The 102,991-nt window shown below is 42.8% G+C and overlaps 1 protein-coding gene across 4 annotated transcripts; it reads left to right on the forward strand.

The window, feature by feature from the left end:
• The first annotated feature begins 28,058 nt into the window (after nt 1–28,058).
• On the forward strand, nt 28,059–97,495 carry CLCN3 (chloride voltage-gated channel 3). Of its 4 annotated transcripts, XM_065879669.1 has the most exons (13): nt 28,059–28,218; nt 67,831–67,988; nt 73,523–73,622; nt 74,919–75,106; nt 76,092–76,214; nt 77,378–77,584; nt 79,691–79,771; nt 80,703–81,248; nt 83,675–83,861; nt 86,364–86,762; nt 91,442–91,658; nt 95,762–95,837; nt 97,337–97,495. In XM_065879669.1, the coding sequence occupies exons 1-13, from the start codon at nt 28,059–28,061 to the stop codon at nt 97,493–97,495; spliced, it is 2,601 nt and encodes an 866-aa protein (XP_065735741.1). The 4 variants fall into 4 exon arrangements, with proteins under 4 accessions (XP_065735741.1, XP_065735742.1, XP_065735745.1 ...); XM_065879670.1 differs by lacking the exon at nt 95,762–95,837 and having other exon boundaries at nt 97,337–97,427; XM_065879671.1 differs by lacking the exons at nt 28,059–28,218; nt 95,762–95,837 and adding an exon at nt 51,677–51,755 and having other exon boundaries at nt 97,337–97,427.
• The last annotated feature ends 5,496 nt before the right edge of the window (nt 97,496–102,991 follow it).

The following is a 102,991-nucleotide window of genomic DNA, read 5'->3' on the forward strand; positions in this document are numbered from 1 at the left end:
TTTTCTCTAAGCTCATAAAAACATGCATGAGCTTATATTCATATATATTAGTTTTAATCTTTTAAAATGAGATTATAGTATATACATTATTTTGCCACCTGAATTTTTTAAAGAGTAAATCATGAACATTTCTGCAGAGACCAATTAATCAATACTCCATGAGATAAATGTACTGAAACCTATTTCATTAGATCCCACTCAACAGACATAGAGATGGTCTCCACTGGTATTATTATTTCTGAAAGATAGATTCTGAAAAGAGGGTTTGCTGGGTCAAAAAGCATGCTTTTTTTTTTTTTTCTTTTTTCACTTGAATAGGTACTCCTGTGCTTTGGTTATATATTTCTGTGTAACAAACCACCCTAAAACTTAGTGGCCTAAAACAACAACGATTTATTAGTTCTCACACCTCTGAGGCCAGGAAGTCCAGCGGGGGTCTGCTGGGTGGTGCTTTTGCTCCCTGTGGGCCCGGCTAGAGTTGCTGATATGTTTTATGGCATCTTTGACCATACAGAAATTTGTCAATTTGTTTGTGGTCAAACTTATCGGTCTTTTTCTTTGTCACTTAGGTTCCTCATCTTGCCAAGCAAATGTTCCTTCACCCCAGAATTATCTAAATAATCTCAATGTTCTTGGATTTTAATTGTCTAATGAATTAAATGCACCTGAAATTTATTTTTATATATAAGTAACATAGGGAGAATAACTTGGTTTTCTTTTGGAGGAAAGCTAGTTATGCCAAAATCATTTGTTAAATGTGATTTCCTTTTCGACTGATTTGAAATGTAAACTTTACCATACACTACATTTCCTGTTTATACCAGTGTCTATTTATGGATTTCTCTTCCATTTACCTATTAATTTCTTACTCAATGTGTCCATTTTAAAAAGAATAAGTTTGTTTTGGGACTTCCCTGGTGGCCCAGTGGCTAAGACTCCACCCTCCCAATGCAGGGGGCCCCAGTTTGATCCCTGGTCAGGGAACTAGATCCCACATGCCACAACTAAGAGTTCACATGCTGCAACTAAAGGATCCCACATGTCGCAACTAAAGATCCTGCACAGGGCAATGAAGATCCCGTGTGCCAGAACTAAGATGCAGTACAGCTAAGTAAATAAATATGTGTGTGTATATATATATTTTTTTTTTTTTTAAAGAATAAGTTTGTTTTAGTAATCCAGAAATTCTGTGAACAATGTTACCAAACCAAACTTGGGTCCACTCTCCCTCGCTCAGTAAAGCCAATCTACTGACAGCAGGTTGTGAGGAAGGAAAGTGCAGTGTTCATTACAAGGTACCAAGCAAGGAGAATGGGCAGCTCATGCTCCAAACACCCGAATTCCCTGATGACTTTCACGGGAGGGTTTTGAAAGGCTGGGGAAGGGTCACAGAGTGCATGATCAGCTAGTGTACAATTCTCTGATTGGTTGATGATGAGCTGACAGGGTGATATTCCAGGAAACTCAATTACCAGTTTTCTGGCTCCAAGCAGTCTGGGGTCTATGTGCTGGTGGTCAGCATGCAGTTAACTTCTTCCACCTGGTGGGGGCTTCAGTATCTGCAGAACAACTCAAGGATATGGCTCAGGATATTATCTACAGCCCTTGAGGAGGAAATAAATGTCCTTGAATTTGTTTTATGGCTACACTCTTATTATTCCATCTTGCTTGATAATTTTCCTTTGTTTATGTATTTTCTCAATTTTCTGATTATATTTGCTCTTTGGAACCTGGAGAAGGCCTAAGAGGCTAAAGCTTCTCTAAAAACAACAGGCAGGGGACATGGGGGGGAGAGAGGGGTCTGTCCCCAGGGAAGACCCCACAGGACCCTGCTTGGTTTCAACCATATTTCCATTTGAAAAAAAAAAGAAATGCCAACGCTAAAATAATTTTTTTTTCAGGCCTCACTGCATAGCTTGTGAGATCTTAGTTCCCCGACCAGGCACTGAACTGGGCCACAGCAAGTGGACACACCGAGCGAGTCCTATCCTCTGGACTGCCAGGGAATTCCTGAATTAATTTTTAAAATTATGATAATTAAACAGACTTCTATCCTAAATATGGTTATAAAATTATACTTGTGGACCTCTTTTCTGGTAGAAAAAAAGAAAGAAAATTCCTTAAACCTTTATTCATAGCAGTGTATAACATGGCAAGCAGAAAGGGACTATTACTGAAGTGCTCTTCTACTGAGGTTTTTCAGAAATATACCCTGTCATTCATTCACAGTAAATTGAGTGCCATGCTGGGTGATGGGGACAGACATATTCAGGGCTGGGTATTGTGGTTTGTTCTTTCCAGAAAGCAGGCAGCAATGAGACAAACTGGAGGATAACAAATTAGAGCAGGTGGTTGGCAGTCCACTTACACTGAGTGTTTTCCCTCTGTGAAGTTATAAAAAGGCCATGTGTTTGTGTAGCTTTATGTATGTGATCAAACTATCCTGACACACAAGTCATCTTTTGTGATTGGGGAAGAGAAAGACCTAAAACCTTAAATAGGAGGAAACACATGCTCTAAAATCCAGACCTCTTGAAAACATGTAATATTCAAATGCAAGAGGAAAACAACTCAGTGTCTGTGCACTCCATCTTTTTATATTCTAAGAGGAGAGGTTATAGTTTTAAGCCACACTCCTGAAAGCCTACTTTGGCCTTATGCTAGATGTACAGTTTAAACTAACCAGTAGCTGCAGGGAGCTTGGATGGAAACTGCAGCAGCCTGGTGCATTTCTGGATCTTAATCTGGTAGGTCTAGCTTGATATGCAAAGATAAAACATTATCTAGTCAGGTCTTAAATTTCAGGCTTTCTGGGCTGGGTCACCACAAGAGCTCACATGAGAAGGAGGAGCTCTGTTGGAGGGGGAAGATCACAATTTATTTCCAGGAAGGATAAAGCAAAACACTGAGCCCTGATCTGGGTAGAGCCTGACACAGGAGTCTCACCATGAGACTGAACTGGGGACGGGCTTGGATGAATAGCTCAGAGTATATCAAATTCCAGGGAGGATTAGATAGGGGATCTATGGGAGAGAATCATGAAACTGGAAGATTCTCAGTGCTGTCAAAGCCTTCAAAATGTAATCAAGGAGGTTCCAGCCTGTCTGACCAAGACTGACTATCTTGAGGGAATCTTCACATGGTAGAGCCATTACTGAGATAAACCTTTGCAGGAAACATGAACGTCACCACAAGTAACTGCACTCTGTGGGAACCTGGTTCATTCGCGTTGTGTCCCTGGAGTGGAATCCAAGTGGAAAGATCGGCATGATGGTTGAGGTCTATGGATACTCCTATACCACCAGAGACCTCTTGGCCCCAGGTATTATCAATCAGGGAGAGCTCTCCCAGAGATCTGCATCTCAATGCTAACACTCAGCTCCACTCAATGACCAACAAGCTCCAGTGCTGGATACCCCATGCCAAACAACTAGCAAGACAGGAACACAATGCCACCCATTAGCAGAGAAGCTGCCTAAAATCATAATAAGCTCACAGACACCACAAAACACACCACCAGATGCGGTCCTGCCCACCAAAAAGACAAGATCCAGCCTCATCCACCAGAACACAGGCACTAGTCCCCTCTACCAGGAAGCCTAAACAACCCACTGAACCAACCTTACTCACTGGTGGCAGACACCAAAAACAAAGGGAACTACGAACATGCAGCCTGCAAAAAAGAGACCCCAAACACAGAAAGTTAAGCAAAATGAGAAGACAGAGAAATATGCAGCAGATGAAGGAGCAAAGTAAAAACCCACCAGACCAAACAAATGAAGAGGAAATAGGCAGTCTACCTGAAAAAGAATTCAGAGTAATGACAGCAAAAAGGATCCAAAATGTTGGAAATAGAATGGAGAAAATACAAGAAACATTTAACAAGGACGTAGAAGAACTAAAGAGCAAACAAACAAAGATGAACACCACAATAAATGAAATGAAAAATTCTCTAAAAGGAATCAATAGCAGAATAACTGAGGCAGAAGAACCGATAAGTGACCTGGAAGATAAAATAGTGGAAATAACTACCACAGGGCAGAATAAAGAAAAAGAATGAAAAGAATTGAGGACAGTCTCAGAGACCTCTGGGACAATATTAAATGCACCAACATTCGAATGATAGGGGTCCCAGAAGAAGAAGAGAAAAAGAAAGGGACTGAGAAAATATTTAAAGAGATTACAGTTGAAAATTTCCCTAATATGGGAAAGGAAATAGTCAATCAAGTCCAGGAAGCATACAGAGTCCCATACAGGATAAATCCAAGGAGAAACATGCCAAACTATCAAAAATTAAATACAAAGAAAAAATATTAAAAGCAGGAAATAACATACAAGGGAATCCCCATAAGGTTAACAGCTGATCTTTCAGCAGAAACTCTGCAAGCCAGAAGGGACTGGCAGGATATATGTAAAGGGATGAAAGGGAAAAACCTACAACCAAGATTACTCTACCCAGCAAGGATCTCATTCAGATTCAACAGAGAAATTAAAACTTTTACAAACAAGCAAAAGCTAAGAGAATTCAGCACCACCACACTAGCACTACAACAAATGCAAACAGAACTTCTTTAGGCAGGAGACACAAGAGAAGGAAAATACCTACAATAACAAACCCAAAACAATTAAGAAAATGGTCATAGGAACATACATATCGATAATTACCTTAAACATGAATGGATTAGAGGCTCCAACCAAAAGACACAGGCTTGCTGAATGGATACAAAAACAATACCCATATATATGCTGTCTACAAGAGACCCACTTCAGACCCAGGGACACATACAGACTAAAAGTGAGGGGATGGAATAAGATATTCTATGCAAATGGAAATTGAAAGGAAGCTGGAGTAGCAATTCTCACATCAGACAAAATAGACCTTAAAATAAAGACGATTACAAGAGACAAAGAAGGACACTACATAATGATCAAGGGATCAATCCAAGAAGAAGATATAACAATTGTAAATATTTATGCATCCAACATAGAAGCACCTCAATACATAAGGCAAATGTTAACAGCCATAAAAGAAGAAATCAACAGTAACACAATCACAGTAGGGGATTTTAACACCCCACTTCCACCAATGGACAGATCATCCAAAATGAAAATAAATAAATGACACATTAAAAAAGATGGACTTAATTGATATTTATAGGACATTCCATCCAAAAACAACAGAATACACTTTCTTCTCAAGTGCTCATGGAACATTCTCCAGGATAGATCATATCTTGGGTCACAAATCAAGCTTTGATAAATTTAAGAAAATTGAAATTGTATCAAGTATCTTTTCTGACCACAACACTATGAGACGAGATATCAATTACAGGGAAAAAACTGTAAAAAAATACTAACACATGGAGGCCAAACAATATACTACTAAATAACCAAGAAATCACTGAAGAAATCAAAGAGGAAATAAAAAGTACCTAGAAACAAATTACAATGAAAACATGATGACCCAAAACCTATGGGATGCAGCAAAAGCAGTTCCAAAAGGGAAGTTTATAGCAATACAATAAGAAACAAGAAAACACAAATACACAACCTAACCTTACACCTAAAGCAATGAGAGAAAGAAGAACAAAAAACCCCAAAGTTAGCAGAAGGAAAGAAATCAGAGAGATCAGATTGGAAAAAAATGAAAAAGAAATGAAGGAATCAATAGCAAAGATCAATAAAACTAAAAGCTGGTTCTTTGAGAAGATAAAATTGATAAACCATTAGATGGACTCATCAAGAAAAAAAGGTAAAAAGACTCAAATCAACAGAATTAGAAATGAATAATGTGAAGAAACAACTGACAATGCAGAAATACAAAGGATCATGAGAGATTACTACAAGCAACTATATGCCAATAAAATGGACAACCTGGAAGAAATGGACAAATTCTTAGAAAAGCACAACTTTCTAAGACTGAACCAGGAAGAAATAGAAAATATAAACAGACCAATCACAAGCACTGAAATTGAAACTGTGATGAAAAATCTTCCAACAAACAAAAGCCCAGGACCAAATGGCTTCACAGGTGAATTCTATAAAATTTAGACAAGAGCAAACACCTATCCTTCTCAAACTCTTCCAAAATATAGCAGAGGGAAGAATACTCCCAAACTCATTCTATGAGGCCACCATCACCCTGATACCAAAACCAAACAAAGATGTCACAAAAAAGGAAAGCTACAGGCCAATATCACTGATGAACATAGATGCAAAAATCTTCAACAAAATACTAGCAAATAGAAGCCAACAGCATATTAAAAGTGTCATACACAATGATCAAGTGGGTTCATCCCAGGAATGCAGTGATTCTTCAATATACGCAAATCAATCAATGTGATACACCGTATTAACAAACTGAAGGATAAAAACCATATGATCATCTCAATAGATGCAGAAAAAGCTTTTGACAAAATTCAGTACCCATTTATGATAAAAACTCTGCAGAAAGTAGGCACAGAGGGAACTTACCTCAACATAATAAAGGCCATATATGACAAACCCACAGCCGACATCATTCTCAGTGGTGAAAAACTGAAGCCATTTCCTCTAATATAGGGAACAAGACAAGGTTGCCCACTCTCACCACTATTATTCAACATAGTTTTGGAAGTTTTAGCCACAGCAATCAGAGAAGAAAAAGAAATAAAAAGAATCCAAATCAAAAAAGAAGAAGTAAAGCTGTCAGTGTTTGCAGATGACATGATACTATACGTAGAGAATCCTAAAGATGCTATCAGAAAACTGCTAGGGCTGATCAATGAATTAAAGTAGCAGGATACAAAATTAATGCACAGAAATCTCTTGCATTCCCATACATTAATGATGAAAAATCTGAAAGAGAAATTAAGGAAACACTCCTATTTACCTTTGCTACAAAAAGGATAAAATACCTAGGAATAAACCTACCTAAGGAGACAAAAGACCTGTATGCAGAAAACTATAAGACACTGATGAAAAAAATTAAAGATGATACAAACAGATGGAGAGATATACCGTGTTCTTGGATTGGAAGAGTCAACATTGTGAAAATGACTATACTACCCAAAGCAATCTACAGATTCAGTGCAATCTCTATCAAACTACCAATGGCATTTTTCACAGAACTAGAACAAAAAATTTCACAATTTGTATGGAAACACAAAAGACCCCGAATAGCCAAAGCAATATTGAGAAAGAAAAACGGAGCTGGAGGAATCAGGCTCCCTGACTTCAGACTATACTACAAAGCTACAGGAATCAAGAGAGTATGGTACTGGCACAAAAACAGAAACATAGATCAATGGAACAGGATAGAAAGCCCAGAGATAAACCCACACACATATGGTCACCTTATCTTTGATAAAGGAGGCAAGAATATACAATGGAGAAAAGACAGCCCTCAATAAGTGGTGCTGGGAATACTGGACAGCTACATGTAAAAGAATGAATTTAGAACACTCCCTAACACCATACACAAAAATAAACTCAAAATGAATTAAAGAGCTAAATGTAAGGTCAGACACTATGAAACTCTTAGAGGAAAACACAGGCAGAGTACTCTAAGACATAAATCACAGCAAGATCCTTTTTGACCCACCATCTAGAGAAATGGAAATAAAAATAAACAAATGGGACCTAATGAAACTTAAAGGCTTTTGCATAGCAAAGGAAACCATAAACAAGATGAAAAGACTACCCTCAGAATGGGAGAAAATATTTGCAAATGAAGCAACTGACAAAGGATTAATCTCCAAAATATACAAGTAGCTCATGCAGCTCAATATCAAATAAACAAACAACCCAATCCAAAAATGGGCAGAAGACCTACATAGACATTTCTCCAAAGAAGATATGCACATTGCCACCAGACACATGAAAGGATGCTCAACATCACTAATCATTAGAGAAATGCAAATCAAAACTACAATGAGGTATTACCTCACACCAGTCAGAACGGCCATCATCAAAAAATCTACAAACAATAAATGGTGGAGAGGGTGTGGAGAAAAGGGAACCCTCTTGCACTGTCGGTGGGAATGTAAATTGAAACAGCCACTATGGAGAACAGCATGGAAGTTCCTAAAAAACTAGAAATATAACTACCATACGACCCAGCAATCCCACTACTGGGCATATACCCTGAGAAAACCATAATTCAAAGAGTCATGTGCCACAATGTTCATTGCAGCTCTATTTACAACAGCCAGGACATGGAAGGAACCTAAGTGTCCATCGACAGATGAATGGATAAAGAAGATGTGGCACATATATACAATGGAATATTATTCAGCCATAAAAAGAAATGAAATCGAGTTATTTGTAGTGAGGTGGATGGACCTAGAGTCTGTCATACAGAGTGAAGTAAGTCAGAAAGAGAAAAACAAATACTGTATGCTAACACATATATTTGGAATCTAAAAAAAAAAAAGGTTCTGAAGAACCTAGTGGCAGGATAGCAATAAAGATGCAGACATAGAGAATGGACTTGAGGACATGGGGATGGGGAAGGGGAAGCTGTGACAAAGTGAGAGAGCGGCATGGACATATATACACTACCAAATGTAAAATAGATAGCTAGGGGGAAACAGCCCCATAGCACAGTGAGCTCAGCTGGGTGCTTTGTGACCACCTAGAGGGGTGGGATAGGGAGGGTGGCAGGCAGATGCAAGAGGGAGGAGATATGGGGATATATGTATACGTATAGCTGATTCACTTTGTTATAAAGCAGAAACTAACACAATATTGTAAAGCAACTATACTGCAATAAAGACGTTTAAAAAATATTATCAAGACTGCAAATCTATTCAATATAATTTCATGTTCTCCCTTAGGAAAAAGGCAAAGGACAAGAAAAGGTCATTTTCAACTACTTCCCTGATGCTGGTGAAATCAGGAAGAAATTCTAGACTAGAACCGCATCACTATTTTCCTAATAGAACTTCTCAATCCCTTTCCCTTCCTCTTGACAATGTGCATGAAACATAAGTGATAGAATCAACGTTCTTTTTCTGAAACAGCTCGCAAATACATGAAGCAGATGTCCATGGCTCTGTTCATATCTCTGATTTTCTGCGGACTTGTTTTTTTTTTTTTTTTGCCGTGTGCGGGCCTCTCACTGTTGTGGCCTCTGCTGCTGCGGAGCACAGGCTCCAGACGCACAGGCTCAGCGGCCGTGGCTCACGTGCCCAGCCGCTCCGTGGCATGTGGGATCTTCCCGGACCGGGGCACGAACCCATTTCCCCTGCATCGGCAGGCGGACCCTCAACCACTGTGCCACCAGGGAAGCCCTGCGGACGTGTTTTTTAACATATTTCTAAAGTTGTTATGGGAAATAATCATATCTCCAGGTTTTTCTATTTCAGGGAAAACTTAGAGCAACTTGACTGAGGCCAGAGAACAAGAATCTAGGAGAAACTGAAATCTGATTCCAGATTTCTGTGAAAAAGTGCTCTTTTTCACTCCTTTTGCTAAGTCTATAAAATAGCACATTACAAGCTGCCACTTCCAGAGTGACAGAAATGCTGGCAGAAAGCAATGGGTGCCACCACGTGCACTCACTGGCGATGTCTACCATGTGTTCCCTGGATCTCCCGGGGAACCAGAAATGGTTGGAATAAGCACACAGCACTGTGCGTTAGTCTTCTTTTTCACTTTCCTTGAGAGTTTCATGGTTTTGTTGGCTGGTTGGTTGGAGGAGGAGTAAAGCTTAGTACGAGTCTTGGTAGAGTTGCTGTTATTAGTGTTTCAGCTCAGTTCCAACCAGAAACTATGACTTAAAGTACAGGAGCCTGGCTTTATTCACATAACATAGTTTGCTGTGCCTCCAACTACTTCCTGTGTGCTGACAGCTTTTTATTTAGTCATTGGTTTGGTTTGGGTTTTTCCAGTTTTATTGAAATGCAGTTGATGTACAGCACTGCATACGTTCAAGGGGTACAGCATAATGATCTGACTCACATATATTGTGAAACAGTGACCACAATGCTTAGTTAACATCCATCATCTCATGTAGACACCAAAAAAAGGAAAAACATGTTTTTTCCCCTTGTGATGAGAATTCTTCGTATCTGGTCTCTGAACAATTTTCAAATATACCACATAATTTTCAAACATACCACACAGTTAACTCTAGGGTTAACTATAGTTCCTCATGTTGGACGTTATAGCACAATACTTTGCGACTATTGTCTGTTCTCAAAGCTAGGCACCTCTCCCCCAATTTAGGCTACATATCTTCAGTGAGAGAAGCAAACAGAGAATGTCTGTAAATCTCTTGTGAAAAATTCCACTTAGTTTAGAAAAAGTTTTCACTTCCTTTTCAACATTTTTCTAAGAAAGAACCTAAGACACTTGTCCAACAGGGTCCCAAGTAAAATAAGAGAAAACTGGGCTTGGGTATGAGCATGGTTCCGTGAATTCTACCACGATACCAGCAATGAAAGAGTCCCGAGAAGTCTGACTGCATTGTGGGCACCCCCATCACCAGCTGGGCACCGTACCCGCTCTGAAGCCCAGGACTGTGTTGTCTGAGAAAACGGAGTTCTGTCCTGGGAGAAAAGAAATAAATAGGATAGAAAAAGCTCACATGTTAAGCACAGAGAAGTGAGTTACTCAGCTGTGAGACATGGTGGACAGATGAGGTCAGTAGGGCATATACTGATACTTGTGAACGGAGATTGAAAAGGCTGGAAAGCCCAAGAGACGCCACGTGTTCATGAGGCACTAAGCATACAAGAGGCATCGAATATGCATCAAGCACCATATCTTCACGGCACACTAAATGTCCGTGAGACACCCAACATTCATGGGTCTTAATCCTGCCACCCAGAGGTGACACTCTTACTGTGTCCCACGTGTCCTGCCCAAAAAGTACTCAGCAGGTTAACAGGCAACCTGGGGCTGTGGACAGGCGCTCTCGCTCTGCATCTCTCTGACAGAGCCAGTGTGTCGTTGGCTTAGGGCACCTTCCATTTCTGCACCCTCGCTCCAACCTTACCTCTGGTTCTACTTAGCCCACCATCCACAGGAGGCTGACGTACCAAAAAGAGACAGGACGTATGTACACTGCATGACCACAGGTTTTAATCTTTCCACCCGCCTTGCACCCTATCTAACTGTGTTGACTTTCTTTCCCCCTGACTTCTCAGGGTGCGTTGGCTTTCTTTCCCTGACCTCTGGGAAAACTCGTCTGCTCGTGTATGTGGAGGGTACCATTGCACGGAGGTAACATCCCACACAACATCAAGCAGGTAATCTCTGGGTATTACTCGGCCCTGTATATTAAAGATAATTTAAAAGGAGTGAAAGTCTTTTGCCTGATGTCCTACAATTTTCAACTCTTTGCACTCAGAAGTATACAAGGGAGAGTACACTTTCCTGGTAACAAGGGAAAGGATCCCTAAGTTTGGCAGGTCCCAAGACATGTCCTTAGAAGACTTTCGAATCTTTAGGCTTTCCAAATAAACCAGACACACAATTTTTGTAATATTCTGGGGCATAGTTTATTTTAATTGCAAGAAGCTGAATTTCTTGATCCTACAAAGGTCACCTGAGTGGCCCTCTGACTACCACACACTTTGGGTAACTAGGCCTCATGGTTCTGGGCTTAGATAGCAAGAACTTTGGGTGTGTTCTGCCTGTTTGTTTAAATGGCCTAGGCTGAGATTTGGAGTTAAGGAAATCTGCTGTGTAAACTCCTATAATTTTATGCGAGGCCTAGCGGCAGGGAAGGGCAAAGGTAACGGTTATGAAATAAAGTCACAGTGAGAAAAACCTGCTTTGTGAGCTGGTGCCGGTGCTGAGTCAGGAAGTGAAGAGGCTGTCAGCCAGTGAGGCAGATACAGGATCTGGAAAAGCTGACGCTCTAGCCTATTAAGGCACAAAATCCTCTTGGCTGAGGGCAACACAAAGGGGTTTTCCTTTTCTCAAAAACACAAAACCACCCCAAATCCAGCTACTGCACTCAGGGAAGAGAGGGGCACCCTCGTCACCGTGGAAGGCGGCTGTGTGTTGAGAACAGGCCCCCATCTTCCTTCCTCTCCCTGTGGGCTGGAAGGCCTGCCACTGCTCCTCTGCCTGTCCCAGCCCTGTATTTCCAGAGTGTTGGGAGCAGGTAACTTGGTTCTTTAGTGTCACTGGTCCACAGACGAAGAGGAATTAGTGGATTACACCCAGGGGTCCCATCTTCACCTGACTTGGAAGAGCTTTTGGACACTGAACAGATGAGATTTAGATTTAGATGAGACCCTGGACTTCACGCAGATGCTGTACTGGCACGAGGCCCTTGCGAACGTTGGGAAGGAGTGAATGCACCTTACCTGTGAATCATTAGGGGCTGGAGCGGGGGCTGCTGCAGGCAGAATTCTGATGTGGCCCCGAGATTCCCAGGCGCTGGTGTACATGCCTGGTGTAACTGCTGCTCCTTGAGTGTGGGCTGGTCTGTAAATATGGTGGACTTCACTTCCATGAAAACGTTATTAGTCAACTGACCTTGAGTTCATAAAAAAATGAAATTATGATGGGTGGGCTTGACCTAATTACATAACCCCTCCTGCCCTTCAAAGAAGTCAAATTCAAGGGAAAGGAAGAGAAATTCTGCTGGCTTTGAAGAGGTAAGTCACTACGTTGTGAGAGCCATGTGGTTGGGACTTGAGACCGACCTCTAGGAGCTTAGAGTGATCTCCGGTTAACAGCTGGCAAGAAAGCAACAAAACAGCGGCCTCAGTCCTACAACAACAAGTAGAATCATGTCACCGGACCCTACTTAAAGACCTTTTATGTGATATGTTGTATGCAGCTATCAAAAAGGATGAGTTGAATCTAGAATGTTGATATTAACGCTTATAGAGTGCTATGTGCCTCAAAGATACAAAAAAATACATATTTAGATCAGATATTCATTACTCTCTTGTGTTTTACTGGAGGGCCCCCAAAGTGTACATAATCAAAAGCATTAGTATGTGATACAGAGTTTGAGACAATTTGGTAGGGAGGCAAAGAAGCTTCTCTTGCACACCCTGCTGTGCAACACTCGACAGGGAACTCTCCTTCAGCACTTACCCCACCTTCTCCCGGTCGACAGGGCTCCTTTCCCCTCTCCAAGGGAAAACAGCCTCCTCTCCCTCCACGTGCTTCCCTGGACTCTAGGAACCAGCTGAGACCTATCTAGGGTCTCCTACCCTAAACACTTACCAGAAGGTTTGGCCAAGCCAAGCCAGTTATCTCTTAACAGGGCTACTGGTGAATAAAGTTTCCTCCATCATTTTATGTACATAATATGTTTGTACATGCCTAAAAAGTCCCTGGAAAGATATCCAAGACATACTTAATAGTATCTTTTTGTGGCGAGCGGCACTAAGGTTGGTCAGGTTGTACAGGATGACATCAGCTTGCATTTCATATTTTCATACAAAGTACCACACACTGGGGGTCTTAAAACAACAGAACTTTATTCTCACACAGTTCTGGAGGCCAGAAGTCTGAAATCAAGGTGTCAGCAGGGTTCTGCTCTCCTGAAGGGCCCTCGGGGAGAATCCTTCCTTACTTCTTCCAGCTTCTGGTGCCCCCGGCACGCCTTAGCTCTGAACAGCATCATTCCAGTCTCTGCCTCCATTTTCACATGCCATCTTCCTGTATGTCTGTCATTGCGTCTCTTCTCTTCTGAGGACACCAGTCCTGCTGAATTAGGGTCCAACCTAATAACTTTCCTTGATCACATCTGTAAGACCCTACTTCCAAATAAAGCATGGGGTAGGGGAGGGAGGGGGTTCTTTGGGGACACAGTCAATCTACACAAGCCATGATTACTCTTACAATTAAAAGACAACAGCTCAACATGCAACATTCTACAAGACAACTTGTCTCTTTAAAACTTCAGTGCTATGAAAAATTGGAGGGGCTGTTGAAGAATAAAAGAGATGTAAGAAACATAACCAAAATGCAACGTTTAAAACTTGTCTGGGGCTTCCCTGGTGGCGCAGTGGTTGAGAGTCTGCCTGCCAATGCAGGGGACACGGGTTCGTGCCCTGGTCCGGGAAGATCCCACACGCCGTGGAGCGTCTGGGCCCATGAGCCATGGCCGCTGAGTCTGCGCGTCTGGAGCCTATGCTCCGCAATGGGAGAGGCCGCAACAGTGAAAGGCCTGCGTACCACCAAAAAAAAAAAAAAAAAAAAAAGACACTTGTCTGGATCCTGGTTTGAAAAAAAGTCTGCAAAAGATGTTTCCTTGTTGTTGACAACTGGCAAAATTTAAATATAGCCTGGTTATCAGACGATAATGAGGGATTTATTGTTAACTTCCTAGCTGTGATATTTGATCGTGTTGGAGAGGTGTTATTCTTGAGATGCATGTTGAAGTATCTTTGGGGAGAGTTTCATAATGTCTGCCTCTGACTGTCACAAGTTTCAGAGTAAAAAATTACACCCGAATACAGATGAAGCTAAAACAGCAGGATTTTTGCATCTAGATGACTGATCCCATCATGCCCATGATTAAAACATTTCCATGTTAAATGCAGCTACTGTAAGTTGATGTTAGACTTAAAAAAAAAATCTTATTCTTTTATTTATCTTTGGCTGCATTGGGTCTTCATTGCTGTGCGTGGGCTTTCTCTATTTGCGGTGAGCGGGGGTTACTCTTCGTTGTGGTGGCTTCTCTTGTTCCGGAGCACGGGCTCTAGGCACGCGGGCTCAGTAGTTGTGGCACACGGGCTCAGTAGTTGTGGCACACGGGCTTAGTTGCTCCGCGGCATGTGGGATCTTCCCGGACCAGGGCTCGAACCCGTGTCCCCTGCATTGGCAGGTGGGTTCTTAACCACTGTGCCACCAGGGAAGCCCGACTTTAGACTTTTAAGACCGAACATTTTAGAGTGTTTATCATATACCTTAAAGAAATGAAAAACCATATTTGAGTATGCAATAAACTCATTTCATACTCTCAGGTATTTTGGGTTTGAAAATTTTCATAATAAAAATTGTGCAGGAAAAACTACTCAAACAACAACAACCACAACCGTTTCAACAACTCCCAGTTATCTGGGATAAAACACAAACTCTTCCATACAACTGCATCAACAACCCACCTCCTCGTCCCCCTTCCACCTACATTCCAGTAACAGCAGGGCAGCATTCGCCTTTACACTTCTTCCTTTCCTTGCCACCAGGTGCTGTTGGACATCCCCCCGCCCCCCCGCCCCCCCAGCTCCAGGTCAGAGGTCACCTGCGGAATTCAGGACGAGCCCACGCGGCAGAGCCCCGTCCTCTCATTCCACCAGGTGCTGTTGGACATCCCCTCCCCGCCCCCCCCAGCTCCAGGTCAGAGGTCACCTGTGGGATTCAGGACGTCCCCACGCCGCAGAGCCGCGTCCTGGACTGTCCTTGTGCGGCCCTCCCTGCTCTGGGATTCCGCACTGGCGCGCCTGAGGAGTTCCACAGCTGTCTGCCAAAAGGAAATCAACTCAGCTCTGCCATTCGAGTCCTCAGGTTACATGTTTTCTCCAAAATAGTCAATTAACAAGCATTATTTTTGACAATTCATAAAGGCTAACCGGGTGCCGGCGCGGAGCCGGGTCCGCGCGTAAGCTCAGACAGACCGGCTGCCCACGGAATCAACGCTCCCGCCACGGTAGCCCAGTCTCCGCGCTGCTGGACGCCGGGGTCCCGCCGGCGCCGAACGCGAACCTGAGATCCGCCGGACTGCGCGCCGTGCCCTTCGGGGAGAGCGGCCCGGTGCCACCTCAGTCCTCTCGCGAGGTCACCAAGACAAGGACCCCACACCGCGAGGGGCGTGACCCACAAGCTGGGAAAGGTCGCGCCCCCAGCCTGCCCCGCCCCAAGGCGCCACGGCCCCGCCCACTGCCTCGCACGACCCTCCCACTACCCACACACGGCCCGCCCCCCGCCTCCACTGGCCCGCCTACCGCTCCCACACGGCCCGCCCCCTGCCGCCACAAGTCCCTCCCCATCCTCCACAAGCCCCGCCCCTGCTCCAAAAGGTCCCGCCTACTGCCTCCACGCGTCCCGCCCCCTGTTCCCACACGGCCCAATGGGCGTCTACGCGGCTCCGACCGGCCGTTCACGGCTACGCGGTGACGTCAGGCGCCGACGCACCTGTCGGCCCTGGTAGCGCCGCTCCTGTCGGCTTCCTGGGGTCGGTGGGTCGGGCGGGACGGTCCCGAGCCGCAGTCCTTCCTGCGGTCCTGTCGCCCGCTGCCGGAGTCGGGCCGAGCGCCGAGGAGGGGTGCTGGTGGCCGGCCGCTCCAGTTCCTCCCCGAGTTGGAGCATGGCTGCAGCTGCGGGCCCTCCAGAGGGAGGTGAGCTCGGAGGCGGTCGTGTTTGATTCGGGGCAGCAGCGGGTCGAGTCCAGGGCCCCGGAGCCGGCGGCTGCAACTTGATGCGGCTCCCTTCCGGCTGAGCCCGTGGGTTGCGGTCGCGGTGGGGCTGGCCGCGCCGGCCGCCCTCAGATGCGGAGCCCGCCGGCGGCGCAGGACGCGGCCCCGGGGCTGCTGTCTGCCTCTGAGCGGCGAGGTGAGTGGCGGCGGCGGCAGGGGGTCCGGGGCCGTGGCGTCCGCGGGGCAGGGGCGGGCCGCTAGCCTCTCCGTCCTGGGACGCTGACCCTGCCCGCAGCAGGTGTGGCCCGCGGGCGTTCTCTGAGCTTTCACCTGCTTCCTTCGGGAACCGCCGAAAGACCTTTGAGCAGAATGGACGTAGGTGCCAGGAAAAGATTAATTGTGGGTTTTACTTTTGCGAAATTTGCCCAAATATAAAGTTCAGTGTCTCTTTCTTTAGATTTATGTGTATATCAAGACATAGTTTGTGTGTATGTGTAACATTTGTGTTTTGTTCTTAGACTTGGACCGGAAACCACCTTAGACTCAGAAATCGATATTGTATATAATGTGCTTTATTTGTATAGCATTTCAAAACTGGAGCACCTAGAAGATAATTACACATTATGCATATTAGAGGCCGAGATTTGTGTTTCCTTTGGAAGAAAATTCTTTTTTTTTTTTTTTAAATAAGAAATGAATCAACAGTGACCGTACCATTTTTTCTCTTTGGTAATTCAAAAGTTCAGTTCTGCAAACTATAAACTTTTTTGAGTTTACAGCATGCAGTTCAGTTACAGCAGCTTCACTGTGGTTTGTCTTTGATTGTTGAATCTTTCCAGAAATGCTTTACTTTTCATCTCTCAAGAGTTAATTTAGAAGAATCTTTTCTTGATGAGGTCGGCATGGAAATAATTTACCTGATGTCAGTCAATTTTACTTGCTTCTGTGAGTCACTGGAAAATACTGTCTGTGTAGCACGGGAGTACACAGAGAAGTTAATATGCTCGTGTATAGGTTGTTGATTTCATCCTAAAAGGTGCTGTTGCTGATTTTCTTGTTACAGACTGTGGCTTAAAAACCAGGTGTGTGCCCTGCAGTTATTTACTCAGCTTAAGCCAGCTTTTATGACCTCTGGTTAATAGGAACAGCCACTGTTGGGAGAACCCAAGGCAGATTGCAGCTCTCCCACACCTAACTCCCCACACTCTTCAAAGACTGAATCTTTGTTTGAAAAACAGGTCACATTATTTTAAGAGGTCAATATGAATGTATAGTACCTACAACTTTAGTTCGAACTTGTGTTTTAGCATGTGTTTTCAATCATACATAGCTCATTAGGAATGCCAGTATTTAACCCGGTTTTGGATATATACAGTTTAGGGGAAGGATTTGCTGAGGTTAGGATCTTATGTCAGTGAATTGGCTGTTTTCCAGGTCATGTTGGTGATAAGCTTTCCATTTCCTGTTGTGACATGTTGGTAATAATTTTCAGATGGCTCAGGAAGCCAGATTTGATCTCTGTGGTGGGTCAGATATCAAAGCAGTATCCTGTGAGGTTTGGCCACTATCACTGCTTTGTAGAGCTTTCATCTTAGTTTCTAGTCAGACTTTTCAGCAGGGATCTAAAATATGATAAGTGTTAATATTTATTCAGTGAATTCTGTGGTTCAGGATCTTTCCTAAGTGGTTTTGTGGATTATCTCAATTCTCACTCCAACCCCTTGAAGTAGGTACTTTGATTTTTCCCGTTATAGAGCTGTGGAAACTGAGGCATAGAGGATTTAATTAATTTGCCCAAGGTCTCAGTCAGTGTCAGAATTGAGACTGAAGCCTGGCAATGTGATTTCAGAGCTCTTGCTCTCACTGGCTGCACTTCATTGCGAGCGAGACTTAACAAAATGCTGGAAGAAAAGATGGGGTGAGAGACATGGCAGCACAGGTCCATTTATTCTTCAGTTATAAAAATAATGTAAAATTACAGAAACTCTGGAAAATCTTTTTTTTTAATCCTCACGCCGCTACTCTAATAAGCTCTTCTTGTGTTTTTTAATTATGCACTTTCACGTGTGTATATAAACATTGTAGCTATGATACATTTTGATTCTTAAAGATCAGTGTTCTTCGGTTAAGTATAAGGTTAAGTATAAAATGAAAGATGAACCCACGTGGGGAAAATGCCCATTTGCATTGCTGAAATATAGAGAGATTTGATCTGCAGCTTTGATTGGAACCATGTCAGGTAAATACATTTCTTGCCCTCATGGGAAGTAGTTGAACAGTTTCTGTCTTGTAAAGTCATGGAAATTATTTAGTTTTCAAAGTCTAAGTCTTCCACAGCATCTTTTTGTTGGATTGTTTACCTTTTTACTTGTTATAGTCTGACTTTTATATTTGTGTGTGTGTTTTTCCTTTTAAAATCATCTAGCAGTTATCTTTTGACTGGATCTAAAAATATTCATGAATCTGGGAAATTTTCTTCAGAATAGAAAGCCACTTTCTTTAGCAGGTTGTCCATTTAATACTTTTTTGAAGAGACATATCTAAGGTGCAGCGATTTGGACACGCACCTAACTTAATGGACAGTAGGATAAAACATCAAGAAATATTACTTTGGGGAGAAATGCGTTTCATTACTGTCATGTAAGTACTGACAATTTGTATTAGGGTAAATTCTTTTTTAATATAGTGACGTTCTGATCTAAGTTTCATGATGTTATAATGGGTAGAGGGGTCATTCCCTGGTAAAATAAATTTGAGAAACTTTTAATAAATTTTGTTTATGAAGTTAATGTTTACTACAGGTTTTCTCAAGAACCTTTCTTATTCTGTTAACCATTACAGTTGTACACAGGGTATGTTTTATTACCCAGACTTATCTGACCACGAAACCTTGCATTGGACTTGTGTTCTCTGCACACGCTCACTCATCGCCAAATGTCGTTGTCACCTTCTTGGCTCCATGGCTTGATTCATACCAATGCTTCACTGTTGCTTCAATGAACTAACCTCTTCTCCCACCTCTGCCCCATAAGATCCCGCTTACCTTTTTTTTGGCCACACCACGTGCCTTGCAGGATCTTAATTCTCCTCCCAGAGTTTGAGCCTGGACCCCTGGCAGTGAAAGCACGAGTCCTAACCACTGGACTGCCAGAGAATCCCTCCCACTTACCTTTTAAGGTCCAATTCAAGTGTGTCTCTTCCAAAGAAGTCTTCTCATCATCAATTACAGATGGATGCAATCTTTTCCCTGAGCTCTTGTAACAATTTCAGTGTCTTCTGTGACATCTGTCATGCGTTGCCTGTCATTATATGGATATATAGTAATTTATAGGAAAAAATTACCATATCCCTTTTGAGGACAGTATATTATGTAATTTATGCTGAAGTTTATTGAAAGCTGTAAGGCCTATACAGATATGATGCCATTAATAAATAAAAATTTTATCTGTATTTTTTTTTTTTACAGTTTCTGGTACACGAGTGGCCATTTTACAAATTTTAGTAAATGTGTAAGTGATCGTGTTGAAATTCATTGTCACGTTTTAATCTTTGACAAGTCTTTCGCACACCTAGTTCTTGAAATATTTACATGAGGAAGCTCCTTACTTCCAAGTGGCTACATCAGTCAGAGTTCCACCTCCCTCCGGTTATTGCTGTTGAGACTTTTTGTTTGTTTGTTTTTAAATTTTTGGCTGTGTTGGGTCTTCGTTGCAACGCGCGGGCTTCTTATTGCGGTGGCTTCTCTTGTTGCGCAGCATGGGCTCTAGGCACTTGGGCTTCAGTAGTTGTGGCACGTGGGCTCAGTAGTTCTGGCTCGCGGGTTCTAGAGCACAGGCTCAGTAGTTGTGGCTCACGGGCTTAGTTGCTCCGCGACATGTGGGATCTTCCCGGACCAGGGCTCGAACCCATGTCCCCTGCATTGGCAGGCAGATTCCTAACCACTGTGCCACCAGGGAAGACCTGCTCTTGAGACTTTTGTTCATCTCTTTGGCTGCTGACATTTGGGATTTTCTTTTCTTCTTTCTCTGGGGTTGATTGTGCCTGCTGTTCTGTCAGATAGCTGACTGACACACCTTTGCAACTTAGCCATGGTCCTCAGGCCTACCCAGTCCCCTTGATGAGAGGGCAGAACCTTGTTGGAAGCTATGAAGAAGCAGCGTGCCTCCCTCAGGCTCTGGGTTCCAGGTCTCCCTCGTTCTGCTCCCCACCCCCCAGTTCTGGTGCTGAACCGCTCAGTGTCTGCAGTTCTGGGGCTAGACTGGTGCACTCAGGGTCGCCATGCCCTCACTGCAGTCTGACCTGGAATAGGACTAAAGCCTGGGTGTGTAATCCTGCTGTTGGAAAGAATGCTCTGGTTCTGAGTCCTACAAGCTGCTGGAGACTGCACTTTGTTTCTTCCAGCTGTTTTGAATCAATCAAGTCAGAAACCGAGCAGATACCTTAGATTTCTCCTTCACGTTCCTCGCGTTTTGTTAGCTACCATGGCCTCTTAAATGTCCCTCGCAGCCCTTCCTACTTCTTCATGTGGCCATGACTCAGTTCGGTGATGACCTCACTGTGCTGTGTCCAGGGCTCTTCAAGGTCTCCTGGAGTCCTCCCTGGGTCACTCTTGCCCTTCTCCTCTGCCTTCCACACAGCTGCTGCTGTTGCCTTGTTAAAGTTTGTATCTGATCAGGTGATTCTCTTTTAAACCTCTTAATGGTTTCCCACGTGTTGTCACGAGTAAGTTCCTCAGCAGGACCTAGGAGCGCCTGCCTTTCTCTGGCGTCCGTCCACCTCCCCGGCTACTCTCCAGCCCCTGCCTCTTCCATAAGCTACCCGAGCAGGTCTTATTATGCTGCTGTGTTTTTGCATGTACTTTTTTCTTTTCCTTTATTGACTTGGCACCTCATAGTTGGCCTAGTTGATGCGTCCTAATCCTTCAGTGCTCATTTCCTCTTTCAGTGTTTGCAGACTTTCCCAGGCAGCAGCTTGTTCCTGCTCAGTGTCATCACGTACCTTGAGCATACTTCTCCTCTGGCGCTTCTCACACCATATGTCATTGTTTGTCTGTCTTTCACGTTCACTGCCTTGGGAATAGGGACCATTTCTTACTCATCACCAAAGCACATGCTGGGCACTCAGCAGATGGTTGTGAAATGCATGAATCAGTGACTCTCAGAACTGACTTTGGCTACCAGGTAGATGGTGATCCTGTAAACTGAGATAGGGAGAGGGGGAGGACGAGCAAGTTTGGGGCAAATATATATTTGGCTTAGGTCTTGTTGAATTCGGGTTCCCATGCAACATCCAAGTACAGATGTATCCGTCATCCGTTAGGCATTTGCTATTCATTCATACTATAGACATTAATTGACCCAGCAAGGTTCTGTAGCTGTAGACCAGACTATTCCAAAATTTATATGGAAAGGCAAAGGAACTAGAATAACCAAAACAATTTTGAAAAATAAGAACCAAGTGTGAGAAATCAATCTATCCAATTTCAAGAGCTCCAGTAGTCAATACTGTCCTTACTGCTCTAGGTATGGAACACAGATCAACGAAACAGAACAGAGAAGTCTGAAATAGACTCACACAAATATGCCCCACTAATTTTTGACAGAGACCCCCAAACAATTCAGTGGAAGGAAGATAACTTTTTTTTTTTTTTTTTTGTGGTATGTGGGCCTCTCACTGTTGTGGGCTCTCCCACTGTGGAGCACAGGCTACGGACGCGCAGGCTCAGCAGCCATGGCTCACGGGCCCAGCCGCTCTGCGGCACGTGGGATCTTCCCAGACCAGGGCATGAACCCGCGTCCCCTGCATCGGCAGGTGGACTCTCAACCACTGCGCCACCAGGGAAGCCCAGGAAGATAACTTTTTTGGCAGATGGCATTGGAGCAGTTGGCTACCCATACGTCCAAAAACAAAAACAAACTTCAACCTGTGTCTTACAACTTATACAAAGATTCACTCAACATGGACCACAGACTTAAATGTAACATGTAAGGCTATACAAATTTTAGGAAAAAATTTAGGAGGAAATCTTTGGTAGGTAAATTTCCTAGAGTTGACGCCAAAAGCACGCTCCTTAAGGGAAATACTGACAAGTTGAACTTCATCAAAATTACTTTTGCTCTGTGATAGACCCTATCAAAAGGAAGAAAACCAAGCTACAGAGTGGGAGAAAATATTTGCAAGCAACATATCTGACAAAGGACTAGTATCTAGAATATATATTCTAAAATATGAAACTGGGAAGTAAAACAATCCAGTTAGAAGATCGGCAAAAGATACGAACACTCATTTCACTGAGGAGGACATGCAGGTAGCAAGTAAGCACATAAGAATATGTTCAACGTCATCAGCCATTAGGGAAATACAAATGGAAAGAACAGTGAGATACCACTACACACCTATCAGAATGGCTAAAAAAAAAAGAAAAAATCCGACACCACCAAGTGCTGGTAAGGATGTGGAGAAACAGGCTCACCCATACATTGTTGGTAGGGCTGTAAAGTTGGGATGTTAAACTGGCAGTTTCTTTAAAAGCCAGCCATGCAGTTACCATATGGCCCAGCTGTTGCACTCCTTAGCTTTTATCGCAGAGAAATGAAGCCTTAAGTTCACAAAAAATCTGTACATGAGTATTTATAGCAGCTTTGTTTATAATAGCCCAAACCTAGAAAAGAGGCAGATAATTCTCCCACGGGTGAATGGTTAAACAAACATATGTGGTGTGTCCGTATCGTGGAGCACTATTTAGCAACGAAGAGGGAAGAACTGTTGACACACACAGCCCCCTGGATGGCTCTCCAGAGAGGCATGCTGAGTGCAGAGAGCTAATCCCCGAAATGGTCGACTGTACGATTCCATTTATACAGCGTTGTTGAAGTGGAAGAGTTTTAGAAGTAGAAAGCAGATTATGGGTTGCCAGGGGTTAAGGAAGGGGTGGGGGACTGGAAGAAAGTGGGTGAGGCTGTAAAGGGCAGCACGAGGGGTCCTTGTGATGGAAAGTTCTGTGTCAGTCAGTGTCAGTATCACGATGCGCAAGAAGTTACCATTGGAAGAAACTGAGTAAAGCGTACATAGGAGCTCTCTGTAGTATTTACAACCACATGTGAAATCGCAGTATCTCGAAATAAAAAGTTTACTTTAAAAACGTGAACCCCTCGTAGGTGTGTGGTACTGTGCTAAGCATTGCAAAGTTGAGTACAGATGGCACAGCCAGGCCTCATGCCACCCTCCGGAGGGGAGGACGCATCACGTGAATCGCGGTGACGTTACCCCTGGGCTAAGTGCTGTCAAGGGGAGGTGTGAGAACTCACAGTGAGAATTTGACCTGGTCAGGGAAGCCTGGCCCGGGTAGGAGGTAGGTTAGGAAGGCTTTCCTTACAGCTGCATGACTTTGGGCCAGTTACTGCAACTCTTTGTGCCTCAGTTTCCTCATCTGTTAAATGAGGATGATAACAGCACCTAAGATTTAGGGTTTTGGTTGTATTTAGTACCAATCTTAAATGAGTTAACTGGTAATATGCCTAGGATGGTGCCTGACATATAGTAAACTCTGCTTGAGAGGGTTTCTTTAAATTAATTAATTAATTTTTACTTTTGGCTGTGTTGGGTCTTCATTGCTGCATGCGGCCTTTCTCTAGTTGTGGGGAGCAGGGGCTACTCTTGGTTGTGGTGCATGGGCTTCTCATTGCGGTGGCTTCTCTTGTTGCGGAGCACAGGCTCTAGGTGCGCAGGCTTCAGTAGTTGTGGCATGTGGGCTCTAGAGCGCAGGCTCAGTAGCTGTGGCTTACAGGCTTAGTTGCTCCGTGGCATGTGGGATCTTCCTGGACCAGGGCACAGACCCGTGTCCCCTGCATTGGCAGGTGGATTCTTAACCATTGCACCACCAGGGAAGTCCTTGCTTGAGAGTTTGTTAACTGAATAAAGGGATGCTTGAGGTGAGAGCTGAAGAATGCCTCGGAGCATTACCTAGATGAGGAGGTGAGGGTCTGTTCCCGGCTCAGGGAGCAGCTAAGCCTAGGGCAGGGGCTGGGGCCGGCCTGGTGGGGCTGAGAGGGAGATGTTCGCCCCGGGAGAGGCAGCAGAGGCCGGGCTGCATGGGCTTTGTGCGCTGTGTGGAAGAGTTTGTCTGCTAAGCATGGTGAGAAGTGATTAAGACCTAAATCCATGGCATGTGCAGAGATGACCCATCCGACCTGCTTTTAGAAAAGACCATGCTGGCTGTGGTGTGATCAGATGACAGAGGTCAGGGTGACTGTACATAGATCATTTGGGAACTCACTGCAGTGCACCAGGCCTTCTCCCTAGAGATTTTCACGGGTTAACTCTACTCTTCCTAGCTCTGCAAGAATGTATTTGCAAGCCGCTGTGTCTAGTATAATGTTTTGTAATGGTTTTAAGTATATTTTTGACAATTTAAAAGGAAAAAAATGACTTTGTAGTATTGTTTTCATTTTTTATATGCCAAATTTCAGCTGCTGTATTATGGTTTAAATAGCCTCTTGTAGTCAAGCCTGGGAATCGAGTTTGAAACCTAGAGTGATTTAACACTGGTGTCCAGGTTCCTTCTGTGTATGTCTTTTATGCTACCATAGAATCTTGACTATTGTATAGCAGTGCTGTACAATAAAAACAGTTGTGCTGCAAATTCAAGACACATATGAAATTTTCAGTTTCTTAGTATACACATTAAAAAGGTAAAAAGGAAATGGTGAGATTAATTTTAATAATATATTTTATTAAACCCAGTATATCTAAAGTGTTATTTCAGCATGGAATCAATATGAAATTTTTAATGAAATACTTGACATTCTTTTTTGTCATGAAGTCCTACAAGTGCAGTAGGTATTTCTCCTTAGAGCCGTGTTTCAGGACTAGTGGCTGCTGATCACACAGGTCAGCTCTACAGGTTTCTGGGTTAATAAGAATAGTTCTTTTTAAGTTATTGAATTTATAGAAATAGGAACCCATGCAGGCCTGAGTTTAATAAACCTTTGGAACAGAGTTGGTTGCTCTTGTTATAAGGAAAGGTATGGAGGCTAGATGTCTCAGAGGTGTTTGTGAAATGAAGTTTTTAGACATTTTGAAAGGGTTAAGTTAGCAGTCATCACTAGTGGTTTTTGAGGACTTTCAGGGATAAAATGTAGGGGCTATGTTGGAACTTGCTGATTGAGGGCCTAGGACACAGACAGTTTTAGAGCGATTTCTCAGTGTTCTATAGCCTCTAGCGAATTAACGCTCATTGACGTATGTTATCACATGCATTCAGCGCTTCTAGTGTGACCGTCGTGTAAAGAAGTGAAGAATAGAATGTCTGTGTCCTTTGCAAAATCTTAGCATATATGCTTTGCTAATCAAAATTAAAATGACTCTTGAACTATTAATCCTTATTTTCTTTTAAAAGCCTTTTAGTTATTTTCTCAAGAGCCACAGTATTGAATTTGATCACCTCTATGGATACTGCAGAGTTCTTAGCATAAACAGTTATTTTCATACTATTCTATTTTAACATTTACCTTAAAATAAAACTCTTGTTTTGGTTTTTTTTTTTTTGCGGTACGCGGGCCTCTCACTGTTGAGGCCTCTCCCGTTGCGGAACACAGGCTCCGGACGTGCAGGCCCAGTGGCCATGGCCCACGGGCCCAGCCGCTCCGCAGCATGTGGGATCCTCCCGGACCAGGGCACGAACCCGTGTCCCCTGCATTGGCAGGCGGACTCTCAACCACTGTGCCACCAGGGAATCCCAAAACTCTTGTTTTAATTAGTATATTCTAACAAGTCTCAGTATAATAGGCTGTCTTTGGTGGAGGTAATCATAAAACATTAATAAAATTGCGAAGTGGTAAATACTTAATGTTTTCTTTGTAACTTAGGTGCTAGGTTTTGGTTATTCTCCCAAGACCAGATTAACACTGTTGTAGAGAGGATTTGTTTATTGAAGACTGAATTCATTTCTCTTTTTTCACCTGGTTGATTGAGAAAACAGTCTGGCATTTTGACCACTATTATCCGTATATTATGTTCCAGTCACTGTGCCAGATGCTGAGACTAGAGCTCTCAAGCTTCACCTTCTCTCAGGTGGTCTTGAAGTTAGGGAATTTATATAGTATACCTTTTAAAAGTAGTTATCAGTATTTTATTTTTCTAAAAAGTGTAAAAGCTTTACAAATAATTTTTAATCGTTGCAGCTCTTTGAGGTTGTTTTTCCATGTGCCAAAGGAACATTTACTGAGGACAAGAGATTATCTTAAACCCCTTCAAATCTTCAGTGCTAGAATTCAGCACTCGAATTGGAGTGCACGGCACTCCATTCATCCTTTACTTTCTATGTGTACTCATCATGACAAAGCTAAGAAGTCTTGCTTTACCAGGCTTACTGGGTGGACCGCTCCTACGGCTTCACCTTTCAAGTCCCACACACGAACCTCTCAAGCCTGTTGCAGGTGTCTAGCTCACTAATGTTGAACTGTCATTTGGGTGTTGAGCAAGTAGGTAGATGCGTTTAAAACATCAAACTATTGAGGAGTTACATTGTTTTTAAAGTATGGAGTAAGAACAGTGAAACGTGTGCTTACTTGTTATCTGCTGGGAAAAAATAGAAATCGTGACCTACTATCATACTTTTCATGGCTGATATTTGACCATGGGCTCTGAAGGTTTAAATTTTAAAATGGGGACTTCCCTGGTGGTGCGGTGGTTACGAATCTGCCTGCCAATGCAGGGGACGCGGGTTTGAGCCCTGGTCCGGGAGGATCCCACATGCCGCGGTGCAACTAAGCCCGTGCGCCACAACTACTGAAGCCTGTGCGCCTAGAGCCCGTGCTCCGCAACAAGAGAAGCCACCGCAATGAGAAGCCCGTGCACCGCAACGAAGAGTAGCCCCCATTCACCGCAACTAGAGAAAGCCTGCGCGCAGCAACTAAGACCCAACGCAGCCAAAAATAAATAAATTTTAAAATGATGAAAGGAGAATGAAATTTTAAAAATGTGTAAATGACAGTATTTTAAAATTAGTATTTGCATCTGGTAAGATATTCAAAAGGGACATACAGTTTCCCTCTCAGACCTGGTACTTCAGTCACTGTTCCTTTTCCCTGTGGGGAGCTTTCTTGGAACTCCCTCCGGAGATGGACTGTACATACACAACCAGTTGTGTACTGTATTTCATCCTCTACCACAGCCCCCCTTTTTCGGGGGACCCCCCACATATATTGTAGTGTACTATAAACCCTTCTCTGTACTTTGTCCTTTAACTTAACAATTGATCTTGGAGATTGTTTTATACCACTACCTGAAGAAATTCTTCATTCCTTTTTACAGCTTCTTGGTGAGAATAGAATTATTAAATGATCCCCAAAGACTTAACACAATAGAGTTAGCTATTGTTACAGTGAATCAAGTTAGGATATATATATTTTTTAATACAGAGATCAGAAGTTTCCTTCGACTTATTAAAGTAGGTGATTTTTTTTTTTTTTCAGTATGCGGGCCTCTCACTGTTGTGGCCTCTCCTGTTGCGGAGCACAGGCTCCGGACGCCCAGGCTCAGCGGCCATGGCTCACGGGCCCAGCCGCTCCGCGGCATGTGGGATCTTCCCGGACTCGGGCACGAACCCGTGTCCCCTGCATCAGCAGGCAGACTCTCAACCACTGCGCCACCAGGGAAGCCCTAAGTAGATGATTTTTATTATATGTTGGGAAAATGTTAAAGCCATTTTCCCCCCTTTGTTTTTTCAGGTAAGCAGACAGCTAAATGGAGTCTGAGCAGCTGTTTCATAGAGGCTACTATAGAAACAGCTACAACAGTATAACAAGTGCGAGTAGTGACGAGGAGCTTTTAGACGGAGCAGGTGTGATTATGGACTTTCAGACTTCTGAAGATGACAACTTGTTAGATGGTGACACGGCAGTTGGTAAGTTTGGCATTACAACTCTTAGTATTTATAGTCATGAATGTCTGCTAATAAATATATACATTGTTTTATTGAGGTCAAGTTTTGGGGTTACTTTTCTTTTTCACTGTGGTATTTCATGTAACATTAACTTAACCATTTTAAGAGTGTACATTTCAGTGGCATTTAGTACCTTTACAGTGTTATGCAACTACCATTTGTGTCTAGTTTTCATTACCCCAAAAGAAAGCCTTGTATATGGGTACACTTTAAAATTGTAGTATACATAGTACAGAGAGGTATACAGCTGTAATTGGAGCTGTCAGAAGAACAGAACTGATGGGATACACAGAGAGAGAGAGGCATGTAGAAAGAGATTTATTATGAAAGATTGGCTCATGTGATTGTGAAGGCTAAGTCCCACCATCTGCCATCTGCAAACTGGGGACCCGGGAGAGCTGGTGGTGTAGTTCCAGTCCAGACCCAAAGGCCTGAGAACGAGGGCAGCCCGTGGCGTAATCCCAGTCTGAGTGCGAAGGCCCAGACACAGGAGTGCTGATGCCGCAGGGCAGAAGAAGGATATCCCAAATCAAGCAGAGAGCAAAGTTTTTAGTCTGTCGATTCACATGCTTATCTCTTCTGGAAAGACCCTCACGGACACACCCAGAAATGATGTTCTGCCAGCTATCTGGGCATCCTGAAGTCCAGTCAAGTTGACACAAAATTAACCATCACAGCAATCATCATGTCACAAGCGTGGAAAGTAATGAATTTCTACAAAGTGAACACACTTATGTACCTCAATCAAGAAATAAAACATGACTGGTTCCCCCAGAATCCTCCCTTGTTCCCCCTTCCAGTTTCAAAGGTAACTATTATTTTGATTTCTATCACCACAGACTACTTTTGCAGGTATTTAAACTTTATATAAATGGATTTATACTATATCTGTTCTTTTGAGTCTGGTGTCATTTACTTATGTCTTGATTCATCTGTTTTGTTTATATAGCAGTAGTTAAATTTATTTTCATTGCCGTGTAGTATGCCATTGTGTAAATATGCTGCAATTTATCTATTCTACCCATCATATATTTTTAAAGGGTATTTAGGTTTTTTAATTAAAATATTTTTTTTTAGATTTTGGCTATTAATAATAGTGGTGCTGAGAATTTTCATATACATATATTTTAGTGCATATCATGTACACAATTCTGTAGGATTTATACCTCAGAACCGCATCTCAGGTTGTAACCTGTACATTCTGTCAGCTGTGTGTGAGTTTTGGTTGCTTCACACCTTCACCAATACTTGATGTTATCGGTTTTAAAAATTTTAGCTATTCTAATTGTGGGTGCAGTAATCTCATATTTTGGTTTTAATTTACATTTGCCTAATGACCTGTGAGTTTAAATGCCTTTGGTATGTTGATTGGCTTTTTAGATAGCCTCTTTTGAAGTGCCTGTTCAATCTTTTTGCCTATTTTATAAGAGTTCTTTATGCATTCTGATTGAGTCCTTCGTTAGGTTTATGTATTGCAAATGTCTTCTCTTGCTCTGTGGTATGCCTTTTCACTCTTTTTTTAGCCGCTCGGGGGCATGTGGGATCTTCCCGGACTGGGGCACAAACCCGTGTCCCCTGCATCGGCAGGCGGACTCTCAACCACTGCGCCATCAGGGAAGCCCGCTTTTCACTCTTAATGGAATCTTTTGATGAAGGTGTCGTCAATTTTAATGAAAAGCAGTTAATCTTTTCCTTTATTTTTGATACTTTTTGTGTTCTGTTTAAGATAGCTTCCCATACCTCAAGGTCAAGAAGATATTCTCTCGTTTTCTCCTAGAAGTTTTATTTTTTGTGTCTTTCACATTTAGATTTATAACCTACCTGCAATTACTGAGTTAAGTGTTCAGGTTCATTTTTTTCCCATATGGATAACTAGTTGGCTCATATATTGAAAAAACCTTCCATTCTCCAGTGTACTGCACTGACATCTTTGTCATCTGTCAAGTGGATGTATTTCTATACGTCTGTTTCTTGACTTTTTACTCGGTTACGTTGAAATACTTGGCTATCTTTGTACCAAAGCCCAGCATATATATGAGTTTTGTTTTTCACATTGGTTTTATGTAAATGTAGTCCATTTACATTTAATGTAACCACTGATATATTTAAGTTCAAATCTACTATATTTATGTTCTATTTGTCACAGCTGTCTTTTTTTCCTTTCTTTCATTCTCTCCCCCCCAGTACCTTGTTAGTTATGCATTCTCTTATATTCTGTTTGGTGGGTTACTCTAGAGATTGTAACATACACTCTTATTAGTTCTACTATAAATTACTACTTTTACCACTTTATGGGAAATGTAAGGGCCTTACGATACTTTACCTGTTTTTATCCCCCCTCCTGCTTTTTGTGCCATTGTTGTCCTCTCTGTTAATTCTTTATATATTTTAAACTGCATGAGACATTATTATTGTCATCTTATGTCAATGCCTATTTAGATTTTGTGGCTTTACTTTTTCCATTGCTCTTCATTCTATCCTGCATTTTCATGTTTCTGTCTGGGATAGTTATCTTTCCGCCTGAAGAACTCTCATTAGTATTTCTTTTAATTATAATCTACTAGCAATAAATTCACACAGTTACAAGCCTTTGTTTCACCTTTGTTTTTGAAGGGTATTTTTGCAGCTGTATTCCAGATCTACAGTTATCTTCTTTGAACTTTAAAGATGTAATTTTGGTGTCATTTGCCTCCTGCTGAAAAGTCAGCTATCAGTTGTATTTTCCCCTACTCTGGCTTCTTTTAAGGCTTTTTTCGTTGTCTTTCGTTTTTCAGAAGCTTAACCATAGTGTGCCTAACTGGTTTTCTTTGTATTTATTCCGGCTGGGGTTACTAGAACTCCTGAATTGTGACTTGATTTATTTATTTACTTTTTATTTCATCTTTGGATAATTTTGACCAGTGTGTCCTCAAATACTGTTTCTGCCATCTCCCCTGCTCCCCACCTCCGCCCGACCCCTCTTTTAGGACTCCATTCACATGTGTTACATCTTTTCACTGAGATCCTTGTGTCTCTTATGCTCTTTTCTGTATTTTCCTTTTTTCATTTGGGTATTTCAACTCATTAGGGTAAATACCAAGGGACATGATAGCTGGATCAAATGCTATGTTTAGTTTTGTGAGAAACTGCCAAACTGTCTTCCAGAGTGGCTGTGCCATTTTGCATTCCCCCCGGCAACGAATGAGCGTTCCAATGCTCCACATCCTTGTCAGCATTTGGTGTTGTCAGTGCTCTGGGTTTGTTGCAACAGGTGTGTAGTGCTATCTCATTGTTTTCTATCAAGTTTTGAATTTCAGTTATTTATCAGTCATAAAATTTCCATTTGAGTATTTTTTTCTTTATTTTTTTGGCTGCATCGGGTCTTTGTTGCGGCACGCAGGGTCTTTGTTGAGGCACGCAGGGTCTTTCGTTGTGGTGCGGGCTCTTCGTTGTGGCGCGTGGGCTTCTCTCTAGCGGTGGTGCGCAGGCTTCTCTCTAGTTGTGGCGCGCAGGCTCCAGGGTGCATGGGTTCTGTAGTTTGCGGCACACAGGCTCTCTTGTTGAGGCATGCAAGCTCAGTAGTTGTGGCACGTGGGCTTAGTTGCCCCATGGCATGTGGGATCTTAGCTCCCTGGCCAGGGATTGAACCCATGTCCCCTGCATTGGAAGGCAGATTCTTTGATGCTGGACCACCAAGGAAGTTCCTCCATTTGATTATTTTTAAGTAGACTTCTGTATTCTGGGAGAAATTCAGTGTTTGTGTGTGTGTGTGTTTTTCCCTATTAATCACTTGTTTAAAGTCTGTGTCTTCTAATGTATGGATCACCTGTGGGTCTGTATCTTTTGCCCCTTTTTCCTCTTGGTTTTCAGTCTTTTGGCCCTGACTGTGGATGGATGGGCTTTGTAATTTTTTTACAGACTGCTGGACATTGTATACAAATAATTATAGGTGCTCTGGATGATATCTTCACCGTAGTGTATTTAGTTTTTTTTTGGCAGGCAGGTAGTCTAGGATCCAATTACAATGATTCCATCAAAGATGGAGAGAATTTTCAGCCTGGTTTCAGACTTTCTGAGGGTTAGTCTGTTTTGGGCTGACTTTATTTTTAGGGCACAGCCCCTTGAGGATTTTAGTAGAAAGCCTACTAAAGTGTGTTTACGAAGACTTTCTCTTTTTCGGGCCCTTAAATTCAGTTTCTGTCTCTCTGGCATTTTGAAACTGATGACAGCTCTGCTTATCATTTTAGTCTCTTAACCACTGCCGTGTGCTTGGTTTCTCAGCCTCTTGCTCACGAAGTTTAGGAATTGTAGATATTTTTAGGGAAAAGCATCATGGCATGAACTGTTCTCTTTTCTCCTGGATATTGGCCCGTTCAAGTCCACTTGCCTTGGTGGTTTTGTCTCCGTGGCCCCGTGAGACTGGTGAAAGCTCCCAGCTGGGCCTCTCAGTCACGGTGCTGCTCTGAACCAGGAAACGACTCAGGGCAAACAGTGACCAAGGCTGTTGGGTTTACCTGTTTCACTTCTTCTCTCAATGTTGGCACTTCAGGTTCTCATGCCTTGTACCTTCTCCGGCTGTTTTGTTAAATGTTCTTTGATTTAAAAACAGCAGCAGCAGTATTTTGCTGTTATTAATCATTGGCTCGCCTCATCATTGATGGAGTTTTTCCTAATTTTAATTACAAGTTATAAACCAGCTAAACACATGTATTCATAATTTGAAAAACCAGGTGAAATTTAACAGCATACCCACTTTTCTGTGTTTAAGTAGCTCCTTGGCCCTGTATGTGAAACAGAGAAGTAATGCAGGGCAGTAGAAAGACACAGGAGGACCTCGCTCTTTCTATCTTTCCACACTGCCGTCCAGTGTTGGTGATGTCTTCGCTCATGGTTTTCCATAGGACACAGTGTCACGTAGGAAGGAAGGGGCAAGTGGGGAAGAAAGAGTCTTTTTTTTTTTTTTCCTCTATCAGGGAGGACAATTTTCTAGAACACAGAACACACTCTTACGTCACTGGCCAGAAGTGGGTTACGTGACCACACCTAGACTGATCACTGACTGGGAGGCTTACTGACTGGTTAGAACAATCATGATTTGTTCCTTGCAGTTAGGCACATTACCGACCAAACAAAATTAAGGTTCTGTTAACAAGGGAGAAGTTGGAATGACCATAGGGTAAGCAACCATTAATGTTTCTCATACAGAGTCTGTCCTCTGAGTTCGCCTAGTTGAAGGTACCAGTTGTGGAATAGCGGTTGACGACAACTATCTAAGTGTCAAATTGGGTGGTACAGATTATAAATTTTACATCTCGAAAAGAGGATATTATTTCAATACCTGTTTAGAATTGTGGAGTGTTCTGGAAAGGGAGATAATGCATGAAGGCCCAGCGGTAGGAAAAGGTATTAGGTTGTGAGACAGCGAATGTCCTTGGTAGGATGGTGATACCCTTTCTTTCAGCAGAGCCGAAGTGGTTCTGTTCACAGTAGCTGGGAGAGGACAGTCCTGCGGTAGAAGTGCGGGCCTCAGCGAGACCTCCCTGCCCGGACCAAGGCAGGTGCCCAAGAAGAGAGCTCATCTCTGTCTGCTCTGTGTATGGAGCATGGAAGTAGACAATGGACAAGCAGTTGTGTCTTTGTGTGTGTGTGTGTGTGTGTGTGTGTGTGTGTGTGTGTGTATTATGCAGGCCTCTCACTGTTGTGGCCTCTCCCGCTGCGGAGACCAGGCTCCGGACGCGCAGGCTCAGCGGCCATGGCTCACGGGCCCAGCCGCTCCGCGGCATGTGGGATCTTCCCGGACCAGGGCACGAACCCGTGTCCCCTGCATCGGCAGGTGGGCTCTCAACCACTGCGCCACCAGGGAAGCCCCAGTTGAGTCTTAAATATTCTTTTATGACTCAATATCTCTCTAGAATACCAAACAATAATTAATCGCTGGAAAGAACTGGTAGTGTTTGGCATATGTGTTGAGTAGATATCTTATGTTCATTGGCTTTCAAGTTGTAGACCTGAACTTACATCTTGGCTCTGCCAGTTACTCGCTCTGTAACCCTTGCAAGTCACTTTGCCTGAGTTTTTTCCTCTGTAACTAGCAGTGGTACTCTTTTCTCCTGTGTTCCTTCCCCTTTAGGTGTATTAGACTTTGTTCCCCCAACTTGAACAATTTCCTTTTAATTTAGCGTTCAAGTGAGATGTCAGGAACATTGCTGGTAGTATTAAAAAGAGATATAGCTCTAAAACTGAAATACGACTCTGGATTAGGATTTAGCTTGTAGAGATAAACCACTTTGGACTCCTGTGACTCCACTGGATAATTGAGTTACTTATTTGTTACATAGCTAGCCCTTGTTTTGAAAGCAAAGAGCTGGACCCAAATCTCAAAAATGAAATCAGCCTTGTCTGCTTAGAGTGAATCCTAAATAATCCAGAACACACTGTGACTAAAAAATAGAAGTTACCCTTAGTAATGACGACTAATTAGTAGTATCGAAAATCTAAGCTAGTGAAAAGCTGAAAAATTACACTTGATATGTATTTATATTAAGTATATTGAGTGAGTCACTTTAGTCTAAAATTCAGATTCTTTGGAAAATGCAAAATTTTTCATTACAAGTAGCAGGAAGAGAGTGCCAAGGTTTTGTTGTCAGAGTTGTATTCATTAAAGAGAACCATAAGGTTCTTGCTTCATTGAAGATGAAACACACGCGCATTCCTCTGTACAACTGAAGTGTTATTCTTAAATGTACGGCTCTCACTGGGAGTAAGAAAACTGACTGACGGGGTAAAAAGTAGAGTCGGCCACTGTTCAGCAAATTAACTCTCAACGGTTAATTCGTTTTAATGATGGTAATGAGTTTAACATTTAGATTCTTATATCCCTCTTCGTCATGCGTGAATTGTGAATAGTATGGCTTACTTGCTGTATCAGGAGTCACTCCCAGCTCTCTAGATTGTGTGTAGATGGTAGTGTCACAAACCGAGAGAGGAAGTGGGCAAGGAACGGTAGCATCCAGAGGACTCGCTCCTGATAGCTTCCGTTTCCTGTCTGTAGAGAACCTTAAACCAACTTTGGAAATACTAAATTCAAATGTCAGGTGTTATGTTTTTTTCCAAGACCTTGAGACATATAATTACTGGGAATGGAATGCAGAGACATCACATAGATGATTGTATTCTGTTTCACATATGTATCGCATCCTGAGCCTCAGAACTCAGAAACCACATACAGCTGCATGGGCTGAGAGGTGGATCGTTCTGTTCTAGGTCTTGTGACCCTTCCACCTCTGCTCAAACTTAACTTACCTAGGGGCTTCCCTGGTGGCGCAGTGGTTGAGAGTCCGCCTGCCGATGCAGGGGACACGGGTTCGTGCCCCAGTCCGGGAAGATCCCACATGCCGCGGAGCGGCTGGGCCCGTGAGCCATGGCCACTGAGCCTGCGTGTCCGGAGCCTGTGCTCCGCAACGGGAGAGGCCACAACGGTGATGAGAGGCCCGCGTACTGCAAAAAACAAAACAAAACAAACAAAAAAAACCACTTAACCTTCTGAGCTGTTACAAGAGATTCCAGCATTTTCATTTGCATATCTACTGTTAGATTTATTCAAAATGTTGTGATTTTGTCACATACCCTCTGGGTGGTGCGTTTGTCAGAACTGTCTCTACTAGAAATTTCAGCAGGAAAGGCCTGGCGAAGTGGATGCAGAGGGACCATGCCAGAAGCTGGCTGACCATCTACAGGATACCTCTTAGGATTTGGCCAAACCTCCCAGTCCAGGGTCCAGTCCTTTGTCCTGCTAGACACAGAAGCATGGTGTCAGCCCCAGGAAACTGTGCTGTTTCTTAGAAGTGGATTCATATTAACCAGGATCTTACATCTTGTTAGGTAAAAGTGCGAATGTATTTACAGTGAGTAATATACTAATGCTTTACTTCATTTGAAAGAAAGGACGTAAGGCAGTGTATAAAGATACACAAAATTCATTAATTAACATAAGTATTTGAGAGGGCTGAAACAAAAGGAAAACAGGTTGAAATGACATAAAATGTAGAGATGAATGAGGCCAATGAAAACATTAGCGATATACTACTTACTTTCTGAGGGGAGACTAGGAATTTGGCTCTAAGCTTTGTAGCAGCAAGTGAAATGAGGGAACCTGTTTAGTTAAGTGATTCACAGTGTTTATGAGAGAAAAACCCAATCAGTTTCTCAGCAGAAGCTCTATTACTGATATTAAGATAATCCATTTTTGAGAAACATTATGAAGTGGTTCCTATCTATGTACTAGACTGATTTTCAAGACTTTGCTTGGAGTAAACAGCAGTGATTTTCACAGGGCTTTTGTGATAACATCCATCAGTATTGCTGACTTGAATCACAAGACCTAATTCCACAAGGGTACTGTATTATATGGTACAGGCATTGATTATTTATGATGATCTGGCAGGATCCATATGTGTATGTTAGAGTATCTTGGAATAGATGGACAGTATGAAGAGTTTCAGAAGTCATCAAGGTATATTATTATCGTGATTTTTTTTTGCTGAAGGTTTGATATATATTAGATAGCAGTGATTTTAGAATTATATTTCGGAATTATAACGGAGCTATTTACTTACATTCAGCTCGTTTTCCTTAAGTTGAAAAGCCTAACAAAACCTAAGACTGAATAGAAGCCACTAGAAGGCCTCTTAATGAAAAGTGGGCAGGGTTGGGGGTCTTTGTTTTGAAAATAATTTTGTGCCTACTGGAAGTCATAGGTAAATGATTAACAGAAGGTCCAAAACTTATGTCCCATGTGACAAGATCATGATGATTGCAGCTTTGATAGATTTTAAAGGGAGTAGCTACCACAGACATTGAAAAAAAAAAGTATTCACAAAATGCCTGGCTTTGACTAATATTTAAGTATACCTTTTAAGGCAATAGTTCTCAGACCTTTTTGTTCTCAAGATCCCTTTCTATTCTTAAAAGATTATTGAGGACCCTAACAAGCTTGTTTTTTTTTTTAAATGTAGGTTATAGCTATCCATATTTACCGTATTAAAAATTAAATTTCAATCCTTTATTAATTCACTTAAAAATAACAACTCGTTATAACATTAATAACACTTTTTATGAAAAATTAGCTGTTTTCCAAAGTAAAAATAAATTGAGTGAGAAGAGCAACGTTTCCTGTTTTTGTAACTCTCTCTAATGTCTGGCTTAATAGGAAACATCTAGATTCTTAGATCTGCTTCCTCATTCAACTTCGTGTAATGTGTTGTTCAGTTGAAACCTATGAGAAATATGTAAGAAAATTTGACCTTATACAAATACATAGTTAAAGAAGAAATAATTTCATAGCCTTTGCAGATCATTGTGGATCTCCTTCTTTGATACTACACCCAAACTCGGCAGAGGGTAATTTCTTAAAGGTTAATTGCAGTGTGGTAAGTGAACCCATACTAATGAACTTTCTGTGTTGCGTTACATTAAAATCCGTTGGCCTATCTTGTGCTTTCGAATGGATCTATCACCCATGCATGCTTTTATAATATGCATTAGTCATTTGGAAATTGAGGCACTGATTTATCAGTTTGCTAGGGTTGCGGTAGCAAAGTACCACAGACTGGGTGGCTTAAACGACAGTAATTAATTTCCTCACAGTTCTGGAGGCTGAAGGTCCAAGATGGAGGTTTTGGTTGTTCGTTTCTTCTGAGGCCTCTCTCCTTTGCTTGTAAATGGCAGTCTTCTCCCTGTGTCCTCACATGGTCTGTGTATATCTGTGTCCTAATTGCTTCTTCCTTGAGGGTACTAGTCCTACTGGATTAGGCCTTGCCCCAGTGACCTTACTGAGCCTCAGTTACCTTTTTTAAAGGCCTTACCTCCAAGTCTGGTCACATTCTGAGGTGCTGGCGGCGAGGGCTTTTATCATATGCATTTGGTGGGACATGCATGGTTCAGCCCATAATTCAGATTTATGCAGATCTTGCTAATGTTCACACATTTTATTACAGAAAACCAACAAGTCACATTTTGTTGCCACCAATCCCACAATCCCATCAGAAGTCTTTAAGTGCCGGGCAGCTGTCAGGCTCACACTGGTGAATACAAGTTTTCCAAACTTAAATTTTTGCTTTTCCTCAAGAAGGAACAATTGTTCCACGGTATACTTAAAAAAGGCTTTGTGTATTCTTCCTATTAAAGGGGTGTATACTCAAGAGTTGCTATTTCGTAAAGCGAATAACCTTTACTGTTTTATGAAGGACATTTGGAAGGGAAACAGGCCTTTGTTCTCTGGTGGTGACGTGGTGGCACAGAGTACAGTGCCTGCTCGTCCATCTTGGTGCCCCTGCTTGGCTTTGTGCTGGGTGCCAGCCGTGTACCTGCTATTACTCGTGTACCATAAATACTGTAGAGTGAAAAAGACAGATGCTGTTGTGGAGGCTCACTAACCCTCCCACCCCCACTCCGAGATCCCTGGGGCCTGTAATCAGGTTACTTTACATGGTAGAAGGACTTTGCAGTTTTGAGTAAGTGAGGAGTCTTGAGATGGAGCGGTTTCTCTTGGATTAATCTGGCTAGCTCCTTGCAAGGCGGAGGCAGGAGGCTGAGTCTGAGACCCGAGGCTGGGGTACTAAGAGGAAGGGGCCGCGGCCCAACCGGAGAAGGAAGCTGAAAAGGGCAAGGGGAGAAGTCTCCCCAGGAGCCTCCAGAAGGAGCGCATCCCGACAGACACCTTGATTGTACACGCCTGACCTCGGCAGCTGGAAGAGAACACGTTTGTATTGTTTCAGACCACTCAGTTTGTGGCAGTCTGTTACAGTAGCGATAGGAAACTGGTGCAAATGTGTCATTTCAGTCATACACAAATGTGTTATTATGAAAATGTTTTAACCCCACAGACCCCCTGCAAAAGATCTTGGGCATCTCCGGGGGGGTGGGTGGTGGTGTCTGTGGGGCACACGTGACCATACTGTGAGAATTCTGACTTAAGATAAGCCCGCTGCAAAATGCACATTGGGTGACTGAATAAGGTGACTTGCTGTGTTGTATTAGAAGCTATAAGAATGGAAGGGCTTATATAAAAAGGGTAAAATCTGTTTGTATAATGTGATCCCAGTTCTCTTAAAATACTATATACACACACATATCCCGCACAAATTTGGAGGGAGATACACCAAAATAATTATTTTTTCCCCTGGGTGATGGATTTTTTTTTTTAAATGCTTTGCAGTGTTTTCCAAATTGTCACCAATTTGTCTTCAGATTTATAAAACTGAGCCAAAACTTCCAACTCACTATAAGGTGTATTTGTCAATGTAGGAAGATAGAACATATTTCATGAATAGTTTAACTTGCTTTATAACTTAAAATTTAGCCATGTGGCAAATGGGCCTTCTTTGGTTCTCTTGTGCTGGGCGTTGTAAATGTCAGGTTGGGGCTTGTGCCTGGCCGGCATATCTCCAGGTCTTTGAATATGTTTCCTCTGCCTGTAATACCAGTTAGTACCGTGCTTTGCTTCTCAGGTTACACCTCACGCCCCTAGAAGGCCTTCCCTGACTTCTCAGGTTCAGCTTAGGGGCCTCTCCTGTGTTGTGAACTGTGTTGCTTCTGTCGTATGTTTGCTTTCCTGACTTTTCTTATTTGCTTTGGTTGTAACTTGCCTTCCTCCTAGACTAAGCCCACTATCCTTCTGTCTAATTATCCTACTAATTTGTGTTGGCCTGTAAGCCATTAGTTTTTCTGTCTGCATTGTTCTGTTTAGAGCCGATCCATTATGTACTGGTGACGTATCTGAACTCTTGATGAGCAATCTTATTTTCCTTATTTCTGAATCTTGTGGGGCTGGGATATTAGTGAACCGTGGACAGCCACGGATGTTGTTTATTTCATCCTCCCTTCTTACAGTGTTTAATATATTGGCATACATCCAGTAGAAGCTTGTTAAAAGTTTGCTACTTTATAAAATATTCATCTGTTTAACATATTAGCTAGTCTTATTTTATAGTGTTTAGGAGTCTTTTTTCCTTTTTATTTATTGAACGAATATTGGTGTATTGAGAAAAGTTTTGGTTTAACTGGACATCTATGAAACCAGTAGGATATTCAGTGGAGTGGTGGGAACTGTCATTCACCCATGTTGTTACAGGTGTATTGCACAGGGGCCCAAAGTGGCAGTGTCATCGTCATCCAGGAGGGAAAAGGCACAGGATGGAATATACTGTCTGTGTTACATCCAGCTCCCTGACGGTCGTCACTGTCATCACTTCTGTTTCTCATTTTTCTCATCTGAAAAATGAAGACAAAATATCAAATCTATTCTACCCACCCAACTCAGATTAGTTTTGAAAACAAAATAGAAGAATATAGTAAAAGAAATGGTGCAAATGTTGCTGTTATACCTGAGAGTCCTTGGTGGCAATTTTGGCTTGGGTGCTCAAAGGTTAAACTTACTTATACTTAGTGTAGCCATTAAACAGATTACATCATGACATTCACATAGATTATCCTGGGTTCACAATAATCTTATATGGTTAACTTCAGGGCTTAGTGATGACTTGGCTTGCCTTGGAGAAATGCTAATTCTAGACCCGGGGCAGGGAAAATACAAGATGAGCCCAGGGTATGTGTAGTACCAGAGGAAGGAAGTGCTCAAAAACAGAAAGATGAAGGTGTGTCAAAGGAACGCTGGAACCAACCTGAGAGAGTACCTAGTGACCAAACCTGGAACCATTTGAGCAAAAACCAGTAAGGTAGAATTGGATTATAAGTAAAGTGTAAGATAAATACAAATGAGTACATATACATACAAATAAATAAATGGGGAAAAGACAAGTCTCCCATGTAGAATTACAAATAATTTATGTAGCTATTCCACCCTCATGGAGGAGGAGCTTAACTCCCACCTCCTCCTTTGAGGGTGGGCTAGACTTAGTGACTTACTTGCAAAGAATGGAGGAGGGGAAAATGATAACTGAGTACTGGATGTTCCCACCAGTACTGAGGCCATATGGATGTCACATACCCCCAGTACGTGACGAGAAGGGCACTTGCCTTTGTGATATTCTTTCCAAAGACCCATAACCCCAGTCTAAGCACAAAAGAAACAATAGACAAAGCTAGACTGAGGGCATGTTTTGCAGGACAGGGTCATGAAAAACAAGGAAAGACTGAGAAACTGTCAAGACGAGAGGAGTGGAGGGAGATGCATTGACTAAATGCAATGTGGTGCCCTGGATGGGACCCTGGAATAGAGACAGGACACTAACAGAGAAGCTGGTGAGCCAGATAATGTCTGGGCTTGACTTAGTGGTAATGTACCAATGTCGGTTTCTTAGCTGAGCAAAATGTGCCCTGGACACATAAGATGTTAACAGCCTGGGAAACTGAGTGAGAGGGATTCGGGACCTCTTTGTACAATCTTTGCAACTTTTTTTTTATAAATCTAAAATTAGTCCCCATATGGGAACATATGTATATGTATAGCTGATTCACTTTGTTATAAAGCAGAAACTAACACACCATTGTAAAGCAATTATACCCCAATAAAGATGTTTAAAAAAAAATAAAAAATAAAAAAAATAAAAAATAAAAAAAATAAAATAAAATCAGTCCAAAGTAACGTTTATTGTAAAATATGGGTAGGAAAGAATTAACTTGTGAATAATAAAAGCAAATGTGCTTATTGCAGAAGATGTGAATGAGAAAAGGTAGTAAATTGAGATGACTTGTAACCCTACTACCCATGGATAGCTGATTGTTTTCGTATCTTTTTTCTAGACTTAATTCTATGTATAATCCATTCAGCAAATAATTCTTAGCCTCCTTTATGGGCCAGGCACCATGCCAGGAGCTCGGGATAGAGCAGCAAACAAGAATGACGTCTCTCTCATGGAGTCTGTGCTCTACTGGGAGAGAGCGAGCGCCGTTAAAATAAATGATAATCCCACAAGAACCAGTTACAGTGGTGTTGTGGGAAATGCTGTAAAGAAGCAGTACGGGTGTGAGGACATGTGGTGGGGGGGAATCTAAGATGCACCATTGGAGTCGAGAACTGAAAAATGAGGGGTCGGGCAGGTGAGGGAGGGTGGAGTGGGGGCCCTGGGAGTTCAGGTACAGGTGCAGGTACAGGCGGGGGACCCTCAGGGAGGAAGGAGTTAGGAGCTAGAGGCGGGAGGGGCTGAGGCTGAAGAGGTAGTTAAGCGAGGTTGAAATCCTGCATTTTAAGGTTTGGGCACTTTTTCCTAAAGAGTGATGGGCGAGTAATATGTTAGTAATTTTAGAAGATTATTCGGCTGCCGTGTGAGCAGGTGGGTTGGAAGGTAGTGAGAGCAGGGAGGTAAGTGTGGTAGGTCAAAGGGAGGTGATGGTTCTCTGAGGGGCAGAGTGACAGATGGAGAGCAGACGGATTCAGTATAGCTTCTGAGGTGAAATCAGGCAGACGTGCTGATTGTTTGGATGTGGTTTTGGGGGTGAAAGGAAAGTTGAGTGTTCTGTATTCCTAGCGCATGAAGCTGGTAATGCCATGAATGAGGCGGGACCTTTTTCCGTTAATATTAAAAGCATTGCCTTATGTTACAAAAGCTTACCTTAATAATTTTTAATGGTTGCATAATATTTGAATACATGAATGTATTCTAAATTCCTAGCAAAAGTTACTGGGAGGAAGGCATTTATTAATAGCTGTTTATGTGTAGTGAATACAGTGGTTTGCAAATGGATGGTAGGATTGTTGCTAAAGGCTCTAAATGCTGCTAAGACAGTTGGAGCTGGTCGCTTCCTGTGAATAAGAATAATGAAGTTCTTTGATGTCAGCTGCAGGTAGAAAACATTAATAAAGTAAGCCAAGAGTAATCTTTTAGTGAACTCAGTTCCTTGCATGGACATTTGTAAGCAAAAACAAATTGCTGATAGTGTAAAGTTGTGGTATAGCTCAGAAATCCAAGAAATGTATTCTGAGTTAGGATAATCTGACTTTGCTACAGGTTTTCAGAGGTTACGTTTGTTCATGATGTCATCAGTAGGTGACAAGTTGATTTTAGTTTCATCGGGCATCTACCTATGACATTGGTGGCATGGTCCTAATGAGTGAGGCATTTGGCCCTAAAGTTGAATTTGGCAACATAAATTCAGCCCTTTAAAAAACATGAAATGGTTACATTGTGAATCCTCAGTAAAGGGTTTTTTAGAAATTCTTAAAATCAAATTAATAAAACACTGCCACTACCATTTAATGGTTATCTGTCAGCAGAAGGTCAGACCTCTTTCAAACAGTCTACTCAGAATTATTTTTAGAAATGAGCAAATAATTCTAGGGTTCATCTGATACTTATTCTGAGCAATGTTCTTAATACATATGACACCCTTCACATTCTGTTGACAACTACCTTGTAAACATTTTCTGCACCTGTATTTCCTACTTAATACGTGTGGAGTAGGGGACTTCGCAAATTTGTGTGCTTGGATAAGGGTTAGGTCACACATTTAGGGAGAACTAACCCATACTAAGTTTATGAAGTGCTGTAATTCAAGATGTTACTAATGAACTAGGAACAAGAACTTGGTATTGTAAAGTGGTGCCTTGGTGAAATTAGCCTAAAATACCAATGGAAAGCCGATCAAATACTGGTTGGATATCCTCAGGAAGGTCATTGGAAAGAAGTGAGCTTAGTTTTGATTTTCATATATAGAGCCTGAGGATTTGTACCTCAAATGTCACCTGTAATGGCTGTCTTGCTCCACAAAAAGAAGTCCATAGAAAGTTAACTAAAATTACTCGGTCAATGAATAATTGTTTGGTACATGTACTCTACCCCTCTTACCCTAATGTCATGATGTAATGAATTGACTTTGTTCCTGTGCACGTAGAGCGTTACTTATGAACTGTTCTTGGGAGAATTGAGAAAATAGTCGGTTAAATCCCGTTTTGTGTTGTGGTTCCGGTTAAAAATTTCAGTTGAAAAAGGCTTCAGGAGTTATGAACTAAGCCTATAAAATCATCAGCTGAAGTAAATACATAAAATCGTAGGGAGTCTGTGGACCTGTTTAAACAGTTCTAAAACACTATCATTTAGAGGAAGTTCTTTGGAAGAATCTGTGCTTAGAACAAGTGAAAGTCAGTGTAGATACTTATGAACCTGTTATCTGTAACTGATTGACACTGTAAATAAGATTTGACTAGAGGGGTTTAGGATAGGGAAGAAAAAAAGAATAATAAATCCACACTAAATGTTAGTAGAATTAGAGATATTTAGGATAAATTTCTAACTTTTCAGACTTTTGAATTGTGAGGTATAACACACATCAGAAAAATGCGTAAAGCATACTTCTGCAGCTTAATGAATTATTACAAGGCAAGCACCTTTGCAACCCACTCAGGTTAAGAAAATAAAGGATTACTGTACTCCAGAAGCTTGCTGATCACAACCCCTTCCCTTTCCCTAGAGATAAATACTGTTTTCTCTTTGTCTAGTCACTTTTTAAACTTTACTTTATGGTTTGAGCATCTAAGTATGCATCAATGGGATTATAATTTAGCTTTGCCCTGTTTTTGAAGGTTAAATAAATGGAATCATACAGTAAAATTTTTTTCCTTGCTTTTTTTTTTTTTTTTTTGTTGGGGGTAGGCGTTTATTAATTAATTTATTTATTTTGGCTGTGTTGGGTCTTCGTTTCTGTGCGAGGGCTTTCTCTAACTGCGGCGAGCGGGGGCCCCTCTTCATCGCGGTGCGCGGGCCTCTCACTATCGCGGCCTCTTGTCGCAGAGCACAGGCTCCAGACGCGCAGGCTCAGTAGTTGTGGTTCACGGGCCCAGTCGCTCCGCGGCACGTGGGATCCTCCCAGACCAGGGCTCGAACCCGTGTCCCCCGCCCTAGCAGGCAGACTCTCAACCACTGCGCCACCAGGGAAGCCCTCCTTGCTTTTTTAAAAAAATTAATTTATTTATTTTTGGCTGTGTTGGGTCTTCGTTGCTGCGCTTGGGCTTTCTCTAGTTGCGGCGAGTGGGGACTACTCTTCGTTGCGGTGTGCGGGCTTCTCATTGCGGTGGCTTCTCCTGTTGCGGAGCACGGGCTTTAGGCGTGTGGACTTCAGTAGTTGCGGCACATGGGCTCAGTAGTTGTGGCTCATAGGCTCTAGAGCGCAGGCTCAGTAGTTGTGGTGCTTGGGCTTAGTTGCTCTGCAGCATGTGGGATCTTCCTGGACCAGGGCTCGAACCCATGTCCCCTGCATTGGCAGGCATTCTTAACCACTGCACCACCAGGGAAGCCCCGTTTCTTGCTTTTATGCAGCATGATTTTGAAGAATCTTCTTTGCTGCAAGTAGTAGCGTTTATGATGTTGTTCTAGACTATATCATTCTTTTTTATAAATACACCACAGTATACCTACTCATTTTACTACTGATGGATCATTGAGTTCTTAACAGCTTTTGGTGGGTACAGACAGTGCTATTTTGAATGCTATCCATGTATCCTAGTGGGTATGTGCACAAATTTCACTGGTCTGGGTGTGAACTTGTTGGGTTGTAGGCTATGTTCTCCATGGTGGTGTTCTACTTTACACTCTGGTAAGCATGTATGAGGGCTTCCCTGGCTCCACATTCACCGACCACTTAATGATGTCCGACTTTTAAGTTTGTCCATCTGCTGGCTAGGTTATGGATTCTGATTGTGGTTTTAACTTGCATTTCCTTGGTAGCCAAAGAGATTCAGCATCTTGTCATGCTGATGAGCCATTTGAAAAAATTTTTGAAGTACCTATTCAAGTCATTTGTTGATTTTTCTATTGCCATATCTGTCTTAGAGGTATGTAAATGTTATTTATTTCCTATAAACAAGCTTTTTGTTAAATGTGTTGTAAATATCTTTTATTCTGTGGGTGGTATTTCACTCTCTGTCTTGGTCTGTTTGGGCTGCTATAACAAAAATACCACAGACTGGGTAGCTTCAACAACAGACATTGATTTCTCACAGTTCTAGAGGCCGGGAGTCTAAGATTGAGGCACTGGCTGACTCCATGTCTGGTGAGAAGGAGCTGCTTCTGGTTCATAGTCTGCCATCTTTTTCTGTGTCCTCTAGGGAACCCTTTGGGGTTTCTGTTATAAGGGCACTAACCCTATTCACGAGGCTCCACCCTCATGATCCAGTCACCTCCAAATACCACTACATTGGGGATTCAATATATAAAATTTTTAGTTTTCAATATATAAATTTTGGTGGGGGCTTCCCTGGTGGCGCAGTGGTTGAGAGCCCCGGTCCGGGAAGATCCCACATGCCGCGGAGCAGCTGGGCCCGTGAGGCATGGCTGCTGAGCCTGCGCGTCCGGAGCCTGTGCTCCGCGATGGGAGAGGCCACAGCAGTGAGAGGCCCGTGTACCGCAAAAAATAAATAAATAAATAAATTTTGGTGGGATACAAACATTCAGTCTATAACATTCTCCTAATGGACAGACTATGAACAGATGTTCTTAATTGTAATGTGGTCCTGTGTCATAATCTTTTGTGTTACGGCTAATGCTTTTTGTCATTAGAAAAATTTCCCTACCCTGAGGTCATGAAGATATTTTCCCCTATTATTTTGTAAGAGCTTTATTTGCCTCTCACATTCAAGTCTATCTGAGTGATTTTTGTGGGTGTGTATGGATAAGGGTGTATTTAATTTTTTTTTTCATGGAGGTAGCCCGTGGTACCAATGCTACTTACTAAAAAAAAAATTTTCTTACCCACTCTTTTATAGAGCCACCTCTGATATATATCAAGGGTCATAGGTAAAGGAGGGTCTATTTCTAGACTCCCTATTCTGTACTGTTGGTTATTTTTCTAGCTTTATGTCAAAAGCACTCTGTTTTAATCACTCTAACTTTATAAACAGTCTCAGTGTCTGGTAAAGCAAGTCCTCTCACCTTATCTTTAAGTGTCTTAATTATTCCTGGGCCTTTTCATTTCCATGTAAATTTTAGCTGAGTTTGTCACAGAAACTCCTGTTGGGGTTTTGTTTTGTTTTTAAATTGAAGTATAGTTGATTTACAGTATTGTGTTAGTTCCTGTTTTTTTTTTTTTTTTTTTTGCTGTGGTACGCGGGCCTCTCACTGTTGTGGCCTCTCCCGTTGCGGAGCACAGGCTCCGGACGCGCAGGCTCAGTGGCCATGGCTCACGGGCCCAGCCACTCCACGGCATGTGGGATCTTCCTAGACCCGGGCACGAACCCGTGTCCCCTGCATCGGCAGGCGGACTCTCAACCACTATGCCACCAGGGAAGCCCTGCAAGTCTTTTTTTAAAGGAATTAAAAAAAAAAAAAAAAAAAAAGGAGCATGCAAATCCTAACCCAAAGAACATTGAGCCAAGTTCTGCATTGGGTCTGTTTTATACTCTTCAACTCTGGGTTGCTGTTTTTCTCTATATATTGCATTATGTATGTCTAAAAGATAATAATTCTTTTAAAGGCTATTACATCTAAAAAATAAATAATTCCTTGTAATCAATGATCTTGTCTATTTCACATTTCCCCAATTGTTTCATAAAAAATTGTACATTGAAACTGGTTGATATATCTTTTAAATCCTTAAAAAAAATTCTATAGGGCTCCCCTTCCCTTTTTTTTTTTTTCTTACTGTGTATTTGTTGAAGAAACGAACAGATCAGGTCATTTGTTTCCCCTTTTGAGTTTTCCTGATTGTGTTCCTGAGCTGTCCTTTAACATGTTTCTCTGTTTCCTCTGTAAATTGGTAGTTAGATCTAAAGATAAAAAACATTTTTGTTTTTTATTTTTTAAGCACTTCTAATGTTGTAGATTTCTTGGATCATGTGGGTTCAGAGGGGCTTGAAGGTTGAACATTACATATAGTTATGTATGTGTAGTTATAGTGCCTGGTTATAATCATATAATCATGCCCTGTGCCTCCCTGATTGTCACACCTCCAGAATCCCACATCAGTTTGAGGTTAGAATGGAGGGTGTATTTGGAAGTAGAAGTACCTCCGCCTTTTGAAATTCTAAGTCCTTTTTTATGCAGAGGTTCTGTCCCGCGTGTGGACTAAAAAAAAAAAAAAAACCGCAGTGTGAGAGTTGTGAGTTAAGTTTTATTTGGGGCAAAATGAGGACTATAGCCCGGGAGACAGCATTTCAGAGAGCTCTGAGAAAGTGCTCCGAAGAGGCTGGGGTCAAGGTCAGTATATATGTGATTGTGGCGAACAGGGAGTACATGCAGTCAAGCACGTATTTTTTGCAGAAGGTTTCTGCTAGTCACGAGGAGCAGACATCACCAAGAAAGATTTTAGTGCTTTTCTAGATACGAGGAGATACAAGAATTGGGCTCATAAAATCTTTTCCTAAAACTATCTATCTGAAGACCTGTTCTGCCTGTTTTCCCCAGAGCCCAGAGTGCCTGCCTCCTTCCTGCTCTCCACCCTGAACTCCTCTCAGGGGGTGCTGAAGGCCAGCAGCCGCAGCGGGTCAGGATTTGATCCTTGTAGAGGTAGATGGCAAGTGCCAATTTGTAGGTGACATGAGCATTCCCCTGCCCTGCACCACAGCCGTGCCTAGGAGTTCTTGAATGTGTCTTCTGCTCTCTTTAACTGTAATTCAGCTTCTTAGTCTGATAATACCTAATCTGTGTCGAAGTCCTCTTTGGCCACACCTTCCAGTTTACCTCTTCCCTTTCTAAAGTGTAATTGGAAAGCACCTTAGCCTGAATAATAATTCTTTTACTTTAGGAGAAAGTGGCAGCCATGGACCCCATAAGCATGAGAAATGTGTTCATTTCTGCAATTTTTTTAATTTTCAGATTTATCATTACAAAAGTAATCATTTATTTCAAAATTAAGTAATTGTTTAAAATTTTTAAACAATGTAGAACTTTATATAAAGTGAAAACTGAATGTACCATCATCCTCCCCACTTCCACCTCATTACTTCCTCAGTGATAACTGTTAAGTTTGGTATATCTCATTTGAAACTTAACTCTATACAGATACATGACATATTATATATACATGCATACATATACAAATGTTTTGTTCTTTAAAAATATTCAAAACTTTTTACTTATGCTACAAAACTTTTATCTATGCAACACTGTCAATGTATTTTATAGGGGAGGTATTCTTCCCCTTCTAGTTAGTGTTAGCTAGCTGTCATTTTCATTTTTCCTGTATGACCAAGTTGTAAATCAGGAAAAACAGGTTAAGAGAGTGCCTACAAATTACCAAGAAAACTTGTAGATAGCTTTTCATTTTATAAAAAGGCACGGTAGAGGGCTTGCCTGGTGGCGCAGTGGTTGAGAGTCCGCCTGCCAATGCAGGGAACACGGGTTCGTGCCCCGGTCCGGGAAGATTGCACATGCCGCGGATCAGCTGGGCCCGTGAGCCATGGCCGCTGAGCCTGCGCGTCCGGAGCCTGTGCTCCGCAACGGGAGAGGCCACAACAGTGAGAGGCCCACGTACCGCAAAAAAAAAAAAAAAAAAAAAAAAAAAAGGCATGGTAGGATGTAAGTAGTATAAAAATTAAATTATTTATAAATGCCATATAGCATATATTTTTTAAAAGTCTTATACTAGTAGAACTTAACACACCAAAGTACCAAAAAGGACCAAATTTATACTTAATTTAGCAAAGTTAGCTCTTTGTTTAAAAGTTCGCTTTCCTTGTTTAAAAAAATCATTTCGGGGCTTCCCTGGTGGCGCAGTGGTTGGGAGTACGCCTGCCGATGCAGGGGACACGGGTTCGTGGCCCAGTCCGGGAAGATCCCACATGCCGCGGAAAGGCTGGGCCCATGAGCCATGGCCGCTGAGCCTGCGCGTCCGGAGCCTGTGCTCCGCAACGGGAGAGGCCACAGCAGTGAGAGGCCCGCGTACCAACAACAACAACAACAAAAAATCATTTTGGGTGGTTGGGGGCTCGGACGGGACAGGGTTGTGCCAGGGCGGGGGGGGGGGGGACGGGGGGGAGGGTGGAGTTGCTGGGCTCTGACGCCTTTCTCCATGCAGAAAAAGGAAAAAAATCATTTCCAAGAAAATTGGAAAAATACAGAAAATGGAGAAAGCCACCCATGGTCATTTCATAAATGTTAATAGCCAGAATCAGAATTAGATGGAATAGTCCTATGGCAGTAACTAGTCTATATTCCTTTCCCAGAACCTTTTCTCCCAAATCCCAGGTGGGATTTTATGAGAAAGTATGTCTTTCTGAGGTTCAAACTTTTTGAAATATAAAAACTTTATTTAATCTAAGTTTTACAAAGTTCCCAAATAACTAAGATGTACTAGACGAATATAATTTCTCTCTTTACTGCCATCTGAGCCCTCTCTTGCCTTCTCTTGCCCCCAATTCTCATATAAAATCATTGAATTGGAGTAGACCTTAGGGTTGGCTCATTCAGTACTTAGGAAAACAAATTTTACAAAGCCTCTGAGTCCTGTGGAACTGCTTCTAGTGAATAGCACAGTTTTGATTAGTGGCATCGTCCCGCCATAGCTATTTCAGAAGGAGAATCTCCTATTGTAATCACCTGAGAGGCAGCTGTAAAAGTTTGAACTCAACTTAAATGAGCATCAGCTTTTTTTTCCTTTTGGTTGGAATGACAGTTTGAAACAAAGAGTTCCTTTATTTCTGAATTTCATAAAATGTCTAGCAAAGAGACAGAGTGCACTTCGAGACATATTTCACTAAAAGCCTTTTTATTTTATTTATTTTTTAGCACAACAAAAATCTTTGTGAGGTAGGAAAAGAAGTCAGGAGAGAGGAAATCTCCCACCCAGTACATACATCTCTTTTTGCAGTTTCACAACTAGCCAAGTTATTTACTTAAGATGTTACGTTTCTTTCTCCTCAAACCTGGAATGTCTTACTAGCCAGTTCCTTGAAGGAAGGAAATAAGAGGCTGCTGAAGGGGATTAGTACCGATACAGTTACTGAAATTTTGAATTCACAGTAGAAGTCCGCATTAGTACATTTTAGATAATTAGGAATAGGCTTTTAAACCTAAGTTTCCTGAAGCCTTTGGTATCTTCTAGGTCTTTATGATTCACGTGACGTTACCACCTACAAATTAGTATATTTTTACTGTAAAATCACACGGCCTTATTAGTGTCGCTCGCATGTATCTCCATTAGGAGTGAAAAGGTTCATGCGTTTTGGACAGGCAGAATTTCCGTTCAGAGCTCTCTGTTGGAAACCGAGAAGTACGGTTTCTGTCGCCGTCCTGTGGTTGCCCCCTTGCTGTGGAAGCTGTTTGGTCTGTCACCCCCGGGCTTAGTCACCGTCACACGTAGCAGGGCCTGCTTGATGGGGAGGCGAGCCCGTCGCTCTGGCAACCGTGGCACCTTGGTGACGTCAGCCCGCGGGGCTGCGCGCGCCGACCGGTCGGGCATGGCGGCTGCCCAGCCTGCTGCGGCGGGGCTGCGGGGCGCGCGCGGGCGGTGAGCTCGCGAGCTTTCCCTCCGCTGTTTTTTGCGGACCTCCGCCATGGACGCCGCCTCCGACCCCTACCTGCCCTACGACGGGGGAGGAGACTGCATCCCCCTGCGGGAACTGCACAGGCGAGGTAATGCGGGCGGGCGGCGGGGCTGCTCCCGGGCCGAGGGTTCGAGGGCCTTGGAGGGTCCCGGTCCGGCTGTTCCCTGCGTGCGCATCGCGGCCGCCGTCACAGCGCGCCCCGGTCCTGCTGGGTGGCGCGGGCAGTGGCGCTTCTCCACCTTACTTCACACCGCGAAATCCGGTGCGTGTCCCCGTGCCATTGGATTTCAGCTGCTGCCGGTTACCGTGGAGCCCCTGCACCGTAACGTCAATTCCTAGGAGAAGCTCTTACCTGCCTTTTAGAACACTTTCAAATGGCAGTAGAGAGGAACACTGTTTTATACGAATATTTTTATTTAGCATGCATTCAGCTGATTACATTGTCTTCCACAGGTATCTGGTAAAAATTTATATGATAAAAACATATGGGATCATTTTTACACATCAGAAAAAATAAGAGTCAGTAGTTTGTAAAAGCCAGAAAAGCGCCCAGCATTCATTTAAGTCTTTCGGCAGGCACTGCCAGAAATGGTTACATGTTAATTAAACTGCCCTTTTTTCATTTTTCATAAACTGATTATTCTGGAAATAGACTGGCAGTTCTAGAAGAAAAACTGAACCTCAAGAAAAATCTCTTAGCTAGATGACTTCATTTATGAGCCACATTCGTTTGAATTTCCTGCATGATATTATGAACCCCTTTTGTGAGCAGGGAAGTCATGATTTTCCTGAGCATATTTAGCCTCTTATTTAAAACATAGTTTGTATTCTGATAACACCTTTCTTTAGTATTAAGTTCCATTAGGATGAAAAATGGTAATATGTTTAACACATACTTATTGGTTGGCTTGTGTCTTCTAGACAATATTTTAGGCTCTGAACAGTTGTAACGTTATATATCCCATAGTATTCTGTTGTTAGCAAAAGCGTGCTTTTCAGATTTTGAGAAAAACTATATGAAGATCATGTTATATATTGTGCTTTCTCTTAGTTACCTTTTTAGTAAAATATACATATATATGTATATATAAATTATTTTAGAACATTTGGGGGAATACCTAAAAGCATAAAGAAGAAAATTAAATTTTCTCATAATCTTAGCACCTAGAATTGTTGGGTTTGTTTGTTTTTCCAGCTCTAATGTGTTCCTGTGCTTTCCTTTTTTTCTGTGTTCCCATCATGCCTTTTCTGGTAGGGATTTCTTTAAACAGGAAGCAACCTGAATGAATGGTGACTGTTCAGATGTCACAGTATTTGCTAATCAGTAATTAAACTGTGTTTTCTTTGAGCTGTTTCAACCTCCGTTTGTTGATTTATAACAAACCAGAAGACCTGGGGTTGGGAAATTTAAATTCCCAGTGTTAGCCGTGGCAATCTTTGACATGACTTGGCATATGGACCCCACCTCTGTATAAGGTGTGCAAGTAATAAGAAGTAAGCCAAAGCTTATGTGCGAGTAGGCATGGTTCCTGGTTTGATTATTACTAAACTAGAAGCTTTTGGCTTCTATTATATTTTTACAAATAGTCCTTTAGGAACCTTGCTTAAGGTCTAAGTCAGTCCCACTCTTGGCAGCTCAGACGGGTTCCTTATCCTTTGACAAGACCTTCCTCAGCCAACCTAAGCCGTTTTGTTTGAGAGTAACACTGTGTCTTTGTAGTACAGGTCAGTTGGTTATTAGGCTCACTTGACCGTTCTGTAGCATCCTAGCATCTGTGGGTAAGAGGTTATTTGTGTTCCATAATTTATGACCTTTTCTGGCCATGGGTCAAAACAAAGGAACTGGAGATGTGGAGACAAGCAGTTAACATGAATCAAGAAAAAGAATCAGCTTCCCTGTAAGGACAAAATTGCAATGACTAGAAATATCTCTTGGGGCTGGAAAAGAGCGAAGAGGCAGATAACCCAAGTATAAAATTGTAAAGGATATCAGTGAAGGAAATAGACTGTTTACTGAATCCCTGAGTGCTAGGGTTAGGAATTACCTTTGTGGATAAATTAAATTTAATGCTCCTTGTCCAGGCAAGATGGTAAATATGACAGTTCCCACTTAAGTGAGTAATACAGAAACTAGAAATGGATGTAGATTAAAAAGAGAATTAAGGCTTCCCTGGTGGCACAATGGTTAAGAATCCACCTGCCAATGCAGGGGACACGGGTTCGAGCCCTGGTCCAGGAAGATCCCACATGCCATGGAGCAACTAAGCCCGTGTGCCACAACTACTGAGCCTGCGCTCTAGAACCCGCAAGCCACAACTACTGAATCCCGCATGCCTAGAGCCCGTGCTCCACAACAAGAGAAGCCACCACAATGAGAAGCCCGTGCACCGCAACGAAGAGCAGCCTCTGCTCACTGCAACTAGAGAAAGCCTGCACGCAGCAACGGAGACCCAGTACAGCCAAAAATAAATAAATAAAATAAGTAAATTTATTAAAAAAAATAGAATTAGTTAATATATTGTTGATGGATTAGAAATTAATATGACATTTTAGAATAGTTATCTTTGGGAGTAAATTTCCTGTCAGACACTATTAAGTTCTTTCATAAAATATCTCTTCCATTTTCATTGGGGCGGGGGGAAGAAAACCTTTGGTTTATTTGCATTATTAGTTTTATACTTTGACTTTTTTCCTTATTTGTTCATGAAGTTTAGGTAGTTTGGAGGTTGAATTCTTTTTTATCCTAACAGGCCCTTATAAGTGCATTTGATCTTTGGGGCTTTTAGCATTATTTGAATATTGTTTCCTTTGAAGTTTGTGTTGAGCTCTCTTGTGTGTATAAGGCACTCTCAGGTGCTGTGGAGAACTGGTGGGAGTAGTAATGGTGATATTAATAAAAGTTAATACCTACACTGTTCTAATAAGTGCTTTACGTGTGTCAGCTCATTGATGTGTAACAAATTATTTTAATCCCTGTCACAGACTGTGAAGTAGGAACGGTTATAATCCCCATTTTCCTGTTGACAAGACTGAGATAAAGAAATGTTCAAGGGGCTTTCCTGGTGGCGCAGTGGTTGAGAGTCTGCCTGCCGATGCAGGGGAGACGGGCTCGTGCCCCGGTCCGGGAAGATCCCACATGCCGCGGAGCGGCTGGGCCCGTGAGCCATGGCCGCTGAGCCTGCGTGTCCGGAGCCTGTGCTCCGCAACGGGAGAGGCCACAGCAGTGAGAGGCCCGTGTACCGCAAAAAAAAAAAAAAAAAAGAAAAAAGAAATGTTCAAGAAACGTCAGGATTCGGTGCAGATGATGAGACTCATAGTCTGATCGTGGAGACACACTGCTTTGCACTGTGTATGTCCCTGTGATAACTTGGCATGTGCAGTCTGGTAGGAGCGTAAGAAGGCTTCCCAGGTTTACAGACAAACAAACAAAACCCCAAGGAAGCTAATTTCTCGTGAATGGTACAGACTGCATGTTCTGTGAGTCTGTTTTGGGGGGGTGGGGGGATGGAGACCACTCTTCTTTTGACAAGTGTTATCAAAGTCGGCCGAGTTTCCACGTCCACAGGGGATTTGATACGCGTTCCTGGTGGGGAGGATAGGCTAGTAAGTGCTCTGATGGGACCAAGTGCCTAGTATGTTGTTCCCTGATTAGTTTTGTTGTGTCACTGGGTCGGCTAAAGGGGTCCTTTAGGAAGGTAGAAGAGTGCCAGATCCCAGAGGAACTTGAATGCTAGACTAATACTGGTCTTAGACCACAAGAGGTGTGGCTTTCTTTCTGAAATAAAGTTTGAGGTTTTTTTTTTTTTAATTTATTAAAAAATTTTTTTTGCTGCGCCGAGCAGCTTGCGGGTTCTTAGTTCTCCGACCAGGGAATGAACCCGGGCCCAGAGCAGTGAAAGCGCTGAGTCCTAACCACTGGACCACCAGGGAATTCCCAAGGTTTTTTTTTTATGTTTTGTTTTTTAAAGCTTCTACCTGAAATCATTTCTTGACATCCATTAGCTCAGACATATATTTAAGTAAAGCTTTTTTCTTCCTATTATAATAGGTGAATTTGTTCATTTTTATTCCCTCCTGAAAGTATCAGTAGTTAGCATTTTTTGCACGTTATTTGAAAAGCTAGGTGTTAGATTCTTATTGCCACAGGGACATTCTGTAGATTCTTTGTAAAATTATTTTAGGATTCGAGTCCTTATTGTACTTCTCTTACCTTTAATCTTCTAGCCAACTAGAAAATTAAATCTCTTCTTACAAATTAATTCATCTGATGTCAAAAAGTCTTTGTATTCTAAAATAATAGTATAAAACAAAGCCTGTCTTTAGATTTATTTTGCCCACAGTATATGAATTTAAAATCTTCAATTAAATGTGTTTCATATTACTATCTCTAGCTCTATTTTCTAAAATTAGCTGACATTTTTAGTATGATTAATTTTATACCATCTCATGGCTTGTTGTAAGTTAAAAATGCTTTGTGTTTCAAGATATCAAAACGTGAGCAGGTCTCTTGACACATAGATTAAGCTTGTGATTTTGGCTGTTTTCCCAGCATTCAGGTCTCTGTTTCGTGCTGACACGAGGCCACAGGAGACTGGTGGCTTAAACTGTATTTTAAAGTTTTTTGTTTTTTAATAAACAGATGTTTAATTCATAGTTTTTTGGTAGTTCTTTACAACCTTAACTAGATCAAAGATGGATTTGCCTTAGTTTGTCAATTTATTCCCTCCGCCATTTAAGAGAGCAAATTCCATGAATCTTTTTTTTCATGTAATCTACAGATCATCTTATGTGCAGAGATAATAAATGAACATGGAACTTGTTTCCAGTTATACAGATGTCTTAATACCCACTTTATCATCCCTACCTAAGAATGTGGCTTTTTATTTTGGGGTGTCAGTAGAACAGAGAAGGAAACAGTGAGTTGGGTAGTTTAGCATTGCTACTTACTGGTCCTGTATCTTCTGTCAACTTCTTTGCCATTTGGTTTTAATTTGCAAGGCTTTGCCATTTAACTAGGTGGCAGTTAAGTATGACTGTGAATGGCAGAACAAATTTAAAGAGTAAGTACTTAATTTATCCAGCAGATGTCCCGTTGACCACCTCCTAAGTACCAGCACTGTGCTGTTACACTTAATCTTCCATTTGGAAATCTGCTGACACTCTGGGACTTCCACTATCAACTTACAACACTCACTTTACCCTCCCTCACCAGGGTGACCATTCCTTATCAATAGGGTCACAGAGGGAGGAGAAAATCCACTGGGGACTAGACTTCCTGCTCTTAATACACAGCTGAAACTGGGCTGTCAGGGAATATGCAGAATTTTAGATTTCTGCCTGCCTTATTCCATAATTTAAAATAAAGGCATATATGTTTTATGTGTGTGTGATAGCACAGTAATCTGCCTATGAGCTTAAACGGCAGGGATCACTGCTCTCAAATCTTTTGAGATTGACCCCAGCGGTAATAAGCAATAGTCTTAGTAAACAAATATATACCTACTTTTGCATGTAGAGCTATTATTTGGATATTCCCCTTTGAGAAAAGACTTTGACTACGGAAGAAGTGTGATGGTGAAATTTACTAATAAATTAGTTCACTCCAAGGTGTAACAATTAAGTATTATTTTTTTGTAGCTCAGTTCAGCAAATATATATTGAGGCCTAGTGGGTGGGAATATAAAGGTTTTTATTTGTGGGAAAGCAGATAATTTCATTAATGTCTGTATTTCTCTAGTTCCTTGTTTGTCAAATTACAGGTTTCAGCATGTTGGGTTGTGACAAATATTTAAAAAAAGAAAAAAAAGAGGAAGGAAGGAAACAGAAAGTAAAAATACCAGAGTATATGCCAAATAGTAAATATGCTAAACTTTGGTTTTACTTAGGTGCATATCTGTATACTGTGTCAGTGAGAAATATTTCTTGCTGTGGGCCACCGTTAAAAAAGTTTGAAAACCAGTTTCTAAGTAAACCCCTGGAGGGGCACTTGGCTCTGCTTCCTGTGCCTGAGATGAGTTTGGAACAACCTGAGGATGAGGATGGGATGTGTAATTGTCACTGACCTCTGCTGAAGCACAGGGGTGTGAGTGCTGGTACCAAAGCAGTGCCAGTGACAGCTTGTGCAGCAGACTTGTGGTCTGGGGCCAAAGGCAGAAAGGGCTGGTGATGGTGAAGGGTCGAGTTGTGTTAATTGTATGAGTGCTCAGTGCATGTGTGTAGGTGTTTTGGGAGAAGGCAGCATCAACAGTCTTAACCTACTCGCAGAGCAACAAGCAAACAAACCGTGAAGCTATTTTTAGGCAGTACTCAGAGTGGTAAGAAATGCCTTTGGAATCAAACTACTTGAGTTTGCATCCATGTTCCACTACTTACTATATGGCCCTGGGCATATCTCTTAACTCTCTGTGCCTGCCTTTTCTAATTTGTAAAATGGAGATCGTAATACCTATCTCCGGGGGTGGTTGTGAGGATTAAATGAGCTAATATATGTAAAGTGCTGAGAACAATGTCTAGCACACAGTAAGCACTCAATACATGTTAGTTCTTTTATTGTTAGTATTACACACAGTGTCTGGCCTCTAGGTGGGAACGATTATCTTAATTCTGATGTAGTCTGCTTTATCCGTTTTTTCTTTTGCCACCTGTGCTTTGGTGTTTTATCTGCAAAACCATTGCCTCACCCAAGGTCAAAAGGATTTACCCCTCTGTTTCCTTTTAAGGGTTTAATAATTTTAGCCCTTACATTTGGGTCTGTGATCCATTTTGAGTTAATTTTCATGTATGGTGTGAGGTAGGTAGGGTCCAACTTCATTCTTTTACATATAGCTAGCCCATTGTCCCAGCATCGTTTGTTGAAGATACTATTCTTTTCCCATTGATGAAAATATTTCTTTAAATAATAATATAACCAGAAAACTACTAGAGCTCATTAAAGAATTCGGTAAAGTTGCAGGATGTAAAATTAATACGCAGAAATCTGTTGCATTTCTGTACACTAACAACAAAAGATCAGAAAGAGAAATTAAGGAAACAGTCCCATTTACCATCGCATCAAAAAGAAAAAAAATACCTCCGAGTAAACTTATCTAGGGAGGCAAAAGACCTGTGCTCTGAAAACTGTAAGAGGCTGGTGAAATAAACTGAAGACAACATAAACAGATGGAAAAATACACCATGTTCTTGGATTGGATGAATCAGTATTGTCAAAATGACTATACTACCCAAGGCAATCTATAGATTCAGTGCACTCCCTATCAAATTACCAATGTTAAAATTTGTATGGAAGTACAGAAGACCCCCGAATAGCCAAAGCAGTCTTTAGAAAGAAAGATGGAGCTGGAGGAATCAGGCTCCCTGAGTTCAAACCATACTACAAAGCTACAGTAATCAAAACAGTATGGTCCTGGTAGAAAAACAGACATACAGATCAGTGGAACAGGATGGAAAGCCCAGAAATAAACCCATGCACTTATGGTCAATTAATCAACAACAAAGGATGCAAGAATATACAGTGGAGAAAAGACAGTCTCTTCAGTAAGTTGTGCTGGGAAAACTGGACAGCTACATGTAAAAAAATGAAATTAGAACATTCTGTAACACCATACACAAAAGTAAACTCAAAATGGATTAAAGACCTAAATGTAAGACCAAATACTCTAAAACTTCTAGAGGAAAACATAGGCAGAACACTCTGACATATATCATAACAGTATCTTTTTGGATCTGTCTCCTAGAGTAATGGAAATAAAAATAAACAAATGGGACCTAATTAAACTTAAAAGCTTTAGCACAGCCAAGGAGACCATAAACAAAATGAAAAGGAAACCTACAGAATGGGAGAAAATATTTGCAAACAATGTGACTGACAAGGGATTAATCTCCAAAATATACAAACAGCTCATACAGTTCAATATCAGAAAAACCCACAACCTATTCAGAAAATAGGCAGACATTTCTCCAAAGAAGACATACAGATAGACAAAAAGCACATGAAAAGATGCTCTATATCGCTAATTATTAAAGAAATGCAAATCAAATCTACAGTGACGTATCACCTCACAATGCTCAGAATGGCCATCATTTAAAACATCTACAAATAATAAATTCTGGAGAGGGTGTGGAGAAAAAGGAACCCTCCTACACTGTTGGTGGGAATGTAAATTGGTGCAGCCACTATGGAGAACAGTATGGAGGGTCCTTAAAAAACTAAAAATAGAGCCACCATATGATCCTGCAATCCCATTCCTGGACATATATCTGGAGAAAACCATAATTTGAAAAGATACATGCACCCCAGTGTTCATAGCAGCACTATTTACAATAGCCAAGACATGGAAGCAACCTAAATGTCCATTGATGGATGAATGGATAATGAAGATGTGGTGTATATATATATATATATATATATATATATATATATATATATACATACATACATACATATATATACACAATGGAATATTACTCAGCCATAAAAAATGAAATAATGCCATTTTCAGCAACATGGATGGACCTAGAGATTATCATATTAAGTGAAGCATACTGGACAAAGAAAGACAAATACATGATATTGCTTATATGTGGAATCTAAAAAAAAATGTGATACAAATGAACTTATATACAAAACAGAAATATACCCACAGACACAGAAAACAAACTTATGGTTACCAAAGGGGGGAAAGCAGGGGGAATAAATGAGGAGTTTGGGATTAACATATACACACTACTATATATAAAATAGATAACCAACAAGGACCTACTGTATAGCACAGAGAAGTCTACTCAGTATTTTGTAATAACCTATAAGGGAAAAGAATCTGAAAAAGAATAGATATATATGTATAACTGAATCACTTTGCTGTACACCTGAAACTAACGTAACATTGTAAATCAACCATACTTCAGTACAAAACCCAAAACCAAAACCAAAACATAACAATTTAAAAATTTCCGACAGATAATTTAAAAACTCTTTGTTTAGATTATAGATGTTAATAAATAATAAAGTTGTGTTTACATAGGTATGCTTTTGTGTCTGGGGAAAAAATAAACAAGGCAAAAAGTCCTCTTATCAATAAAGTTATTTTTGCAAGAAAGCTGCAAACCAGTTACAGCTCATTGGATAAATTTTCCTACTTGCTGAGGTATTGATATTTTAGTGTTAGTGATATTTGAACTATGAAATATTGTTGGTGGTATTTAAATTATATGAAGTCCATTTTATGGAAAGGTTGGTCATTGGGCATACATTTTATTTTATTTTTTAATGGTATTTCCTTTTTTAATATATTTACTTATTTATTTATTTATTGGCTGCATTGGGTCTCTGTTGCTGTGTGTGGGCTTTCTCTAGTTGCAGCGAGCAAGGGCTGAGTTTCTAACTCAGGCTTTTGAAACCCATGTAAAAGGCAAAGTCTCAAAAGCCAATACCTTTGAGTTGTAAGCAGTGGGTTTCTGGGTTTCAAAATGTTTTAAGTAAAAAAGAGTTTCTGCAATAAGCTTTGGATTGAAAAAAGAACAGATGAAGAAGCAATTCTACACAGTTACATAAGGTTTGTGGGAGAAGCAAGGAGAGGGAATTGAGTAAACAAGAGAGTTTAAAATAGTTAAACTGGCAACTGGTTTCAGCTTTTAATATTTTATACAAGAAAAAAAGATAAGATCTAGTTAGCCACATTTATTTATAAGCTTTTAGCATATTTTCATTACTCAACATACTTTCTAAAAACCATCTCATGTCATTAAATGCATATGCATATCATTTTCAAAGGACTTCAGACTACTATAACTGTTGTGATGTACTGTATCATTTAGGTTAGTTTGCATTAAAAACAGTATATACAATGAACATACGTGTACCTAGTCATCCTCTTTTCCAATTAATTTTTAAATTTTTAATCTTTTTCTTGTTATTAACTTTTTTTCCCACAGTGAAAGAAGCCACAGTGCTGAATGTTGTTTTCTGTGTTCTGCTGTGTGTTTCTTTCCCTGTGGTGGTGGGTGTTTCCTGAATTGGTGGGGAACACGTGTGGAGAGGACGAGGAGATCGTGTCGGATAAGGAACCTGATGAGTAGTATTTCCAAAAGGTGTCCTGGTACGTCTCTGCTACTGTCTCCACAGATAGATCAGTGAGAACTGCACATGCTTTGAGAAATGGGAGGTCCAAGTAAATCATGTCATTTTGTGTTCGTGCACCTATAACAAGAGTTTTTACTGAGGCAAAGAGAGGCCTTGTCGGGGAAGTGCGGCCTCACCCCTTTATTTCATCCTGTCGACCTCTTTGTCTTCTGGACAGAGAACATGTTATAATTTTCTAATTAACCAACCCTTAAAATAATATTTTAGGAAAGAAAGAGAGATGCGCTTAAAATTTATTATTTATTTATTTATTGTTGCAGCACGTGGGCTCTTCGTTGCGGCGTGCAGGCTCAGTAGTTGTGGCATGTGGGATCTTAGTTCCCTGAGCAGGGATCGAACCCAGGCCCCCTGCATTGGGAGTGCAGAGTCTTTTTATTTTTTTTTAATAAACTATTTTATTTTATTTTATTTATATTTGGCTGCATTGGGTTTTCACTGCTGCGCATGGGCTTTCTCTAGTTGCGGCGAGCGGGGGCTACTCTTTGTTGTGGTGCACAAGCTTCTCATTGCAGTGGCTTCTCTTGTTGCGGAGCATGGGCTCTAGGCACCCGGGCTTCAGTACTTGTGGCACGTGGGCTCAGTAGTTGTGGCTCGCGGGCTCTAGAGCACAGGCTCAGTAGTTGTGGCGCACGGGCTTAGCTGCTCTGTGGCATGTGGGATCCTCCAGGACCAGGGGTCGAACCCGTGTGCCCTGCATTGGGAGGCGGATTCTCAACCACTGCACCACCAGGGAAGTCCGGGAGCACGGAGTCTTAACTGCTGGACCACCAGGGAAGTCCCACGTATGAGAGAACTTTGATTTGTGCTTGTGGCATTACTTGCAAGGTGTGTGCTACATTCATGCATAAGGTGAAGTGGAGAGGGGAAGCTGGATAACTTACACAGTTGCTTCTAAGAATTTTATTAACACACAAATATAATTTATTTGTGTTCATCTCATTTTATCATATGTAAGTTAAACTTTAAACGAATCTAGGTTGCAGTGAACTATACACAAAGAAATGATAATTAGGAACATTTAAAAACCATTGTTATTGTTAGGAAACATAATACCTTTAAAATTACTCGTGCTGTGGGATATATAGGCATTTCTGTGATCCTGTTAGAAATGAATGTTCCCTCCCCAGTTTAGAATAGGACAGAAAGTATTTCCTTTTCTCCTTCTTTGTACTATTCAGATTTCCACGTTTGGCAGAACAAACTATAAAAGAAAATGCATGTAACGATGTCACACGCATACTAACGTAAAAGTGTGAATCCTTTTTTTTAATAGTCAGCTGATTCTTGAATTTTATTTAGCAATAGTAAAGCAGACTTTTTTAAAAAATAAATTTATTTATTTATTTATTGCTGCGCGCAGGCTTTCTCTAGTTGCGGTGAGCAGGGGCTGCTCTTCGTTGTGATGCGTGGGCTTCTCGTTGCAGTGGCTTCTCTTGTTGCGGAGCACGGGCTCTAGGCGTGCGGGCTGCAGTACTTGAGGCATGTGGGCTCAGTAGTTGTGGCTCGTGGGTTCTAGAGCGCAGGCTCTGTAGTTGTGGCGCACGGGCTTCGTTGCTCCGCGGCATGTGGGATCCTCCCGGACCAGGGCTCGAACCTGGGTCCCCTGCATTGGAGGCGGATTCTTAACCCCTGCGCCACCAGAGAAGTCCAAAGCAGACTTTAAACATAAAAAATATGTTAATTGATTTTGCATTCAATATGATATATCTTTCATTTGTTAATAATAACCCAGTAAGAAACAGGATGAAAGGAGAGAGGTTAAAGCCAGATTGAAATGTCTGCGTTTTGGGACTTCCCTGGTGGTCCAGTGTTTAAGATTCTGTGCTTCCACTTCAGGGGGCATGGGTTCTATCTCTGGTGGGGGAACTAAGAACCCGCATGCCACGTGGCACAGCCAAAAAAAGAAAAAAAAGGAAATGTCTGCCTTTTTCTTCCGGGAGATTCCTTTTAATTATATTTATCAGAGCCAGAGAAATATTGTAATCAACTAGCAAAAGGGTGTTATTTTACTTTCCTAGCAAAATCCATCTTGGTTACTTTCTAAGCCGATTTGATAGCAAGAGTCACAAGAAAGACTCAGACCTCTTTTCGGAATAATTTAGAGGCGAAACAGTGAATCTCTGTTTCTTTGGGCTCCCCCAAAACCAAGACCAATCAGCATTTCTCCCATACTCCGCTTTTTTCAAACAGCATTGCTGTGTCAGGTAGAAGCAAATAGGCATGAGAGGACAGACTGACTTCAAATAGTCTGTTGGGGCCACAAACTGCTCTGGCTAATTCCTACCCAAAAATGTGCAGTGGCAGCCCCAGAAATTCCAAGGGACACACATAAAAGTCCCAAAACATAGATCATCGGTGCACAGGGTCCTCTGGTTTAAAAAGTTGAGTACTTTATATCTGACTTTCACGACTTTTGAATTACTGTGTAGTTATGTAAGTTAGATGTCAGGATAGTTGCTCCAGACTAATGATTTGAAAGTCACTGAGGCAAGACACAGGGCTTCTGTGGATGTGTGTGTGGTGCTGCCTCCGACATTAGGCATAGTGCTCTCTCCCCGCCCCTCCCTAGCTCAGAAGCCTGTTGGGGGGATACACTGTGTTTGCTTAGTACCCGCATGGTGCAGACGGTTGGGAATTCTCATCCTGGGGCTGGTGACATATTGTGTGCATGCTTGTTAGGTGCTATAGAAATCTTGCTTTTGATTTTTCATAGAAGATAATAATAAAAGATCAGTAGTTCATGTCTCTTCAACTCTACCCAGATAAGGGCAGATAGGGGAAAAGTTTCAAGTTTGCAAAATATATCACAGTAGACTTAAAATTTTTTTTTCTTTTAATTTCAGACTTAGAGATGTTGAAAAATAGTGCAGAGAATCCCATATACCCTTCACCCAGATTCCTGAAATGTTAACATTTTACCACATTTGTTCATCCTGTGTCTTGTTCTTTCTCTTGCTGTTATATCTACTGTTTTCTGTGTAACACATAATCTATATGGCTATTTATATGTATGTGGTGCATGTAATTACCACGTAATTTTTTCCTGAACTCTATAAGGGTAAGATGCAGACGTGATACGCTTTAACCTCTAAATACTTCAGTGTGTATTTCCTTATGGAAGGATATATAGCTTATGTATAGCTAAGTACAGTTTTCAAACTCAGAAAATTGACATTGATACAGTACTGTTATTAGAGCTACAGGCTGTTTTCAGATTTGCTGCTTGTTGCCCTGTGTCCTTTAATACAGCAGCGCAAACATGTCTGTCCCAGACCTGCTGTGCTCGTCCAGCGCACAGGTCATGTTCTGTGGCTGTCTCTTTGGTCTCCTTGAATCTAGAGCCGCTCCTCAGTCATGCTTTGTCTTTCGTGACTTTGACGTTGTTGAAGAACGCAAGCCATTTATCTTGCAGAATTTCCCTCAGCTCAGATTTGTAGTGCTGATTATGCGTTTTGGGCAGAGCCCCCCAGAAGTCTTCCTAAATGGTATAGAGGCTTCGGTGCTTCCCTCCAAAATCCATCCTCACCACGACCAATTTTAGTATTATCGTACAGAAAGCGGAGTCAGATTTCTGAAATTCGTCAAGATATTATACATGCTCTTATTATTTTTACTCTCCTGTCGCTTTTTCTTAAGAAAATTTGTGGCCTTTCAGTTAGCTTTCACAAAGTGGAAATTAGTAAATAAAGTCAGGATAGAGGGAGGAAGAAAGAGCTAGTGTGTATGTAAAGGCTGAAGAGGAAGGTTTAGAGCATATGTTTTACGTAAGCAAGCATGGGCCATTGCAGGGCTTGGGCCTTTAAACCCTCAGCCAAAATGGTGAATTATTTATTCCCGGAGGGCTTCTGCCAAAACACTGAAATCAGTACACTCCTCTCCTTTTAGAAGTTTTACACCTTTCCAAGGCAAGCACAAATGTATTAAATGGCGAGGTAAGAGAGAACTGTGTTCTATCTGGTAGAAGTGAAGAGACATTGTTTATTAGTACAATATTCAGTACTTATTACATTGTTTGAAATACTAACCCTTTTTGTGTTAATGCTTGTTCCTAATACCGCCTCTTTGAATGATCAAGAAACAGAGCTTGCAACCCACAGTGACGTCTGTTTGGTTTCTGTCTGAACAGTAACAAAATGAGTCCCTGTCTTGGCGTGGTGGCTGTGTGTGTCTTTCCCTCCCACCGCCCCACTGCTTCAAGACCCTCTCCTGCTCTAATCTAGGCGCTGTTTATAGCGAGGGGGGCAGTTCAGATTCTGGCTTTGCCACGTGATCCTTTGGTGAATGACTTAACGTTTATGATAGTGTCTTTGTGAACGAAAGAGAACAAGTCAGTTTAAACCATCAGACTGCAAGAGTGGTCTGGAAATTTTGCTCCATTCCTTAAAAGCCACAGAATAAAATAAACGGCTTTCTTGGGTTTCTTTTTATAGTGTTTGTTTAGACATTAGTGTAGTGCCAGTCCTTATAGTCTATATCAGTTAGTACATTTTTATTAAAATGATACACTTTTAGATGATTATTTTTGGCATAAAATCTATATTACTGCTACCTAATTTGAAGATGTAATCTGTAATCACTTATGCTAAGATCACCTGTTTGAAATTATGTACCAGCTCTTCTAAATTGTTAGGGCTTTAGAAAAATTCCAAATGCTTCTTTGCTTATACGTCTTTGTTATAAGGTATAACAAAATGATATATAACATATATCATTGAGATGCTTAATATTTGAAGATGAGTTGTCCAAAGTGACTTAGCCGTCTAAGGCTAGCATCTGGGCCTTTTGGTAGCAGTTTGTTGCTCTTTTCACTTACGTAATTGTTAGATCCATTAGGATTCCTTTATTCTCAGTCCCATTCACATCCCTATTAATAGTGTGTGTGTTTATTTAGAAAAGTAATTTTCATTGATATTGATAGGTATGTTTATATACCTACAAGGGTTATGCAGACAAAGTTCATTCTCTGCTTTTCTAACAAATCTACTTGTCAGAGGTAACCATTATTAACATGTTGTTTCATATCTCTTCATACTGTTTTCTCTGTATTTAAATATACATGTAAGCGTAACTTTTAAACCAAAATAAATTTTACTAAATGATTTTCAAATTAAACATGCTGCTCTGCACTTGAAAATAGGGTCAGGGGTCAGATCTCGCTCTTCACCTGTAGATAAACTATTATTGAAACACAGCCATATTCATTCATTTATATATTGTCTATGCCTTCTTTTGTGCGACCGTGGCAAAGTTGAGTAGTTCTGACTCTACGGCCTCCAAAGCCTAAAAGATATGCTCTCTGGCTCTTTTGCTGACCCCTCTTTTAGATCATAAGCATCTGGCATTTGTTTTTGCCTACTTTCTGGAGCACTAGTAAGATGTTCTCCCCACACTGTGCATGATTTATGGACTTGTACAAGGATAAGTGCAGGAAGAATTCCTAGATATATGGCCGCTGGGTTGGAGAGTGTCTGTGTAGCTTTGCCTGCCCAAAGAGGTTATACAAGTTTATACTGAAACTAATGCTTTTGTGGCAGGCCCTCTTTTCCCCATAACTTTGCCAACTCAGTGCGTTAGCCAGCTTTTTTAATCTTTACCAATCTGATAGAGGAAAATGCTCTTGTAGGTTTTATCTGCATTTCTTTTTCTGTGTTAGATTGAACTTCTTTTCAAATTTAATAGCCAGTTTTTATTTTTTGTGAATTGTCTATGTCTCCTTCCTTGTACCTTCAAGTCTGTTACATAGTGGACACTTGTCAAATATTTATTTAACTCTAATGAGGGAACCAGCTTGATGACAAAGCTGATTTAGGGGGAAGTGTGTGAGTGGGAAAGGACATGCCATAGTCTTTTTGCCTATTTCCAAGTCTCAGATGAATCTTTCTAATGCTTTCCTTCCTCTGTTTTAGTGTAATTATTTCGAGTGATAACTATTTCTTTATGAATCCCTAATGAACTGCTGAGGAGGCAGCATAGTTCACCATTGTGTCTCATAGAACACACTCATTGTCCCCTTTTTGCTTTGTAGGAACTCATTACACAATGACAAACGGAGGCAGCATCAGCAGTTCCACCCACCTGCTGGACCTTCTGGATGAACCCATCCCCGGTGTGGGTACCTATGACGATTTCCACACCATCGATTGGGTGCGGGAGAGATGTAAAGACAGGGAAAGGCATAGACGGGTGAGTGTTTCCAGTAATCTTTAAAATCACAGTGCACAATCAGATCATTTAGTAATATGTGACCTTGGCCTGCCAAAATATGTTATACGTTAAAAGTACATTCGAGTAAATTCCTACATTTTATAAGTAATATGTTTTTTCTCTATGTAATTTTTTAAACGTTTATTTATATCCCATGTCTTTCTGGAAAGGATTTGAAGTAGCTTAAAATCAAAGAAGTATAGTAAGACAAAGCAGGAAGGAAAGGGAAAACGCGGCATGTGAATTGAGGGAGGAGGAAGCCAAGTTCAAGATGTAGCAGTCAGCATGATATCTGGCTTTGAGCAGCACAGCAGCTACGGCAAAAGAGGAGACGTATTACATAATTTCAGTTGTTGGAAAAAGAAGCAGCTTACTGGGGAGATAGTTTCCCGGGGTTTTGCTGTTTTCTTTTATCTCCTTTCTTGGTTTTAAATTCTGAGATATTTCTCAAATTGAGTCCTGTATAGGGCATATTGAATGTTGTAATGAATCACTAATCAAAAAAAGAATGGCTTTTGCTAAAAACTACAACTTACGTTAACTTTTTGTTGTCGACTGTGCCTTACTGATACAGTGTAATCCAAAAATAATTTTAAAAGAGAAAAAAAAAATCTCTTGAAAATAAAAATCCAAATTCTAAAAGGCCGTTTGCAAATTTGAGCTCTGAAAGTTACTTGTAAATGAAATAATGGCTTGTACAAATTAGGTATTACCTTTCATAATAATGTATATATGTGTATTAAACCTAAAGTTGGACTTAGATTATATTGTTTATGAAAAGTACTGCTTCTGAGCTTCATCAGTCAATATTTACCTTTTCTGGGAACATTATAAATGGAGTGTAACTGAAAATAAGAGGTAATACCATATTAGATACTAAAACTGAGAAATTTCAAAAATATTAATTCATTTAAAAGTAACAATAACAAACCCATTACATGTTAACATACAAAACATATTTTTATGAAAAATAACTATTTTCCAAAATAAAAAATATTTAATGAGAGAGTGACATTGTATTACATCTTTATAAATCATTCATTCATTGTTGTCTGGTTTACTAAAAACTGCTGGTTTCTCATATCTGCTGCTACAATCTGTTGTGATATGTTTTGATTGAAGTACGTGAAGAAATCCAGCCTCACACAGATGTGTAGTTGGAAAAGCCAGGAGTATTTTAATAACCTTTTCAGATCATTGTGAATATTCTTTGATACGGCATGACAGTGACAGTGACAAGTGGTAGTTTCTTAAAGGTTAGATGCACTGTGTAATCTGAAACTGCGTCAATGAACTTTTTGTCTCCTATTACATTAAAATCTCTTGGTTCCTGTTGAACTTTGAATGGATGATTTTGTAATATTATGCCATGATCCTTTGAAAAATAGTTAAAAATTAAAAAAAAAAAGAAAGAAAAAAATAGTGATTCATTGATTCATGCAGTTCTTTCAATAGTTGACACTTTCATTACACCATATCATTATACAATATCAAAAAAGGCCCATTTGTTAATATCAACACTGATCTCCTCAGAAAAGTCTTTAAGGACTGGGATCTGTCATTCTTATAGTGATGGCTACAAGTTTTCTAACATTCATTTTTACTTGAAAGCTCAAATTCTATCATTGGAAACAAATACACATTTTACTTGAAATGACAGGCTTATTACTTGGTTCATTTTTGAGAAAAATACCTGTCAAATTTCCAAGTCTGAAAAACCTTGGTGGTTTTCTTTCAAGTAATATGGGTGTTCCATGGAAGTGGTTTATTTTGCAGCTCAAGTAGATCGCACAGGTGCTTTTCCTCAAGGCCTCGCCTCCAGCTTCAGCGTGCATCAGAAGTGCTGTGTGTATACTTCCGTCACCACACGCAATGTTAGGAAGCCTCAGTAGACTGGGCGCAATACTTTTTACTGCTTCCTCAAAGACGTTTCAAAGTGAAACTGGCCCTTAACTTACCTTTTAGCTCTAAGTGGCCGTGAAGAATGTGATGACTGCCAGGGTGTTTGGATGCCACCGCCTTGACTCTGCTGAGGACCCAGCAGTTATGTTATCACTTTTGCGTTGTCAGTGAAAGCATCAACATGGTGAAAAAGGCACATCGTGTTTTAATATTACTATGAAAATAGCTTTGACCATGAAGACCCCTGAGAAAAGGTCTCAGGGACACACAGGGTGTCTGGGCCACACCATGAGAACCACTGTTTTTTTTTTTTTTTAATATTTTTTAATGTTAATTTTAATTTTTGGCTGTGCTGGGTCTTTGTTGCTGCGCACAGGCTTTCTCTAGTTGTGGTGAGCGGGGGCTACTCTTCGTTGAGGTGTGCGGGCTTCTCATTGCGGTGGCTTCTCTTGTTGCGGAGCATGGGCTCTAGGTGCTCAGGCTTCAGTAGTTGTGGCACGTGGGCTCAGTAGTTGTGGCTCACAGGCTCTAGAGCACAAGCTCAGTAGTTGTGGTGCACGGGCTTAGTTGCTCCGCGGTACGTGGTATCTTCCCTGGCCAGGGCTCGAACCCATGTCCCTTGCATTGGCAGGTGGATTCTTAACTACTGCGCCACCAGGGAAGCCCCCGAGAACCACTGTTTTAATCCAGTGTGCCTAAATCACACACACTATAAATTCCTTACCTTGTGTGATTGTTAGGTAAACACAGTTATACTTGGAATTATATTACTTTAGAGTCACTGACATATTCAGGGAGGGTTTAAGTGTGTTCTCAAGTGAGGGGTAGGAAAGGGTCCATAGATACCGTGTTTATAAAATTGTAGAGAAAACTGAAACTAAAACCACAACACATCCCTTTTTTTCTCTGGTTATGAAAGTAGTCCATGGTCCTTGAAAACATTTCAAATAATATAACAATAAGTGAAGTAGTCAGTGAGTGTCCTAGCTATTCACATCAATCATCTCTTTCTAAGTAAGTCAAATATCATTTTCAGTGCTTTAATATATGCTTATATAAGCATAAAACTCTGTTAAAGGTGGGAAGTTCTACACGTAGATGTTCTTACTGTTGTTCTTAAAGCATCAAATTAAAAAGAAAGAAAAGTTTCTATATTAGTGCGTATAGCTATCTAATTCCTTTTCCCCTAAACTTTTAATTATCCTTGTAGCCCTCCTACCCCAGCTTATTTTTATTTTTTTGCGGTACACGGGCCTCTGACTGTTGTGGCCACTCCCGTTGCGGAGCACAGGCTCCGGACGCGCAGGCTCAGTGGCCACGGCTCATGGGCCCAGCTGCTCTGCGGCATGTGGGATCTTCCCGGACCGGGGCACGAACCCACGTCCCCTGCATCGGCAGGCGGACTCTCAACCACTGCGCCATCAGGGAAGCTGCCCGCCCCACCCCCAGCTTATTTTGAAGCAAATTCAGCATTATATCATTTCAAATATTTATGTCAGTGTTTCGCAGGATGGTAGCAATCTAATTCTCATTCCATTTTTATTTATTAGCTTGACTTTTTCTATAAAGAGAACCTTCCCACACCAGTTACCTGGTTGTACAGAGAAGGGAGGAGGTTTGACACCTCATGGCTCCCTAGCATCCTCAGAGTTGACCAGTGAGGTTTTGGTTTGCTTGTTTGGTTGCTGTTTCTGTATCTTCATGGGTCTAAACATATTTGATGTGTTTTAATCATCACAATTATTATCCTTATTGATGCCCATGTTATTCCATTTCTGACCAGTGACAACTTATTTAGGTTGGTGTGTGAGTCCTTTGGCCCGTGCTTTGTAGACTTTGATGTATTCTGGGAAGACAAGATAATCCTGGCTCATGTTACACATTTCCTGCACCGAACCTGGACCTCTCCAAGGAGCTCTGGTTCCTTTGAAGGAAAATGGTACACGGGCAGCCTGAGCGCTGGAGGCTCTTACTGCTTGCAGGCTGGCCATTGTTTCTAGCCTCTTTAAGTTTAGAGGAACCTTCTAATTTAAATTCAATGCTGTAGGGCTTTCATTTGACTTGTAGTCCTTAAACCTGTATCTCCTTTCAGCCAAGCTCAGAATCTCAGCATCACATGCATTGATCCTCCTCACAACACACACACAGCAGATGTGTTATTTCAGAACAATGCTACCAACACTCTCGCCAGCAATATGCTTACTGAAGAGTTTTAGTGTTCTCTTTTTTTATGATACTTTTTGTCCTTAGTGTTTCACCCACTAGGGTTACACATACAAATTACTTTCTTTTATAGTCCCTGCGCCTCCCAACTTATTGCCTTCCTCTTCTTACAGGTAATGATTCACACTTTCAATGTTATGTTTTGTCCCTTTATTTTTTAAAATGCAAGCATATATATTTATTTATTTTTCTTAGATAAATGGTAGCATCCTATACACACCTACACCTTGCCTTTCTCCCCCAAATGATACTGCATTTATCTCATTCTTTTTTAATGGCTACAGAGTTTTTCATGACATAGATGTACTGCAATTTATTTAACCAGTACTATATTGATGAACATTTAGATGATTTTCAAATTTTTACTTAATGTTATATCTCATTAAACATTACAGTTATTCTTAGAGGAAGAAGCAACATGAGGTTTATTGTTTTTGAAAGGAATGACCTACCTTCGATGCTAAAGAATGGTTAATATCTGTGATTGGTTGCTTATAATATAGAAGGAAAAAAATTGCCGCATTCAATTTGGAACTTACTGAGTCTTTTGAATGGAGCCTTGTGGCTTAAAATAGAGCACATGTTTGAAATAGGCCAGATCATTGAGTTCCGGCTGTGGTCCTCCCGTGGGATGAAGGGGCACTGAAGTCCTGGCCCAAGAATGTGGCTCTGTGAAGCAGCCGTGGTAGGAGGACAGGAGAGGTTTGGGCAAGTTAGGGATCATTTCTTAGGGAGAGAGGAGAGACTTGCCCTCTTGTGTCTTAGAGTGAGATCTAGAAATCAAATCTGTTGCCGTCCTGCGAATCTTACCTCCTGCTCTGTATTTGTAGAGGACGTTTCTGCCTTACACAGTGATGGGACCCTTCCCCTGGGATTGGAGCACTCCTTTCCCGCATGTTACAGGCCTACACATTTTGGCAGCCCCTCTATTCACATGACTGCTTTGTACTGCATTTATGGACATAGTACTGTTTACTCACTGACCTTACCTTTTAAAGACTGTTATGTTCCACTTAACTGCTAGAAGCAGAGAATGAGCAGGGAATGGCAGACATTTCAAGCTATAATGTCTTATTTCTGTTAATATAAAAGATGTATACCAGCTAAGATTGATTCAGTTTAAAACAATCTGTGTCAGGCTTTATGTGGTTTGTGGACCCCTTTGCTCTCATCCTGTGGTTCTTGTTAAAAATACGGATTTCTGGGTAAATGCTTGTCATCTGGGTCACAGGTGTCTGACCTCGTGATTCTGCCCCAAACTCACTTAGCCCATTATTTAGTTTAGAAAGTACTGTTCCATGTATAGTAACTGAGAAAATTGTTAGATTCTAGAACTCTGGCTTCTGTTCGTAGTTTGGAAAATGAAGCATAAACATTTCTAATTTCAGATCAACAGCAAAAAGAAAGAATCAGCATGGGAAATGACAAAAAGTTTGTATGATGCGTGGTCAGGATGGCTAGTAGTAACACTAACAGGATTGGCATCAGGTAAAGAAAATTTTTAATGTAACCCTTTTTTGGTTAACAGGATAATAAACAGTTCTCCCCTCCTTCTTGCAGTTTTTTTTCAGGTACTTTTTGATTTTCAGAAGCATTTGTTTCTTTCCTTCAAAAAAATCTTCTTAAATATAGGACTAGGAGGCAGGAGGCGCAGAGTTCTAGCCTTGGCTCTGTCAGCGTACGTGTCTATCCAACTGGGCTGACCTTTCTCGCTCTGTTTCTTTATCTGTAAAACACATGGTTTGGACCAGATGATCAGTGAGGTATATTTTAATGTTAACATCACAGTAAATAGCTACTATTTATTGAGTGCTTCCTGTGTGTCATACACTGTTCCAGAAGCTTTACGTGTGTGTCAACCTCATGGCAGTCCTATGGTCTGAGTCTTAACAGCCGAGAGGACTAAGCACAGAGAGCTTAAGCGACTTGACCGAGGTCATGTAGCTAGAGAGTCAGCAGGCCACGGTCAGAGCCCACACTTAAGCTCCGTGGGGGCTGCACCGCGCCCAGAGGCCCTCTGGGTGAGACTTTCATAGCAGTTGAAGATGTGAAAACAAACACGAAGGGCTGTTTTACTGACTTTCAGCTTCCACTGTGGAAGATTCTGTCCTGAAGAACACAAGGGAAAGTTAAAATTTGTGTAGAGTAGAGGCAATCTGATACCCTTATTGGCTGGCCACTGTTTATGTGACCCATTGATCTTTTTATATGAGAAGGACCTAGATTTTGACCATAAATCTGTGTATTCTCTGTACTCTGTCAGTAAGATGATCTTGGCATATTTGATTTTCTGTTAAAAGAAAAAAAAAACAACCTGATAGTCTGTCACAGTGATTCATTAATGCCATGAGTTTCACTAATTCTAACGGATATTCCATTTTAATGAGCTTGAGATCCTTTGTAAATCTACGGATTAGGTTTCAGATTAAAAGACACTAGTAAAAACTATGACTTCACAACCTGAGATGAGCCCCTCCTGCCAGGTGATTGTCTTTGGAAGATTCCGACACATTTTAAAAATCACAGTGAATTTTAATGATGTAAGTAGTTTTAATTTCAAGCAAAGAATAACAGTTTTATTTTAAAGAATAGCTATTTACACTTTTAAAAAAGTAATAGAAACTTATTTCTAATACGATTTGAAATCTTAAATTTGTGTAGTATTCCCTTTATGACGCTTTATTTGTAGGGAGTCCCCAGCTTTCCTTGACCCTTTTAACCTGATAGTTCTGGGCTCCCCAGAAATGGACTGCCTGTTTTCACCACCTCCAACATTTTTTCCAGGGGCATTGGCTGGTTTAATAGACATCGCCGCCGACTGGATGACTGACCTCAAGGAGGGCATCTGCCTTAGTGCACTGTGGTACAACCACGAACAGTGTTGCTGGGGGTCTAATGAAACCACATTTGAGGAGAGGGATAAATGTCCACAGTGGAAAACCTGGGCGGAATTAATCATAGGGCAAGCGGAGGTGAGTCTTGCTTTGTCTCAAAGTGAATTAATAATTGATACTGTGAAATGAGTCTCCAATTCATTTAATTATAGAATTAATCATATGTTAGATGACTGCAGCTGCATTGAAGGAAAATAAAGAAAGAAATGTAATAGGATAGAACGGAAAATATGAGAATACGTTGCCGTGAGTAAAATGTAGGCACTGTTTCAAGAGGCTCTTCTATTAACTGCATAGCCACATACACATCTGCTGGGTTATGACGTAAAACGTATCTCTTATTGTAGAAAAGAAGTGCAGTAGGAGCTGTGTAACCACAGAGTGCCTATTAACAGAATACATCACAGTGGTTTGGGAAGTATGAATTATCAAAAATTTTAGTGAAAATAAGGCTTCTAACTGGAGATATCTTGCAGAAATGCCTAGATTTTTCTTTGTGGCATGACAGTTTTTAAATGAGTATTTTACTGTCGTTGATGTTCTATAAAGAACATTTCAGAAGTTAGAATATTATATTTTATATACAGATACATGGTTACATGGTAAGATATGGAGATGTTCTTTAAATTTTGTCATAGCTGAATTTTAGCGCTGAAAAGAATACATCTGCTGGTGAGATGGGCAGTTTGCTGTTTCTCACTTAATCTTCAGGAGAATCGCAGCAAAATGAAATCTGAGTGTGAAGGTAGTTTTGTCTTCACCAACTGTTTCCAAAAAGTGGTTTGTGGGTTGGCGGAGATTGAAATGCAGCCGAGATTCTTGGCAACAAGACTTTGAGGATCAGGAAGAAGCTAGGAAAAATATTAAATAGATGGTCTCCTTGGTACGTATACAAATATGTTTTTAGACTCTACTTAAATATTTCGTTCATGTAAAGCTTTTATTGTTGTGGCAGTAAACCAGGAGCCTTCTACAAGTTTTACCCAAGCTGCTTAGGTGGCAAGCACTTGAATTAGTGATGCCCGTAAATTAAGTTCATGCTATTGAACTGTTTGTTTCTTAGGGTCCTGGTTCGTACATCATGAACTACATAATGTACATCTTCTGGGCCTTGAGTTTCGCCTTTCTTGCCGTTTCCCTGGTGAAGGTGTTTGCTCCGTATGCCTGTGGCTCTGGGATTCCAGAGGTAAGCCATGCAGTGTTTAGTGTCATCACCATTTTGCAGTTGTGATACTTATCTTTTTCCCTGTAGGGGGGAAAAGTAGTGGTTTTTCTGGGGAAGTGGTTTGTCTGTAATAGGAAAAAGAAAATTTTTTAAATGTCAGCTGATAGTAGACATCGTTGAAAGAAATTCTTCCCCATACTCATTTCATTGTTTGTTGTGGAGGTTGATTTTTTTTCCTGACCACTAATTTCGCACATGACCAAACGAATATCAGCCCTGAGCTAAACACCAAGAACCTGGAAAGTATCTTGCAGCCTCAAGTTCTTTGGTGACTTAGTTGATGTTTTGCTCATATGAACTGGATTTGATTACGTTCATTTTCTTTTTATAACTGTCTTTTAATTAGATAAGTTAATAATCCTTGAATTTGGCAGATAACATTTATAACCCTTTTGTACTTTAAAATAAATATTTGATCATAGTGGGTCCATAGTACAAACTTCTGGGTTTTATTTTTTATCAACAGTGACTTAAAGAAGAATATACTTAGGATTGAACATGATGTGAACTTATTTCTTTTCTTTTCCCTTTTTATTTTTCTGTCTCAAATAAGTTACTAGCTCTTTCTAGTGCATTGCTTTTAAAAACAATTTTAGTGATTTTAAAGCTGTATTAATTAAGAATATCTTTAATAAGGAGCAATGCTGTGTAGTATTCAGCAGTTGTCACTCATCCTTCTTAATATAAAGGAAAGTATTACACATTATTACAGTACTCTGAGAAGGCACAATATCTTTAAAGGCAAAATATCTTTATTTCTGACACAGAATGTCTGAAATGTATCTAACTTTATTATATGTCTGTAACAGTAATATCCCACTTTACCATTTGCTGGTTATGTAATTATACCCCTTGCATTGAAGTCTGTAGCCCCTTAACATGGCCTGGTATTTTAGTTTTGTTCATGAGATAGGCTTGCCTTCTGTCCTTGCTGGGGAAGAGAATTAGAATACGTTACAGATTTATTACATAGAGCATAACAGTTCAAGCTTTCAGAAAATGAATTGTGAATCTTTCCATTGTCCACCAAAATTTGCAGGGTGAGTAAAACAAGAGAGTAATCTATTAGTTAAGGTCTCATGTTTCTTAAAGGAAATTAAGCTGCCTTGATCTTTCCTTTGTAGATTAAAACTATTTTGAGTGGATTCATCATCAGAGGCTACTTGGGAAAATGGACTTTAATGATTAAAACCATCACATTAGTACTGGCTGTGGCATCAGGTTTGAGTTTAGGGAAAGAAGGGCCCTTGGTACACGTTGCCTGTTGCTGTGGAAATATCTTTTCCTACCTCTTTCCCAAGTACAGCACAAATGAAGCCAAGAAAAGAGAGGTAAGCGTCTTCTGTTGTTTATTTGACAGACGAACATCTGTTCCATAATCAGTGAAGAATCTCCTAGTGTAAGGATCACATTGGATACATTCTGTATTCAGATTACAATTTTAATGTGTTCTGAATGATCTCCAGAATCTGTCTGGAGTCCATCCCCAGTGCGGCTCACTCCTGTATTTCAGGGAGGTTTAGATGGCCTGGTGTCGTTGGTTTCAGCTGCATTTCACAAAGATTTGCATTTGTTTTTGCTTTGCCTGACACCTCTCCTCCTCTGGAGTGTTTCCCAAATGTAACATTGTTTTACTCCTGTTTCTCCGGATCAGTGTTTCTTCTGGGGTGGACCATCTCACCAGCTGTTTTCCTCTGGAGGAGGTGTCTGATGCCCAGTGGGAGAGGTGTGTCATCTCACAGAGCTCTCTGGCACCTTAGGGAAGCTCAAAGGGTCTTTAACCTCCTGAGGTTACATCAGAGATTTACGTTAAAGGGATACAGGACTTCGTCTTGCCTGAGATCGTCTAGGAGACCTTTAAACTTGATATATCATAGAGTTCCCCTGATGTTTCTAGGTTGGTGTGGATATTTTCTAGAAGAAAAGTGGGCTCCTGGGACCTTCTTATTAGCTCTAGACTTTGGGAGCCCGGTCCCTTCCTGTTTCCCCAGTCTCAACTGCATTTGTCTACCCAGTGCAGTTCCTTTACTTGCTATTGTACCTTGACATTTGTGGGGTACGATTTTAATTTTTATTTACTCATTATAAGTACAAAAATTTGTTTATTAGAAAATATTATAGAAATTAAATTCACCCAGATTTTAATGTGCACACTGTGAGGATTAGTAATGTTTATGACATAAACTTGATTCTGACACCTTGGCGCGTAAATGACTAGAGTTCACACGTTAGTTGAAAGCATTTAGGCTTCGTATTTTGGCCTTCTTCCCTTGACCACTTCCTTGACGTGTTTAAATTAAGTGATTCTTAGATATTTATGAAACAGACGAAAACATCTGTGACTTTTAAGTATGTGGGTGCTAGCTTGATTGTAAAATTCTATTATATTAAACATAGAATCAGAGAATTCAGTTAAGTCTGTTGTCTGCAATCCTGTTGGTGGAAAAAAACTCAAAATAGTAAGTTAGATTTGCTCTCCCTCCTCCCCCAAATAAGCAGTCTGCCTTCTAAAGCCGGGTACAATTTAATTAAAACAAGTATTTGTTCATTTTTAGTTTACCAGCTACTGACTGTGGAGCCTGACTATGGAGTTCGTGCTCTTAACACTTACAATTTCATTTTTATTATTTCAAATTTCTCTTTCAGAGATGTCAGAATTCACCATTTGAGGAAATGCTTTGGTAGCCTCAGATATTTTACTGGAGTAAAGTAGTAAAAGGAGTAAAGACACAGAAAAGTACTTGATTACCAGTAGATGCCCAGTGACTTGATATGTGTGTTTGGCTTCGCCCTGGTGGGAGGTGGGCAGCGTTCAGTGGCCGCCTGGGGACTGGAGGGAGGACCGTGAGTGCTGTTTCTTCCTTGCTGTGACCTGTGCTGGGCGTGCGCCCTCGGGTGGCCATGGTTTGTACCCTCACCTGAGGCTCCCAAGGGGGCAGTAGCAGACTCTTCAGAGGACTTAGGGAACTGAACCTGTAGGGAGGTCGATAGGTTTTAAGTTCCCTGGACATTTCACTAGCATGTGGGCTAGAGTAATTATTAATGATGCAGCAGTGAGCTCCAAAATCTGAAGAAATAATATCCTGTTTAAAAACAAACAAACAGCTCTCTCCACTGGTCTCTCCACTCGTGTCCTCAATTACGCATCTCGAAGGTTGTCTGTGGTCATTGCCTTTTTTTTACATCCTGCTTATTACATTGGTGTATCTCGCACAAATGTGTTTTGACTGGATATTGAATATAAGAGTGACCTTTCAATTAAAGCAGAAGAGAAGAAAATCTTTTTAGCAGAAATGTTTGCCTTTGCTTGGAGAGAGAGAGAGACATGTGAGTTAAATTCAGAAGGGCATTTTGAAAATTTGAGTAACATGAAGAATTTGTGTTTGGTATATTTGAGTTTATAAGAACATGTGAAATAACCCGCATCCTCTTTGTAGGTGCTATCAGCTGCCTCAGCTGCAGGTGTTTCTGTGGCTTTTGGTGCCCCAATCGGAGGAGTTCTTTTCAGCCTGGAAGAGGTAGGTTAAAAACAACCACCGCCAGCAATTAAAATTATGTTTAATTACCATTGCACATGTATTTTGGCACACTTTTCAGTTTTATAGCTAGTGTAATAGATACAGGATTTGCTTTTAAGTTTTCAAATTTATTTTCATAGTTATTTTTCACTCTTTCTTACATTAAAAAGTCATGAAAAGTAATATGTATGTTCTTTATTGAGAAAAGTCTTTAAAAATATTATTCATGTATAAAATGTTACTGATTATTTAAAATTTAACTTTGTTGAACATAATTAAGAGTAAGCACAAATAGAAAATATTGGAAACAGTCCTTATTGGCTAAATTATAGCCTTGTTTTTATTTAAAGGTTTTTAATCAGTTTCTAAGTCATCTTTTTAAGTTTTCCTTGTGTGATTATTTCTGTGGCAATTATTGATGTTTAAGGAAATAATCCCAGTCGCTTCAGTGGAATATTTCGTTTTTGTGTTCTCACTGGTGCTTAAGAGTTTTTACACATTTACACAAAGATGTGACTTAGAAATGTTTAAAATTTACTTTTCTCCCCCAGTTGTTTATGTCCTTCTTTTTGCTTTAATATCTAAGAGGGAAATTAAATACTTCTTTATGAACTAACAGGAGTTGGTGGTGGTACATTTATTCTTAACTACCATGATTGAATTGGCATTGAAGCTCATTTTAAAAATAACACAACGCTAGGTATCTTAAATAATTATTAGACATTTATAATCAGTTGATACCGTGAATTAGTAATGATGTGATAGCCAAAGTTACTAAATAGTGGTATTTTTCTTACCACGGTAAAATCCATTATATGTACATTCTAGCTGCAGCAATATTTAGAGTGTTGATATTTACCGTTCAAGTTATAAGATATCAGAACTATCTTATAAAATTACAGCATTAATTTTTCTTTTCCTTTTTTTTTAGGTTAGCTATTATTTTCCTCTAAAAACTTTATGGAGATCATTTTTTGCTGCTTTAGTGGCTGCATTTGTTTTGAGATCCATCAATCCATTTGGTAATAGCCGTCTGGTCCTTTTTTATGTGGAGTATCATACACCGTGGTACCTTTTTGAACTGTTTCCTTTTATTCTCCTCGGGGTATTTGGAGGGCTTTGGGGAGCCTTTTTCATTAGGGCAAATATTGCCTGGTGCCGCCGACGCAAATCCACCAAGTTTGGAAAGTATCCTGTTCTCGAGGTCATCATTGTTGCAGCCATCACTGCCGTGGCAGCTTTCCCTAATCCCTACACGAGGCTCAACACCAGCGAACTGATTAAAGAGCTTTTCACAGACTGCGGCCCCCTGGAATCCTCTTCTCTCTGTGACTACAGAAATGACATGAACGCCAGTAAAATCGTTGATGACATTCCTGATCGTCCAGCAGGCCTTGGAGTATATTCAGCTATATGGCAGTTATGCTTGGCACTCATATTTAAAATCATAATGACAGTGTTCACTTTTGGTATCAAGGTAGGTGCTCCTGTGAGGTGATATGTAAGTAGTCTTGGCGTGTTCAGCACTTGTATGTGGAATGAGAAATGGAAGTTTTATCTGAAGATGGTTGCTTCGTAAATGTAGGCTGAAAAAGTTATCTTTTGGGTTCAATTTTTAGTAACGAAAAAAAGAGTTTTTTAGGAGATATTGTTGAGCATGGTATCTCTTGCTGGGTTAACAACTTACCCCAAACCCAGCAGCTTAAGAGAACCTCTTACTGTGCCCTTGATGTTGGGTCAGTAGGTTGGGAAGGTCTCAGCTGGGCATATTGTGTTCGTGGTCAGTTCCACGGTTGTCATCAAGACACGGCTCGGCTGGTCATTGCAAAGCCATTCGTGTGTCAGGCATCTCAGAGCCATTCGTGTGTCAGGTACCTGGGCTGAGCAGGTTCAGACAGCTGGCCTCCTGCACTGCCTGTCTGTCTCTGGTTTTTCCCTCGTGGCGGCCTCAGGGTGGGTAGATTCCTCACATGGTGGCAGTTCAGGGTCCCCAGAGCATGGTTCCAAGAGGACCGTTCCTATCCTAGCCAAGGATGTCCTGTAGCACACCTCCTGTTGAGTCCTGTTTCTCTGTGCGGTCACAGAGGCCCCGGGTTCAGGGAGGGGGCGCACACTGTACCTCAGAGTGGGAAGGGGTGTCAGAATTGATCATCATTTTTTTTTTTTTTTTTTTTTTTTTTTTTTTTTTTTGCGGTACGCGGGCCTCTCGCTGTTGTGGCCTCTCCCATCGCAGAGTACAAACTCCGGACGCGCAGGCTCAGCGGCCATGGCTCACGGGCCCAGCCGCTCCACGGCATGTGGGATCTTCCCGGACCGGGGCACGAACCCGTGTCCCCTGCATCGGACTCTCAACCACTGCGCCACCAGGGAAGCCCGATCATCATGTTTTAAAACCATTTTTAGTAGCTTCCTGTTGCTGCTGTGACAAATTACCACTAAATCACATACATTTATTACAGTTCTGGACTTCAGAAATCCAAATTGGATCTCCCTGGGCTAAAGTGAAGGTGCAAACAGGGATTTACGGAAGTTCTGGGGGACAGTCCATCTTCTTGCCTTTTCCAGCCTCCACGTGCCTTGGTTCCTGGCCCCCTTCCTTCATCCTCAGAGCCACGGCTGGTCAAGTCTTTGCTTTCTCTCAGCATTCTGACACGAACTCTTCTAAAGCCTTCTTTCACATTTAAAAAGCCTTTGTGATTACTTCAGGCCCACCCATATCATCGGGGTAATCTCCTGTTTTCAGGTCAGCTGATTAAACAACCCTGTGGCAGGCAGACGATTCCCAGGAATTAGGGTGTGGGTGTTTGTGGGGAGCCCTGGCTGTGCCTCCTGTATCGCTGTGGGATGTTGGCTGGAGAGGGCCCTGTGGGCTCAGAGCTCAGTCACTAGGCCTGGGGGCACCAGGCCTTTCCCCCCGGGGTTTCAGACAGCTAGGTCTTGTGCCCTGGGACATTGCTTCTTTTGAATTTATGAAAGTGAGAATAACATTCATCAGTTAGTGATTTGCCAGAGATGTAATTCTTACGATCATCAGTGATGTGTGTGGGAATCAGATGTCTGTCCTTGGACCCTTGTTCTTTAAAGGCCGGCCCCTGCAGCTGACGCAGCTGCTACCATTCACTAGCAACACAGCACCGTGAGCCACGGGAGGACAGCTGCAGCTCAGCTGCAGCGGCCTTTGAACCACCGTCTCTCTCTTCTGTTGTGCTCTGCCTTAGTCCGCTGGGCGTAAGGGTTAAGTGATAGAAAAGCCGTGAAGTTTCCCCTTTTTTCATAGTGAATCAAGTTAGGAGAGCCACTAAAGCCCCCACTTCTGCAGGGAGTTTGCTCTGTAAATCCAGCTTTCTCCCGCGGAAGCCAGAGGCAGCGGGCAGGCCGCCAGGGCCCACGTTGCCCTCCACTCTGGCTGAGGGCATACCTGGTGGGAGAGTGAAACGTCTGTTTTGATCCCTTCTATGTGCATATTCTTTTCGTGACCTGACACAGTCGTCAACACGTATTGCTCTGTGCTGGGCTCGTTTCGTGCCCGGCAGGTTGGAGCTGTTGGTCTTTTAATATTGGTTAAATAGTTGGTCTGTACTGTTCCTGGTTTCCTCACTAAATTGAATCAAGAAAACTGTGCGCCTTTTAATCATTTAACATGTGTGTGTATGTAAGGGACTGGCATGAAGAGACCCCTGAGCTAAAGGAGAAATAACTCTTGGGTCACCTTCTCTTTGGGCTGGGGAGTGTGGGTTGTTACTTTGTAACTGAGCTGGCGGGATTGTTGCCCTTACAGTTAGAACAAGGGTTTGCTGTAGTTCCCTTTGCACCAGGATTTTGCGTTGTGCCTCAAGGCTTAGACCGTAGGTCTGGAGCAGGCGCGCGGAGGACGTGCCTCACCGAGCGCTTGCCCCGTTGCAGGTCCCGTCCGGCTTGTTCATCCCCAGCATGGCCATCGGCGCGATCGCCGGCCGCATCGTGGGCATCGCAGTGGAGCAGCTGGCCTACTATCACCACGACTGGTTCATCTTCAAGGAGTGGTGTGAGGTCGGGGCCGACTGCATCACCCCCGGCCTTTACGCCATGGTCGGCGCGGCCGCGTGCTTAGGTAACTGGGCCCTGCGCATGCGCGCGTGTGTCTGTGGCTGAGAGAGGAGCGGGGTGGGGGCGGGGAGGGCACGGCGAGGCATGTGGCCTGTGCGGCACTGGTTTTCATCTCGCCAGCCCCTGCACACTTGTTAATGCAAAGCCGTAGGAGGAGTTAACATCTTTTTAATATCGCGTGATGCTGTAGGGCAGAAAACATCTCACTACAACAGAGGCTTGATTTGAATCCTGGCCAAGGAGGTGTTTGTTTTTTCGTTGTCGGGGTGCTTGCCTTACCTGCAGCCCCTCTAGTGTGGTTCCTGGGCTAGCACTCAGCAGAGCTTCGGGGTACCTTTACTCCGCCTCTGCAGAGGTTCCCTGTCAGCCTTAGTAGAAGGTCCTTTAAGATGCATTTACAGCCGAAGGAGAAAGCTAACTAACTATTGTTCTAAGGCAAAGAAAAGCAAAATGTCTGCATTACATTCTTAAGAGTCTATTTCTTGTCCTCTTGGACATGAAAAATCATTATTTTATTTTATATTTAAAATGTCAACTAAACTTTGGTTATAATATTTAATTATAATTGGTATTTTGACTCAGTTTTGTTCAGTGAGCCAGAATTGTGTAGTTATTGATCTTCCAAAGTGTAATAAATGAAAGAATCGTTCTCTGCAGAGCAGCAAGTGGGCATCCACTTTGTGATGAGCGCCGCGCGGCGAGCGGTACAGAAAGAAATGTGAGCGTGGGCCCTCCCCTCACGAGACGCGGGTCGGGGGACAAGGCCTGCGCTGGTTAAACAGGAGCACCGCACGGGACGATGGGCCCCAGCGCCGGAGCGTCGTCATGGGCCCTGCGGGGATCCAGAGGGAGGGTGGCGGCAGGGGCTCTGGAAGAGGAGCAGGGTTGGAAGGAGCTGCCTTTGTTGAAGAGGAGAGTGGTGTGCAGGCAGTGGGGTCGGGACGGGTGAACTCGGCACGCGGGGGGCTTTGGAGAGCCTGACAGTGTTGGAGTAGAGAGTGCGTTTTGGGCACCTTGGGAAGGAAAGGTGGATTGGTGAGAAGGAGGCAGTGACTTATGTCAGGATGAATTTCTATTTGGAATCGGTCAGGTCCGTGGCAGGGTTGTGGCTTTGCCATTTTTAGTGGGATGATTTTGGGAAAATTCCTTTACTGCTTGATTTTTATCTTTCTTATCTTTAGAATGGAAATAACAACTGCTTATTTCCTACAGTTGTTTTTGAGGATTATGTAAAATAAAATGCATATAAAGCTGTTAGCACAGTGCCTGGTAAGATACGTGCTTGGTTAAAAAAATAAAAGCCTCTGTAAAGCACCTAGGGCATCCCTGGCATAGTGCAGATACCCAATATATAGTAGGTTCTTTCTCCCTTCTATTTTTAGGTTAAAAAACAGAAAGGAAGAGCTTTAGCTTCACACAGTATCAACTGACAAGCCCTGGTAGGTTTTTGAGCAAAGGAGCAACATGGTGAAAGTAGCACTTAGGGAAGATTAACCTGGGGACATGGCTTATAAAGTGGATGGAAGGTAATGGGGCCCGCAGTCAGGGAGGTTAGATGAAACAGTGTTCAAATTCAGGAGCCGAGACTTGAGGGTCTGACTAGGTGGGTAATAGTGAGAATACTGAGAAAGGAGCCCCTAGATAGATGTTTGCAGAGCACATCAGCTAGGACTAGGTGAGAGTCTAGATGTTGGGATACAGTAAAGGGATGAACCAGGAGTGGCCACTGGGTTGTCAGGAGGAGTGTGTTGTCTGGTCCTGGAGTTGGGGGCCGGGATGGGAGCTCTCTGGGGGAGAAGAGGGGTTTGGCTTTGAGTGTGTGGTGGTTTCTGCGACCGTGGGTCCCCCAGAGTCTTCACAGTTGGAAATGAGACCAGCGTAGCCGGAAGATAAGGTGTGGGTAGCCAGAGACATGGGACAGACACAGCGTGGGTGGAGGGGCCTGGGTCAGGGAGGCCTCAGCAAAGAGCAGGGTTCACAGTGGTGATCTGGGAGGTACCCGGAACAGTTCAGGTGAGCTTTCTAAGTGGGGCATTACGCTGTTAACAGAAACCGCAACGCGTCAGAGTGTTTTATTCATTTTGAAGAGATTTAGAGGGGAGAAATGTATTAATTTAATATTCTACCCACGAGTTTAATTTGTAAATTGGTAGTAAGCAAACTAACTATGATGTGCTTCACCAAGTTCTTGAAGAATTAATTGTAAGCTTTTATAGCGGTGAAATTATGTCTTTGTGATAGCAGTAAACCAAAATGGCAAACTGTGTTAGTTGGTCAGCTGTGATTTTTTTGTCTGAAGTAAGCCAGTTTTAAAATGTTATTTTAATAGTCTTCTGTGTTATGAACAAAGAAGATTGGTTTCTCTAGATCTTATTAAAATAGCGATGATCCTTTTCACTAAGTTCTGTTTATAATTTGTGACCGACCGCCTGCCTAGTGCAGACATTCTACCACCGTGGATTGATGAGGACCCTGCCCTTCCTGACCTGTGGTCTTATTTTTTCAGGTGGTGTGACAAGGATGACTGTGTCCCTGGTGGTCATTGTTTTTGAGCTCACTGGAGGCTTGGAGTATATTGTTCCCCTGATGGCCGCAGTAATGACCAGTAAATGGGTTGGAGATGCCTTTGGGAGGGAAGGCATTTATGAAGCTCACATCCGGCTGAATGGATACCCTTTCTTGGATGCAAAAGAAGAATTCACTCATACCACCCTGGCTGCCGATGTCATGAGACCTCGGAGGAGTGACCCTCCCCTGGCCGTCCTGACCCAGGACAACATGACCGTGGATGACATAGAAAACATGATTAACGAGACCAGCTACAACGGCTTTCCTGTCATAATGTCCAAAGAGTCTCAGAGATTAGTGGGATTTGCCCTCAGAAGAGACCTGACAATTGCAATAGGTACCCTTTTAAAGAACTACACACACATATACGTCTACCTACGGCTCTGTCTGTTGGTATCTAGATACCTAGGTGGACGAGTATAAATATGTAATAGATTTCTGAAAGAAAGGAAAGCTATAAAATTTAATTGGTTGGGTTCGTGGGGACAAGTGGTGTATTTTATGTCTCGTAATATCTTAGGTTCTTTAGGAAAGGAATTTACCCTTCCGTGGGATGTTTTCCAGCTAAATACTGTTTTATCTTTTGATTTGGCATTGTTATCAGGGACTGGAGTCCGGCTCTTTCTTTTCTCACTCAGATAAGTCTTGTTAACTTGACAATATTCATAATAGCGTGTTACATAAGGCCTTAGTAACTGCCGAGGCATACAGCTAAATACCTTCTTGTAGTTAATAAAGTTGGCTTATTTGAATGCAAGTTACTGAAAACTCCATCATCTTTGGTCTGTCTCATGTCAGATCCATAGGGTTTTGCTTTTTCAATTTTTGGATGTAGATTTACAGTATTAACTTGTAATATATAGTTTAAAGCAGCGGTCCCCAACCTTTTTGGCACCAGGGACCGGTTTCATGGAAAACGGTTCCTCCATGGATGGGGCGGGTGAGTAGGGGTGGAGGATGGCTCAGGCAGTGATGCGAGCAATGGGGAGTGGCCGATGAAGCTTCGCTGGCTTGCCCATCGCTCACCTCCTGCCGCGCGGCTTGGTTGCTAACAGGCCACGCGCCGGTACCGGTCCGTGGCCCAGGGGTTGGGGACCCCTGTGATAGAGGGTATTTTCGTCCAGCCATTGCCTTGATACTCCTGGTGTTCAGTAGAGGACTCGGAGCTGAAAATGTAGAGCGTTCAGCCTGTCCCCAAAGGTCATTCCTGTGAGCCCGTCACCTCCCTCCAACTTACCTCTGTGGCCAAAGGGTTGTAAAATATTTCAGTTCTTGAGCCATTTGAAGAGGGAAGCCTAGATGGTGCAGATGGGCAGCATATCTCAAGGCAAACTGGAAGCTCTCCGTTTACAAGAGCTATTCAAGCAAAAAGAAGAAAGAAAGAATAGAAAAGAGCCTATGCAGAATATCCAGTTCAGCTAAGGAAAAGGCTGCAGCTTTGGGAGACTTGCTCAAAGCCTAGCATTCCCTTGAGCTAATAGACTGGTAGCTGTCCGAGTGGGCGGAGTGTGTGTTAGATGTGGCGGCGTTCAAGTGTTTTAGCCTCTGAGCCGTCACCACGGCCGACCTACAGTCGGAGAAGAGTTTCGCTGTCCACATTTTGTTCATTACGTTGTAATAGTAAGCAAAAAAGAAAAGGGTCAGAATTTTGGAATTTATGTAGAAATTTAAAGGAAAAAAAGCCCAGGTTTTTAAAAGATAAAGTGGTAAAGTTAAGAATTATTTATATTCCCATTGATTCTGTGGACATATTTTTAAAAGTTGATTTTATTACTGTCCTGAGAAATAGAACATTGGGGATAGCAGGTAATGTCAGTTTAAGGGAAATAGGGGTACTTTAGATATGTGAAATAGCAACTCATGTCATCAGAAGGGTTAGTCACAGCGTGATTTTCTTTAACACACCTTAAATATTTGCCAGCATATATTTTGGTAAAGTTTTAGTTTTTGAATGGGAGAAATAGACCTGTACACTAGAGTTTTGTATATAATATGTAGTTTATCGATATTTATATAAAATAGTTTATCAAAGGACCGAAAGGAATGCTTGAATAAATTGTGAACTATATACTATGTCTGGGGGTGGAAAACTCAAGATTTTAAAAGAGCAGTTTTCTCCAAATTTATTTATAAACTCGGCATTAAATTTTATGTTATATCGTTAAAAATCTTTTTTTATTTTATCTTTGGCTGCGTTGGGTGTCTGTTGCTGTGCGTGGGCTTTCTCTAGTTGCGGTGAGCGGGGGCTACTCTTGGTTGCGGCACGCGGGCTTCTCATTGCAGTGGCTTCTCTTGTTGCGGAGCACGGGCTCTGGGGCGTGCGGGCTCCATAGTTGTGGCACGCAGGCTCAGTATTTGTGGCTCACAGGCTCTAGAGCACAGGCTCAGTAGTTGTGGCGCACGGGCTTAGTTGCTCCACGGCATGTGGGATCTTCCCGGACCAGGGCTGGTACCCGTGTCCCCTGCATCGGCAGGCGGGTTCTTAACCACTGTGCCACCAGGGAAGTCCCTTTTTTTAGTTTGTATGTAGATAGTACATTCACATAGTTCAAATTTGAGAAGATTAAAAGTTTATAGTGATGAATTGCCATACAGAGAAAGAAAAAAAAAAAGGTATATAATGAAAAATCTCTCACCCATGACCTCGTAATCCCCAGTTTAGCTCCGTAGGCAACTGTCTCCTTGGCTTCTTATGTTTTCTGTAGCTATCATTCTCTGCCTGTGTAAGTAAGTGTATACATTTTCTCCTTTTTTATAAAGCAAGTCATAGCGTGCTACCCAATACGTGCTGTTCTGTGTCTTGTTTTTTTCACTAAACAATGTTTTTTTGGACATCTTTCCAAATCATTTTATTTTTAACAGCTACACAGTACTCCACTGAGTGGATGTACTGTGGAATACATCATGATTTTTTAAATCCGCTTCCCGCTGATGGACATTTAAGATGTTTTCAGCCTTGCTGTGATAAAAATTGCCACCTCACATATCTGATAACCTTGTGTACTTGACGTTTTGCCTATGCAGATGTAGGGAAGTACTAGAAATGGAATCGCTGGACCAGGGAGTAGTGCATTTGTAATTTTGTAAGGTATTTTCAGATTGCACGAAGTCGTGGTTCTGCCATGGACTCTCACCAGGAGTAGATGACGGTTTACTGTGTTAAAGTTTAGTCCAAATGGAGAGACATTTCTCCTGCATTTTTTTTGTCCAGATGTAAAAGTGAGGCTGAATGCTTTTTTATAGATTTGTTTAAAATGAAGCATATATTTAATACTACATTTATAGTGTGAATTGAATCATCTTTCCTGTTTTCCACCTTAAGGTATAAAAGTGTACTTGCTCCTTTCTGATGACGTGCTGGGAGCTGTGGGTTTTACAGGGAGATTCTTAATGCATGAGAACTCGAATACCATTGACATATTGAACACGATTAGAAAGGTACATGGCGCAGTGACAGTTAGGCTGCTCCCCTCGTTGTACTTTTCTCCTGCCCCCTCAGGAGCTTCTGTTCAGAGTAAAGCTTTAGCTTGTGCACCTGGGAGAGAGGATCTGCTGAAGCTTTTCCCCATGGCAGTATTATTATCAGCCTTAGACTGTGAAACAGCGTTTACTCAACTCAGCTCAGTCCGAACTGCAGTACATGGACCAGCCTTTTGTTTATCTCTTTGTAGGAGTTAAAATTAGCTTTGTACCTGCTCAGGTAGTTGAAACACCATTTTATGAGTATAGAGACCTTTTTGGTTTCTGAAATTAATACAAGTGAAAGATCCCTGGGGGATGTTTTTGGAATCGGTCACTCCCAGGTTTCACAGAGCAACTGTCCTACATGCTAACAGCCCCTCCGTTCCTCCGTTCCCAAGCCATTAGCCTGATGCTTCTACGGGCCAAAAGCAGCTTAACGAGCATTTTTCAGAAGTCATTTATGTCAGTTGCTGGTGGGCTTTCTTCTTCTCCGTGCCCTTCTCATGCTTCCGAGGTGCTTTAGGGGATCCTAGCGCTAGAACGTCACTGACCGTGACAGCACAGTGAAGCAGGGCCTTGCTGGACGGAAGGAGAGGGCCTTGCGGTGTGTGTTTATGAGCTGGGCTCACTGCTCCTGTAGGGCTGGTGCTTGTTATTTTGGCTTACGTATTTTTGTGGCAAAACTCATGTTCAGAATGTGTTCAGTATGACAGATAGGATATTTGTGCACACAGCTTTGGATTCATACTAATGAAGAGCGTAAGCTCTTCCATTTTGCTTGTGTGTTCTCTCCCTTTCGCGGGTTTCCTTCTCCTCCCCACGGTCTCTCCTCTGCCGTTTTCTGTGTCCTGGCCACCTGTTGTCTCACAGTCTGAGAGGTGGCAGAGAGGAAGTAGGCACAGGACAGAAGCACTTGAGGCGGAGCCCCGGAGAGCGGGAATGAACGGAGCCTGTGCAGATAAACCTCGAAAGTCGGTCGGTGTCCGTTACGTGTGTAACTGTACTTTCAACCCACCTCGTGACGCACCTAGAAAGTTAAGCTTGAACATCAGAAAAGAGGAAGAACTAGCCGGTTCACAGGGGTAGGATAGACAACATGGTCCAGGCAAGGATGAGATTCTCTGTGGTCCCGCCTCCAAGGCAGGAGGAGTGGCCCACGGCACAGGCAGGCCTCTTGGGGCTGCGTTCCTGTAGTCAGTGGTGCTCTCGTTACTTGTGTGCCTTTAAAAGCCCGTATTTCCAGTATGCTTCCTTGTCCCCCAAAGTTAGACCACAGCAAAGAAAATTATACCATGATATAATTATACCACCAGTATTTTATTTGCATGAAGATGATTTGTTATTGGTGGATCCTAATTCTGTCTAATTTAAGAAATTGCTAAATGGCTTTTCAGTCCATTTTTTTCTTGGTTAGGAAGATGGGAAAAGAAAGAGGGGACCGAAAGGATGTTTATTTATTGTTTTAAATCTCTGAATAAGCTGGTTGTCCTGAAAACAGAACATACCAAAGAAAACCTACCAGTTTTTAATTTTTGGTCGTCTTTGTCTCTTCAGAGAGTGCCAGAAAAAAACAGGAAGGGATAGTGGGCAGTTCCCGTGTGTGCTTCGCACAGCACACCCCATCCCTCCCAGCGGAGAGTCCCCGGCCACTGAAGCTCCGCAGCATCCTTGACATGAGTCCATTCACGGTCACGGACCACACGCCCATGGAGATCGTGGTGGACATCTTCCGGAAGCTGGGCCTGCGGCAGTGCCTGGTCACACACAACGGGTGAGTGTGCTCGGCCCGGCCGCCGCCAGCCTGCGGGACGCTCTGGGGGAGCCCGGTCAGCCCCATCGCCCTCCCCGGGAGGGGGGTCCTCGGAGTCCCACTTAGCAGCGGCGAGCAGAGTGTCAACTGCCAGGTCTTTGCCAAAACAGGAAGTGACATTTCTCAGGAGCGCTTCGGAGCTGCAGGGAGCCGGGGGGTGTCATGGTGCGGGGTGGGCGGGGCCCGGCTGAGGATGTTTCCCCTCTTAGAGGGCGGCGGAGCCCGCAGCCTGCAGCACCGCGGCACCCTGTTCTCTTTTTGTAAGTATGCCATGGTTATTCATCTCCAGTACAGTAATAGCTTTCTAAATGTTTTGCTGTTTACTCTTTGCTTTATCGTGTAATGAGGGAAATCATATATAATTAAACGAGGTTTGTGAATTAGGTGAAGACCTTTTGCAGACGCTTTGTTTCTGCTTTTCTGTGGTCTCCATCCACACATCTTTTGAATAAGGTGCTGGCCGATGAACACCAGTGCACTTAAAATGTATAAATTGATGTCTCTGCCCTTTGCACGTAGACTGGCCGTGTTTCCCCACGGTAGGAGTGTGGGGAGGTATGGCCTGGCGGGTGTCAGGCAGCGTGGGGACGCACGGCGGGCCCGCCTCGGCGCACGGGCCTCAGCCCGGCGTTGCTTCCCTGCTCCTGGGCTGGCCTCTGCCTCCTGCCCTTTCTCTCCGGGCCCCTTGATCCCTACTGTGTGGCTCTTCCCACTTGGAATCCTCAGACACAGTGTTTTACCTGCAGGCTGATGGCAGCAAGGCTGGACTGTGTGTAGACGGGATGATTCCCCTGTGCTGCGTGAGGCTCTTGGAAACACCGCACGCTTAGAGGACCCAGCGGTTTAACAAACGATCCCGTAGGGACAAAACACACGACCCCTCTGTAGAGAAAGGAGGGAGAGCGAACACCTCCCGATGGGACACCTCCTTCGAGTTTCTCGTTTACCTCTGCGGCCCCCTGCACAGAGGTGGTCGTCAAGGCTGGGGAGGTGTGTCCAGGCACGTGGTCAGCACGGCGTAGCTCAGGGGTCAGGTAGCCTTCCAGCTCGGAAGCCCAGCCTCTTGCTGCTTTACGTGGTGGTTGACCAATAGAGTCTGTCTTCTTTCTTTGTGATTTCTTAAACTACTGTTTTCTGGGACAGTATATTAGCCCATATTGGGTTAGGAACAGAAACAGAAAGCTAGAGAACTCGATCCATGATTGGTGTTTCCACTGTACCACCCAGCTAGGATTAAGTCTAGGTAAGAGGAAATAAATCATTTGAGGGATGCAGCTCTTGATCAAGGGCAGGGAGGCTGACGATCAGATGCCACAGATGCTGATGGGGGAAGAGATGTATGTTGTAAAATAACTGCTTTCTTCTGTTTAGTGTTTAATTTAAAGAGTAATGGTACCAGACTTCATTGTTGAAAAAGCTTAATAAGTACACGCTAAATGGAGTACCTTATCGTGAAGGTTTGGGGTCCTTTTAGTAATGAATGGCTCACTTGGAAGCCTAGCTGAGTGAGTTGGCTTATTAAACGTTGACCTGCTCTGTGTTGCTCTCTGTGCCTGGCGTGGCTTGTCCTCCTGTGTCACAACAAGTGTGGATGTCTTTCTCCAGTCCCGGTGGAGCATGTCACAGGCTGTGTGGGTTCATGCCAGTCGTGCACTCTGCTGACGGAGTTCAGGTTCTCAGCAGCACGGATGCTGGAAAGGAGTGCAGGGGTGGGGGGACAGCTGATGAAGATCTTACCTGATCCCGCCTGTTTGTAAGAAAGCGTGGGGTGGGAGGTGGCTTTTTATGTTTATTGGCCTTGATTATATTTTCCTTACTTCTGTCCTTCAAGGAAAATAGATTGGTAGATAAAAGAAGAAGAGAGCTCATCTCTTCTGCATTTTAGTGGAGAGTCTAACGGTCAGCATGTTACAGTTCATACTGGGTCCTTAGAGGTGGAAAATAACTATGTATTTGGGGAGAAGAAGACCTGAGGAACCTAGACCCTGAGATGCAAGGAGAAAGTGAGACTAGGCGGGTGTCTGTCAGCGTTGAAGATTCCCCACGTTTTGTATTCTGATTAGCAGAATTTCTCAAAATCTTTTAGTCTTGGTGGAACCAGCAGGATGTTAACTAGAATGGCTCAAAAAAGAGGTCCGTGACCATATGCGTTTGTAAAGTGTTGGATTAAATACAGTTGAGGTTCTTTACTGTGGAGCTTCTCAGAGGGGGGTGAACAGCAAACTTGGTTTTCCAAACGTGCACCCGTTAGGGGAGGAAAACGGGAGCAGAGGAACTCCTGGAACTCGTGTTTCTTGGAAACCAATATTGATACTTTGGGAAGATGCTGGGTCATGCCTTGTTTACTCTGACGTCATTGTTCGCCCCCCACCACCACCTCCAGGGAACAGAAAATTGTTTCCTAGTGAATCACATTTTGCATTGATTTTCCTTGCACTTCTGAAAGTAATAAAGCAGCACTGAATTTGCCCTTGTTACTCTCAAATCTCTTTTCTCCAGTAACTAAAGAAAGGAAATATGTGTATTTCCTCCTTTTTAGGGCTGTTACTTGGTAAATACGAAGATTACTTTAGAAGTCTGTAAATTTGCCATTGTGTCTTTAATAAATTCGTGACTGTCCTCACTGTGTACCTTGCAGTTTGCCAGAGGTTACTAACATATTAACTGAAATTAATCATTGTATGTAACTGGGCAGAAAAGAATGAGTAAGAACTAAGCTGCGATTCTTTTACTGAATTGTCAGGATACTCATGTTTCTTGATTCCAGCTATAAATGCAAGTGAATTGATGGTTTTTGTCTGTTTTATCTCACACATTTAGTCAGAGAAGAACATCTACTGAGTTAGTGTTTATTTTATGTAGTGCATTTTTTGAGCCTTTTGGAGGGAAACTGGCTCCCACGCTGTGAGAACTGTTCAGTTAGTTTGTCTTTGTTCTTAAGGAAAAGTACGTTATTTTAAAACATAATGAGAAAACATTAGCAAAGCACCTGTTCCTGCCTTTCCCATTCCCTACCCTCCGTTTGCTGCCCCGCCCCAGCACCCCCTAGTGACTGCTTCATAACTGACGTCGGTGGGGGACCAGAGCCTTTGACGGAACGAGGCCCCCTGTGACTTCTCCAGGAAGTCAGGATGGTCTGAGGCAGCGCCATACAGAGCTGACTTAACCGGAGCACAGGGACATCCAGTCACCCGGAAGGGCACGCTGGCTGGGCTTTCAGAATTCAAAGATGAAAGCTTTTTAGGGTTCTTGACATTCGCTGTCTGTATTGCCATACATCGTGGTTGAAGTCATTCACTTCCATTATAAAGCCAGTTACCAGAATTTTGTTTTAATGATTAAAAAGCAGTTGAATTATTTTCAAGTACCCTCATGAGAATTTGTTCATCATCTTGCTTGATGTTATAATAATGATATTAACCGAGAAATAATCATTATTTAGAGAAAAGTGTATCAAATCAAAAAATCATTTTTATTAAGCTTATTTTAAGAAGCAGAATTCGGCAGGTCCTGAAAATCGGGGAGCGCATGTATTAGTCAGCTTTATTTAGTGTGTGTTTTTTTTCATTTTAATTCCAAGTAATAGTCACGGGGTTTCTTAAGGAGGCCAGAGCCTGAGGAGCCCGGGCCGCCTCTGCCTTTTCCGCGGCGGGGTGGGCCCAGCGAGGAGGGCCGCGGGCGACATTGCAGCCATGAGAGGAGCGCTCTCCTCTGTGGGAAGAACGCTGCAAATGCAACTCCTTTCAGAGTTTCGTAGCTGTGATAGATGTTGTTTCTTTGTACTTTTTTGTAGTCATCGTCATTGTGTGCTTTTGACTTTTAATTTAAAAAGGATAACCACCCGCCAGTGTTTCAAATAGGATCATGTCACTTTGGAAAGTCAGTAGAATTCATGCGGTGGGACCTGGGATTTCAGATCATTTTTGTGTCTGTTTTCCTGAAGCTCATGAAAGCATTCTTATGGTTCATGTTTTAATTTTTTCTCGCATTCTCTATCATTATGATTGGAAGCTCCTCCCGCCTAAGTTCTCCCGCAGTCATTAGCATCACGTGGTCTGTTGCAGGAGCGTCTTGGGGATCATCACCAAGAAGAACACGGTAGCGCACCTGGAGGAGCTGACGCGGCGCGCCGAGCCCCTGGTGATCACGCAGCTGCCCCCCAGACCTGGGGGTGGGGGGCGTGCTGTGACGTGACCGGGCACACGCCGCCAGGCCGCCGGGGCCGAGGCGGGAACCTGGGGGCTGTGACCCTCCCGCCCCCGCACGCCCGCAGTCTGTCCGCGAGGCTGGGGGCGTGTCCAGGCCCCACCGTAGGGAGGGCCAGCGGGTCCCGCCTCCCGTCAGGGTCTTTCCTTGGATTTGGGGCCGTAGGCAGTGTGGTCGGCGGGCGAGTGAACCCTCTGGGACGTTCTTGCGGCAAATACGTGCCCTCGAGGACAGCCCGCTCTGCTTACAGGGTCCCCCAGCCCCACCCCGTCTCTGTCTTGTTCCCTGGTCTTTGGCCGTCTTGTGGGGACTCTGGCTCAGACGTGGTTGTCACCGGCCTCCGTTCTCTGCCGTACCCGCAGAGTCCTGGGGCGTGGGCCCCGGTGCCCTTCGCAGGCTGTTTCTAGAACGCTGTCAGCAGCTTTGAGAGCCATGTGCGGTGGTTCTCACTGGCTCTCTGTCCCAGTGGGGTGATGACCGGAGATGATTTTGAATCATCTGTTAAGTGGCCTGGCTTAGGCAGTTACTGCCTGGAACTGCCTCGCCCTGCAGTTGCCATCCCTCCGTGAGGCCTGTCCCAGTCCAGCACCGATCAGGCACCCCTGTTGTGCGCTAACCCTTCACAAGTGTTCCATGCATCCTTTTTAAAAAAAAAGCTACTAACCAGAATAGTAAGTAGCTACCCATCCATTCTGCTTTCTGCTTCATCTATAATCATCTTTTAGGACTCCTTCTTGACGTTTTCGCCTATCTTTCAGTGTAAGCATTAACAACTCAGACTTTCATAAAAGCACCGTATCTTAACTTTTTTGACCAAAATCAAAAACGGAAGACATTGATGACCGTACTAGAAATTTGGGTTGTCTCAGAGATTTATCCTTGGGATTCTGAAGTTTGGGATTGAAATTCTGTGTTGACCATTTTATATGCATTTTTATCTCAATTGTATGTGCTTTCGTGTAGATTCTGCATACAACTGGGCAATCCTTAAGTTATCTTTTTAAAGTTAGTTCATTTTGGCTTTAAAAAAAGCGGAACATTGAGGGGATTTGGTCACCAGACACTTCTTTCTTGATGCGGTGGGAACAAATTTTCCTTCTCAGGTGGGGTCAGCGTCCTTTCCTGTTCTACATCCTCCCGTCTCTGTCCCTTTCTCACTGGCACACGTTACTCAGAGTGGCTGTGCTTCAGGGGGGCCCAGTCCTCAGTCTCGGGGAAAGGACACCGAGCTGTTAGTGACGTCGTACTCGCTATATCCAAGGATGGGTGCTGGGTATTTAATTATCTTTACCAGTAAAATGCTTTTAGAAAATACAGAATCAGGCTGTTTGCTTTGCTCTGCTCCTGTCAACAAAAAGGGTTTAGCTGTGGATTTAGCTCCTCTTTTCTTTTCCTTTTAATTTTAACGGCAACCTTCTGTTTATCCTTTTCAGACGCCTCCTTGGTATCATCACAAAAAAAGATATCCTCCGTCATATGGCCCAGACGGCAAACCAAGACCCCGCGTCCATAATGTTCAACTGAGCCCCGTGACGTCAGAGGGAGAGGAGGCCGGGGAGGAGGCCCGCCTGCTGAGCAGCACCGCGCTTTAACCCCCTTCAGAAAAGGAAGTAGAAAAGCCGGGCTGCTGCAACATGGTTTGCAGTACTGCTGGTGGAATGGAGGAGTTGTTTGGGGAGGGAAAGGAGAGAGAGAAGGAGGCGAGTGAGTATCTCCCATCCCACGAGGGGGCCACGTGGTGTGCTGTCTGCGCTGGGTGCGCTCAGCCCGGGGTGTGGCCTGGGCCTCCCTCCACGGGGAGGGCGGCCGAGCCTGACCCCGGCCCCCGGCCCGCTCTCCAGCACCGCAGAGACGTGCCTGTTTCAGGAGGGATCCCTCTGAATCGAGCCATCTCTAAGACTGCAAGGTCTTGCCCTTTTTTAATCAAAACTTTTCTGTTTAACTCATGAAGTGTACAGTTAGAGCATTACCTTTCTGCATTCCGGATGAGCTCCCTCTCCCCGCCGCCCCTTCTCGCGCTCTAACAAAGCCTCTGTAAGTTTGTGTGCCCTTTGGAAGCAGTCCTTTCTCATATTGAGATGTACTGAGGTTGTACTGAGGTTTCACACAGAAGAAGGGAGTGTTTCTTGTGCCCTTAACCCCGTAGTTTGCCCCATCCCGAGATGCTGGGTGCAGTCACGTGTGCGCCGACAGGGGCCCATGGCACCGGGAAGACCTCCACGGAGGAGAAATGAGCTCTCGCTCGGGTGCCGTGTGGTTCAGAACCAACAACGGTGAACTTGACTTGTGAGGATAAACAGTTTTCTTTTTTGCTTTTTTTTCCGCCCCTCTCTGACTTTATGGATAACGTGACCTGGTCGTATGCAGATTTTGTTTCTAAAACTCCTATAATACACAAGTACTGTTGAGCGTAAGGAGACAAGATGCTGCTGCTTTGACAGTGACGAGAAGGAAGAATTCTGTTTAGCTGCAGCTGGTATGAGTTGCATGTTTAAACACTGGAATTTTCTTTTTCTTGAAATTAGATCAGTCTTTTTCTTTTCTTTTCTTTCCTCAAGGTGTTTTACTGCTGACGCTGAAGAAGAAATGTAATTCATAACTTGCACTAAATGTATATTTCTTTCTTAAAAATTTACCATTCTTATTTATATTTTTATGGATTAAAATTTATAAAATACAGATCAGTTAATATCGCACTTAAGTAATTTTACCTTTTTAATGTGATTTTTGTAGACTAATTCAGACTTAGAAATATGGAGATACGAACAAAGTTTACAGTGGGAACAAGGGTTTAAGATGTGGTTATGGTTATTTCTCTGCGATCAGATGTGTACGGAAACCTTTTCTGATCTTTCACTGCCATCCCCTGGGTTGTCTTCTGACCTGTCCATTTTGACTCATTAACTGGAAGCTGAAACACTACATATTATTTTGCAGATTAAAACCAAAAGTTAAACACTGTTAACCTTTAAAAGAAAAATGAAATGAAAACAGTAGAATTGCAGAGGTGGCAGTTAAAACGTTAATCTGAACAGAACCTGTGAATCTTTGCATAGGTCGCGTCCAGGTGTCCAGTGACGTTTTGAATCCACACTGCGCTTTTTTGCAGGATGAGTTGAAAATACACTGGGATGTGTTTGGAATTGTGGGTTTTGGAAATATCTGACTTAATCGTGGTCTTAATTCACTATTGGCAAAGGCAGTTTATTTGAAGCACTGGCCTAAAAATTCTGGATTATGTATTTTTGGAGGCGAAAATGAATTTTTACGGGCACATTTTCTGAAACATAACTGGCAATGAGCTGTTTTTACATTTTAGCAGTGGTTCTTCACTTCCTGGTTCTTAATATATCTGTAAGATCTGTGAGATCACGGAAGATCTTTACGGTCTGCAAGGTTTATAAGATCATGAGGCCAGATTAGAGTGACAGTTGAGAGTTGAGCAAAATGTTAGGAATTTCGTGAGACCTTCTGAGTTTTGCTGTCTGCCTGCAGTTAGTGTTTTGTCCCCGTTCCTCCCCCCTTGGCCGCCTCCAGGCTTTCTTCCTGGTGTCTGGAGGGCAGTCCTTCCTGAATGATGGTCCTGTGCGTCTCCTCTCGACCTGTCATCCGTGCGTTTGCCCCCCGAGAGGCGCGGCCTCGCGAAGTCACACGTGGCGTGGATTCTGTCTCCCACGTTTCCTTTCCGATTTCAGGTCCTGCTTCAGAGACTGACATCTCGGGCGGATGTTGATTTTCTTCTCGGTGTGTCTGCCCTGCTTGAGACAGGGGAGGGGGGCCGTGTCTCCAGTGTGCTCGTGGTTGTCTGCGTCACTCTGTTCCACTTTTCCTTTTGGTACGTTGGGGTGTGTCTGCTTTTCAGCCAAAGGAGGGAACACTGGAGACCATGAGATCGATGTGCCTGGCTCATTGGCGAACAGATTGACCGATGTGGGTGGAGCGCCTCATTTGAGTACCCTTTTAGAGAAGGTATGATGAGAATGGGCAAGGGTGTCAGCATCTCTTCTTAATCAGCATTGTTTTCAGTTTTGGCTCATGAAGAATGCTTAGTTTGTTAATCTGTGATGTTGCCTAGAGCTGTATTTATCCGTTTTTATTTATACTCATGTAGTAAAGCTGCATATCATTACAGTAAAAATGGTTACTGTGATGAGTCAATCAGAAACTCTATTAAAATCTGTATGACAGTGTGTGGTTTGGCCTTTGATTCCCTCTGTCACCGTCCCCGCGGTCACAGCCGTGGTTCAGCCGAGGCGCCCGGCGCGCAGCCTCGAAGGTGGGGGAGGGTCGTCCCGCGTCTCTCGCGTTACAGGGCCGGTGCTGCCCTTTGCAAGCAGGAGCGACAGGGGGACAGACGCTGGGGTAACAGCGGGTGGACGTACCAGCGATGCGGTCGGCGGCGTCTGCGGGCCCGCAGAGAGATGGCTCTCAGTTTGCTGTCACACCCCTGAAAGGAGACGCGTGAGTCAGCGGCACCGTGTGCTTTTAAGAACGAGTGTGGAGGTTTGCTGACAGAGCTGCCTGCGAGGAGGTGGTGACGGGTGCGCTGTGGAAAGGCCTCCGAGGTGTCCGGCGGGAGGAGCCCGGTCCCCACGCGCCCGGTGGGCCTTGTGTCATCGCTCTCGCGTGCTGTGCACTCGACACGTGTTGAGCACCGACTGTGTGCTCAGCGCTGCTCCCTGCTCCCGAGGCCTCCGGGCACGCAGGGTGTCAGATGCTGACACGTGTCAGGGGGCGCTGTGGTGGTTGCTGAGCACGTGTGTTGACGCGATCCCGGGGACCGCGCGCTGTCCCGGCCGGTGACTCGGGCAGAAATCCCCCGGCTCGGAGGGTCGGGGGGACACGAGCCACGGGGGGCGGGGATGCTGGTCGTGTCCGAGGGGCAGGGTTACTCGTGAGCGCGCCGTGGGGGCTGCAGGCTGACGCAGTTCCCCGCTGGGGGAGGAGCCACGCTGAGCACGCGTCCAGAGGCGGGAGCCCCGGCAGGTGCGGACAGCAGGTGGGGGACGGGGCTGGGGGCGGGGCGGGAGAGGAGCAGCAGGGTGGGCGGGGCAGGCGTCCGGCCGCTCTGTGGGTCCAGACGGCGGGGCGGGGCGGGGCGAGGGGGGGTCGCTCCTGAGGCTTGGCCTGCGGGGCGGGGCGTGCGGACCCTCGGGACGTGCAGGGCTGGAGCAGGGTGTCGGCCGTCTGGTCTCCCGGGCTTTGGGCCAGGGAGCTCGGAGCACCGGCTGGGTTGGGCCAGGGCGTCCGGTGGGCGGTTGTGTGTCTGAGGTCCGTGTTCTGTTCGCGACGCAGGCCTGACCTGAGCCTCCTCGTGGGGCAGGACAAGGCCACCGTGGGGTCGAGCGGTCAGGGCAGCATGAGGCCGGGTGCAGAGGCCCCTCGTGGGAGAGGTGGGCCTCCGGGGCGCGTGAGTCACGGTCGCCGACAGGTGAAGTCAGGACGAGTCGGCCCCGTGGACGTCACTGATGCTTTGGCCGGGGCAGGTTCAGCGTGATCGGGCGGCCGCAGTGTGACTGGAGGGAGTTCTGCAGAGATGGGAAGGGGCTGAAGGCATCCGGGACCGCTTTCGGAAGAGCGGTGTGTGATGGACGGTGCCGTGTTGTAAGCTGCGGGATACTATGGCTTGTGCTGTTGTTCGTGGTGTTGTAAGGACACCGCGGGCCCCGACGGAGGCCCTGTACCAAGCCCATGTCACCAAACCACGGCTCAGTCCCTCAGCTAAGGGCAGGTCCAGTCCCCGGCAGCCTGGAGGTGCCCTGTCAGCACCAGTGAGGTCATCCGCCACGGGCCCCTCTGTCCCCCGCAGGTAGGTCACCTGAGCTCCAACAGGGCACCGTCTCCCCTTGGGCCCAGGAGGGCCGCCGGTTTTGCACAGCCCCTCGGACCCCCTCCTGCTCGCTGGATGGGATGAATCGCTGCACACAGCCAGCAAGGTCTTCGGGGTTTACTCAGTTGGATTTTGCTTCTTTTAAGCAATGGGGATGTTTGAGGGAGACTCACTGTTCTGAGAGGGCAGGGGGGGCTTGAGTAGCAGGAGGGACTCCAGGGGGCGGGGAGCAGGTTGGACAGGCGGCCTTGAGCGGGTGCTTTGAGCTGGTGCGAGGGGGTGTGCCCTTGTGGAGACAGTTGAGATCACGGTCTCCGGTGAGGTTTATTGCTTCCGCTTATTTTCTTAGGTGAATCATTCTACATGTGTTAGAGGTTACACAAAAAAATATTTTCAAGCTCCAGGTGTGAGCTTAGCTAAATTTGAGCTAGGTAATGATTTTGTTAAATTCTGATTGGGTCAAGGTGCTTTACTCATGAAAGAGCCCAGGTACTTAAAATGAACAGGAAGGCAGGTGGCATTTGGAGGCCGCAATAGCCAATGAAGAGTAGATAAAAATATCTAGTAAACGAGGTTTCAAAGGACTGTGCCTTTAGTGCAGGAAAAAGGTAAGAAAGGAGTGCTTGGTGTCGGGCTGGCGGGAGGAGCTTGTTCTCGAATGGCCAAGGCTCGGTCCTTGGAAGGCCAGTCCCTCCTGAAACGCGCTGCCAGCCCTCGGACACAACCGCTGGGCTTTGAGACTGGAAATGTCTCTATTTCACAAGACTCTTGTCCTCGGGAAGCTCTGCTCACAGCTATAGCATCCAAATTGTAACTGCCACGTTCTTGGCACTCCTGTCCAAATCCTGTCTTGGCTCCAGTATACCCAGCTTTCTGAAGATTTGCACTCAGGTTTGTTTAAGGTGTGGATGAGCAGCTGAATTTTTCTGTCCCCTTTCATTTATTCCTTGGTAGGAAATCCTGTTGAAATCCGCATTAGTGATCACAAGAAGGCAAATTTAAAAAACTCACATTTGGGATTGTTGGATCAACAAATAGCAAAGTTAAGGGAACCTAGGAGTTGTAGCTGAGCAAACGGTTTTAATGGGAGACACTTGAGTTTCGTAATCAGTATTTTAGATAAATGTGTTAACTATTTCTAAATACTGCCACAATACTGACAGGCACCCTAGAAAGTAAAGAAATCTGTGGGGAAAAGCTCAAGAGCTTCTTAAAAGGTTATTTAAGATCAAACGTGACCTGTTTTTTTCCGAATCAA

Source organism: Phocoena phocoena, chromosome 6 (assembly GCF_963924675.1).
Source record: "Phocoena phocoena chromosome 6, mPhoPho1.1, whole genome shotgun sequence".
NCBI classification, from domain to species: Eukaryota; Metazoa; Chordata; class Mammalia; order Artiodactyla; family Phocoenidae; genus Phocoena; species Phocoena phocoena.

Coding starts and splice junctions, on each gene's coding strand:
- CLCN3 (XM_065879669.1), top strand. CDS start 28,059: ATGGAGTCTGAGCAGCTGTTTCATAGAGGCTACTATAGAAACAGCTAC. Junction 76,215..77,377: donor GTGGCTCTGGGATTCCAGAG/GTAAGCCATGCA, acceptor TTTCCTTTGTAG/ATTAAAACTATTTTGAGTGG. Junction 91,659..95,761: donor TGCCTGGTCACACACAACGG/GTGAGTGTGCTC, acceptor GGTCTGTTGCAG/GAGCGTCTTGGGGATCATCA.